Raw genomic sequence first — 132,341 nt, forward strand, 5'->3', positions numbered from 1 at the left:
CTCCAAATATCTATTTCGGCCCCTTTCAGTTCCATTTTAAGGTTTTTAATTTTCTACACTTACAAGTGTTCTAACATTTCACGATTAAATTCTATTTCTGGTTTTCTTTTTGTCATTGAAAATATTTTTCTGTGCAAGGGGATCTCCTGCAGTTCCCACCCGGATATCCGATTAGGGGACTTTTAAATCTTTTTTTAACAAGGCTATTCATTATTTCATTTTCTTTGGCCGCTGATTCTAGGGATATCCAGAGGATTTTTATTGCAGTGGTTGCCCCTTGCTTCCACATCCTACGCTGTTGACCATGGAAATGGGTTATTCGCTTTTTGGAGTGATTTCTTAACCCAAGGACAAGAGGAACCCTAATCCTTTTACCCAATTCTCCATCCTCTATGTAGGCCGTTGGCATTGGGTAGAGGGCTTTCTCCTTATCCCAGGAGACGCTCGGTCGCCATTTAGTCCTCGTTGGTAGTAGCAAGGTATACCAACGTGTAGATGAGGTTGTTATTTGAGTACGAGATGCTATATATTCACATCTTATCCCTTATACCTGTAGAGATAAATGACAGCATAAAAAATACGAAGAAATCTATGAAACAAGGAAAAGCAGCGTAGAAAATTAGAAGTAGTGGCACAGATTGGAATGGCCTATATGGATCTCTGTAACAACCTCTCTCTTTGTTTCAATGCTTGAGGAAATGTCCAATAAGCAATCTACGCAGTAATAGGGGAACCTACGGTATATAGTTTGAAGAAATAATTCCCAGGATGGATTCGGAAAAGAAGTGATAAGACACAACTTAGTCAGTCACATAGGGCCGAACACTGTGAAGGAGAGACTATGAATGAAGAGGGCATTCCACTGTTGTACACTTTGACTACATTATAAATTGTACATAATTCACTTCATAATATTGTAACAGGTTATAGAGAACGATGTAGTTTTTATGAGCAAGACGGCCAGTGGTATGGAACTAATGTAATAAACAGAGTGAATGCGTGTAATGAGTATCGGACGGTAAACAAGCGTTAAAGAACACTGAAAGATCAGGTGATCGATAGAACCTTCTCTTACTTGTCTGGAATTTTTGCATGAAGGGATGGAAGCAAGGTGTTCTCCAGGACAGCAATATAAAAACCTGCCTGCTCATTCGCCCCGGTACAGGGATTATTTTTCTACGGCCAGTGGCTCTTACGTAGTTTCATAAGTGTGACGCAATCCATTCGGAATGTCCTTGGGAAGCGGACTGGGTGGCGTACTGGTTAACGCATCAGTACGGTATGTCGGAGGTCCGGGGTTCAAGTCTCGATCCAGTCAGTCACTTTTTCAATCTTTGTGTGTTATAGAATTGGCACCTATGGAAGATTCTGATATGTAAAAATCAGTTGTTTCCTCCTTTCATTAGTATATATAAAATCACAACCGTCATAAGGTGCTCGGTATATGGATACAGGATTGTCCAATCACAGCAGGGTAGAGGTCTGCACGGGCTCGGGCCGAGCTCGCGCCTACAAAGAATATATCATTTCGGGCCCGGGGCGTAAATTTTTAAATGTACAATCATGTTTCTCGGGCTTTTTCGGGCCCAACTTTGTAAATATACTGTACAAGGATATTTATTGGACTGTTCTTTCTGCGGAAAGATTAACAGGGGCTATTGATCCACGAAAAGAGAAATTAAAGATAACTGGTTTAAGAACTACCAGAGATATGGTAGTACTTGAAACCGCAACGAAAGAAGACATTAGGAAAATAATGGCTAAAGAAGAAATAAGGAAAAACTTCAAGTGCGAAGAAACTAAGAAGAAAAACCCGCTGATGATCATATATGGGGTACCGTCTGAATTAAAGGATGAAGAACTACTCCAAGCTTTTATCGAACAGGATTTCGATGAAAACGAGATGGAAGAAGCCAAAAAGAGTAAAGCAAGGTTTCGAGCAGGAAAGAAACAAGAAAAACGATGCCACTTGGTGATGGAAGTTGAACCGAAGATAAGGAAACTGTTAGTGGAAAAAGAAAAAGTCTACATCGATTATGAGGCACATAGAATAAAAGATTTCCTGGTCGTTCCTCAATGTTTTATTTGCCAAGAATTCGGTCACGTTACGAAATATTGCGACAATAAGGAAAAAGTGAGATGCAGATATTGTGACTCATTGCAACATAAAAGCGACGAATGTGAAGACAAAGGAAAAAAGATATGTATACCATGTAAACTAAGACACAAAGTATGTCAAAACCCACAAACGGAAGAATGTGTCTCATACAAAGTAGCCAGAGAAAGGATAATCTCTAAAATAAACTATGGAGAGTAAAAAGAAAGAATTAGTAAATAAAAAGAGAAAAAGCCCAAGTAAGAAACGTAGGGACAAACAAAGATTGGAAAATTTTCTAGAAAGAAAAAGACAACTACTTAAAGAAAAGAGAGATAAAGAAACATATGATACAAAAGAAAATGAAAAATCGAAAATAAAAACTGAAGAAAACGAAATGGGGAAGTTAACAAAAAAGACAAGGAAAAAGAAATTTAACGAAGAGAATTATAAATGTATGCAACAGACTCCTAACATTAATGAATCATTTGTCCATGGTGAAGAAAAATATCTTTTCCCAATTCAAGAAGAACATATACAACAAATCCAAGATCCGGAAGTTTCAAGTACAGAAAATACTCCAGTAAAACCATCAAATGAAGAAATTTTAATAAATAATGTACAATTATACGAAAATATAAACCGTATGTATAGGCTAGCAAAATTGGAAGAAAAACAAATCCTAATGACTGCACTAAGACAGATAGTAAGAGATATTCATATAAATGGAAGAACTATAACATTTCCAACATTGGAGGAAGCCGATAGAATTGAACTGCGAATTTATGATCTCCCAGCAAACGGATGGGAATTACTTGATCTAGTGGATGAGGTTTTTGAGAGACGAGAGATATACTGGACGCTAGAAAATGTTTACAAACAACTGGTGCGTGCGCATGGTAGAGTATACTTCGACCCAACGAAATCAGGAACGGATGCCTACATATATACGAGATATGGATAAAAATCAGAAGTATTTGAAAATTATGCAGAATAACGCCCAAGGAAGTAAAATAGCCACAATGGAACTTAGAAGATTAATAGAAATCCAAAAGATTGATATCGTAGCAATACAAGAACCATATTTACTAAAAGGGAAATTAACAACCTTTCCAGCAAGCTCAAAAATAATGTATGGAGGACAGGAATCTAAAACAGCTATAGTTTTCATGAATAGAGAAATTAAAGTACTTAAACTAACCCAATATAGTAACAATTGGATAACAACAGCTGAAGTTAAGTGTGGAAACATGAAATTCTGGCTAATAAATGCATATTTCCAATACAGCTTAGAAACACGTGACTTCATAGACAAAATTCAAGAGATAATATGGCAGAGGAATAATACGGAAATATTAATTCTTGCCGATACAAATGCAAAATCAATCTTATGGGGTGCCCCGGAAACAGATGATAGAGGAGAAATAGTTGAAGATTTTTAATGCAAAACGGACTTGTAATCTCAAACATAGGAAACAGACCAACTTTTGTAGGGAATAGAGGCAGCTCTCATATTGATGTGACATGCGGAACATTTGAAATAACAAGTAGGATTGAAAATTGGCAGATTGGAGATAAACTCACTCTCAGCGACCACGAAATAATACTATTTGATGTGACAATTGAGAAAAATGGAAAAGAACAAAAAAATTAATATAGCTAAGACAAATTGGATTACTTTCAAGAACAAATTAAATCTACCCCAAATAAATGAAGATGAAAACTTGACCGAAATAATCAACGAAATTGAACAAGCAACAAAAAAAAAAAGCTTTAAAAGAGGCTACTCCGGAAAGTCAAGAAAGAAGAGTATATGAAGACTTTTGGACACCTAAACTACAAAGATTAAAAAAACTTGCAACGTCAGCCCGGAAAAGTTATCAAGCAACTTATAACCCAATACTAAAGGAAAGAAGATTAGAAAAATATAGAAACGCAAAGAATAAATATAAGGAAGCGATATTAGAGGCTAAGAAAAGAAGTTGGGATCTTTACCTCAAGAAAAATATTGAAATAGATCCATGGGGTGTTCCATACAAACTCATAACACAAAAAATAAACCCATTAGTATTAAATACAGTCAAGAAATTAGATGGATCATACATCTCAAACAGAGAAGAAACTCTAAAAGTTTTAGCGAACAGATTTTTTCCCAGAGATGAAAACAATAACGACACAGAAAGAAACACAGTACTAAGAAATAAAATGGGTGAACAACATACAGGAACTGTACCAGAATCGGACAAAGTCACTAACGAAGAAATAGAAAAGATCTTTAGAAAACTTAAAAACAAGAAATCTCCGGGTATAGATGGCATCAAAAACGAAATATACAAGAAGACTAAAGATGTATGGGTCCCCTACCTAACGAAGCTTTTCAATTTACTAATAAAGAAACAAGAAATTCCAGAGCCGTGGAAAGCTTCAAAATTAATTATTCTCTCAAAAGGACCAGAAAGGGATCCATCAGAAGTAAACTCATATAGACCTATATGCTTATTAAAAAATATATCAAAAATTTTTGAGAGAGTAATATTAAACAGAATTCAAAAATACAGAAACGTAACTGAAGACAAACTACAATTTGAATTCAGAGTAGGAAAATCAACAGAAGACGCCATAAATACTCTTCTAGATGATATCAAAGAAAAGATATACGAAAAGAAATATGTATTAGCGCTCTTCATTGACATCGAAGGAGCATTTGATAATTTATGGTTTCCATCCTTGATTGAAAATGTAAAAAAACTGGAAATGCCAGCATACTTACTGAATTTGATAAGAAACTATATAGAAAACAGAAAAATAATAATACCCAATGAAGAGGGCGACATAGTAATTAAAACAGAGAAAGGATGCCCGCAAGGATCAATATTAGGACCCCTACTATGGGACATAGAATTACAACCTTGCTTGGGAAAAATAAACAAAAAGCAAGAAGTCGATAAAATAGTGGCATTCGCCGATGACGTCGTAATAACAACATCAGGAAACAGCCGAAGGGAATTAGAAGAAAAAGTTAAAAAGATAACAGAAACACTTGAAGAATGGAGTATGGAGTAAATTAAGGATATCATTAAAGAAAACCAAATATCTAATTTTCGGCACAAAACTACGAAGAAATCCGACTATAAAATTAAATGGAGTAGGAGTAGAACGAGTGCAAAGCATAAAATACCTTGGCATAATGCTAGACGATAGACTAAAATTTGATGAACATTTGAAATATCTAGTAAAAAGGGGAAACAGTGTAGCGAATAAATTGACCACTATTGCAAGAAACAGATACAGGCTACCATTAAAAATACTAAGACTATACCAAGAAACTATTTTGTCAGCTACCATGGCGTACGCATCCAGCGTTTGGATTGATAGACTATTAAGAAATAAGACCTACAGAAATCAAATCGATAGACCACAAAGAAATATATTAATCAGAATGTCTGGAGCTTTTAACACTACTTCGCATAGCGCACTCTGTATAATCCTTGGTATCCAACCAATGAACTATGTGTTATTGCAAAGGGCAACTAATTACTGGTTAAGGAAAGAAGAGAAAAGGAAAATTAGAGAAATTTTTAACAGGGATCTAAAAGATGAGAAAGAAATTAACGACAACATAATACAACAATGGGATAAAGAATGGCAGGAATACAGTGGAGCGCAACGATTACATAGAATTTTTCCTAGCATCATCGATAGACTAAAAATAAACCACTTAAATCCAACATATGGATTGGTTCATTATCTATCAGGCCATGGACCATACAAACAACACCTCCACAGAATCAAGTTAAGACCCAGCCCAACGTGTGAATGCGGAGAAGAAGGAACTCCTGAGCACCATGTCATGTGGTGTCCATTATTAGAAGAAATTTTAGAACTAAGAACTCAAATAAGAGAAAAACCACTGAAAGAAATAATAGAAGTAGAGGAAGACTGCAAAAAATTGGAAAATTTGACAAATGAATACTCCGAGCTAAGACGAAAAACTTACAGAAGAAGAATAGAAGGATGAGTGCAAGTGGAAGAATGTGTGAAGAAGTCCTCGGACCGGAGAAAAGACTCCTGGAATCCAAGCACTGGATTACCGTGCTTTCGCCGAGGACCAGAATGCGTGCTGCACCTCCAGCCTCTCGGTTTGGAAAGGAACTCCGGTGCCTGAGTGAATGTTGCGTGAGTGCATCAGTAGAGGTGAAGCGAGGATAGTGTCTCAGAGATAAAACATAGAGCAACTCTCGCCAATAGGACGGCCCATCCCGAGCGTGCCGGCCGAAGGATAAAACGGACCAGGGCCTGCACTAAGTGCTCTGAGTGGGCCCTGGACCTCAAGCCAGCACAAATGGGTGGAAACAGGCATTGATACGCAACTGAGAACACTAAAGCATCAAAGCAAAAGTAACAGGAAACGCTTATATAGAAGCATCAGAAAATTAAAAGTTTTGAAAATGCAAAAATTTAGATAAAAGTAAGTGTAGCGTGTGTGTTTCATAGTGTAAGTACTAGTTGGTGAAGGTTAGTGATTTTATCAAAAGCAGTCAGTGTCAATATCTGTAGTGAGTGTAGTGTAGTGTTGATGCAGGATAGTGAAAAGAGGTAAAATATAAAGGTGAAAAGCCAGTGTAAATAGTGCAAATGTGAAATAGAACACACAGGAGAGAAATGCAGGTAGAAACCAGAGAAACCAAACATACAGAGTGAAAACCTGAAGAAAAGAAGAAAGAAGAAGATGACCAATAGGTAAACACGAAAACACAAAACATATGACATACAAAACAACACACACGTAACAAACTCAAACTCAATAAAACAAAAAACACACAAAATCTCACAAGACTAGAAATGAGAGTAGAGTTAAGCAAATATTAAGTTTAGTTTTTTTTTGTTTTTTTTGTTCGTTTTATCTTTATTTTTTGTCCAATCCCTTGTTTTGGTTTCACGTCCTTTTCCCCTTCCTTTTCCTTCTTCAAAATTATGAAATAAATAAACCCAAAAGAGAAATCATTCGCAATGATGATACTTCGCCGGTTTTGAATGCTCAAGGCACCGACTGACAGTAACGCGGCTGAGCGAATGTTCTTTCTGGAGAACTTTTAAAGCACAACTTCAAAATTAAACCTCTAATTGATGTAAATAAATATGTAATTTTGCGTTCATTATTAAGTTTCTGTAATTCGGGCTTATCTGATTATCGCAAGAGCTCGGGTGTAAATGCTAAAACATATTTCGCACTCGAGTCGGGCCTCACATTATAGATTCACAGTTCAGGCCGGACGCGGGCTAAAAATTTCGGCCAGTGCAGACCTCTACAGCACGAGTCTGTAGTCCGAGATGAGAGCACAGACCTCGAGAGTGAAAGAATGTGTGGCTGTGCTGGGATAGTGGTTAATGCATCAACACGGTATGCCGAAGGTCCCGGATTCGAGTCTCGATCCAGTCAATCACTTTTTTCATCCTGTGTTATAGAATTCGCACCTTATAGAGGATTTTGGTGTGTAAAAAAATCGGTTGTTTCCTTCTTTCATTAGTATAAACTATGTAAGTTTCTCACAAGTCTTTGATCTGTCTATTTTACCATAACTTCCTGAAGCATGCCAATCACTTTCCATGTCAAAGAATTTTCTAAATCAAATAAACATTATTCCTTTCCTTATTCTACAAATATATCACGGGTTACCCTAAATATACCGACAGCATTTCCTATATCTCTTCCTTACTGCTGCTCTTCAGTTTTCCCATTTGCTCTAGTACATACTTTCATAGTCAATATCCGCAGCACAAGTTTTGCTTCCTGTTTTATTAATTGTGGTTCTCACAAAAGCTATACGGCTCCAAAATATGCATATTATTGTAATACAGAATAACTCATGGATACACTGTTGGACTTAATTCTGGATATTGCTTCACGATCATAAATACATTTATATCTAATATGGTTCCATATGATTGGCGGTTATACAATGTCAATTAATCCTTTCATAATACTCTGGATAGGTCTGATATTGAGGGAAGTAACAATTATGTAAAGCACCATATCATCTTCATTGACGGTATAAATTATACAGCCTGAAAGAGCAGAATTCACAAATAAATTATAACTAACTAACTCTATGGTCTATGGAACCCGGAGGTTCAGTGCCGCATTCACAAAAGCTCTCCACTGACTTCTATCCTTAGCTAATTGCATCCAGTTTCTACTTTGTATTCCTATCTCTGCGAGATTCATCTTAATATTATCCTCCCATCTGCGCCTAGGTCTTCCTAATGGTCGTTTTCCTATGGGTCTTCCAGTCAAGACTTTGAAAGCGTTTCTACTTTCTTCCATTCTAGCTACATGACCTGCCCACCTAAGCCTCCTAGACTTGACGACCCTAACAATGTTGGATAAACCGTATAAACTATAAACTATATAGTTCCTCGTTATGAAGTTTCCGCCATTCCCCATTTTCGTTCTTCTTGGGTTCGAATATTCTTCTCAGGATCCTGTTCTCAAATACTTTCAGTCTATGTTCTTCCCTCAGAGTAAGCGACCATGTTTCGCAACCATACAGAACAACAGGCATGATTATCGTTTTATATATTTTAAGCTTCAAATTCTTCGACAGAATTCGCGACGACAAGAGATTTTGAACCGAATAGTAACACGAATTCCCTGCTTTTAGTCGACATTTAATTTCTTCGTGAATATGATTTTCGTCTGTTAATATTCATCCTAAATATTTGAAAGTATCTACTTTATCAAAAGTATTATTTAATATTTTAACGCCTCCACAATTTGCCGTATTACGGTCCCGACGCACTTCCATGTATTTAGTTTTCTCTGCATTTACTTCTAAACCCATGTCTCTGCAAGCATTTAATAAGATCTCTGCATTTATTTCTACTGTTCTCCTATCATCCCCTATTAAATTTACATCATCAGCATATGCAATAACCTGGTGAATACCGTTCAACTGTAGGTCCTGGTTGCTATCTTTGATTTTCCTTATGCCGTATTCCAGCACAAAGTTAAATAATAATGGCGACAACGCATCTCCTTGTTTCAGGCCATTTTCGACGTGAAAGCTCGTGGACAAAAATTTTCCTGCCCGGACTTTACTTTGGGATTCACTTAAACTTATCTTAATTAATCTAATTAGCTTTCTCGGTATTCCAAGTTCTGCAAGAACGTTGTATAATGTTTCTCTCCTAACCGAGTCGTAAGCCTTTCTAAAATCAATAAATAGTTGATGTACTGGGGTATTGTATTCCCACTTTTTTTTCGAGTATTTGGCGAATGGTAAATATTTACTCGATAGTTGATCGATTTCGTCTAAATCCGCACTGATAATCTCCAATAATTTCATCTGCGTATGGGGTCAATCTTGCTAACAGAATATTTGAAAGGATTTTATAGGATGTTGACAGAAGAGAAATGCCTCGATAATTATTACAGTCAGTTTTGTCGCCTTTCTTGTGAATTGGAACAATGATTGATTCTTTCCACTCTTGTGACAATCCTTCCTTGTTCCAGATAAGGAGAATGAGTTTGTGTATCTTGTTCCACAATTTTTAGCCTCCAGCTAAAATTAACTCAGCCGGAATTTCATCCACACCCGGAGATTTGTGTTTCTTTAATTTCTTTATACCGGCTTCTACTTCTATTCGATTGGGTTCTGGAATATACGGTTCTGCGGTGTGTATCTCCTTTTCTCCACGCACATTAGTTTTTGACTGCGTGTTCAGCAAATCGTCAAAGAAATCTTTCCATCTATTTAAGAGGCTATCCGTATCAGTGAGAACTGTTTCGTCAGCTTTCTTTAATATATAAGCACGAGGTTGATAGCCTTTCTTAAATTCGCTGATCCCCTTATACATGTCCCGAATATTTTTATTTTTACTATTATCTTCAAGTTCCTTAATTTTAGCTTTCAAAAAATCGCGCTTCTTTGTTCTAAAAGTTTTGGAAGTTTCCTGCTTGATATCTGCGAAATTTTGTGTAGTTATTTCATTTGGATTTTGTAGCCAGCGTAATTTTGCCTGTTTTCTCTTCTCTGCTAGTTTATTGCATTCTTGGTCGAACCATGGTTTGTTCCTACGTATTTCCGCGTGTCCCAATTTTTCTATTGCTGAACTTTTAATGCTATCTCTAATTTCAATCCAAGTATCCTCAATACTAGTGCACTCCGAGTCTTCTAAAACCGAGAATCTATTCGAAACTTCAATCTGGTATTCCTCTCTTACCTGGCTCTCTTCTAATTTCTTTAAATTAAATCTCTCCGTTTTCAGACATTGAATATTACCTTTATTGAACAATAATCTCTCCCGTATTATCGCTACTACCAGGTAGTGATCAGTGTCACAATCAGCCCCTCTTTCCTTATGCAAACTTTCGTTCCCTATAATCGGTTTGAAAATATCCTCTCGTCCTACCTTCACATTGAAATCCCCTAATAGAATAAATTATACATAAGAAAATCTATTAACATTTCGTTGCATATCTATTTTTAATGGCTGTTTCAGTTCGCCGTTGAATAGAATGAACTAAGATGTAAGATTTGCTGTAGTTGTGATCGTGAAAAAAGCCTGGATGATGATTGTGCACCATTTCTCTTCCTTTTTCATTTTATTCCTTTTGTTTCGCGAAACGTGATATTTCAATTTGAACCACAAGTACGGAATTCGTTTTAAATCAAGGCTGTTACTAGCCCATAATATGCGTATTATCTGCCATTTTATTCGACATTTTCACAGAATTATAGCTATTGCGTCTTGTCGCTCTGCGTTTGAATTTCAGGGAATAATCTTGAGTCGAATGCAATACTGTTGTTTCTGGGATTTCGATCTGATACTTCTTGGTATTTATTGTCACTATGCCTTGTAGTGTATGCCCATACCACTACACTGAGTGGACTTTTCTGGTACCAAATATGGAAATATTTTCCATAATTAGAAGCTTTGCTTTGTATATAATTAAATACAAATTTATTATTTGTTGAGCAAAACAATATATTTTCATTTAAAAATTAAATATTTGTAACAGTTTCGCCAACTAACTGTTTGGCCTCATCATTCATTGATTACCTCTGTTCAGTATCCTAAGACTCACATCAAATCCGTAATCTGTTTAGTCATTCATCGGAGTTGGGTTCTCTTTCACAGCCCTCTTACCTGTAAAACATTCTTGAAGGATCTCTTTTTGAGCTGTTCTATCACATTATGTACGACGACTCCAGCTGATTTCAACATCTTTATATGTTTTGCAGTAGCACTAGGCAATAAATTTGTCTTCATCTTGAGATGTAACTTTTGGACTCCTTGTTCTACGTGCTGTTTAGGTAGTCTCTGCTAATTAATAGCGTTCGTATACATTTATCACATCTCACTTCATATACACAACTCTTACAGCAACTTCAAGAAGCTCTGTTCACAACTGCAGACAACTTTCTAAGCTAAAGCGTCAGGCAGAAACCTGCAAAATCTTTTTGTTGTCGGTTATTACTATGTGAATACGAGTATTTGTATTGACACATTCAAATCGACGAAAACATGTTTAGTACCCACAATAGTTTTCCTCCTTTCTTTAAAAATCAATTCTACGTATCGCTTTTCACCTTATGAATTAGTAAGCTATTTGCCTACAATCTGTTTATAATACTCGCACAAATCTATCAAAAATTTAAGTATATACTTACGTCTATCGATAAAATGTATTCAGAATTAAGTCCACTAGCAGTAATAATTTTAAAAGAAAAATAACTTCCTTCCTTATTATTTGTTTCAACTGATGTAGAGCCATATTTTCTCATATGAAGGGTTATATAAAAAATCTGCGCGGTTTTTTGGTACATTTTTAACAAAAAATTTCTTTATTGAAAATCAATTTTAATCAAGTACATATTGGCCATTATTATCAATGACCTTTTGCCATTTTTCGGGTAGCTTCATAATTCCATCGGTGTAGACCTTCTGTGGTTTATCGTCGGAAAACTTGGCAAGTGATTTTCCGCGGCGCTTCGGTCGGCCATTTTTTTTTTTTACTATCAATAGAGTTTTGCAGAGACCGAAACAAATGGTAGTCAGATGGTGCAAAGTCCGGACTATATAGTGGATGCATCAAAACTTTCCAACCAAGTTCCGTCAATTTGTTCTGAGCCATCAAAGATGTGTGTGGCCGCGCAGTCATGATAGAACAAAATTCCCTTTCTGTTGGCAAATTCTGGACGCTATTTCTGGATTGCTTCGTTCAAATGGCCGAGTTATGCACAGTACAGGACCGAATTGATGGTTTCGTCAGGTTGCAGCAGCTCATAGCGCGGCCACACACATCTTTGATGCCTCGAAACAAATTGACGGAACTTGGTTGGGAAGTTTTGATGCATCCACCGTATAGCCCCGACTTTGCAACGGCTGACTACCATTGTTTCGGTCTCTGCAAAACTCTCTTGATAGTTAAAAAAAAAAAAAAAAAAAAAATTGCCGACCGAAGCGCCGCTGAAAATCACTTGGCCAAGTTTTCCGACGATAAACTACAGAAGTTCCACACCGATGGAATTATGAAGCTATCCGAAAAATGGCAAAAGATCATAGATAATAATGGTCAATATGTACTTGATTAAAATTGATTTTCAATAAATAACTTTTTTGTTAAAATATGTACCAAAAAACCACGGAGACTTTTTGTACCACCCTTTATTAACGATGAGATGGAACTTTATGCACTAATGAAGACAGAGAAATAAGTTAAAGCAACTGCAGGAAACATGTACGACACGAAGTCATCACTTACAATGAGAATATATTGGTCTACCATGAAATTAAATTTATATTAGGGTTTAAAGTATTTCAAAGATTAAAGAACATAATACAGCTTTATTGTTGTCACAAAAATATTTCATTTTCTATGTAATTCAACATAATTTCAAATTCACTAATAATGTTTCTGAAGTGTTCAACATCATTATAAGTGATGAACATGGTATTATTTTTTTTTTACAATGCAATAAGTCATAGTATACATAACACACAGCCTTTTACGTAACACAGAAAGAATGAAACTGACAAGTTTATAAATTCAACAAATTGTACTATTTTTAGAACATTTTTCAAGTAATACGCATTACTTGAAGAATGTATATGATCATTTCATTTCATTTAAAAATCTTTAAAAAGTACACAGCGAAAATTAGATTTTAAGATCTAACTCAAGTGGTAAAAGTAAATTCAAAGTATATACTTGTAATAACATGGAATTACATTCAACATCATCTGACAATTTAAGATTGATTCACTCTTCACAACTTTGTAATGATACTGTTGTGTTTTCACTACATAAATTCATAATGCCCATATAACGTAAACATATAAATGTTTTAAAAATTAAAAACAACATATAAACAATATAAAAATTAAAAACTAAAACCATCTATAATGGAAAGAGTATTCTCCTTTAAAGCCGATTAGACATGCTTATATTCTCCATCATATATTGTATCGAAGATACATCCAACCAAAGATGAAAAATTTACGAAGCAGAATTGTATGAACTTCTGGAGTTGCTTATATTTGATGCAACTGTTCAAAAATAAAACACGTTCTATTTCCACCCAATATTGCTTTAAATAAAACAAGTTAAAAACATTATGCCAGAGCATTAATGATATTCAGTATTACTTTTAGATGAAAATATTGGTTAAACTTCACTCATCTATGAAATGCTTATTTTTCATTATTTGTCGGCAAAACTCTCTAAATGTTAAGAAAGGCCTAGAATTAGAAGAGACCAAAAAGCTAATGTCGCTTTCTTCTCAACTTAGATATTTCTTCTGGCCACTTCAACATTATAGCAATGCCTGTGTGATTGTCAAAACACACACACAAAAAACACCAGGATTCAGTTTGCGTCAATGCAGCAAAATATACTTTACTGACCAGAAACTAAATACACGTCACAGAAGGAACTGCATCTGCAGAATTACATTTCTATTGATTAGATGGTACAGAAAATTAAAATGTCACGTCTAACTGCAGCATATCTTAATTGTCTCTTAAAAGTGGGAAGGACAAATATATACTAGATTCTCAAAAATAGTACTGGAGAATTATTATTATTATTATTATTATTACTTTGTAAGTTCTTGATTACTTTGTAAGGCGGAGAGATAATTTTACAAGGGTTTGGGAAACCTGGCAAATTTCAACGAGCGATCCAGACAAACCAGCTGAATGACACCACTGCTCTTAATTGAACACGTAATTTAATGAAGAAAAACTAAGAAGTGAATGTATAAAATTGTCTAACATTTGGTACTGATGTGTTCTATAGAAATTCAATCCAAGTTATATCATACAGACATTGCATACTATCGTACACGAAAGAAAAAAATGCAACTTGTGATGGAAAACACAGTAGCATCTAATTGACTTAAAGGATACTAAGAGTGAAAATGTTCAAGAGAATCTGAGGTAGTTGAGAATGGAACAGTGAAACATACTTAAACTTGTGCAAATATATGATTCAGATCAGACCTAAATATACAAATTCCCTCATTAATACACAGCGGGAGCAAAATACAGATTGCCTGTCTATAAAGACAACTTTACCCAGGACATTTGGACTATTTTAATATGACAGTACGCAGGTGATTGCTTAGAAATATATATATTTTTTTAAAAAATCTTACTTTGATATATTCTAAGAAATTACTTTATATATACTGATATTTTGTCCATTCTAAGTAGATTATTTAACAAGTATATTACAAATGATAAGACGAAATATCAGGTAATACATTTAGATTTCTTTAGACGTTAAACTTATTTTCTACTTAAAATAAACTTTTTTTTTTTTGAAAAAAAAAAAGAGAAACTTAATATAAGCATCCAGGCCAAGGAACTGTACATATTTAGGTTGAAGTAGTACACCTTCTAATATAAAAATAACCGCAAATGCCTCAAAAACGACTTTGTACTTGTATTATTTTAGCCGCTTAAAGTCAGAGGTTGAAAAGCAAATACTTCCTAACAATGATACATTGGGAGGAATAAGTACAAATAGAATTACGTAAGAAAATAGGTAAATCTGGATTCGTACGCTATATCATAACTTTCACTTAATCTTATTAAGAACTTTCTACATTTTTCCATAATAAAGCACTACGTGATCTGTACATGTTATTATTATGGATGAATGAATTAAAATATACGCTCCCAATGATACTGTTCATTGATTTCTGGTTTACGCCCTTTAGCAACACTGAGGAAAAGCTCTCCGAATCACGTCAGGACTAGAATTTCGTGAAGCTGATGAGTGGACAGACCATTATACAAGTTTGCCTTGTACAGAATAAGCTCTTCCTTATACATCTACACGAAATCTGAATTACAAACAGTGCCGCATATCCTGGCCTCATATTGCTTCTTCTTTAGGTATGTAGTAGAAAATTAATCGAAGCATTGGATTTAATGATCAAGCTCCTTGAATAGATAAGAAGTTTATTATATTTTCATCTGGAATAGCTTCTGCAGGACTAAATTCTCATTACACTCTGCTGAACATTTCCAGAACGTCTGGCAAAAACAACTGAAGAAATAATTTAGTAAATTCTCATTGGATAGCATACCTATTGCTGGTGATTCAACACAAGAACACGATTTTTTAATATAAAATTTACTTTACTTTAGAGAAAAAGGGAGAACAAGCCAAAATATTTAAACAAAAGACTACGAAGGGAAGTTAAAAAAAAAAAAAAAAAACTTTCGCATACGAATCTTGCACATAGAACTTCGTCAATATTATCAGATTAACAGTAATTCGAAGTATAAGAATACGTTTTTCTGTACATGTGTGTGGGAAGGAGAAGAGAACCCGCAGAGTTGAGTGTTGGTTAAATTTTTAAAATTCACAGAAAATCAAAGAATGATTGATTTTTTGAGTTTTACGTCCCGTTCAGCAGCGAGGCTATATGAGACGTGGACCTACTGATTAACGTGGAATCCGAACCACATGAGCTCCCGCCGGGAATCGAACCCGGGTCTCCCGCGCCAAAGACGCGTACGCTAACCGCTTAGCCACGGAGGAGCTCAGAAAATCAAAGAAGTTTGTTGTTGATCAATACAACACATTCCGATCTTTCATGGAACATATTTTGTGTAAGAAAGAAAACAAACTTACAAAGCTCTTCTACTTTAAAAACATATAACTGAGAAGAAACTAAATTATATTTCCCTCTTATTTATTACTTGATTCATTTTTGAAAAAGAAAAATAATCAGCGTGTGATTCAGTAAATACATTTTCTTTGCATTTCGTTCTACACTAACGAAAGTAAAGAATGTCGCATTTATAACGTAATACAGTTATAATTAAGAAACTAAGTAGAATATACTTATCAAATAATTTAAGTAAATCTTCAGGCTTTGTGTGCGAAAAATAATTACAACAAATCAACGAATAAAACAAACATACAGACAAAAATGCATTTTTCGTTTGGATATTCCCTTTACGTCCTTTCCTGTCATCCAACTTCAAAATGAATTTGGTGGAAATGTGGTAATAATTTCCTCCATTGCATATAAAAATTATGAACTCTATTTTACTTTACCCTCGTCTGTATACAAATTTATTTCGAAAGATATTACTTGGTCTGGAAATTCATGTTTTCAAATGATGTCCTCCTAATACATTTTAATTCAATGAGCTTAGAAACAACATATGACTGATAATTCAAGTCTTAGAGCTAATTCACCAATCACAAACTTGGTACTTTTACATTATTTAGCTGGATTGGTCAGTACTTGAATGAGTGACTATTGGTAATGCGACGTTCATCTAGCGTCTTGAGAACAACTGGGAAGAACTGAAAGGAAAAGGTAGTGGACTCAGATCAAAAAGCCAGGAGGAGGGTAAAAGGATGAGTTAGTACTGATTATATATCAATCCTAAGGTGCGAATGCTGAAACCGGCTTGTAGGTTTGAGAGTAATGGGCTGTTGCATCATAGAGTTGTTAAGAACCAGTACTTACGGACTGATGGAATAACAAAGAAAAATCGGGAAGTCTGACTGAAAAGGTTCGAACTCAGATCTCTCTTTTGTGGGAAGACTACTTAAGCAGCTTTAATTCTTAATTACTAGTGCCACCACCAATTTTCCAACGTTTCAGCATTTAAGTAATTTTTAAGAACATGAGAAAACCTAGAGGTTTTTACTACGCGCCATTTCCTGATGTATTTCTAAAGGACAATTCATGCACTAGTTTGGGAATATACATGCATTATTAAATATACATGTTTATTTAACTCCTGCTTACAAACTAAACAGTTATATTTTTTAATATGTTTATTACTATGAAAGGAAGAACTTTTTGTCCTAGATAGAAAAGTGAAGAGTCCTCTATTTCAACTTTCGACACTAGATGACAAACTTCTCTCTACGTTCATGACGAATTACTTCTAAGAATGCGCATAAAATCCATATACTCCCATATGGACGTGAATAATGCCGTTTCGTTTGTGCTGGTGGCTACCGCGCGAACGTGTTCTCCCGCTGACATGTCTGAAGATGTTTCCCTCCGTTGCCACACTGTCTGTTTAACGTGTAGCGTGTGTATGTGTGTGTGTTAGAGAGAGAGACGGTTGCAGTAGATAGAAGTTAGCGGAATGGCTAATGTAGGTGATTACATAATAGAGGAAGTTTGGTGACCTGGTGTGAGATAATAAACAAGTAATAAACAATAGACCAAAAAAAAAAAAAAAAAGTCACGAACGACCCCGTTGCATGGTTTAACAAAGCAGTATTTATAATGTGTTGAAAAGTGGAAGGCCATCTACAAAGCATGAAATATGTGCACATGTGCCAGAATCTCTCCAAGAATCTCAAGTGCAAACACGCAGCAGAGTTGTGAATACTAAAGTCACCTTAGCTCAGACTTAAGTAAAATGTTGGTGTTCATTGGTAATGCCAGAATAAACATATAGAGATATGGACAGACATGAATATTTATGCTCTGATGCAACAAGAATTTAGAACAATGACACAGAAGGCGAAGATCAAGTTCAGACACAAATGCGCAATTTATCGCAGTTTCAGTAGTAAAAAATGATGAACTCAAAAATGCGGAACAAGAACCTATCCAGAAAGTACAACGAAGTTAAATATTAGAATATTAGTTGCATCTTATGATTAAAATGGCATGTTCATTGCGTATCTCTATTTATATAGTAGTTAAACTTTGACATGCATCTTATTTTGCTGTCTCCACAATGCTATGAATCAGAATAAAACTATGTGCTTCCTGTTGGAAGAGTCGGTGCTCTTCAGTGTCACGCTTGGCACAGTTCAAAAGCATCAGTGATCATATGCTATGTTTCAATTTAGAGAAAACTGGAAAATTAAGAGTGGAGTACTTAAACATCTCCTATAATATACGTGATCAATTGCTGAGGAATTTCTTCTAGTTTTCTAGTGATAATACAATTTCCTAGTAATGGATGGAACCCAAGCATTGAATTAACAGACGAATAATGATAATTTTCTCAGTTCATCACCAGATCAAGCTCAAAAAGGTTTAATATCAAACATGAATTTCTGATCCAGGCAAATACCTTTCCGGTTACTCATTCAATCAAACTACTATGAAAATCACGAGATTCAAATCATTTAGAGAGGGAGAGAGAGAGAGAGAAAGAGAAAAAAAAAACGTATACATATTACAGAAATAATATTGCATATATATATTACCTGAATATCAATTTTCTTGCTTTACTGTATCTACTGATATAATTTATGTACTATCAGGTTATAGGTTGTTAAGATGAACACAATAGCCTACAATCTGGAATTTCCGTCTCGATGAAAATTTCTCCTTTAAAGTGAAGTTAGAACAAAATCTTTACTATTGCGGAGAAAAAGCGTTAATTCTGAATCTAAATATCGTCTATTTGGAAGACAATGAAATGATGTTCTTTGGAAATAAAATGTGCATAGTTACCACAATTTTGTACGTTTTACATCATTAGAACAAAACATAATAATATTTTTTTAAAATTATAATTCAAGTAAGCACGAAAGATTTTATTTTAAACTTAAACCTTCTTCTTCCTTGCATATTTATTTTTATTTTAGCAGCAAGAGATGAGTAGACAGTTAATACCAGAACAACATTTACAATGAAACGATCTTTGAATTTTGTGAAAAACAGTCGCACACATAAATTAGTGTAACTTCAATTATCCGAACTCCAGCCATCCGGATCGATATCAAGAACTAACGATAATATTTTTTTAAAATATTGAAATGCAAACTTGATGTATATATATATATATATATATATATATATATATATATATATATATATATCCTTGAAAAATATATACTTAAACCAACGTTTAATTGGAATTTTTTGAGTCTATATTTGGTATTTCACCAATTTCCGAGATATGACTTTATTCCTATATTCCTCATATTCTAAGGAAATTCAAAGATTTTTTCACTTGCAGTTACATTATTAGTCCACAAAACTGATTTTAGATATAATTTTATTGTACAATGTAACCTTTCTTTAATGACTGGGCAATTATACGGATTTCTGGAAAATCCGGATTGCATCCAAAACTTATTAGTCTGGATAACTGGAGTTTTACTCTATCTCATTGATATGACCACAAGTTTGAGATGTTCAACTTAACTAAATTTATTTGATTTATTAGATTATTTAATCTATAACGCGGAAACACATAACGCAGAACTTTATAATAGTTATGATTACAGACTATTATTACGGATGAGCAGGCCTCGTCCTTTGGAGAGAAAGCAGGCGCAGAATGAATTGAACTTAGGAAGACCTCAGGGTAAGCAAGGAAGCTGAGAGAACAGTATACCGGAGAATCTTCGAGATGTGAGTACAAACAAACCTGGTTGTACTGGTTTGCTACAGGATCGAGTTCAAAGGCAAGGCTTTATTCCTCTGAAGATGACTCTACCGATTTTTTTAAGAAGCCAAAATGTTAGTTACAACATGAAAACGGTTACTAAATTATACCAGTAAATACAGATTCAATTTTTTAAAAAATTCAGTTCTCATTTTCACAAAACACATTTCAGTCTACATTATGAGCTTTCAATACTTCCGACTGTCTCCCATTGTTGGCGCTGTTTTGTTGTTGTTGTTGTTTGTTCATGGAGGCCAGAACAACTTTCTCGTTCAGAAGACTGTGCACGAACGAAGAGGGATTGCGCATCACATTGACAATTTGAATACATCCAAAATAAGACAGTGCTATGGTAGAGCTCACTATTAACACAATAAACACAATAGTAAGAAGAAATCCACAAAGCATCATGGAACCCACAGTCAGTAAAGTTCCTACAAGAAACAAGAACATTAAACATATATTAGATACTTTCGGTGCAAGGATAAAGTATTTATTTTACCTATTGAATAATAATAATAATAATAATAATAATAATAATAATAATAATAATAATAATAATAATAATAATAATAATAATAATAATAATAATAACAACAACAACTAAAGTTTTGGAGTCACGCGAGATCCTTTGTCCAAACATTTATATGAAAGATTTAGTTAAAATAAGCTGGGAATGTGTATAGGATATGCGAGGATTTACGAGACCAATATAATAAAAGAAATGCTAACGGCAGTGCTTCTTCATATGGTAACATTTAACATTTACATTGTTTATTCGTTGAAGTTAACGTCCTTTTGTAGCACCGAAATTATATGAGACGTGAACATTCTGTTTAAGACGAAATCCGAACCACTGCAATACGCTCAAATTTTAATGCTTTCCTACTGGGCATTGAATACACATTGGTACAGTGTATATTACTATATATATATATATATATATATATATATATATATATATATATAGAGAGAGAGAGAGAGAGAGAGAGAGAGAGAGAGAGACAGACAGACAGACATATATATATAGTAAGAGGAATTGACCCAAGTATCTATACAATACAGCAAAGAATACAATACAAGAAATTTTGTATTCTTTACCAGTATGCGAGTTTTGAAACATGCCATGAGAGTTTTGGCTCACGTACTGTTAAATTGTATTTTCTTTCATAATGATGTCAGAAACAGTAGCACGGCCTACGATGTACTCAGCTGCAAAGGCTTTCTGAGAAGATCTCTAATTTCTTGGACAGATCTAGCGTTACATGTTTAATTTTTGACCCTATGGCTGAGCTTACTAATTGCTTACAATTATTTTTCCATGGTTCACGATCTCAACTACGAATTTAATTCACACATCGTTGGCGTGGAGTCACGACACTGTTTTAGTGATAACAAAGTGTATATATATATATATATATATATATATATATATATATATATATATATATATATATATATACAGGGTGATTCAATAAGAACGTACCAGGCCTATATCTCAGCTAATAATGCACATAGAGCCATCAAACAAACAATTGAACTACCAAATCGTATGTGTAGAATGCAATAGCAATAGTCGCGACACCAGTGGCATATCGTGAATATCTCCAACGGGGATCATCTGCAAAATTTGACATGGAAACAGGGGTTGGTTGTGCCTCCATTGAAACAAGCGCACAATGGGAGAAACGTAGAGAAGAAACACACTGTCATGTTTCTTCCTCGTTGGCAGCAACACGGTCGCATTACTAGATGAAAGTCAGATGGTGCGAGGGTGTCTCCAGTCACACCAGGCGAATGCCGGGAGGGTACGTGCAAACCATGCCCTGGCAAACAACCGCTGACGCCTTTGCAGGATTAACTCGGGGCCTAAGCCAAGGGTAGCCCAGACCCACAATGACGTGGACGCGCGATGTATCTTGTGTGCGTACGTACAATATGAAATATCTCCCAAATCCGGGAGCATGTGTTCAGGGTGTCCACTCTCAAAGGGTTTTGAAATTCCCGGTTTTCCCGGCTCTACTAGATAAATTCCCGGTTATAACGGGCACTAAAAGACGAATATTTTACAAAAGAGGCGGAAGGATTATTATTTAGTTCCCACCCGAACAATATCAAATTATACTATAGAAATAAATTATATTTTCTTACCTGTTTTCGTTACTTTCCGATAAGTCCATTGATTTTTCTTCTAGAAGAGCAGCTTCTTTTTTAGCCTCAGCAATTACCTTTGCTTTTTAAACTTTCAATTCCAGTCTTTCTCGCGTTACACGTTTTCTCTCTCTTTCCTTTTTACTCAAATTATTCGCCGTTTTCTTCAAATGTTCAGTATATTGAGCATGTGTATTTCTGGCCGCATGTATCATATCTTTGCTGATTTTAATTGACTCCAATCCACCTAATGCACTCACACCATCATACACTTGTCTCATGACAATAAGGCTCTCCTGTTTGATTCTCAAAAATGCATTCAGAATTCACTCTCTCTACTTATCATTTCCGTGTGACAGTATCAAAATACATTGTATAAAATCACATTGTTCTCGTACACTGTCCTCACTGAATACGCTAAGAAGTTCAACATAAAATGCATCAAGACGCTTCTCCTTTCTTTTAAACGTTTTGCAGTGATTAATAGATTCAGGTGACGAAAATACCTTCCGATATTGTCCCATAATTTTACCTGCTTTGCTTCCCGTAAACCATTGTTTAGCTACCATCTCCTCCAAAGATAATGTCAAACGCTTCTCCGCTAGTGTCAGGTTGTGACCAAAAGCACAGGATCGAGACACGAAATAGCTCGAGTAAGTTTGTATTTCAATGGTGACCTATCCATTATTTTACTAATCATTCCTGCGATAGCTTCTCTGCACGTTCGTCGTAGCGTTAGCTTGTCTAGATCCGTTATTTCCTTGATTCCACGCATGGCATCCCTACTTGCAAAGCCTATGTCCACATCTTTAGCAGGAAGATTGTTTGGATCTGATATATCTATTTTTTGAACAGATGCACATGCTTTATTAAGAACATCACCCTTCACTATTTTTTCCATTAATCTTTGTACGAGAGAAGTGAGCTCTTCATGCAAAAAGGGTTCCATGGGTTGGTCTGTTTGAAATTCGGTCAGAATTGGTTCCACCATTGAAGCAATAGTTGAGAAAAATGCTAATTTTGGTGCTAGCATTTTGTCGTGCATTTTTTCTCTACAACTAAGAACGTTGTCGAGCTAGGTGTTTTCTTATCCTTGACACACGCAATATATTTTTTTTTTTAAATGAGGTAACATCATTAATAAGGCTCGAGATGCAACGTCACTGTAAAATAATAACTACTGCTAACTTATCTGGTGGTTAAAGATATCAGGAGATTGCAGAACCAGACCTATTACTAAACAAGCAATCATAACTGCCAACTAGACAATCTCATTCCCGCCATTTACTGTTCGCATTCATCTTTACATTGCTATTCATTTTAAACAGAAATAATAATAAAGAATATATCAAAGAAACAATTCGTGCTACTTAAAGTTGAATTATAGTTAAATAATTATCCATATTTTTTTTTCTTAAAAGATGAAGGCCAAAACAAAAGACCGCACACATAATTGTTGACTACAACATAGCGCTCTTTCAGGTTTCAAACAACCCCTTTGACGCATCACTACTCTATTCTTTTTTTCTAAATACAAAACTAACATGATCGATAAGCGAACCTCAACGTAGGATTCAAGCGACCGCCTGTTTCACCGTCGCCACGTTCACTTGCGATTCATCATTGATGCTGAATTCGGACGCTCCAAACGGTGGATACCGATAGGATGACGCTAGATCCGACCCAACGGATCATGAATTCAGAAGCGCCGAGTGACTTATCGGTAGAAAACAATTGAGCTACGCCTTTCGTTTTTAACTTTCGGCCTTCTTCGGCTATTATCGTTGTGTTTCCCGGTTCTTTGGAGAAATTCACGGCTTATTCCCGTTTTTTCCAGGCTCATGGAATTCCCGGCTATTTCCCGGTGGGTGGACACCCTGGTGTTGTGGGCTTGTTTGTCATTGTTCGAACAGCACACTCATTTATCGTTGCCAGTGATTGTGTGGTAGTACTCTTGTAGATCCAGTAGCTAACACGTACATGACCTTGCTCAGGATATAGTCTATGCGGCCTTGAACAGGCGATTGCTGCTGTAGGGCAGAAGAAGCGATGCTGTAGTCAAAACAGGTAACACAATCTGCTGCAGAGATTAGCAGCACGATTGCGGCAGACAGGTAACACGCGTGGACACTATGGCGTCCGGAGAAGAGTCGTACAAAATGAAGACGTTGCCATTGATGTACTTGCCGCTATTGCAGTAAATCCTCATGTATCTTCGCGGCAGATCGCAGGAGATCGTGGTATCAGTCAAGGTAGTACCCTGTGTATTGTGTGGAAATCACACTTTCACCCGTATCACCTCTCTCTGCATCAAGAACTAAGTGATGCGGACTGTAATTTACGGCTTCTGTTCTGAAACTGGGTGATCAATCGCGGATCCGAATTTCATTCACTTTATTTTATGGACTGATGAAGCGACATTCTGCAGTGATGGCAACGTGAATCTTCACAATGCACAATACTGGACAGCGGAGAACCCTCACTGGATGAGAGAAGTCAATCGGCAACACCGATGGCGCATTAATGTGTGGAGTGGCATTGTAGGGACTCAGGTCATTGGGCCATGGTTTTTTGCTGGTAATTTAACAGGTGCAATGTTTCGTGATTTCTAGTGACACCATCTACAGCCACTATTGGAAAACGTACCGCTCCATATACGTCAGATGCTGTGGTTTCAATTAGATGGCTGTCCAGCCATAATGCTGCCATGTGTAGGGAAGAGCTACATGTTCTATTTCCGCAACGCTGGATCGGAAGAGGTTCCAATCCACAGTTTCCTCCGCGGTCGCTCGACCTTACTTGTATGGACTATCTTTTCTGGGGTCGAATTAAGGATCCTGTGTATGTCAATCGACCAACTACATTTCGCAACATGCAAGACCGCATTACAACCGCATTTTGGACCATCAACGTGGCCGAGTTGGAAGCTGTTGCTCACAATTACGTACAGCGAATAATCGCTGTATTGCTGTTCGGGGACATCACTTTGAACATTTAAGTTGCATGACATTTAATGTCCTTTCGAACGATTCCAAGAGTTATACCACTTTCCATTTCAAATTTTGAAGTTGCCCCCCGTTGGAGGTATTCACGAGACGCCACTGGTCTCGCTACTATTTTATTGCATTCTACGCATACGATATGGTAATGCAATTTCTTATTTGAAGGCTCTACGTCCAGTCTTAGCTGCGATATAAGCCTTGTACGTTCTTATTGAATCACCCTGTATATATATATATGACGAGAGAATAGTGCAATTCGTATTTTGAATGAATATTTTACCATTTCAATTTCTTTTGTAATACTTCATTTTAGTTTTGTAAATTACTAATTTATTTTATATTTTTTACGTAACATATTTTTCCTATTATAAATTACCCCTCGACGAAGGTTCTCGTATGAGCCGAAACACTTTCGTGAGTTTCTTCGTAAGTCGTGACTTTGAAAGGTAACTATTACTTGATTTTGATTAATTTAACTTACACTCTTGGGAGTTTTTAAAAGATACAATTATACACATAAAAAATATATATTCAATAACATATAATATCATAAAGCGAATAAACACATGTTTCACATGTGTAAACAACTTATTACTTGACAAAGACGACAGATCGTGTGATACTGAAATTAAAGACATTCAAATAAAGAAGAAGATACTTGAGCACAAGTTAATTACTTACTTAAATATGCTGTAAATTTCGACATTTTACTTAATAGAGGTAACGTCAATTAAGATAATTTTTGGGGAAAAAGAGAAATCATTTCAGTGTAACAGATATTACTGAATCAATTGACTTACAATGTTGCAGATTGAACAAATACATTAAACAACTTTTACCTTCTGTAATTATTTAAAGAATCTAAGAAACTTATATTTAAACTAATCACCACCTCCAGATTCCTAATAATAGTTTTAATTTTCAATATGTGGAGTCTGTAACACTGAGTATGTTACATAGTGTATATAACACTCAGGAATCTATATACACTAACCTGTATATAAACAAGAACTTTTGAGTTTTTTGTTTTAAGTAATGTTGTTCGTACTATTGAAGATATGAAATAAGGATACTAGCAAGATACAAAAACATAGTTGTTCCATGAGCATATAAAAATATTATAGATGCACGTATTATACAGGGTGTCCGGTGAGGAAGTGCAGATATTTTGGGAGGTGCTATGAGAGGTCATACTAAGACAAAAAGTTTACCTAAACATATAGTCTATTTCTCCTGGTTTCCGAGAATTGCGTATAGCACATCCTGTAGCTGGTGTAAAGACGAAAATTATATCTCATTCGAAAGGTAATGATGTAAGCTTTCTGATGGTATACAGATTATTGCAAGTATTCCTAAAGGAGGCAACTAACAGAGGGAAAGTTTTCCTTTAAAATTATCTTTATTTACAATTATCTCTTGTTATTGAGTGGAAACACTGTTACTAGGGCAAGAGAAAAAAAAATGGGTGGATACTATTATGCCGAGGACGTTAAAGATTCATGTTGTTGGCATGGACAGTAATCGAGAAAGAAATCATAATGTAAATGTACGCCGGTAAAAGCAATGCTGCTTGGGCTTGGCGACCCTTTATTTCAATAATGTTATTTAATAATAATTTATAATGCGACTGGATTCCATAACGAACTAAGGAAGACAGGAGGGAAAATTTCAGAATAGAGATAACTTATTGAAACTGACATAGTCAAAATCTCTTATTGGCGTATATGACATACTACATCTTTTTTGGGAGAGCTCCCTCGTGGCAATATGACCAGCGTAAGCGCGTCTTTGCCGCGGAAGATCCGAATTCAATTCCCGGCGGGAGCTCATGTGGTTTGGATCTCGTATTATGCTCTACGTCCCTGTCTCATATGGCCTCAGTGCTGTAAGAGAGGCTACATTCAAAATCAAACAATCCATTTTTTTGGGTTTATTCTCATGTGCGTCTAATACGCCGGCAAATACAGTAGCTTTCGCGTGATAGTGCGACATATAAATTTTGCTAAGTAAAAATGTCTTTTTATATAACAAAATAAGTACAGATTGTACAGTGGTTCCCATGCGTATACAATCACGAATCTAATATAAAATGAATTTAAAAAAATCTCTTTACATCTCCTTACCTTCAATGAAGATGAATCCAATAAATGTCATGATGACTGTGATCAGAGCAAAACAAAAGAAAGCGAAGATAGGAATGCCACAAGCAACTACGAGACCAGCTATAAAAAGCGAGAGGAATGGATGTTCCTGGATATACCGAAGGACTTCATCCAGAATTTCCCGTACATGAAGTTCTCGCATTGCATTCTGTACAGTGGACGCAGCTGATGACGCTGAAAAGATATTGAAAAATATACACAACAAATAAAAACACAGTATGTTACAAATTATTTTGAGCTATTAGTTTGAAATTTTATTAGAATTTCGTTAACCAATGGACTACGTGAATGTTGAAATTCTCACATTTAAATCTGCCTTCAATACAAAATTACCTTTTATCTCATACATTATTGTTTCTATTTTCATACTTTTTTATTTTTTTTTTTTTTAAACTAAGGCTATTTGTTTTATATCTTGAGCCAAATTTTTCCGATGCTACCTAATTAATTATTATTACTTTTGAAATTTTTAAGTGTGAGAAAGAAGGCAGGAATATTATTTTTATTTTGGAAAGTACACACAACAATCCTATTACAATTTCTTCTGTACATAAAATACATAATAAATAAAAATATACCTAATTGAATGTCAAATACAACAAACGTAAATAATACACAACAAGCTTAAAAAAACAAAAAAAAAAAAAGAAAAAAAAGAAAAAGGAACGCTAAATCGCAGATATAGCCGATCTATACTGGAGGCAATCCAAATGAAATCGACCAATGATGGTTGCTGACAAAATTTAGTTTTTTATTATTTTTTTACCTAAGTTTGTACCACATTCAGGGAGTTGAAAGCGGGTATTCATTTATTATCTAGCCGCGCAGGTTTTGTCGTAGCGGCCATTTTGTATAGGAGCCTGAGCGTATTTTGAACTTTTCAGAGGTTTTCGTTAAACGCTGTAACTTTTTAGGTTTTAAAGATAATGAGTTCAAACCAAAACCATATGAAAGTTAATGGAATGGACAACATTCTGTGTTCTGTGTACATTGAGACGTACTTCAGAACGTCGAAACAAAAAGCTCTGAAAATTGCGGTTGGAAACCTAGAAATGGCCATTTTGTAATGTACATTTTGAAACAAAATAAATGAGACTCACCTTCAATTTTTTGTCTACATAAAGACTAGATAGTAACGTCACAAACAAGTTTCAGCTCTGAGAACCATATACTTTTTTTTTTTTTTTTTTTTTTTTTTTTTAATTTTTAAACATTGCAAATTTTTGAAAATCGTGGATTTTCACCATCAAATATCTCAGGAAAGACACAAGTGAAAAATCTCAAATTTGCTCAAAATAGATGATAGTTGTTCAGTAACAAGTGAATAAAATTGCATCACTGAGACTTGAGTGGTTTTGGAGTTATAAGCTTCTTCTTCACTGTAACTTAATATCATGAAGTGCTATGAGTAGTAGATATAAACTTTGTAGCAAAAGTTAAAATAACACGACAGTAATGTTTAATGGGTAAAGTATGCATAATTTATGAATCATATCTTGTACAAAAAAACGAAACGCCTGTTATTTCTTTTCTGCCTATAGCGCTGCTGTTAAGACATCAGTGAGGTAAACAGTTGACTAATTTGTGTACAGAGTTCGGCACTGATATTGAAAGTACGACCCGTAAGAGTTGTGAACTCTGTGGGTGTGAGTTTCCGGAGAACCTTAGTGACTGGCACCCACACTTTGTTATTCGCAGATAGTTTAAAAAAGGTTCTTGGGCCATGGGGATGGAAAAAGTTAATAAAAAGATCGTTATTTTCCTGACTGATGTCTTTAATTCTCCCAATCCCCCATTTCTCGTCGTAAACACAGGCAATGGTATCATTAGGTGCAAATGACAACATGCTATGTTCTTCGAAACATCTGATTTGTGTTTGCGTCAAAGGTATAAATCTATGATATGATCTGGCAATGATAATTATTTTACATGTAGCAAATTTCGAATTTCTTGCTGTTTGACAGCACTTCTTCTGATGAAACATAGATAAATTGTATACCTGAGATACTATCAACACAAAACCTGTACATGTGTTGAGCTGTTAAAATAGTGAATTTCACATCACTGAAACAACTTATAACTCAGACACTACTCAAGTCTCAGTGATGCAATTTTACTCACTTGTTACTGCCCAACCATCGTCTATTTTGCACTTATGTCCTTTCTGAGATATTTGCTGGTGAAAATACACGATTTTCGAAAATTCGCAATGTTTAAAAATTTCCAGCATATGATTCTCAGATTTGAAACTTGTTTGGGACGTTTTTTACTATCTAGTCTCTATGTAGACAAAAAATTGAAAAAAGTGTGAGTCTCATTTATTTTGTTTCAAAATGGCCATTTCTAAGTTTCCAACTGCAATGTTCAGAGCTTATTCTTTCAAAGTTCTGAAGTATGTCTCAATGTGCATAGAACACGGAATATTGTCCATTTCATTAACTTTCATATGGTTTTGGTTTGAACTCATTATCTTTAAAACCTAAAAAGTTACAGCGTTTAAGGAATCCTCTGAAAAGTGCAAAATACGCACACGCGCCTATACAAAATGGCCGCTACAAACAAACCTGCGCGGCTAAAAAATAAATGAATACCCGCTTTCAACTTCCTGAATGTGGTACAAACTTAGGTAAAAAAAAATTAAAAATTAAATAAATGTTGTCAGCAACTTTTAACCTGGAAATTGGTCGATTTCATTTGGATTGCCCCACTGGTAAATAATATAAAAGATATTGTTTCTTAATACAGTGAAAATCATTGACAAAGATATCTATTGTACGAGAATATTTATGGATCGTTTCAAGTCCTTTATAAATAGGTTCTTTTGCCAATTTAGGTACACATTTAAAAATTGGAAATTCCTTGTGTTACTTGTTGGAACATAAAAATTTTACATAAGAAACAAATGTAATTTACCTACTAATATTTTCAATTTAAATAATTCACCTCTATTGGCTAAGGTTAATAAACTTATTGCCAATTTAGTTTCGTGAGTCATTTCCACTTATGTTCAGTAAAATTTCATTTTAACTAGGCAAGAAATAAACTTTGAAAAGCTTCTAAATTATTGGAAGATTATTCAGTACATCTGTTCCACAATATTCTACATGATGTCTTACATTAGCAAAATATAACAGTAAACAAGTTTTTATACTTGTAAAATTTCTAGAAATTCATTTATTAAACTCAGCTTTCTACGTGCTTTAGAAGTAAAACTTTCAATGTGCTTGTTAAATAATCAACTATTATCAAAGGAAACACCTAGATCTTTGACGAAGGTAACATTATTAATGACTGCATCATCAATTTAATAGTTGAAATAAACCGGATTTGTTTTATGTGCAAATATAATGTAAATAATAATAATAATAATAATAAAGCAGCTCACTTTAAACTTGTTTTTCTAAATAACACACAATTTAATTTTCGATAATCTACTACCGGTACGGCCTTCAACGGTTGAACAAGGTAATTTGGTTATATATAAGAGGAAAATGAAAACTTTTTTTTATATATATGAAGTGTGTTACAACTGTGGAATTCATCTTTCTGCCGTCACCTTCTCCTTGCCAAAAACAATGTCGCCAAGTTAAAAACTAAACTAGTACAATTTTAATGCAAAAGAAAGTTGTGATGGGGACTTGAATTAGTTAATAGCTTTCGGAAAACGTTTAAAAATACTTTTTTTTTTTAAACCGGTTCCCATTTTAAAACCAGTTCGGTTTTCTGTCACAGACCTTTTGCTTCTTCGTTAACTTGCTGCGAAATTAGTACTACAAGAACAAGAACTGATACCAGCTTCGGGGAACATCACACTAATTGAAGTTCTAAAGCATCTTTTGGAGAAAACGGTTTCGCAAAAAAAAAAAAAAAAAAAAAAAAAAAAAAAAAAAAAAAAAAAAAAAAAAAGTTTCCGTTCTTTTTCTATATGTATAAAAATCGATTTTGTTCATCTCTAGAAGAAACTACATGCGGAAACGTACTATTGACAAAATTTTATTATAATGTGGTGTTTTAGTTCAGATACCTGCTCCCACATTTAATGTAAGCACTTTAATTCAAATGAGTATCCATGAATCGTTTTTCACTTTAACCAAAGAACCAACATTGGATTCGGAACCAGTTTAGTTTTTGACCTGGAAATATTATCATCACGCAAGGAGAAGATGGCGGCAACTAGATGAACTCCATAGAGGTACCGGCAGATTTCAGACTTAAAAGAATTTTTTTCTTATCTTTTTCCAATATATATAACCAAACTACCACTTTTAGTTTTCCTATGGGACTAAACCTGTCGAAGATCAAAGGCAATTACCAAACAAATATAAATGTTCAGAAACTCACAAATGCATTATGGCCTTTATTCTACATTCTGCTCACCTGTTTCTATTGCTAGTGCTATTATTTGGAAAAATACATCTGTCAAAAATGGATTTCTGCGAGCATGATTATGAGAGTTTTCTTGCGCCTGAAAAAAAGAATAATGTTGTTTCGTTAGTATTATTAGTCCTAAGTACTTCAATTTAAACCATAACTATATAAGTAACATAAATACCTTTATCTACCAAAAGGAAATAAAAATGACAAGAGTATAGTTTAACTCATAAAAAGAAATTGCCCTAGTTTAAAATGCTTTGAATAAAACATATTACAAGCACATTAAAAATAACGTTTGTTAAGAAAAAAAGCTAAAATAAGAACTGGAACTAACCTAGGAACGATGCAGACACCGACTACAGTTTAATCGCGAAGACAAAGAACAGTAATGTTTAAAAAAGAAAAAGGGAAAAAAAGATAAAATACGGAAAACTTCATATATAAAGCTAAACAACATAGAAATTAACATTTCATAAAAAGACAGCGAATAAGATAGCACAAAAACCAACGAAGGAAGAAATTAACCACGAATCGGTACGTGACGTTTGGGTGCCGCCGTTTGGGCACTGGACGTTTGGGCGCGAGTTAAATTAAAAAGTCATTATGTTAGGCGCTGAGTACTAAGTTCGAATCAAGATATCACAAGGTGTCTATTGTAGTGGAAGTCCTTGAATTATTCTGGATTTTGTTTTACATACTAGAAATACTGGAATTTCAAAATTCTAAAAACTGAATTAACAATTAAATTTTGTAAATTTAAGTTTCAACCAAAGTTAAGTGTGCTTTTTAATTGATAACTTTTCAAGCCAAAGGTAAGTAGACCAGACTAGATATGATTGACTGCATTACATACATAGTGAGCCTATTCCATTAAAAAACTTAAAGCAGGCCTTCTACTGTAGTTATGCAATAAGTGTGAATGTCAAACACATTTCCAGTGGCTAAATGACCAATATATGTATACTTAACTATTATTTTTCACTTTGAAATCATTCTTTTTTTTTCCTTTCGCCACTTTCTTTAATGCAGATTAAATGCTTACAATGGGACGAAAAAAAGTGTGTTACGTTTTGGTTTTTATATTGGAATGTTAATAATAATAAAAAAAATAATAATAATACCAGAAATACGGCATACTGCAGTTCCTAAACTCAATGTGTTAGACACCCTGTATACGAAATATGTCTTAGATACCCTGTATGCGAAATATCTTTCCCTCAACTCGATTAGGATTTAGGATTTTTAAATTTCTGGGCTCTCGGCATCTAAGGCCATTTAGCCCGTCACGTTTGAGGGAGCACACTATCCGGGGAAAGGGAAGGAAGGAAGCGGCCTGGACCTATAAATTAGGTACTACCTCCCCATTTGCCTGGTGTGAATGAGGAAAACCTCATTCAGGGTGGCTGGCCTGAAAGAACATGTTACACTTTTTCTACCGAGTGTCCCCACCGGGAATCGAATCCGGGATCACTCGCACCGAAGGCGAGAGTGTTAGCTACTACGCTGAAATCTTTTATCGGTAGTTCTTTATTGGACTTAAGGAAGAGAAAAGTATGGCAAGCATAATACGAAAGAAAACAAATTTTAGTATTCATAAATATGTAATTATTAACTTTTTTAAAAAATACAAAAATTAAATCAATATGTTTTAATTAACATTAAGAAAATTATTAACAGTTCGTCCGATTCCTTCATTTCCTAGCTTTCTTATATAATACAAAAATTAGATCAACATTAGATCAGAAGTACAAGAATCGTGAACAAGCGAAAAATCAATCCATGACGAGGTTAGGCAACAAATGCCACAAATGCATTAAACTATTTAATTTAGATAAATAAATAAGATAAAGATAGAAAATATACAGATAAATGAGGTGAGATAAAGATAGAAGTGTAGGAAATGTATATATCTTGATTCGCGCTTAGTTTTCAGTGCCTAGCTTACTTTATGTCGTAAATTGTGATTTTTACTATGTACCTCGCGCCCAAACATCTGGCGCCTAAACGGCTTTGCGCCCAAACGGCAACGCCAAAACGTCCGCGCCCAAACGTCCTGTCCCGATCACGAATGGACATACATACAAATTAGCCTACTTTCTACCGCAAAGGAAGTGTTAGATTACGAAGAGAAAATGCAATGGAGCATAGATCACCACGATATTCTGGAACAGACGTAAGAATAAAAATTAAGAATATCAACAGAACAAAGCTAAGGAATAGCATGTATATACAGTGCAGATCAATCGAAAATACAGAATTGCCAAGAAAAAGTGGATAAGAGAAAAATATATAAAGATACAGAAAAGAGTATGAATAGGGAGAGGGAGGGAAGTACACTTGGTTCACGAAACGATTACGAGAAAATTTAATGTACAAAGATCAAAGAGAAATACACTAAAAACTGCGGAAAAAACTCATGACCTAAACTTAAGATAAAGTGAATACACGTGAAAATACCATATATAAAGCTTTATAGAAGTGAAATGAAATTAGAGAACTGGAAAACCTGGAGAAAGTAGAAGAGAAAGCAAGAGGAGACTTCGTGCTTATATCCGAGATCCACGATCATTACAAAGCCTTATAACGCGTAGATGTTATAAGATGTTTTGCCGTCTAATTAGTGATCATCCCGTATGTTATCTGGATTCGAAAATAAAGTAAGAATGAAAACCGAAAGAAAAATTTAAAAAAAAAGTGAAAAATAAAAAAAATAAGAGGACTATGACGAAAAAGATTTCCTAATAAAAATTTTCCATTGTACAACCTTTCGTTTCAGTAGACTTAAATCTGATTTAAGCCACTTCCTGAACAAAACAATTACGTAACAGTTTCGCCAACTAACCACTCGGCTTCACCAAACATTATCAAACTAAGCAAGAAGAGTATTCGTTTGTTTTTATTTGTAAACAACTGTCCTGGCAAAATCTTGTTTTGTTACGAGAGAATGATACCTGAGCTACTGTCTGACGAGGTGTCTTGAATGGGGATAGCCTTCCTTCACATCACATGCGGAGTTACTGCCTGCTGGCCCATCACTGTCTGGCTGGAATGGTTATGTTTCGATCATCAGATGTGGCTCATCATGCGTTGTCAAAATCGGAGGAAAAGTGAATCCAAAACTTATAGAAACGCGAGAAGTATAATCATTGGATTAATAACGTTTAATTTTCTAAGATTGTGAGGATGCAAGAGATTGTTCAAGTCACCAAGTTTAAAGGAAAGAAAATGGTGTTGATGCATGATTTAATTGGTTTAATCAGTGTCTAAAATGGGCCATAAAAAGTAAAATAACTTTTGCTAAATTAATAATTAGTGAGAAGTGCAGTAATGTGCACAGATTTTCTAAATTATAAAGTAACTAATGAAATGAGTAAATACGATAAATAGCATATTAATTGAAGATTATGTTAACAGAGCGAGTGAATGGGCCAGTTTGTTAACCATTTTTCAGTAAATGATATAGTGTTCAGTGCAATAGTACGGTAAATTTGCATTGTTTAAAGTGAGTCAGATTAAATAACGACAGTGAACTGAAAATTATGTTATTTTACATATAAATTACTGAAATTAAATAAAGGTTTATAGAAATGTATAAGGATAATGCGTAAGTTATGTAAAGGGGGCCGCTTACATTACATTTTGTTGTATTTAATTGGGAAAATTAGTAATTTAAAATTTTGGGTAACTAAACTAAATCCTTTCTAACTAGTATCAATTCAACTTGTTGATTAATTGATCTCATAAAGAACTTTAGAAATTCAAGCTGATTGGATAGGAAAAGCAATCCTCAATTTAATTTGAAACATAAAACTAAGTACTAAACCAGGAAATTGCACGCAGTTCAATAGTGTATTGGATCAGACAACGTCGATGATTTATTCATGATTGGATGTAGCCAGTGTATCAGCAAACGGTAACCAAACAATTCTGCCCTGTTATTTCTCTCCTTCTTTTGAAGAAAAGGGTAAATATAATCCAATTTTGGTGGTTTGGTTGTTCAGATATTTCAGGAATGTAACACACTTAGTGATCACACGATCAATAAGGAAGAAAGTACGAAACCTTAATCAGGTATAATGACAATGGCGGAATGAATTTGGAACACAAACACCGACACCTTTAACTATTGCTCAAATTCGTGATTAATTTGAAGCCGACGGTTGTGTGCACAAAGACCGCTACGGACGATCTGCCACAGCAACAAGTCTGTTAACTCTCGTGGTGTGTTAAAAATATTCACTGGCTCGCCACAGAAATCTGTGAGACAGTGTGCCCGTGAGACCTCTATGGGGACAAGAGGTTTTATCTCCAACAAGACGGTGGACCACCCTACTACCATCAAAATTACCTATAGGTGTACTCACATGGCTTTCCTCATACTTATCGAACGATTATTATTATTATTTTTAGTAGTAGTATTGCTACTGTCACTATTAAGAGTAATTATTTAGTATCACCTTTATTTCATTATTATTCGAAACAGAAATTACTCTAAAGATATAAATATTCGTACTGAAATATCAAAGTAAAATCTGAGAAAATTAAGTTAAATCCCCACAAAGATACAATATCTTGTTAAATATAGTTTACATAACTAATCAGATCTGTATTGGAAAATACTTTTTAATGCCGTCACCAGTGATTACTTGAGGACGAACATTCATAATTTGTAGTTATAGTAATGACCGCAAGGGATGTTTGGCGCATTTAGAGGGTTACAATATAAATTAGTAAAAGTAAAGTGGAGTGGCTTTTGAAAGGAAAACAAGGAGAGAAACCAATACGCACATAAAAGGGCGGTAAAGAAAAATGAGAGTAATCAAAAATCAAAAAGGAAGATGGTAAAACAAAATGTAAAAGACAATTATTGGTAATTTGGTGAAGGGTGTGTGTCAAAGCATACGAGAATGATCAGTGGCTGAAAAGGACGAAAAATAAATAAATACATAAATATTAATGAAATAAGAAGTAATGACACAGAAGTAAAATCAGTTGAAAATAAGGAGTGCAGCTGAGTTAGAGTTTTTTTTAAAGTCTATCAAAGGGATAGTACGATACACTAAAATGAGGGAAGAGCTACAATAAGCATTGACCGGCCCATCAGCAAGCAATAATCGGGAGAAATAAGACAAAGTTTTAACTCAGTATCAAATTTATTTCCGAAGTGCAGGAGTGTATTTGATACTGAGCATACTCGGTTACTTGACGTGAAGCAACTGGGACTTCATAATGGAATGAAGCATGGAAATTGAAACACAGAGACTGACCAGGTATAGCGATAATGGGAATTAACACGAAGTAATAAAAGACGGACCTTCAGAAGAACAGTTCTCAATGGTTGGCGAGAAGGTAAAGTGACTAAGATGGTAAAACAGTAAACTACCTGATACCCACCCTCGATTCATATTTTGGCAATGTCTGAGCAAACATAATCATTATCAGCAGGTTAAAGAAAAAGAAGTCAAACAATAACGCATAGGAATTGCTTATCCTTACCTTGAAATGAAAAAGTATGCAAAGAAAATCAATTTCCATGAGAGTTGTCTTTTATTCATTAGTTAATGCTTTTGGGCTATTCAGAAACACCATTAAAGAAATTAAAATGGGTTCACTCGAGCAGACGGTTCTACCAAGTAGAAAATTTATAATAGGTAAAATACGATGTGAAACATTTTTCGTGTAGGAATGACAGTGTGAATTAAGTAATTACTGTCAGTTCACAGGATACTGAAATGAATTTTGAGTGACAGTGAACGTATTGTGTGTGTAAGTGCATTTCTACTATCCTCGTGTATGCATACACACACCGTCGCTGACGCGCCTGCTCCTTACGGACGCAAACCCTCGCTGCCGCTCAAGCCTCCTGCTGCACTCCTGCTCTGACTCGGTTAGATAACATTTATGTTTTTCAATGGTCACCGAGCAGAAGTTGGTTCGTGCTTTATGCAGTGTAGTTTTTATGCCATACATCCACACTGTATTTATACTGAGCCCTCCAGAAGTCAATCTGCAAGTAATAATTAATGGAGCTCCTCATTTCGTGTATACTCTGCTAAAAGAAATACAAAGCCCTAACCTAACTTGAAAATTTAAGAAATGTGTCAAAATTTGATAGAACTGCCTGCTCGAGTAATGCCATTAAAATGAATGTTCTAGTTTTCATTCACCCGAAATGATTTCTCACTGAATAAGAAATATTATGGTAGAGTTAACTGTAGGTGGAAAACTAGTAGTAGACAAAAGCTCGACAGAAAACCGAGGCCACGAAAATTCCTGGGAGAACTGTTGACTTCATTATCATGTCTTTTCTTAAGGTAAGTTGTCCAAACATTAATATTTATATCTCATGCCTATCACATTTAATCATTCATTTAAGGTATATCTGCGGTTGTTTTCTAAGGTTAATGTTCCGTTAAGGGGGTCCAGTAATTTCTTCCACACGAAATTTGCAATTTCTTTACTTCTTTCCATTGATTTTCGTTTGATTAATTTTGGACCCCCTTAACGGAACTTTTCTTATACACATTTTGCGGAAGTACCATAATGAATTGTTTCTTTTTTTTTTTTTTTTTTTTTTTTTTAAGAACTGGGCCGATATTTAGTATCTCCCCAATCTTGCACACATAAGATTTACAGTGTGTTACTTTACAAAATATAGCTGAGCTAGGGGCAGCTAGCGAAGGGAGTTAGAAACCCCCAGGGCCCTTGTACTTCTACCTTTATCACAATTTAGACAAAAACAAGGTACTCAGTTCTGGAACCATGGAACGAGTTGGGGGAGATACTAAATGCCATCCAAGAACTGATTCCCGGAGGAATTTAGGAAGCATTAGTCAAAGATGCTTTTATTATTCTAAAGAACAGTCTGGAAGCGAGTTCTTCGTAACAGGTTGTCTGTTTCGAGGAACTGATTCTTAAGGTTGATCTGATGATTTGGTTTGAATGGATGCTCTAGATAAAGTAAAAACTCGTCGTCTTTTCATGCAATTTTACCTGTAAATTTTCCAAAATTTGTACCAAATCTAGGATGGAGGATGTCTTAGGGAAACAGGGTAAACTTGACAATACAAGCTTCAGCTGTGTATCGGTAAGTAGGTCCATTTTAAAAGGGTAGAATAAGATAGGGATAACTAGGGAAGGGGAAGGAACGTGTTAGCTTAAGGTTACGGAAATTTTGATCCATTTTCATAAAATTAATAGAGTGTAATTTCTCGCTTCTGACTGAGTATATCAGCTGGAGCGGGCATTGTGAAGTTAACCCGGGAAACATTTAAAACACAAAAAATTGAAGTAAAATTTGACCAAAATGCAGGGCTACAATTATAGTTATCTGGTCTAATTCAGATTCTTAATCTGCACGCTTTAATATTCGAGCGAGCAATTATTTCTAAGTGATGTGATGTCTTTATATTTTTAAAATAAAAATTGACAACACAAGCTTACATAAACACAATTACTTACCGCTGACATTATGAATCTATAATGTTTCTGTTTACCACAATATGAACATTAAATAATTATCTCACTGGTTTCACCGATGTTCAATGGTCAATAAAAATGATAAGATAAAACATTTACGAACTTTGTACGACAAATATCATTACACTACAAAAAAAAGAATCACTGCGCAATGTCAGCTTGTGACAACTAAAATGTACTTTTCCTTAAACATATTTGTTCATCATACTTTGTTCATAATATTTGGTTCTTATCTTCACTTAAATAGCCGGATTTGATATAAAATTTTGAAGTGTTCTTAATAACAGAAGCTGTACTGTATCTATTTACGACAGAACAAATATAATTGAAGCACGAGAATTACGATGATGCGCCCTTTAAATTCCACTATGATGGAATGTTTGTAAACACCCAAAACACGACCTCTTTATCGTTTGCGTTTGGAGAATGAAGCGAATTGTGCTCTTCAAATGTTTCTATATAATACATGACTAACGCTATCCGCATACGTTGTTATGGGATAAACATGGGCTTCAGTGATTATTTTCAAGTCGGTTTGGTGTTGCAAATAATCTAGATCGTGCAGTTAGTTCATTAGATTCATGTGACATAAATATTATATGTAAAGAATGGCGACCTGTGAATGGTGAGTAAAATTAAATGACTTAACCTTTTATACAGTATGGCCGAATTTATCCTCAATGTTAAGTGATTTACTTAGAGGAGGCCTACTTGTTGATTAGTTAATACGGAGCAAATAAACCTCGAGTGAGATAGCCTATAATAGTATCAGGTGCATATTTATTTTACGGATCCATACATAAATTCATTGCATATATGCTGGCTTTTCGATAAATCGAATCTGGATTTCATACAATCAATTTTGGGGAGTGGACTTCCATTTCTCTGTGTAGATTAATTCTAGGAGGGCTACGCATCTCACAGATAGGAACACAACATATGTCGATTATTTACGCGCTGATCTATTAAAATATTAGTACAAATTTGTTCTGTAAATTTTACAAATATCTAGATTTGTACAGTAAATTGCACCTAATATTCTATCGTTTTCACCTATATAATGAAAGCGAATTAATAGAGTACCGGTATTCATTTTATTGTAAGAAAATTTTCATGTACCCTCACCTACCATTCCTAAAGAATTGGGTGCTAGTTTCACAACTTCACAAATTAGATATAAGTTTAATATTATCATAGATATTCTGTCATTCGTAGGTAACCTACAGCCGCGTTTATGCCAGAAAGTCACGCTTGAAAACGTTATAATTTTGTAATTTTTTATCAGGAAATTAACTGGCATATGTCGGCCTGGGGGATGGGGGCAGCATCTTTTACAAAAATATAGTTACTTTTTTAAAAAAAATGTTGCCTAATTTTTGCTAGGTAGAGTGAGTTTAGGTCACACTCGTTCAGTGCGCCCCTTTATAATTTTCAGTTCTCGGTAACTCTTTAGTTTGGGCAAGGCAGTGATATCCCGTCACTGTTAGTATTATTAACAGGTGTCGTTGGTTCCTTTCTGTTGCTAGGGATTATTCATAGACTATGTACGACCTTAAAAAGGCAGTAATAAGGGGACTTTAATTTACTACAATATTGCCCTTGTACTTAATGCAATCAGTTCCTGTCACTGCCTTGCCTAAACTAAAGATTTGCCCAGTTCTCTGCGTGGAAACAGCGGGGTCCAGAGGAGCAAAAATGTTTAAAAAAATTATATTTTTAACAAAAAATAGCTTTTTTCGTGATTTTCCCGCCTCAGATGGACACATATGAATGGTACCGTTTGAAAGGTTGTTCTATTCTGAAGAAAATGATGTACGTACTATGTTCCTAGGATAAATAGGGATATCTCAGGAAACTGTTACCTGAGATCCTGTTTTATACGAAAATCTGGGGTATTTGGGGAATATTATTTTTCGCGGGCTTGCACCTACAAGATTGAAATTTTGCACATTTACTCAGTGCACCCCTCAGTATTTTTCAGATTTGTTTCAGATCTCTGCCTTAAAACAGGGGGAGGGATCCCAGAGGTAAAATTTAAAAAAAAAAAAAAGATATTTTTAACAGAAAATTCCTTTTTTCGTGATTTACCTGCCCCAGATACATGATGGAGACATTTGAAGGTTGACGTTTGAAAATTTGTTTTATTCTGAAGAGAATAATGTACAAATCATGATCCTAGGATAAATAGGGATGTCTGAGGAAATTTTTATATTACATCCGGGTCATCTGGGGCATTGTAGGAATGTTCTTAGCTCATTGTTAAATAGTTTCCTCACTCTTACTACTCAAGATAGAAGTTTGAAATTTTGTACAGACATTTAGTACACCCTTAGTATTTCCTAGTTGAGTTTGAGATCTGTGCGTTAACACAGGGGAATCCAGAGGGGATCAAATTAAAAAAAAAAAAAAAAAAATGCCAATTACTCTCAAAATTTCCCGCTTCAGGGACACGATAGGGAAAGTGAATGTTACCGTTTCAAAAGCTGTTCTATTCTAAAGAGAGTGATGTATGTACCATGATCCTAGGATAAATGGAGATGATGCTGTAGCTGCTTGACAGAAAGTCTATGATTTACCTTTAAAAAGAGCCATAATTTAAAAGGGTTAAGAAACATTGTTTGGGATTGATATAGGTTAACGATTGGGGATAATTCAAAATTTAACCCCAATACTTTCACTTAAATGGCATAATTAGCATTTAATACTAATTCCTAATGCTTTTTCTTCAGTTCGCGACTTGTATTATATGAGGAGAAAGATTTGATTTAAATAAAAAAAATCAACAAAAATGGTTAAAAAAAACAAAAAAACATGATTTTTTCCGCCCTGATCATAAGGGACGTCCTAGAGGGTATGGTGGCGGGAAAGAGAGGCAGGGGGCGAAGGAGACTACAATTAATGGATGATATAAAAACAGAAAGATCATACGTGAAGATGGAAGGGGTTAGTGGAGGACCGTGGAGCATGGAATCTTCTCAGCTGCTGCAAGTGACCTGCCAGTAAGGGCAGAATACCCATGATGATGATGATGTAGTCCATGTCTTATATAGCCTTACTACTGAATAGACAAGAATGAATATAATTTCTTGATTTATTTTTGAAGTGCTCCTCACTTGTCAGTCAGTACTACTTTCAGCCGAAGTATAGTGGGAAAATTTTTCCAGAGTTACACTATCCCCATGCACTCCCTTGTAGCTAAATGGCTAGCGTTTTCACGTTTCTTGGAGGAGACCGGGATTCGATTTCCACTTCCTATGTGAAGCTATAAGCATACGCCTCATTCAGTACTGATGCAAAAATGGAACAAAGGAAGTCAAAGAAACAAACACCATATAGGTCATCATTTTCATCTATATCATGTGTGTGGTTTTCCTAGCGCTTATCTTGATTTTTCCAAATCTTTGGCTCTATTAGTTTTCATAATTTCCATAGTCTTTTTAACTTAATAATAAAGGTAGGCCACGGAGGCCCAGGGACTGTGTGTGTGGAGGTCAGGGTTGAAGGAGATGATGTAATTGCACCACGCTTGGCTCCTTCACTTCTCCAGGTTATTCCAGGTATCAATTTTACAGAGTCTGAGTGAACATCAGAGCTGCATTGGAACGAGGATGGAACGAAAAAAATTACCACTGTCACCACAAATCAAACCTGGGCAGGTTATTTGGCATATAGACGTTTTACCAACTACACTTCAACTACTCTTTTTAGTCTGATAGGTTGACCCACGTGTACTGTTGATATATAATGAGTACTGATACATTTATTCCATCTCTTATTTTTGATGGAAGATGTATTCATTATGCTAAAGAAGTAGTAATAATACTAATAGTAATCTTTGTCTCCACCCTTTCCCCACGTGTACATGGAGACGGTGTTCCCGTCTTTAATTCTTTTCCTCCGCTCTCCTCTATCTTAGGCATCCTTTATTTTCCATCCCTCCTTCCTCAAATCATTTTGTATCTTCTCTCCCGTCTCCAGCTGCTTTCCAATTATCTTTCCAAAATAGTCGTCATTTCTTCGTGCTACATGTCCCAGCCGTCTCAGACTCCATTCGTGAAGCTTTTTACTCAAGGCTCCCTCTCATGTAAGCAATCCTTATTCTGTCCTTCCTTGTCGCACCACACATCCATCTTAGCATGCTCGTTGCGGCCACCTTTATCTTCTTTCCTTGACCCTTGTGATTGTCCAAGTTTTACTATTGTACATCATTGCTGGTCTTATCACTATATATATATAATATGAAACTAATAATAATAATTTAAATGTATTATTATTAATATTAGTTTCCAAGTGGATTTTGTATTTATGTTTGTGCATAATGCGTTTTATAACTTCAGGAGTAGCAGAGTCAGGGATTATTCCCAGGAAAAACTCAAGCAGCCTCCTAGAGATGAAGTTTCGGATCATCCGTTGAAGCCTTTCGTTGTGACAGTGAGTTCTTTTATAAATTAAAAATTAAGTTCATAGTTAACAGTAAGATACTAAGGCATTAAACTACATAAGTTAAAAATACACTTCTAAAACATCTTCAATTGTCTTTAAACTAATATAGCGTCTGGAGACTTTAATTTATGCTATAGATGTAATGTGATCGATAACAAAGATCATTTTCTAACAGGTTTTATGCTAGAATCTTGAGTTATTGAAATCAAGATCAGCGATGCTGACACATTTTAAATTTCGTCTCGCTTCCGGAAACATTTAGTCCTTTTTTTCCGCGGAATATTTTATTTTCCTTTTTTTCCTTTGTGTTCCAAAACACTTATCTCTATCTTACTGCATGATTATATTGCTTCTATACTATATATTACTGTGCATGATACATTTCAGTAGGATTAGGATTTAAATTTATGGGCTTCCGGCATCTATGGCCATATTAGCCCGTTACATATCTGCCCTGTCGCGACAAAACGCTGTAACTTTGGCGGAGCAGTTTTGAGAAAAAGAGCCGTAAAGTCGCTACAGACAGGCTAATTTCCTACTTACATCGAAATTCTCTTTGGTATATTTTCAAAAGTATTTGACTCAGCTCAATGCTGGGTCTGGTGAACATAAGTATCAGTGGGGGAAATTCAAAAATGCTTATAGCGACAAAACAATGTAACTCAAGTTACAGCGTTTTGTCGCGACACGGCAGATATGAGGGATGACATTTCTTGGCGATCACATTATGCGAGGAAAGGGAAGGAAGAAAGGATAGGAAAGGAAAGGAAAGCGGCCAAGGACTTGTATGTTAGGTACCATTCCGACATTTGTCTGGTTTGATTGAGGAAAACCTCACTCAGGATATCTGGTGTGAAAAAGCTTTTACATCTTTTCGACCGAGTGTCCCTACTAGGAATCGAACCCCGACCGCTCGCACTAAAGGCGAGAGCGTTAGCGACTACGCTATGTGGGGCCATATGATACGTTTCATTTAATTTACAGACCAAAAATGTTCTTATATATTATCAAAGAAAACTAATATTGATAACATTCACAATCTGTCCAATATGGCCTAGTACTACTCTTTACTTAATTTTTAATTCTAACCTTTCACATGTTCTTGTGATGAAAATATTGCCTCCATAACTTTTTAGGTGACAGAAAGTCGTGTAACTAGAAAGAACATCGGTGGTAGCACTGCAAGTAGCACTGGATCTTCGACGCCAACAACCCCTCGGCGTGGGGGCTCCGTTCCTTTGGATCCCTTGACGTCTGCTTTGGAAGGCACTGATCCTCTCAGCCAGTTTGCTAAAGAAGAAATGGATCCTTTGTCCAAGATGGCGGCCGAGATGACATGTCAAGAACGGGTAAGAATTAGAAATTTTTTTTACTGTTGGGTCTAAGTTAAACACTGGGGTACTTTTGTCAAAACTGAAATGAATATGTATTGTATTTATTATTTATTGTAATTATAGTGCAGTGTGTAGAAATATAATACAGTATTCTGCCATTTTATCATCATCTATAGTAATTTCCATTCAAGTTGCTGAAAAATAACGTTGTTTATATGTGCCACAGCGCTTATATTTGTCTAGTGCTGTGTTTTTTGTAACTCGATTGATGAAAATCAGGGCTAGTCTATTTAAGGCTAGCCTAGCTTTTTAGGAATTTTCGTAGCCGTATTAGAGAATGCCGGAGTGAACCTGTAGATTCCATGACCGTTTCCTTTACATATTCTTCTTTTTTGAGCTGTGTTTTAAGAGGATGCCGTCACCATCTTGGTAATAATCAGAGAACTCACTATCTATAAGAATACCAATAATAATAAGAATAAATCTGTAAAAAATAAAATAAAACGTATGACTCTCTGAACAAAAAATAATTTGTACAGTTAGTAGCAGAAGTTATTATTTATGTACATAATTTTTCTTTTTTAAAAAATCACACGTATTAATGATTTATAACTTGAAGAAAATCACGGGTTCTTTTAAAGTATAGCAGAATGTACATAATAAACATAAAATGTTTTATTTACCTTAACCATTAATTTAAACTTTCACTGGAACTCAAGACTTTGTCAAAGCTAAATGTATTAGAAGATAATCTCGAATTGCTCATCTTAGTCACGTTATCTTCTTAGACTACTGTTTCATCCAAAGAGACGTACGTTTCCTTGTTGTGTTCTATATCTGTAGAATTTAAAAAGTAATAATCAAGAAAATATTAATATTTGAACTTGCAAACATATTCCCATCTTCCTGAGGATCCGCTATGTTGGTATGTGTTTGCCAAGTCCAAATCTGTCTAGATACTTTTAGACGTATAAAGAATTCCTCATATTGAATCTTGCGGTAAATTAGATTAACCTTAAACGAGCTTAAACATTGTTATTATTATTATTTGTCTGATAGTTTATAATATAATGCTATTGTTTGTCCAAAGTGCCTCTATCTTGGTTTAATTTCGGTTTCTTGGTTCTGTTGAAATAAGATTAGTAGCTTGATCTTTCATTTGTCAAAGAAGTCTTACGCACGATTTTTGTAAACCTTATTTATGGTGCCTAGTTTCCATTAAATGTTTAGATAATCCTGGTCTCAGATGATTCATTATCTTTGGAATCTCTCTCTTTTTTAAAATTTATTTTTATTTATTTATCTGTTTCAAATCCATTTTACCTGAAACAATGTAACATAAGATATATAAGGTACAGCGTAACATCGAATATAAATTTCCAAGAAAAAGTAAAGAAATATGTACGGTACCTTAATCACAGAGACACTAAATTTATTCCGAAATGTTTCTCAGAATCAGAAATATCAATATCTGACGATAAACTATTGTACAGTGATGCTAGTCTGAAATACAAAGAACAAAAGTTTGGGAAAGTAGTAACGAATGACTACGTGTAAAACGAATGGGTGCACGAAAATGAGAACGAAAACTGAGAGTTCAGAGTTAATTTTTCTATTTATAATCGTGTGAAGAAGAACAGATGTGCCACCATTCGTCGTATTTTAAGTTTACTGGGAGTCCGTATTTTAAGTACATTAAGAAGTTTAGTTCTATTAAGAGTACGCACCGAAGTAACTCTGTTCAACAATGGCATGAAAAAAGTTAAGAATAGACTAAAAGTGGAACAAATTAGAAGTACAAGCCATATATTATATCAGTGAGCAATATTCAATTTTAGGTGATACAAATGCTTTGAAGAAAATACTAACATTTCAGATCACGAATTTCAATAAACCTCTACAAAATACCCAGCATCTTCATAGCACTCTTCACAGTAGCAGTGATGTAATCAGCGAAAGTATGTTTCTCATCAAATAGTGCTCCGAGATATTTTTATTTTTTTTTATTTATTTTTTTTATAGCAACTCGTATAATAGGGGTGTTACGTGTAGTGAATTTTATTTCAAAGTAACACTAAGAGTGGAACATTTGAGGATTTAGTGTTAAATTGAAGATCGTCGAATTGAATTGAATTGAAGATTGGAGTTATAGGCTGCTGAAAACATGAAAAAATGAAGTTTAGAGGTCCATAGCTCCAAAACTATGGGACTTACTGTAGTCGGGTCAAGACTTCACTTAAGAACTAATATGTTCCCTAACCAAAAATACATGTTTCAGAATCCTAAGGTACTCATGCAACAATTTTTATAGAGGCAGTTTGGCTACGAGCATATAACTTGAAGTACTCATCAACTTGTTGCGGAAGTACCGCAGGATTCTGAAACATAGATATTTGGATAGAGAACATACTAGTTCCTAAATAAAGTCTTGATCTGTCTCTGGTAGGTTCCATAGTATTGGAGCTATAGAACTTTAAAGTTCATTTTTTCATGTTTTCGGCAGCCTATAACTCCGAAAGGAAGCATTTGTGCACCCAGATTGGTGTATACTTTTCGTCTTATCGTGGTGTCAGGAATCACCTCCCAAACGTTGTCGGTGTTGTTTTGAAACACCATGTATATGACTGCTCATGACCAATACGAAAACTTATCCTTATATAGAGTATGTATTTCAAATTGTTCTCTTCATTATGAATTACTAGTAAAAGAAATAATATTTGTAGATATCCACTTTTGCTGGTGACTACATGCAACGTATCTATGATAAGTACTTTATAAAAAAGAAGGAAGAAAACGCTTATTGAAATTCTTTCTTTTAGTCTGGCTGAGATTTTGATACTATCGTAATGTATATCTGCTTACAGTGGGAATCGACCAGTCACGATAAAAACAAGGAAATATCCTTAGAAGAAAGTTTCGAGCCATGGTCTGTGAAGAAAGCAGCCATCTTGAATAAATTCACCACCTCCGAGAAACTCTCAATCGTTACCAGTTTTTTATCTGGTGGAGAGAAAGGTAATTAATTATTTTATTATTGTAGTTTTTATGTAATTCGGTCGGTTTTTTTTTTTTTTTTTTTTAATAAAATGCTTTACAAGATTTTAAAATGATATTTATTGTATTATGAATTATGACAGATTAAGAAAAAGAAAATACCTTTCCTAAATGGAACATTGTGTTGCCGAACGGCAAGTTTAGTAAAATGCGAAAGAATGGCTTGACTTACGTATAACTTGTGTTAGGAATATACATTTCATAAATCTTCTAGACAGTTTTTTTTTCTTTCTTTAATGCGTACTTCAAGTTCATTCAAGTATTTCAACTTAATACATTTTTTTTCATTGATATTCATTGAAATTCAAACAGTGAAAAAGATGAGACTGGGTCAGAAACGGAACGTGGTTTCAAGTTCATTGTGTTTAAGTGGGTTGGAATTGAGCAGCTAAATTTCATTGAATTTGCACTTTTAGAGAATATGGTACTAATATAACTTTTTCCATTCGTAATTTCGCCATATCAGCTTATATCGTTTGATTCCTTTCAATTTATTTAGTATATATTTATGAGACATTGAAAAGAATTGAATGAGCATTATAAGCACCAAGATTTTGAAGGACGGAACCAACTATTTACATAAACTCCGAACCATTCCAGGACTTAAATCTAATGTAGTTGCTAGATGCACAAACAATCACACAAGACCACTATACATAGAACAAATTCTCACCACATTCTCTTGTTTTCAGGAGAGCTCAATTGTATAACGTTTACATCATGTAATACTCTGTATGCATTAAATTGTAATGTAGTATATTAATTTCCTAGTTACACAAAGGTGATGAACGCATTTCTCGCACTGCAAACATCGATATTTTGGAGTCGAGACACCACATGTAGTACTTTTCTACGTTTCAGTACTCTGTCTTCCGCGGTATATAAACTGAGAACTTCTTACTTTGTTCATTCGGTCTCTAGTGTCGCTACCTGTTGCTAGTAGATCAACACCTTAATCTTTCAGTGATAAATAGACGAACCCTCAACTCTAACTCTGAACTTAACCTTTCCTATGAGAAATAATACTCCTAATTACCAATTATCCAATCCAAGTTCTACTTGAAAGTAGTGAGTCCAGTGGACTTCACGTCTAGTTTTATTCATCTTTGTAGATGGACAAACCATTATCAGACTCACAAGAAGAAAGCCATCAACATATCAAACAAAAGTCAGCGAGAAATATGTTCCTTGCATAAACGATTCACTATATTACACAAAGCAAGTTATTCTTTCTCAATATTCAGTAAGGGACCATAAAAACTGGATTTTTAAATTGAACATCTGTGTCTAATATTTCATTTTATCAAAACACTTCATGATTACCAATACTAGATTGGTAAAGAACGTATGTTTTTATGGCACCTCTATTTTCATCCCTATAGCAGTGCCATTAAGCAGGGGCGGATTAAGGCTTTTGGGGCCGTGGAGCCGACTATTTCAAGGGGACCCTATGATACGAATAATTCCAGCGCATAAATTTTCTTTGCAGGCTTCCACAGCCTCATAGGCTTATCGAAACATCGAGAACTATACTGTAATATTTTAATGTGCTCCAAGTTCACAATAATTAGTTTACTTACATTTATTATTAACAGTTAAATGCTCATATACTGCAGTGTAACACACAAATACCAAATATAAGCCAAATGGTCAATAATCCCTGTAAAAGCACTAATAGAGTAAAGGAGATTTGGAAGACCTCCTAGGTCTGCCCTAAATAATGACATAGATATTTAAAAGGAATTGTCGCCACAAGCTAATAACTTGGTTTGTAATAGAGACCCGAAATAGCTCACTCCGTCACAAAATAAGTATCGTGAAGACGCTGATGGAAGAAGATCTCTAGCGATACCGCGACTGTAGCGAGCGGGACAAAAATTAGCATGGGTCTGATAAATTGATTGCTGTATTTTAGCATTAAAGAGAGGGATTTTTGGGGGCCCCGGAGCCTGACTCCATTGGCTTCGCCCTTAATCCGATCCTGCCATTAAGGCGTGTTAACATTTATATTAACTTCTGATGAAGATAATGATTAGTGTCAATGAACACATTTAGTATTACAATTGGGCAGTTATTTGTTTCTTGTGTATTATATATGAAGATGTTTATGTGTCGTTAGATCTTATTCTTAAGGCTAACCGTATAAGTGAAAGACGCTGCTTAAGTATCGAAAGCAACAATAACACACATTTAAAGTCCATACAAGTAACAAAATAGAAACCAGTAAATCTCGTAACTTGAATTGAGAAAGCTTTACAGGAAAAATGTTGACAACAGAAGCAGGATAATGAATGCATAGAACAGGGTAGTATGTTCCCAGGGCTGGATTAACCCAACTGGAGGCCGGGGCTATAAAAAATATGTGGCCCTTCTGTGAAAATACAGTAGGAGAGTTAAGGGAATATGATTTATATTTTTGGTCATATTTTATTTTATGATGATGATTGTATCTTCATTATTCTTTTTAGATAGCCAGTTGAGATTTTGATCAGAGTGGAGGCCCGGGGCTGTATCCCCCCTAAGCTCTTCCTTGATCCGGCCCCGTATGCTCCCTAAGTAGGTTTTCTCCTATCGGCTTCACTTGGATGAAATTTAATTGTAGTATGCACTAAAATTCAGTTCTTGTTAGGCACTTTTTTTCTTTAACCCCTCGTTGAGGAATGGGGGGGGGGGGGGAGTTAATCCTCACTTGACCGTACGGACGGAAGGGTACTTAAAGGTCGTACCCTTAACTTACATTCCAAAAGAATCCCATTTAAGGTAAAACAACTCCGACCCGAATATGTTAAGTAACTGAGAAGTTATACAGTTTCAAACATTGCACTCCAAAAGTCACTACCACGTAAGTAGGACGGCACTGATGAATTAAAAATGCCTTTCAAAAATATTTAGATTAATTTTTGTTGTGTTTATTTACTTATTTATTTATTTTTGTTACAACAGTCATTCATTTTTTTAAACAGTGGTGATAAAAGCGCAAACGACTGTACCAGACAAAGTGAAGACGCGACTAGAGCAATTGGATGATTTTGAAGAGGGCTCGGTCAGGGAGATGCTGGACTTGTCACAACAGGAATATGTCAGCAGAATAGAACAGCTGAATCAGGAATTAGTACAAGCTTGGAATCAAGATCAAAGAGTTAAAGCTTTAAAAATTGCTATACAGGTATCTAAGTCCAATTGAAATTTAGACACATATCTTTCTGTCAGAATAGTAAATGAAATTATATACTGGGTGCTCACTGCATTGCAACCACCTTTCCACACAAGAAGGCGTGGCCAGCAGCCGAGCTGATAACATGACCTGCCCAACTGAGAGTTTGGCAGAGAAGGAACACACTCGAGGCTGCATGTTGGTAGACAGCACACTGTTACAATGGGAGGTAAGCAAGATTTATCCGCATTCCAAAAGGGCATGATTATGGGTGCCTGAGCAACTGGTGCGTCAATAACCCAGACAGTAACACTTGTCGGATGCGCCCGGTCCAATGTAGTGAAGGTGTACAAGGATTAGCAAGAAAATGGGGTAACGACCTCCACGGAACGGAACTGCAGAGACGCACGGAAGGGGAGCATTGCGTCAAACTGCTCGTGACACCCAAACGAACTATCAGTGTCCGGGAATAAAGTGACAAATACAATAGTAGATTGACAACACCCAAATCTCACGCAACTATGTGGCGTATACTGACATGCATGAAGTTCCATAGCAGACGACTCACGACTCGTTACCGCCGACTTCGTCGCGCTTGGGCACAAAAATACGCAGATTGAACCGCAATGATTGGAAAAGGGTGTGTTGGTTTGATGAATAACGATTTGTGCTACACCACTCAGACGGACACGTTCATGCGCGGCGCCAAAAGCACGAACCAATGCTCCTTCGTGCATGGGGGTGGGGGGTGGCGGCTATATGATTTAGGGATGCTTTTGTTGGCATGGATTAGGACCATTGGTGTGCATGGACACAGTATGATACGCACACCCTACAATGTAACACTTCTATCCACATAGAGACGGCATTTTTCAGGACGACAATGCACGTGCCACCGAGCTACGACTGCACTTGCTTGGTTGAGGAACATTCCACGGAGCTGCAGCACATGAATTGGCCCCCTAACTCAAACTCACCGGATCTATAATACTATAGAACATCTACGAGATGATGTGGAACGAGCTCTTCGGGTCATGACTGCTGCACCGACATCTGTGGGCTCATTGTAGAATACCATCAGGAATATATGGTCAGATCCCTGTGGAAAGAAATTTGCTGAATCCATGCCACGCCGTGTCTAAACCGTCCTTCCAGCGAAGGTGGACCAACAAAGTATTAGGTAGGTGCTCACAATTCAGTGAGCATTCAGTGTATTTTTACGTGTACTCGATAAGCCAGCTCTAAATGGGCACAGTTGGTAGCAAAACTATATACCCGCCTTTATGTGAGAACTCATGTGATTTGAATCTCACGTTTAGCTGTAGGTCCATGTCTTACATAGCCTCGCTGCTGAAAGGGACGCGAAACCTAAATCCAACCAACCAACCGCCTTTACGCACTGTCAATAACTTCGAAAGTAATAGATCACTTTAAGTACAGTGTTTTAGTTAATGTAGAAGACATAATTCTTCGTTATGGGAAATATTTACTAAAGTACTTACTTTACTCCATTAGAAATTTCTGTAATCAATTTCTGTAAGTGAAATGTTCATTCGAAGATTTCTGATATTTGGTTAAATTACAGTAGAAAGAAACATAAAATTTGTATTGGTAATTATTACAGCTAACTTCGTATTGTAGTTTAAGTCTGATCCAAAATTATAAGCAGTTACAATTATTAATATGTGTTATACAGCCACGCAAATATTTGCCAATATAAGATCATAAGAATATTTCAACATTATCGTCAAATGACAGTTTATTGCAACATTATTACATATTTATTTGAAATCTCACTTCAGTTTTTTTCTTCTTTCTTTTGCTGTTTGTATAGTGTTCAAAACTTTTGGTGGATACCAGTGTAATCCAGTTCTATCCAAGTAAATTCGTTCTTATTACGGATATATTGGATATATTTGGGAAGTTGGTATACGAAAGACTACGCACCAAAGCTGAATATTACGTGTAAGTAAATATGTTGAAAATGTGTTCTTTTTGTGTCAATTAAGATGGGTTTACGTAACAATTTTACTATTAAACAGAACTATTGATTAAACGCGTATGAGGTATCTATGTGTGTAGTTTCACCTGAAATGTGTTATTGGCCCCCAATTGGTAGCGAATCCGGGTCGATTTCTGCTGGAAACTCATGAGGTTCGGATCTGACGTAGGAATTGTCTTTGGCGTGGGAGACTAGGGTTCGAATTCCAGTGGGAATTCATGTGGTTCGAATCTCACATTAAGCTGTAGATCCACGTTTCATAATAACTCTGCTGAACGGGACGCTAAATTCAAATCCAATACAATCAGATCTCATGTTAAGCTGTAGGTGCATGCTTCATACACCCACGGTGCTAAAAGGGATTTTATGCTCAAAACAGAACTCTCAGCTGTCTTATTTTCCTATTTTTTCCTATACTTTGGAAATTTGTGTTTATTTGCCCTATTTATGTCCTATATTTTAATCTTGTCCTTTATTTCTTATATTTTTCAGTCACTGAATTATTAAAAATACAAGCCAAGGGCAGTTTCAATGATGATTTAAATTGCTAAGTATTAGCAATATGTTAAATATGTCTTAGCTTTTTTTCTGAGGGACTAGTCACTAATTCTCAGTGTTATTCTTTTTAAATTTGCTTTTCCCTATCTTCCCACGTCTGTTTCTTTCTTTCTTTCTTTCTTTCTTTTTTTTTTTTTTTTGTTTCCTATGTGCTTATTCCTTCCCACTGAAGCTTAACTGAGGAACCTTGACGTGCTCCAGTTTCTTATAACACAAGCTGTGTTAGCGTGGTCTTTTAGCAGTGTGTGCAGCAGTATTGGCTAGGTATTGAAGTGTGTTGGTATTCACCAACATATCCCAATGCCTTCCAATATTGTCGTACATAATACGCATCATGGAAAACCTGCAAATAAAAGTGTGTCGTGGAAGCACCCTGGAAGTTCAAATAATCCAATGTTTAATTAGATTCAAATATTTCATTACAGAGAAATAAGTTATCAATCTTCTTTTTTCATTAATCTTTTTGTATTAATCTAATTTTTGTTTCCAGTTGCCCATTGAGGTGAAGGATAGCCTTTTCTTACAATGCATTTATTTTTTTTATGTGCTTCAGAGCATAATGTTCTATTGTATAAACCAAACTGTCCTATTTTGTAAACCAGACTTTCCTATATTTTTTCAATGTCCTGCTGGGAGGCCTGTCAAAACCAACCAACTAATAGCTAGGGTAGGAGTTTTTCGCAAGTTGCGAAATCGCGATAGTTTTCCTACAAAGCCGAGAGTTGGTTTTCAAACGAACTACGTCAAATTGAGTAAGGAAATAGGTATTTTGAAGTCGCGATAAAATGAGATAACTGACATTTTGAGCGAAATGTGCCGCAAAATGCGACAAATCGCGAATTTTTAAAAACTTCAATTTTAGTTGTTAAAATACAGAAATAAAAAGTACAATTTTTCAAAAGGGAGAAAAATTTAAACTTCAATAACTTGTGCCTGTCGGCAATATGGCTTCCAATAACGAATACTGACTGTAAAAATTTTTTTTTTAAATACAGCTTGGTAATCAATAATAGAAAGCTACAAATGAAAGAAGGAAATGTTGAAACATGCGACATACTACACTTTTCATCAAAATAATAATTTGCAGACGAGATATACTAGAAGATACTGCACTAATGTATTGTATGTATGTGTTTTTACAAGTATATATGTTTTCGGTGTATAACTAATACAATGTGTGGTGTTTTGTGATGGCAATTGTGATGATATTGTGCTAGTGTATTTTAAGTTTTTGGACTTGTAAAAGAAGAAAGAAGTAATTTGTTGTTAGTAACTGCATAAAGAATAACTTCATTGTCCTAAGTAGCATTATTGATTTATTGCTTATTACTTATATTGGACTTACATTAGAATTTGTATAATTTATATTAGAGTTTGTAAAATAATTTACTTAGCGACAAAATGAGAAATTTTATATCTCAAAATGCGACAAAATACGAAATTTTTAATTTCAAATGCGAAATATTTAATTTCAAATTGCGAAAAACTCCTACCCCTACTAATAGCACTCCTTCGTCACGATTATAAAAATATTAGAAAATTCAAGGAAAGATACATTGTTACAATTTATCTGATAGTTTTTTATGTTAACAAAATGTTTAAAATAGTCAATCTTTACGAGGTGGTATTTATTATTGAAAAGCTCGCCACCGAGGTATGACATAATTTATTTAAAAAGTGTTTCTTGGCAGTGTGAAAATATCTTGACAATTTCAACAATACAGTAGAATATTATTTAATAATATTCACACATTACTCTAAGTTTTGAGAATTGTTTTAAAAACGTGAAAAAAAGAGAGTGGTTTCTGATGGATAATTTTGAAATGAAATGAAATGAAATCTTTAAGTTTTATTTGGTCTAGGAATTAATTCGTGCGGTTGGTACGCACACATTGAAGCTGTAGTACAAACACAAAATACATAAATACCTTAAGAAAAATATTGTCCATCGCTAGCCACCACTTTCGCCCATCTGTCAGGTAATGTACGGATTCCGTGGCGAAAGAAGTCCTCATCCTTGGAAGCGATCCAGTCAGAGACCCATGTTTCGATATCTTCTGAAGAAGTAAACCGCTGTCCAATCAAATCGTTGTTCATGCAATCGAACAAGTAGTAGTCCGAAGGAGCAACGTCTGGTGAATACGGCGGGTGGGGTAAAACTTCCCATCCGACATTTTCTAAATAGGTTTTGACCGGTTTTGCGACATGTGGGCGAGCGTTATCATGTTGAACAATAAGTTTATCATGTCTGTTCTTCCATTCTGGTCGTGTTCTGGCCAGAGCTTGCTTCAAACGCATTAATTGTCGTCGATAACGTTCTCCATTCATAGTTTCACCCGGTTGCAGCAGCTCATAGTACACCACACCTTTCATATCCCACCATATGCACAGCATAACCTTTGCACAGTGAATATCTCGTTTTGGTTGTGATGGACCTGGTTCACCTGGTTTCACCCAGGCCTTTTTTCGTTTAGGGTTCTCGTAATGGATCCACTTCTCATCACCCGTAATAATTCGATGCAGAAACCCCTTTCTGCTCTGTCGTTGAAGCAGCAATTCGCAAATGGTTTTTCGTCTTTCAACGTCTCTGTCTTTCAATTCATGTGGAACCCAATGTGACATCTTTTGAATCATTCCCATGGCTTTCAAGCGTTTGGAGACTGTTGTTTGATCAACGCCTAATGCTGCTGCAAGTTGTTCCTGCGTTTGACACGAATCCTGCTCGAGCAATGCTGTCAATTCTTCGTCTTGAAATTTTTTTGGCTGTCCAGCTCGCTCTTGGTCTGCCAAGCCGAAATCACCACTTCTAAACCGTGCAAACCACTTCTGACACGTTCGCTCAGCTAGAGCATGGTCACCATACACTTCCACCAAAATACGATGACTTTCAGTCGCACTTTTCTGCACGTTAAAGTAATGCAGCAGGACACCCCGCAAAAACACTTTATCAGGCACAAATTGCGCCATGTTCACTTAACTACAAACTGGTGTTGTTGACGCTTTAATCCACTGCCCTATACTACGAACGATACGCGATGACAGGGGTTTGCAACACATGTGTGGATACACGGAACTGTGGGACGCTCCGTTCGTTGCGCCATCTCTTGTCCACCCGCACGAATTAATTCCTAGACCAAAAAATACGTCCCACGGTTATGCCAGTTAGGCTAAAGGAGACGGTGATGATGAGAGATGAGTGAAATGGTGGAATGAAGAAAGTGGGAGGAAACGGGAGAACCCCGAGAAAACCCACGAGCGCGGTGTTTGTCCACCACAAAGTTCACTTGGCGGGGGCTGGGATCGAACCCGGGACACCAAGCATCAGAGGTGAACGCTCTACCACTGAGCCACCGCGCCCCCTATGGATAATTTTAAAGTAAACCGCTAAGGTATGAATGAAATGAATCTCTTAACTTTGTATCCAGTTATGTATAATTTCATATTCATATTTCAACATATGATTGTGTCTTTCAATATTCATACACATTGCATTAATCTTTTGTATTATTCTTTTTGAATTTGTGATGTTCTTGTGAACACAATTTTCTGTGGAAAGTAGCTAAGTGCGTTAGAATGTACTTTGGTTAGTGAATACACAAAACGTTCCCCATATTCTTCTGGGTGAGTGGTACATTTGCTGACAATTTTCAATAATTGCCTAGTACAAAAATCGATCACAGTTTTTCTGTGTACTTTGAACGTGTGTTTTTCCGATGATTTACGTCTCTGTAACTAGTTCAGGACGAACAACACAGCGCTATTCTTCAGATCAAAGTAAAAATGTTATATAATGGTATACTCTCCAGGGTCTCCTTCAGCCACTATAGGAAATCAAAAATTTCACTATGTGGCAACGTTGTAGAGTAACTTAGAACTATTAGCATTGCTCTACCTCCATCAAATAGTTGCATCAATTTGTTACGGCTAATAAGTGGTGCTAGTGTCAACGTCTATCACTTTTACTGCCATCTGGAAAGAAGAAAAAAATATCATTGTTATTGTATTATATATGACTAGTGCCTTATAATCAAATACGATGGGTCTCTGGTTCGATCCCAGACCATATGAGTTTGTGGTAAACAACATCCTGTCCATGAGTTCTCTCGGAGTTCTTCCGTTTCCTCCTACATTTTCATTCCAATTTTTCATGCTTACTCAATTTCATTAATCACCTAACTCAATTGACCTATAGGACGTGCCGGGGGACGTAAAAGTAGAAATTTTATTTAATTACATTTCATATCCAAAAATAGAATTATCTTTGTGTTTACCAGTCGTTTATTTCTGTAAAAACAACGACGTTTCGCCTCTGCACGTAGTACGTGTTCGTGTTCTTGGAGGCACAAGGAATAAAAAGGAAATCAAAGAAAAACATACACGGTTTACGTGTAGGTAGTTCCATTAAAATAAATTTCCACATAGCTTAATATGTTTTACAGCATTTTCATTTATAAAGCGAGGACACATTGGTGTATTAATATGTGTAATTTATGACATCAGTATATATGCATGGTCATTAAGAGGGAAAGATGAAAGTTCAGAAGCACAAGGTAAGATACACTTACTGGCACTCTCACTGCTCTTACTTAGAGCTGATTCGTTTTGCATGCCAGTATTTGTGAATTTCTATTATTTTTGCGATTTCTGTTAACTTAATTCTGTTGTATCAGTGATAGATTATATAAGCATTGTCATTCTCCTGTAATGCATTTCTTTTCTTTTTATCTATGTCCTTTTCAGTTTTAAATGCGAATATTAAAATATCATATTTTGATACCGTTGGAGAATAATGAATTTCCATACTAGAAAACAATAGAAAATAATCTTATTTCGTTTGAAAAGGATGTCCTACCATATGTGAAATTAAAATTTCTATAAAATGTTTTGTTCCATTTCAGACCAGGAAGTAAAACACCCACTCCTTTGCCAGAGAATTTTACTCCAGATATGGTTCCTGAATCGGCGAAGGAAACTTGTAGAAATTGGTTCTATAAAATAGCGTCCATCCGGGAACTGGTACCAAGGCTGTATGTGGAAATGGCGATTCTTAAGTCATACAGTTTTCTCACATCCGGGTAAGAATATTTACGTGAGCCTACATTCAATATAGTGCGGATTTTTTTCTTTTTAAGTTTTTTTTCCTACTTCTTCCTCTAAATTAAAAAAAAAAAATCACTTCTGGAACGACCAAATTCCGTATTTAACTGTTCCTGAACTGTACATTTAACCACACCTTCTGTATAAATATCCTTAAAGTATTCCCTTGGGAAGAGTTTTGAAAACGTATATTTTATCATCTATCCGCGGACAATCCTTCTGCTCTAACTCCTTTACAATACGCTATCTCACAGCGTCATTCCATTTCCATATATATCTATTTCTGTCTTCTCTAATATCTTTTTTAATTTTTACTATTACTAGTATTGAAAATCAATAGGATGTTAAAAAACTTGAGTAAGGGCTTTGAAGATTATGGGATGAAAATAGATGTTAGAAAGACAAAAAACATGGTGATTGGAACGAAGCGGTCTTTGTCAAATATAAAAGCGGGAGTGGAGAAAATAGAACAAGTGAATAGTTTTCGATATTTGGGTAGTATTCTTTGTAATGAAGTGAAGTGCGAACGTGAAATAAAATGAAGTGAAATGAAATAAAAGGGCAGGAAGAAGCCTTTAGAAGAAAGAAAAGTTTGTTTTGTGGGACCTTGAATAAAGAGTTGAGAAAAAGACTTATAAAATGCTTCGTGTAGAGTGTTGTACTGTATGGGGTGGAAACATGGGCATTACGTAAAAACTGATGAAAAACAACTGGAAGCCTTCGAAATGTGGGTGTGGATAAGAATAAAAAGAATAAGTTGGGTCGGGCGAAAAACGAATGAGAGGGTGTTAGAAATGGGGGGGGGGGGGGAGAAAAGAACAATTTTAGATATTATTAAGAAGAGGAAGAGAAACTGGTTGGGACATTGGCTAAAAAGGAACTATATCATGAGGGACGTGCTAGAAGGTATGGTGGCAAGAAAGAGAGGGAGAGGGCGAAGGAGGCTACAATTAATGGACGATATCAAAACAGAAAAGGCACATTTGAAGACGAAGAGATTAGCGGAAAACTGGAGCATGGAAGCTTCTCAGCTGCGGCAAGTGACCTGCCAATAAGAGCAGAATACCTATGATGATAATGATGATGATTACTAGTATTACTAGTTGTTTCCCCCAAGTGTTCTTTCGACTCACCTGCAAATTGCTTGCACGCTAGAGAATCTCTTGGCGTCAGGTAGAAGCAGCGCAGCTTGCGACAAATATTAGTTTGGCTGTGAACTATTTGGAATTAGCGTAACTGACCGACTGAGATCTTGCGTCTATGATAAGGATTAAGAACATCTAAATCTTTTTACCTAGATGTTTATGCAACTTGTGACTCGTAGATATTTTGAAGTTTGCATATTAGCATTATTCACAGACGGAGATGTTTTTGTATTATAAGTAGGACTTTTTGTAGTTTATTTTCATTACTATTCTTTTTTTTTTTTTTTTCAAAATTTATATTGTGTATTGATTTGTTCATTAATTTATAGTTTTATTTTTCAATTTTCTCCCTGTATTGTACATAAATATTCTTTTCTTTTCATATTTTATTCATTCTTTTACCGAGTCATTTGTTCCATTTCTTTTATCTTCCTTCAATAAACTCTACTTTCAGCCACGCAATACTATCATACAATCTTGCAGTTCAACGTGACGCTCATCTAGACATTTTGTAGCTACTTTTTTGTTGTTTATTTATTTCTCCCTATTTGATGAAGCCTTAGGGAGAGAGCTTTATTTAAAACAGAGCGATAGCAATCTGAAGTTCCTGTAAATACGGTACGTATGAAAGGAAGAAATACCGATTTTGAAGAAAGAAAGAAAGAAAGAAAAAACGTGGGAAAACACATCAGAAATAATTGAACGTATGTATGTCAGGCTGATGCCACATAGTGACTTCCATGCATTATCTGAAATGACAACGATGCTGCAAAAATCATACACCAGTTTTTAATACAAAACATGAAACTGATCATCGATACTAAACTATAAACTGGGACCGAGAAATCAGAACGATAATCTAACGGTACCTACCAATAGACTGGATATTACACCATCAATAAAATGGACCAAGAATTACATCGCGTAGAAGTATTACTACCACTTAATCATAACATACGTACAGCATCTAATGTAAAACCAGACAAAAATCTGGAAGCCAAAATTAAAATAAATAAATAAATAAAAAAAAAATAAGTAGATATGTCGGAAAGTTACAGTGATACAGATCATTACCGCAACTACAGCGTTTGTTCTTAAAAACACTGCAATAAAATTGAAACAGATAAACACAAAACTTATAACAACCTTATAATAATTAGTTCTGGACACCTGTCATTAGGTCAGAAAGCTCTTCGGAGAACTCTGTCAATAATCTGCACTTCTTAGATATGACCTTCAAATTATTAATTTAAAACTGAGGTTCAGCTGTAATAATGATTATAATAGTAGTAAAAGAAATGTTGTTCCTCTTCACATCTCTGGACGGTCAATTCTCTTGGCTCGTATAAATATAAGGATTCTTGAACAAACGTGAGTTTCTTTCTTAAACAAGATTCTACGTAGTAAATTCCATGACGTAAAATTTAGAGAATCTAAAATGTAAGTATTGAAAAGAAACTTACCACTCTTATAACGCTTACTCCATAGGATGGTGATCCAGATAGAGCAAGCATTATATTTAATAGTCGTAAATAGAACGTTTGCTCGAGCGTTGACGATGAAACAAGTAATTATATGAAAAGACTCCCTTCAACGCCAACTACACGTAAGCAAAAATTCTACGTACAACCTTTAGAGACACAAAAGATTCAGCATCATATTTCCGAAAATTAACAAATTACACAAATAATAAGTAAAAAGTAAATTTTGCACCATGTACTCAAATAGACAGCCACGAGGCATAGGAGATGACATGCACAATCGCAGAAAATACTCGTCAATCGATTCGGAAATTTTAATTATATTGATACTTACATAGCTTTAAACTAGGAGATAACAATTAAGATAATAATATATATAGATGTTTCTTATATTGTGAAAAATAATTCGATTCGACTAAGTACAGAACATGATTACACAGTGTCTTGTTGCAGCAGGGTAGGAGAAGCTGTTACACATTCGTCTCTTCGGCGCCAAGTAAGTTGCCTCCCGCTAAATCTCTTCGGCTCTCGCTGTACGCGTGGGTTTCACGCGTTAAGTGACGTAAGAGCGGACAGAGCTGTGATTGGCTGAAGAAGTGCTGATCAAGGTCACACCACCCACATGCATCCGCTGAGTGAGAAAACACACACACATAGTAACGTCGTCTGCTAGGATGTGCTAGTCCTTTTAAATTAAAAAGAGAATTAAACTGCTTGAGCTGCATACAGCCAAAATAATGAATAAATGAGTTTATGACAAATGGCACCCGAACAGCTGATAGGTAAAGTTCTGGTGAGATACGTTTATCCTAAGAACCCTGGCAACACTTATAATTTGTGTCTGCATATGACGAGGACACACTGTAAGTTTTTGAAGCACTCTTCACTTGGGTCATAGTTCACATTAACGCTTGGTTAACACTGCACTCACTAAAATAAAATGTTTATTCAGTCCATAAATATGTAATATATCAATAAATGCATAAAAATATATTTATTATAATCCTATTAGTTCAAATGTAAATTCACTCAATACTTAAACAAATTGGATATTTAACACATACACTAAAATATTGCAAATAATATGAATAAAATGAGAAAACACTTCAAGCAATGAATTAATTTCAACTTTTAGAAACACTTTCACTTTGGCAATTAATTGAACAAAACAAAAAAAGGATGAGTATATATATATATATATATATATATATATATTTTTTTTTTTTTTAAGTTCGAATAACAACACTTCACAGTTCAGTTATAGCACACTGTTTATATTTTTACTATCTGCACATGTCACGCCGTCCAAACTGTTTATTGTCCACAATCCACACCATATTCCAGAACAATGTCCAGTCCATAGGCCATCCTCTTCGTTCATTCTCTTCCGACTGAATGAACACTCGGCGATTAAATCTTCTGCTCCTATCCTCTTCCCATTGGATAGGGCTAGGTCTATCGGTGGAAGTTCTAGACGGTCTCTGCAGGCTATAGTCCTTTTTTTTTTTTTTTTGACACGGGACTATTTTCCAAAATTCGGCGCCAATATGAAGATGCATGGAATACTGTAACTTATTGCGTATAAACTTATTAACGTATAATTTGCATCTTCCTTTCTACCCCCCCTTTTTTTTAACTTAAAATGTGCTGCACTTGTTTCCGCTGCATTCATATTAAGTGGAGGTGAATAGAATGGTGTTCTTCTTATTGTTTGGACCTACGTGTGTTCTTCCTTGTGTTGTATTCTTCGTGTATGGATATCAAGTGTATGTTTCTACGTGTTACATGTAATTACTATAATAAGGTTAAAATAACATAATTATGGTTAAAAGGAAGTTGACTTGGGATGGATTAACAAAAGAAATGTAAGTATTTCTTCTTTCATTCTCCTTTTTTTTTTTTCTTCAAATCACTTCACGAGCATAAACCACGACAAGCACGTCCCAATCCTCAACGCCTTCGTGCAACTTCATCAAATAAGTACATGGTACATGATAAATTAATATTGAAATATACCTATATAGGACATGATGCTGAATAATATATATATATATAGATAATATAATAAACCTATAGATATAACCTTAATGATGACTGTTACATGAATACTATAATGAAGAGAGAAATAAACCAATATAAGCTCGAATGATGGAGAATTATATTGAGGCAATGTCAGATGTCTACAGATGCCAACCTGTATCCATCTTAGGGATGGTCTGACGACTAAATGAAGAAGAGCCAACCCACAAAAACCATATAAACCTACCCACTGTAAGTACGACCACGAAGACACACAGAGATGTGGTTACAAACAAATTATACTAAGGAAACCCCATAGAGTTTTATAGAAGACAAAAAGAAAACGATGCACATGAAATTCATGGCGAAATGTGGTCGTAGGTCTTAAGGTAAAACTTCAATGTTGTTCCAATAACAACAAAAGGAATACTCTATTAAACGTGTATATTACTCTAATATCTCCTAACATATCTCTAAATTCAAACTGACTTCTTCGAAGTGCTAATGGTAATATTTCTCTAATAAACTCAACAACTTTCGCTCATCTAAATAACCATGTCGTATATACCACAAGACATTTTCGTCAACGAAACTAGAATGTACTCTCACTTCTTGATCTTCATTATTGATGCTACACAATTGATCTTCTTTACTTTCCTCTTCTTCTTCGTTCATGTAATCTCCGTTGGCTTCCTTTTCGGCTCTCTCTAAAATGTCACTGAACTGCTCTTCATCCACATGCTTCTTCAGAATTTCTAGCCACTTTTTCCTAGTAGCTGGTGTTGGTCTCCACAGCTTCATTCTAGAAACATTCTGAAATCCGATATATTTGCCACTTTGCGGATCCAATACTTCAAACACATTTTCACCAACTTGTTTCCACAGTAAGTAAGGTCCACGGTACACTTCACACAGTTTGGCTATACGTTTGTCTACTAAGCTACTAATATTATACTGACGTAAGAAAACTAAATCACCTTCACACAAAGTTCTTCGAGCTCTCTGATGAACGTTCAACTTTTCGTTTCGTTGCTGAATGATTTTCTTTCGCCGTAAGTCAGCCATTATTAATTTTCCATTCCAATCTATACCTTCTTGCTCATCAACTGTTTCGTTGTTTTTCACAATTCCAAAATGTGACAGTGTAAATTCTTCTGGCTTGATGTTAAGATGTAATTCTGCAGGCGCTATTCCCAAACTGGCACTAATAGTATAGTTCAACAACAAACAAGCTTGCACAATATATTCTGGCCATGAGGAATGAGAATCGCGGCACAACACACGCAAAATTCTCTCTAAATCAGCATGGAATCTTTCGATGACATTTCCTTGTGCGTGATAAGGCGTAGTATAATGTATTTTGATGTTATATGCTTCCATAGCTTGTACGAATTCCTTGCCAATAAACTGTGGTCCATTATCTACTAAGATGTTCATGAAAATACCAAGATGAAGCATGTATGACTCAGTAAGACATTTTGCTACACTTGCACTTGTTGCACGACGAAGTGGATATGCTACTAAATAACGTGAGTATACATCACACACTGTTAACAGGTAAGTTTCGCCATGTTTACCTCGAGGTAGAGGACCAACTAAATCTGCTGAGACCAAATAACGTATGTTTTTCGCTGGTACTGATTGCATTAAACACTTCACTGGGTGATGGTCTACCTTCGTCCTCATGCAGACCTCACAGTCAAGAATGTACGATTTAATGTCACTACGCATGGTTTTCCAATAAAACATACGGGAAATGATATTAAACACTTTCATAAATCCAAAGTGACCGTAATGATCATGGTAGCCAATTAAAATATTTTTCACTAAACATGGAGGTACACACAATTTTAATCTGTCTGGGAAGTGAAAATCTCTCACCATCAGAATACCATTTTCCAAAGTGTAATTTTGTTTCCAATTTCGAGCACTACTACGAAAAGAATTCTTATTTGCGTTGCTTTCACTTTCACTTATATTACCTTGTAAGTAACTAATAATAGGACGGTACTCGTCACATTCCCATTGTAATTTCGCAATTGTATACGGATCTAAATCGAACACTTCTGATTGAACAGCCTGTATAGGATTCACATTCACCATTAGATCTTCGTGTGTTGGTAACATACGAGATAAACAATCACTTAGTGTGTTAGTCTTGCCTTTGATGAATTCTATTTCATAATCGTAAGATTGAAGTTCTAAAGACCACCTCATAAGTCTTGCATTCCAATTACGCATACGTTTTAATTGCACTAAGCCTTTATGATCTGTTCGTATGTATATTTTCGCTCCTTTAAGCCAAACATGCCACTTACGAATACACCACACAAATGCGAGACACTCAAGCTCAATTATGGCATAGTTCTGTTCGTGTTTATTAAGAGTACGGCTTGCATATTCTAATACACACTTCTCACCGTCAATAATTTGATAACACACACAAGCCAACCCGAGTTTGCTCGCGTCACTTTCGAGATAAAACGGCTTATCGAACTGTGGATGGTGTAACTTCACATCTTTTACTAATTCAGCCTTTAATGATTCAAATGCCTTTTGGTGTTCTTCTTCCCATTTCCATTTCTTTTCCTTCCCTAAAAGTTCATAAAGGGGTTTAGCGATAACAGCATGACCTTTGATTGTTCGCGAATGCCACTGAACAGCACCAGGAAATGAGCGTAACATTTTTAAATTTTTGGGCACTGGTAACTTCTCGATTGCTTCAGCTGATTTCGGATCCTTTCGTATGCCTTCTGAAGATACGTAATAGCCTAAATAGTTAATTTCACTTACACCAAAAATGCACTTCGATAAATTTAGCGTCATGTTCGCATCACTTAACAAACTAAGCACTTCATCTAACTGCTGTAAGAATTCTGGTACGCTTGTACAACCAAGAGCTACATCGTCCATATACCTGATTAATTTCTCTTGTAGCGGTAAAGGGAACACTTTATTCAAGCACAATTGCAGTACAGACGATCCATTTTTCACACCGAACACCATGCGTGTGTACTCATATAACGTTCCTTCAAACAAGAAGGCTAAGTATGGCATAGAATCTTCTGTAATTCCACATTGTTGATACGAACTAGTAAAATCAAGAGTACCTAGCACACGTTTTCCACTAAATTTAGCAAAGAGGTCGGACAACTTTTCTACACGCAGAGCTGGATTCTTAATGTGCACATTCAATGCTCTACAATCTGTTACTATTCTTAACGCTCCACTCTTTTTCAATACTACGTGCAACGGTAATAGATGACATGAAGAACTAGGTCTAATTACACCCCACTTTAACAATTTTCGGATCTCTTCACGCACTCCTTCCTTATATTTGTGCGGGATATCGTAAGGACGAGCAACGATGGGTTCATTTGTATCCACTTCTAATCGGTACTGAAATTTATTGCACAGGCCAGGAAAACGGGCGAACACTCTTCTATGTTTCATTAACAACTGAAATAATTCTTCTTTCTCGTTTTCAGTAAACAGCGTAGCGCGTGTAACTGCATCTCTTATTTCATCTACTGTGAAATATAGATCCGGTGGGAAGTCCTCCACTAAGTCACTAGCTTCATTTTTTTTTAAAGGCTCGGCGCACCCACTGCGGAACACATTCACCGTTCTCGCATAAAACTCATTAAGGTCCCTTATCTCGGACAACACAACAATAGGGGCTACCTTGCACTTAATTTCACTTACATTAGCTACAATGACATTTTCACTATTTCTCTGTATTAAAGGCACTTCACCACTAATTCCTTGAAATTCAACACGCAAGTTACTTCGCTTAAAATCAGTGACACTGTTTAATTTCTCAAGAAGGTTTGCACCGAGTATTACATCTTCATGCAGTTCTGGTAACACAAGAAATTCAACTGGCACTTCCACATTTTCAATTCGTATCGGTAAAATAACCTTTCCTTTCACGTTCTTTTTCTTTCTTCCGAGAAAATCGCACAAAACGATATGCTCTCCTATCTGCAAATGCACATTTGCTACACACTTTGTTACTTCTCGAAAAATATTGTACCGTAATAGGCACAGTTCTGATCCACTATCTAACAGACAGATTTTGGGTTGATCGTTTAACAAAATTTTTACTCTCATTGTATTATGACCTAATTCGCATTTGATCACTTCTTCTTCATTATCATTACTTATATCATCTTCTGCTTGTAAATCTTCCTCGTTGCACATATGTGGAAAAGTAATCCGGTTTACACTACTGAAATCCCTCCTCTTTGTAGCGACCAAGTGGGAGGGCGCTACTAGTTTAAAGGCACAGAACTCTGCGGGTAAAAACCACTTTGTTGGTATGGATATTGACGTTGCTGATTGTTACCGTTATTTACACTAGGACCTCTATTAAATGTTGGAAACCAATTATTATTTTGATTCGGACTACCTTGAGAAGTCGACGCACTACCTTGGTTTTCATTTGCCCTTGCACCTTGCGTTTCATTTCGATTTTCATTTGCACTCGTGTTTTGTCGGCCATTACCTTGCGACTGATTACCACCGTTCGAATTATTATTATTTCTGTTAAAATTACCTCGCCGTCCACGTCTATGAAATTTCTTTTTCCATCCTTGTTTGAAATTCGAGCGCGCACTATTATCACTGTTCATTTCGCTACCGTGTTCCACTTTCACATTATTCACGCTAACACCGGTACCACCTTGCAGTTTCTGCTTATTACGCTGATTGTCGTACATATTAGTAATTCCTGACAATCCTCGCAATCAATGGACTGCACACTCGCAAGGAACTGATTTATATTATCAGGCATAGAACTCATCATAGCTAATTGGTACCGCTTGGGCAGGAGAGTGATGATGTGTGACAACGTAATGGTTGGATTTTCATACTCTTCCAGAGCTTGAATTTGACTAAAACGCTCTGTCACAAAATCAACAACACTACTATAGCGCTTTGAATCAAACGGAATAGAACGCAAGTTACGCAGACGTGTAGCTTTCACTAAGGGACTCTCAAATGCATTCTGAAACTCTATTACAAATTCTTGAAAAGTTTGACACTTCTTACCGTGTAAATCGTACCACTTAAGTGCACTGTCCTTAAGAATCAACGGCATGATCGTCAAATATTCGCTTTGAGGCACTCCGGCGAACGACATTTCTCTACCGCAATTTTCTAAAAATGCACTTGCACTTTCCTTCATCATATCACCTGAAAATGTAGAGAGTTGCTTAATGTCTGCTAATCGCAATGAACAACGCCTTGCATTTACTTCATTAGTTCTTGCACGCTTAATACGCGGACTTTCTCTTTCGGTTTTGATTCTTGACTCCCTGAAAGACTCCCTTCAACGCCAACTACACGTAAGCAAAAATTCTACGTACAACCTTTAGAGACACAAAAGATTCAGCATCATATTTCCGAAAATTAACAAATTACACAAATAATAAGTAAAAAGTAAATTTTGCACCATGTACTCAAATAGACAGCCACGAGGCATAGGAGATGACATGCACAATCGCAGAAAATACTCGTCAATCGATTCGGAAATTTTAATTATATTGATACTTACATAGCTTTGAACTAGGAGATAACAATTAAGATAATAATATATATAGATGTTTCTTATATTGTGAAAAATAATTCGATTCGACTAAGTACAGAACATGATTACACAGTGTCTTGTTGCAGCAGGGTAGGAGAAGCTGTTACACATTCGTCTCTTCGGCGCCAAGTAAGTTGCCTCCCGCTAAATCTCTTCGGCTCTCGCTGTACGCGTGGGTTTCACGCGTTAAGTGACGTAAGAGCGGACAGAGCTGTGATTGGCTGAAGAAGTGCTGATCAAGGTCACACCACCCACATGCATCCGCTGAGTGAGAAAACACACACACATAGTAACGTCGTCTGCTAGGATGTGCTAGTCCTTTTAAATTAAAAAGAGAATTAAACTGCTTGAGCTGCATACAGCCAAAATAATGAATAAATGAGTTTATGACACTCTCATGGAAGGAGAATCAGTTTTTCGAGATACTTCGACATTTCTTAAGACATTGTCCATCAAAGAATGTGATTGATAAAGGAGCATAGTTACCTATACTTTCCTTTCTTGCAAAGAATAAGTATTTTTCTTTTTATTTATAAAATGTTCTCTGAGTACAAAATCCATCATAATGTAAATTGTCTACTAGGATAAGTTGTTAAGGAACATCAAGTTACTTCGCTTAATTAAATTTAACTTTTTTTTTTTTTTTTTTTTACTTCGTACGTTATCGTTTTATTTTCTCACCCAGCATGTCAACAACTGTTTGGCTATTACTTTTCTGTGTATTTATTTATTTATTTTAAATGTTGAATAATAAAATAAAAGAACAACGTATGAAAGTAAAATATTTTATTTCATTTTATTATACATTAGTATACAACTACGTGAAAGAAAATGAATATTTCAACGTTTTAAATTAAATATGTTTGTATGGTCGCCTGTAATTAAACACAGTAGATAAAAAAAATATGTATCAGTTACTTTAAGTGTGCTGTAGGAATGTAAAAGGAGATCTACATATGTGCAAGTACTTTTCTTAATAAGCAGCTATTTTTTCGAATATTGATATGTGAGTAGTACGTATGTTTATAAGATGTAAATAAATAAATAAATAACTTAAGTCTGTTTATTTTTGCAGAGAGTTTTCTCAAGCTCTCCTTCGATTGACCCGAATGATTCGTGGAATTGGAGACCCACTGGTAGCTGTATATGCTAGGTGCTATTTATGTCGTGTTGGGATGATGGTAGCCATTGGGGAACGAGATTATATCAAGGAGAATTTCTACGATTTCTTAGCTGTGTATAACCAGGTACTTATAACCTAAAGATCTTTTGTACTTAGTGAGGCATGAAACTGGGTGAAAAATAACTAATACCTATAAAGTTGGTTGCAATTATTGTGATAGTTAGAGTTAGGGATTTTTAGTGGATTGGGGATATTGACTCTTACATATTCAATAGCCACCAGAAAACCCAGTTTGGTTCCTTGCCATCTCGAAAATTTGGTGAAGATCTCAGTAATGGCCAGGTTTGTTTACAAGTTGACTTTCAGTGCCTCGTAAATATCATTCTTCACCATTTTGTTATGGATGATTAGTTGACTTTCCTATCAATGAAAATCATGTACTGTTACTAAGTTTGTGATCACGTAAAAATCGAAATCAAATGAAGGACGATTTTTTTACAACTATATGTAATTTACTTATATAGAAATGCTGTGTATATACATATATGCCGTATATGTGGATAGATATTCTTGAAAGTCATAATAAACAGTAAAAGTGAATCAAGTTTTACAAGACTTGTTACAAAATAATATATATAGAGGTAGATAATGTAGTCTAACTAGACTTGCCTCCCAGCCCTTTCTTCAACTTTGAAACTTATTCTCATATCGTATTCCACTTGACTTCCTCCGTCCAACCTTGTGAAGATCTATCAAGAACTGTGGGTCTATGTTGAAAGAACTTGTACGTGCACGCTGGAGAGTTTGTACCAAGAAAGGGAAATAACCACAAATTCTCAAACAGTGCAGGGCCGAATCACACTTTTTACGGAGGTCGATTGAAGCGACACCTGAACGATGTTGAAAAGTAGTGGCATAGACCGTTTTAAGTATAAATAACTTTGGAACCATTGCAGGTATCAACAAACTAATTATAGTATTATATTTACGAAAACATTTTGTTGTTCAATGTCCCTTTATCGCCTTGTTATCTACAATATCACAGGTTTCAAGACGGTAGCCATGATCCAGAAATACCTTAAAATATATGCTTCATATCCTGATTTACACTGATGAAATCCTGTGTGTCCTGATTTCATTTATTTCAGAAAGAAAAATATGTGGACTTTGAATCACAATATATGTGTTCAACGTGTTCCTTCAAAGAAATTGATGATGGTAATTATTTTTAACTGTGTTAAAGAAGATTCTACTTTCAGTTGTTTAATCCTGGTGTGAAAGCGGAACTCACTAAACAAAAAGTGGACATATCAACATACTTGACGCTGTATACACCAGCCCTTGATTGGATTTTACAAGGAGTGGCCAATAGAGCACCTGAGAGGCTCCTAGTGGAAATTCTTGAGAGGTGCAAACAGAAGTGCAACAGGTATGTATCCATTACATGGTATTTTATTGAAAATACTATTAGTACCTTTGTGAGTATGAAAGATGATGCTTTCGAATACAGTTAAATTAGAAATTTTATTATGTATTTTCATTATGAGACAAACCATCCATTCGTGTCAACGTTTAATGTAAAGTTATGTTTAAAAAGATACTTACGTGTGGAAATCAGTACGATAGTTCTCAACCACAAATAGAATTCTATCTAAATCCAGAAAACGTTTCGTTTAAGAAGCCTTTTTGATATTTATACAAGCTTAAACGAAGCTTAAATAGAATTTCAAGTGTAAAATCCCAAGTGTTTGTAATCACTGAAATTCATATTATTTCTTTTTTTAAGTATAAACAGTTTTAGAAATAATGTAAGTAAAAGGCTAATAGTCACCGCAAAAAACAAACCTTATCTCTAGGAAGTACTTTCGAAGAACATCGTCTTCATCGTCAGCCTAGGCACACTTCAAAAAGGATTTAAACCATAAAAAGAATTTTAAAAATGTACGAAGTAAAAATCTTCTTGTCACTATAATTAGACATATGTTAATAGTAATTCACTTGTCACTGTTCACTTTGTTTGCTTTTATTATTATTATTATTATTATTATCTTCCAGACGACGAAAATGAGTAGCAAAAACATTGCTCCAAATAGCATTTATGTCATCTTTATCTGAATTGAGTGCCGGTTTCTCCTTATGAATGTAATAAGCTTTAATTTTCCGTTCAGTTTGTTTTTTGCTTTTTCGATCAAACATGAATTAACAATGTTGTGGTTATTTTCTTTGAGATGTGATGTCAATCGAAGATAACCGTTGTAAGCTACAAGATTTAGACGTGCGAATGTGCTCAGCGATTCTGGTATAAATATTCCTTTTTGTTTGACCTATATATATATTTTGTCACATTGCCATTTAACCCTATAGACACCACTGCTTTGTTGAGATCAGTAAAAATTATTTAAAATGTGTAATATATTTTTCTATAGGTTTAGGAGGAACTTCGGAGACCTTGATGTTATATTTATGCAATGCCTTCTTAGTTTTTGCCGAAATATGTAGAACCAGAGGGACACCAATCCATTTGTCTTCTGGGGGCGCGGTGGCTCAGTGGTAGAGCGTTCACCTCCGGTGCTTGGGGTCCCTAGTTCGATCCCAGCTCGCGCCGTGTGGACTTTGTGGTGGAAAAATACTGTGCTCGTGGGTTTTCTCGGGGTTCTCCCGTTTCCTCCCACTTTCTTCATTCCACCATTTCATTCATTTCTCATAATCACCGTCTTCTTTAGCCTAACCGGCATAACCGTGGGACGTAAAACTGAAAGATTTCATTTCCATTTGTCTTCTTTGGCATTTGTTGTTGGCCGATGATGGATGCCGTCGATCTCCCGCTGTACCTGTTTGTACCTCTCGAAAGTACTTCCTAGAAATAAAGTTTGTTTCTTGATGTGACTATTAGCTTTATACTTACATTATTTCTAATTGTTATCACCGCTCGCAATATAATGATAATTAAATCCCACGATGCTGGTGGAAATGCGAAAATTCGAAAAGGATAGACTAAAATTACAAAATAGATCTTTAGACTTGCAATTTTTACAATTATGCTTGTACCAGGGATTAATTCCAAAAATCTTACAGATAAAATTACCACGTTTGAAAAAGGAATTTGGTAAAAAAAAAAAAAAAAAAAAAAAAAAAAAGCAATTGTTACAAACAGTTATTAGATCAAAGCATAAAGAAATTGACCTGTTAAATCGTAGCTGCTATAAGCAGTTGATGACCTTGCACTCAAATGTTGATTCTTGCACCTAACATAACTGGATGAATACCATGTTTACTAAACTGCGAAAGTATTTTTATTTTAGATTCAGTAGACTTAAGAAGAAAATTCAATTATTAGATCCTGAATCCTGGTACAAAACTAAAATACAACATGACAACAGACAAACCCATACAGAATAAATGCCAGTAAATCTTATCGATGTGAACATTCCAAGGAAGTTTAATCAGGTCTTTGCTTTGGGACTCAAATTCAGTTTTCAACCTACACATCTACCAATTCATGACTTAGTTTACTCTGTTGAGAAAGCTACACATTTTATATCTAACCAAGAGGACGCTACCGAAATGAGAAAAGAATATGCCCTTGTACTATCTCTACTGCACACACAAGAAAGCTAACAATGGAATTAAGATCATTTTTACGTAAACATAATTTTTTTTTTTTTTTTTTTTTTTTTTGCATTAAAGCCGACAAAGGAAACAAATATGTAATAATATCAAGGCAACAATATAGTGAAAAATCCATGAATGTGCTCGTAAATCCCGTTTCACCGTGTGTAAAGGCAATCCACTACTTTCTTTGATAGCAACAACCAACTAGTTGATTAATAATTCTCCAATAATTCCTGACGAAGTTAAAACAAAACTAAAAATCCATGATCCAGCCTTACCCATTATACATGGTCTTCCAAAAATACATAAACCCAACGTTTCGTTAAGACCTATAATAGCTGGTTTTCACCACCCTACATACTTACTTTCAAAATGGTTGTATAATAAACTGGTATCTTTTAATATCCCAGTCAAATATAGTGTTAAATATAGCTTAGAGTTAAAAACATGTTTGAACTCGTTTGTCGCGGCTGATTCTATCCATATGGCATCTTTTGACATAATGGAGATGTATCCATCAATAACAGTAGACTTGGCTTTACAGGCAGTGGAACTTGCCTTACTTAAACTAAAAGTAAACCCATACGAAATTCAACTAGTCTCTCAACTAATAGCTTTTTGTCTTAGAAATTTTGTTTCCAATTTGAAGATACCATTTTTCATCAGGACAAGAGATTGGCCATGGGCAATACTCTTTCTCCAATACTTTCGAACCTGATATTGGACATGTTCGAAATCAACATTCTCCCAAAATTTCCTCATATCAGGTATTTTCGATATGCTGATGATACCTTAATTCTGTACAAGGAATATCAGGATTTAAAGTAATTATTTGATGAATTTAATCAGATACATCCTAGAATCAAATTCACGATGGAACTTGAAGAAAATAAAGCCCTTAACTTCTTTGATATTACCATCAAAAGACAAGACAATAAGTTTGCTACCTCAGTATATCGTAAACCTTCTGCTGGTACCAAGTATATTCATTTTAAGTCATCTCATTCGTGGCTTCAGAAACTGAATATTTGGAAAACTTCTTCAGGAGAGCTCTTTTACTTTCTGATCTTCCTGGTGACCTCAACAAAGAAATTCAATATTTAATTAAAATTGGGCAACAAAATGGCTATAAAAAGTCTTTATTACTGAAGCGGTACAAACAGGTACAGCGGGAGATCGACGGCACCCACCATCGGCCAACAACAAATGCCACAGAAGACAAATGGATTGGTGTCCCTCTGGTTCTACATATTTCGGCAAAAACTAAGAAGGCATTGCATAAATATAACATCAAGGTCTCCGAAGTTCCTCCTAAACCTATAGAAAAATATTACAAATTTTAAATCATTTTTTACTGATCCCCAACAAAGTAGTGGCGTCTATAGGGTTAAATGTCAATGTGACAAAATATATATATAGGTCAAACAAAAAGGAATATTTATACCAGAATCGCTGAGCACATTCGCACGTCCAAATCTCGTAGCTTACAACAGTTATCTGGATTGACATCACATCTCAAAGAAGATAACCACAACATTGTTAATTCATGTTTGATCGAAAAAGCAAAAAACAAACTGAACGGAAAATTAAAGCTTATTACATTCATAAGGAGAAACCGGCACTCAATTCAGATAAAGATGACATAAATGCTATTTGGAGCAATGTTTTTGCTACTCATTTTCGTCGTCTGGAAGATAATAATAATAATAATAAAAAAAGCAAACAAAGTGAACAGTGACAAGTGAATTACTATTAACATATGTCTAATTATAGTGACAAGAAGATTTTTACTTCGTATATTTTTAAAATTCTTTTTATGGTTTAAATCCTTTTTGAAGTGTGCCTAGGCTGACGATGAAGACGATGTTCTTCGAAAGTACTTCCTAGAGATACGGTTTGTTTTTTGCGGTGACTATTAGCCTTTTACTTACATTATTTTTAATCATTATCACCGCTCGCAATATATTGATATTTTTTAACAGTTTTATTGATTATTTTTATTCGTTAGGGATTCCTCTTTTCCTCTTTCTGTTGTATTAATAGATTAATCTGTAAACCTTTTATTTCCGTGATCACGCCTCTTCATGGATAGGTTGATAATGCGTGTGCTTCCTGCATACGTGGTTTCGGGTTCCATTCCCGGTGGGTATATTTGGCTCAGATTCAAATTTTAGTTTTTGTTCGGATCCTACTTCAGGTATTAATTTCCATGTTTTCTAGCCTCGATGTTTAAAATTGACGGTATGGAGTTTCTCGTATTTTTTCCTCCTGAGTGATTCGGTTGAAGAGGTGCCAAGAACAGTTATCAAAGTTGTGGTATGCCCTCATTGGCTTGTGAAAACTAATAATCAGGATTCTAATTAAATGTTTGGAGAATATGTTGATGAACGTCGTATTTGAAGTCCGTAAATTTGATTACCATATTTTAGGATTCTATAAAGCTTGTCGGTCTTATTCTATTATTATTACTTACCTCTTCTTAGTTTCTTTCTGTTGATTTTCCTTCTAAACATTTCTTCTTTATATTGTAATGTCTTTTAGGTAGAGACAATAATAGTCCGGAATTTAAACCCTTCGCCAAATTTATTTTATAAAATATTACAAAACAGTCTTTGTATCTACAATGAGAATATATCGGAATCTTCCTTATAACAAGCACAGGTGAAGGAAAGAAATACTTTTGCAAGGGAACCCTTTAGCTCATGGTAGCCTCCAGGGCATTTATAACGACTTCAGAATACGGTATTTTGGTAACCTCCTTAGCTCATAGCAGCCCCCAAAGGTTTAGGTTGTAGTTAGAAATCTCCTTAGCTCATGGCAACCTCCAGAGACTTGGCCAAGGTAATACTCTTTCTTCCTCAGGAGTAGGTGTAGGTTAAGCAATCAGTGGTCAACTGATACTTTTTTTCCTCTTCGGGCCCATTTTTGTAGGTGATTTCTGAGTGACTCCTTCCTCCTCGGGTTCCGTCATGCTGGCTTTATGTCTTTCTGGTTATCTTATATGTATCATCTGCTTGTACTGATGATTGTAAACAATAGTACGTGTTGTATGGATAACATATGCTCGCATTGAAAGGTGGGGATCCTTAAGTACATACTACGCCAAGGTTTCGACTTTACACTATAAGTTAAAATCGTGCTTAATTAAAAGCTCTAATACTTTACTTGTTCTAATAATAAATAGCAAAGTACGTTCATGTTCAGCATCATCACTATCTATTTTCAAATAATTGCATTGAAACCATTCAAATATTAATTGAATTGAAATCGTCACTATAGAAATACGCTTGTAATATATTACTGTAGAAAGACACACACACACACATACACACACGAATTAATGTTCATATCTAAATATGGTTGCGATCTTCCTATTTTGCAATAAGATCGTCATAAATTTAGAATCTGCAAATTGCCTTCACGCTAGCATAATCTGTTGACGTTATACAAGCAGGCAAGCAGTGCATGGAGCGGAGCGGCGAGTGGTGACTGCAATATTAGTAATTTGCATTACTCACAGACTGAGACATTTTCCTTTCATAATAAAGATTTCCATTGAAATCGCATATAACCACTTTCACGCTGTGCTCTGTGTCTGGTGGCAAATGCGCTAATTTCTTCGTAGGACTTTTTTTTTTTTTAGTATGGTCTTTCCTTTTGTCTATTGACGCATAAGTGTCGTAGACTATCGTTTGCGAACTTGATCTTCCGAACTACCAGTAAGACCCCTAATGAAACCGCATTGAATGGCGGTTCACTCATAAGAAAATAGGGAACTACTTGTCTTGAAATTGTCTTCTTCGCCCCATTTAACTTTCTGTGTCATTAAGACAACAGTAGCCTTTTTCTGCTCCTTCACTAAATAATATATGCCTTTTCTTAGTTTTGCGTATGTTGCTCAGTTGTTCGATATTAATTTCTAGGCAGACTTCTCATGTGCTATAATATAACTTTAAATCCAAATTAATTAATTAATGTGTTTTATTTACGTGTGTGCATTTTACACATTTATTTAATGTGTTCACATATGATACATGACACTTTTGCTTGCATATGATTTCTCTCTCTCTCTCTTTACAGTGCCCTACTTCTCAACTCCATCATGGCAGCTTTTAAACCAGCATACATAGCCAGTCGAGCTTTGCAGTTCGTAGAAATGGTATCAGGTTGCGACGATCAAGGTATAGATTTGAATCAGAAATGTGTATGTAATATGATATATTGCTTTGTTTGCAAAAAAAAAATAACTCCAGAAATATCACGGGACTGGGCGGTCTGTGTCAATTATGCCCAAATGCTGAGGATTTTTAGATTGTTCATTTATTATCCACTTTTTGTATAGCAAAAAATTAATGTCTTGCGGCCTGAGTTGACTCCTCCCCTCCCCTCCGCGGGTAGTAGATGTAACCCCTTTTCTTTTTTTTTTTTTTTTTTTTTTTTTTTTTGTTTTTAGTGCAAACCTCACATTGTTTTGAATAATAATGTTAGCTCTGTCTGTTATATAAACACAAGCTTACAAACACATTTTCTAGTGTTAGTTATACACTCCTCCCTTCTTCAGTGATATATTTTAGTAGAAATGGCACAACTTTTGAACTTGGATGTATTCACGATCTGGCTATAATTTTGAACGGTCGACTCGATTCTGTTAGCGTCTCTTGCTTACGTAGCTATGTATTTCGTAATTTGCATAGAATATCTTGTCTATTTATGATGTCCAGCAAATATCTTGTCCCGTGGAAAATAATATGATATGATGGACGTACAGGAAAATCATGAAAGTGTTTCATATTAGGAGAGCGAAGAAGATCCTACTGAAGGAAATAATCTCATATATGATGAATCCAGTGCTTTAATAATGTCAGTAATACCATATACGTAACAATCCACAATAAATATAAAGTAGATCAACCTCAAAGGTTTCTGTTATTCAGTTTAGTACAAGATGTTAACTCAAATTCAATAGATATAGTATAATAATCTCTTGAAAGCAGCACGGACAAATTTTACTTGCCCATTCACGTGGCAAATAGAAGCCTGGCATTTCTAGGAGTAAGATAAGAAAATCTGGTTTTTCTTTTAGAGTTAACGGCCAAGAAAGGATAGTAGCGTTTCTGCACTTTTTATTTCCTTTATTAGTTACAGTTATTCTGAGTTACAGTCGAACGTAGGTTTGCATTCATAAATTGAAATTACATTTTTAAGGCTTCGTGGTGTATGAAACAAACATCTTTAGAGTGCGTTTCATTATAGCAATGTATCGAGCGCGTAGTTCTGTCAGCTTCAATTTCTTCCGTATATATTTCATTACAGATCTCTTTCATATAATAATTTTCATTAACTACTATAAACTTAAATAAAGGTACTAAAGTGTGTGGACATATATATGTATGTATATTTATGACGATTGCAAGCTTGTATATGAATTAATTTTCTGGTTAATTGATTAATTGGAGTTTAAATCTCTTCCCACACCAAGATGGAACGTACTACGTAAATTAGAATAAGAACCACTTCTCAGTTCGGTGTCCACGATGAACACTTATCACTAGGAAAAACTCTGGATACCTTTGTCTTTAGAAAGTACGCATATTAATCACTTGGCTAAAAGAACGTATACATTCTCGTGACTTGAAGTATAGCAGTAATTTTTGTCTTCTATGAAACCATATTAACTAAACATAGAAGCTAACAAAAAATTCTGCTTCGATATATCGCCCATCAGTCTAATTTAATATCTGGTGAAGCTTGAACAGAGTTACACATACTAAAAATGCACAGAATATTAAAATTTATCTCTCTATTTTGTCATAAGAGAAATTCCTTGCGTCGTAATGTTAATGTCATTCTTATAGTATACTGATTTATCATTTTAATTTCGTAATTACTAGAGAGTTGTATTCTTTCTTTCTTTTTAATCTTTTTTATGTTTCTTAGGTTTTCCGCAGTACCTCCTGTTTCGTACCTTGGGCTTGTGTTTAGTGTTAGCGGATCCTCCTGAGGAGCATCGCCTACAAGTGTTAAATGATGTGTGGCGTGTTGTAACTCGACTGAACAATCCAACCCATTATGTGCATTGTGCTGAAGTATGGGTAGAATTTGCTGTCAGACATTTTACGGTAAGTAGGTGTCTTCTTCAGTCATCAGGATAAGTACCGAATATTTTAAAGAAATAATTCTAAAAAACCAAATTTATGCAATTGTCAGGATTGTCAGATTTCGTAAATGAGTTGGAACAGTCTTAAGAAATGTATAATTTATAAAAGAAATTATGTAAATACAACTTTTTTACGAAAAATAAGAAACTTTAATATTTGCTACATATCGCTAAATTGCTTTGTTTTAAGGGTTTATTTTATTGTTTATAAAAAAATTGAAAAACATCGTAAGTAAATACTATATTTATAAGGTGTAGTATTTAAAAGTTTTTTTATTTATTTTTATTAAATAATGTCTTTCACGATGTCGATAATATATTGAAGATATCTGCAATTACTCATAGATTATTAACTGACTTAACTGTAGTTTAACATAAGTGTAGGAATTTATTGAATTGCCGATGAGAAGTCATATATTTTTAATATTCCATAAAATTATTATAACACTTTTATATCCTATGCTATGGCATTATTCTTGTTACTGTATCGGTTTCAATTCTGAGTTTTGTAGCAGTATTTTGAGTAACTCCTACGCCTTTTATATCTACAGAATGCAAATGTTTGAAGGTCAAGGAAGTTATGGTAATTTGCAAATCTCTTTTGTAGACTCGAGAAGTGAACACATTTTTGAGTGACATAATCAAGCACATGACACCGGATAGAGCTTATGAAAATCATTACCCTCAACTTCAGGGAGTTATCGATAAAGTCTTGGCACATAATCATGATTTTGAGTCTCTGTTCACAATGGTAAGTAAACCTCTTTTCTTTAAAAATAAACAAAAGCTGATATTCTTCCTTTCATCAAAATAAATTAAAAGTATTTTAAATGTGAAGTAAACTGCAGTACAGTTTTTCTTGCAACATATAATAGGGAGAAATTTCTTATGAGTTTCTTTTTTTTTTGGGGGGGGGGGAGGGATCATAATTAAGGTAAGGATTATCCGTGCATTGTAGTAAGATGTTTATGTATTAATCAATTTTATTGCTATGGAGCATTTATATGCCATGAATAAAATACCTTACCTATCGATTTCAGAAGTAAAAATTTTGGGGTGGACTCTGTACGTTGGTGGTTGACTCACCGGGACGGTAAGCCTGAGACTTGGGTTCGATTCCTGGTCGATTTCACTTTTCTATTCAAGTTTCATTTAGTTCGTAGCTGTATGGTGTAAGAGCAAATTGGTTGTCTCTTTAATGTATCAGTGTATTCTTCTGTACTGAATTTTAAACTGAAACATTTCATCTATGTGAAATAGATATGGGCATATATACCTACATCATACATTCTTAGATACACGAGAATATGCAATTTTCTCTTCCAAAGAAGAGGGAAGCAGTTTTTTTAATCTATATGCTTTTTATTCCATATATTGTAAATCATACACCAGAGCCGTAAGTTTGACATTGTTTAGCACAATTTACTTCAGTTTCGTTCAAGTTGTACTTATATAGGGTTCAGCAGAAAAACCTGGCGATTTTTAAATTGAAAGTGTGAGCAAACTGGTCATTTCATACATGTTATATTATTATTATCATTATTTATTTTTCGAATTCAACTATAACTCAAAGTGCTTTGCTTACAAAAATTAGTTATGAAACATACAGCAGTGTCTGATAGTCGTATTCATGACTGGCATAATTGAAAGATTTTTGTTGTTGTTGTTATTGTTGGGGTCGACGGTGACATTGTAGCCGGTTTGCCATGTCATTTCAGTCGCCATGGAACATTAGGCAGCAGCATCGAGTATCGAGCATTTGTCTTAGAGTTGTTTTTATTATTATTATTATTATTATTATTATTATTATTATTATTATTATTATTATTATTATTATTATTATTATTATTATTATTGTTGTTGTTGTTGTTGTTGTTGTTGTTGTTGTTGTTGTTGTTGTTGTTGTTGTTGTTGTTGTTGTTGTTGTTGTTGTTGTTGTTGTTGTTGTTGTTGTTGTTGTTGTTGTTGTTGTTGTTGTTGTTGTTGTTGTTGTTGTTGTTGTTGTTGTTGTTGTTGTTGTTGTTGTTGTTGTTGTTGTTGTTGTTGTTGTTGTTGTTGTTGTTGTTGTTGTTGTTGTTGTTGTTGTTGTTGTTGTTGTTGTTGTTGTTGTTGTTGTTGTTGTTGTTGTTGTTGTTGTTGTTGTTGTTGTTGTTGTTGTTGTTGTTGTTGTTGTTGTTGTTGTTGACGACGACGACGACGACAATGAGTAAGCAAAACACTGAGCGGAAATAAAATATCATTAGTGAAACAATCAGACTAGTCACAATTTCAATTTGACTACTGGACCCTGTATAAAGCGAGGTAGAAAATTCAGATATGAATTGTTAATTTTAGTACACACACAAAAACACATAATATATTTTGTACTACTTATCACATTGATAATGAACTGAATAAATTGAAATTGAAATACTTGCTTATCTGAAGACTGTGTTCTTTCCCCCAAACCTGACAGTTGAACTTTGAGTTTAATAGCATCAACTGTCACGTTTCAGATATGTAACAGGCTGATGCTTTAAAGTAATAGGCTTATAAATGGAAATTAATACTTTAAAAGATATTGTGCTTCATAACCGTTATTTATTGGTGTGTGCATAAAATGTGCCTTATCTTTCATATTCGTAAAAAAAAAATACTTTTCCTCTCTTTACATTTAAAATAAGTGTTCTTTCTTTTACTTTTGTTTCACAGGACAAGTTTCTTCCTTTCCTTGATATGTTCCAGAAGGAATCTATTAAGGTAGAAGTGTGTAAGAATATAATGGATGCCTTCAATAAGCATCAGAAAGAGTCTACAAATGATGCTGTTATTATCAATGCGCTCACATTCATTTGCAGAGTAATGCATGATTCCGTGAAGTAAGTAAAAGATTGCTTTTCAAGCGGTTTACATTGTCATAATATGTATTGTTTGTAAGAAAATATAGTAAAATCGCCATTAATTCAAATTATAGTAAAGAGTCGGGTAATTTGATTTGGGAAAAGACATTGTTCGGAAAAAGTATGTATTTAGCGTGCACAATTTCTACTCATCAGTTAAAATTGACTTTATTTGTTATTTAATAAACTGGAAACAATTATTTAAGTTTCTAATTTGCATACGTTATTTTAAAAAATCAGAAGAGTCTTATCTCTTCAATTTAATCCAGAAAAATAACTCAGATTTAAAGAAGTAGTTTCTCCCGTACTCTTTAAGGGACGTGCACTGTTGACAAACCTACCTACTGATGATGAAAAGAAGCACACGTATCAAAATCAAACAACATGAAAGTAATGCTAAATGCCAAGACTTCCCTTTTTATGGGACATTAGAACACATAAAGGAAGGGTGCTTAATGGTAGTGCGCTCATGTCTCGTACGTGGGGTCCCTGGTTCGATTCCGGCTCCCGCCAAGTGGGCTTTGTGACTGACAAACATCGTGTACATGGATTTTCTCGGGACTCTCTCGTTTTCTCTCATTTACTTCTTTCATTCCACCACTATCATGTGTACTAAGGTATGAAGAACTCTTTCGTCTTTAGTAGAAAGACATATCCTAATCTTTCTTCGGGGAAAAACAATACAAGATCATTATTAAATAAGAAACATAAGAAATTACGTTCTATATTTTCGAAGTAAGAAATCTCTAAAAGACTTGGATGTCACATTTACATTTCTTTTTACATTTGTCAAAAATTTGATTGTAAAATAATATTTTAAGCAACAATAGTTTTATCTTTCAGTAAAAATTCATTTTAAATATTATGTAGAATATCTAAGGCATATGATATGGAAAGTTCGAAAAATATAAGGCAAATATAAGTAGTTATTGTGTAATGTTTTTGGTTTTAAATAATTCACTTCTTTATGAAGTACGGAAAGAGTGTCATTAGCATTGAGAATTTTTTATGTGGTTTAGTTTGTGGGTATAATGTCGAAACAAAAGCAAGCCAGTTAAAGCGTTCAGTTACGAAAAATGACAAGTTACGTTTGTCGTTACAATTCTACTGTATATTTTTTCAAATGAAAATGTTCACTATTTTCTTCCTTTAACACAATTGAAAATATGGAAGTCATATAACTCTTACATCATTGGTCTATGTTTTATAAGTGTGTAATATTCTTTCTCTTTCTTACAGCGCGTTAACAGTAGAAGATGAGAAGAGGCAAATAGGAAATCTAATATGTGGTTTCGTGAAGAAAGTAAGCTATGGAAGGGATTTTGAACAGCAATTAAGCTTTTACGTTGAAGCTAGGGCTTCCTTCTCAAATCTTGATACAGTTCAAGTGCAACTAGTCCAGGTACTTAGAGAGCATTTTTTTTTTGTTTTTTTTTTTTTTTTTTTTGTTTAATATAAATGTTGTAATGTATAGAAAATATTTCCTTAAGTTGAAGGCACAGAAAATAACGGGAAGTATTGATTTCATTGTTCCTGTTGAAATATGTACATTGAAAGAGTTTGGAGCTAAGATAATTAGCGTTAACATCGCAGTAACATTACGGTTTATATTTTAGTATTTGTAAGTCAATAAACATATATACATAGATTTCAGAATTAGATACTCTAAGAATGATGATGATAATGATTGTTTATTATTATTATTATTATTATTATTATTATTATTATTATTATTATTATTATTATTATTATTATTCCGAAACTGTATCTATTAATAAAATACATTTTATAGAGTTTCAATGAAGTTTCAAAGCCTAAAGGACAGTAAATTCGTATTTCAAAAATAAGAACATATAGTAATTTAAATAAAGCAGCTAGGTAGTAATGAAACAATTTTGCCCAGAATGCCAATATAGTCGGAACGACCGTAGCTTCTTTAGTTCATTTATCTTGATATGGTGATTGCAAATATAACGCTGTTTGGGAGATACCAACCTAGTTTTAAGTGTTTATAGAATTATGTAAGTATTCCATTATTTTTTAAAAGTGACTATATATATTAGTAACGTATCCCTATGAATTAATAATATTTTAACGTATTACAATAGTGACGAAATGAAATATCCACGATTTTGTCCACCAAAAAATAAATAAATAAATAAATAAAATAGATAAATAAATTCTACCGTTTTGATTTGTATCAATTTAAATATTTCAATACCTTCATTGTAATAGGACGTATATTATAAATTCCAAACTTCACAGGAAGGAAATATACTTGCTATTGGAAATATAAAATTAAGAGCATTTAATTTGTGTTGTTAGAAATCTTAAAATAACCAAGAAACCATCTTAAAAGAAACCAAGTGTATGGAAAAGCTCAAGCTGTTCTTCATCTTGAAATTTGCATACGTAGTAATACTAGAACGAAAGTGTCAGTATCGTATATCTTTATTATAAATAATTTCTAAATAATAACAAAAATGTGTCGAAAGAAGCATTTGTAACGCACTTTCATTAAGAATTTATGTTGAAAAATAAATAGTATTTAATGAAACAATATCTTTATTCTATCGACAAGTATTGACATTCTGAGATAATGATTTTTACTTGATGGAAGTTTACTTTCCTTTTCCTCGTTAAATATCAGAAGAGAACAAAATCATACGTCAGTTCTAGTAAATATCCATAGTTCCATTGAATTCAATCTACCTTAACTTTTTCGCCCTTCGTATTCGAACGTTGAATTCTTGAATATTATTATTAATTACCAAATAATTGTTTTACATTGATAGGATGTGTTGTAAATGTGTAGTTCTCCACAGAATACAATTGTACCATTTTATTTTTCAGAGTGTAAATCGTTTGTCTGTAGAGACGCGACGCATAGTAAAAGGTCATCATACGAGGAAGACGGCGTCGTTTGTCCGTGCGTGTGCTGCATACTGCTTTATCACAATTCCATCGATAGGTGCTGTGTTTATGCGTTTGCAGCTATATCTTCTGTCGGGTCAAGTAGCTTTACTCAATCAGTGTCTAGGACAAGGTGAGTTATTGTCCTTCTGAGTTGCTTGATAAGATTGCTCTTCAAGCGGTTTACGGTATAAGAGTTCTTTAGGTATTTTTTTTAATGAGCATAATACAGACTACAGTTTATTATTATTATTATTAATTATTGGTTTAAATTGTAGCGTCCGCTTGTAGCACCCTCCGGGAGAAAAAGAAAGGTCTGAATGGCCTCTGGTTTTTATCTCAGTCTTAGTGCTCCAGCTGCATATCATCAGGTATCACGTCCGAGAAGGCATATGCTAACCACTAATGAGTCATATAAGTTAATGTTTAAAAGTAATTTTTTTTTTAAAAAGTTTCGGAATCACCAATAAACTTTGAGGGAAACTCGTTGGCTTCCTGGTTGGTTTGTTTGTTTGCCTTCTTCTTCTTCTTCTTCTTCTTCAACAACAACAACAACAACAACAACAACAACAACAACAACAACAACAACAACAACAACAACAACAACAACAACAACAACAACAACAACAACAACAACAACAACAACATCATCATCATCATCATCATCATCATCATCATCATCATCATCATCATCATCATCATCATCATCATCATCATCATCATCATCATCATCATCATCATCATCATCATCATCATCATCATCATCATCATCATCATCATCATCATCATCATCATCATCATCATCATCATCATCATCATCATCATCATCATCATCATCATCATCATCATCATCATCATCATCATCATCATCATCATCATCATCATCATCATCATCATCATCATCATCATCATCATCATCATCATCATCATCATCATCATCATCATCATCATCATCATCATCATCATCATCATCATCATCATTATTATTATTATTATTATTATTATTATTATTATTATTATTATTATTATTATCATCATCATCATCATCATCATCATCATTATTATTATTATTATTATTATTATTATTATTATTATTATTATTATGTAATAATAATATAAGTTTTATTCAAGGTTTCTAGTTTTGGAAAAGATTTGCGGACAATGGTGAAAATCGAATTAATATAACCAAATATTGCAAGACATTAAAGTAGTATGTTCGTAACTGTTAGGAGTATGTGTGTCACTGCTAAATATTTAATGAAACAATATCTGTATCTGTGTCATTATTAGAAGACGCAATCTGATATTTAACAAGGTATAAATCAATTTATATATATTCAGTAAAGAAATATAGTTATAAACAGTCTGTTCCAGCAGAATTATCAGTTATTATTGGTAATTAACATCCTTTCTAGCACGACAAAATTTCTTTCTTTGTTGATGTTCTCGGATATTACCCATCAAAATGTCTCGGATATTACCCATCAGAATATTACCCTTAAGCATGTCTTTTTGTTACGCTCGATGTGATCTATTGATTGATATGTGTCTTATCTTTCTGTTAGGAATATTTTAGTTAATATATAGAAATTAAAGTTTAAGAGTTAATCATAATTTTTGGCGTAAAGTTTAAGGGTTATTCATGATTTTGAGCTTGAAGTTTAAGGGTTAATCATAATTTTTGGCTTGAAGTTTAAAAGTTAACCATAATTTTGGGCTTAAAATTTAAAAGTTAATCATAATTTTGGGCTTAAAGTTTAAGAGTTAATCATAATTTTGGGCTATATCTCATTAACCATACTAGATACTGTTTTGTTAAGATTATAATTAAGAGCTTCACGAGTGTGTATTTCAGTATCAATGTCACTTTAAGAGGGAGCATGATTTTCGTTCAGCATGAATTTATAGGTTTACTTTTTTTTTTCTTTCTTTCTTTTTAATTGCGAGGATGCTTGCGCTAATTGTCTACAGTGCAAATCCGAGTCTCTCATTCTAGAGATGCAAGGGCTCGGAAAAAAACCGGCTTTTTTGGAAAAAAACTCGGTTTTTTCTGCTTTGCTTTTTTGCTTCGGAAATTTTGGGCTTTTTTCAAAATACTGCTTTAAATTGATAAAACAGACTTTGTATCGCTTCTCTATAACACAAAAAATCATTTAATTAGTGGTTGATGCTGATAATAATATAAAACATCGAAAATAAACTATGAATTTCGAAAAAATATTTCAAACAATTTTTCTTCAACATATTTACATTATGAATTCCACAGGATTAACCAATGTATATAATAAGAATTTTTTAACCTCCTATATACAAAAGTAAGCAGAATTGGCAAGAACCGTGGTTGTTTTTGAAAATGCCAAAAACCCGTTTTTTGGGGGATGTTTAAACCAGGCTTTTTTTGGTTTAAACCAGGCTTTTTTGACTTAGATTTTTTGCTTTATGTATTTATATTACATATTCACAGAAACAGCCTAAGTTTGTTTCGCCTTGATGTTATTATGCAACAGCGGGGTTATGCCGGAAGAACTCCCATAAACTTAAAGAAGTGCGGTCAGTAAATTTCTTAAGTTGAGAATCTCCCGCCCTAGCCATTGGGAAAATCCCGTCATTACTTGAAATGTAAGACAATAACGGGAAAATCCTGTTATTGCTTTGCATGTAAAATTTAAAGGTCTACGTACCATAATCAGTACGCTAAAACTGAGGTATTAAATTACAAATTTAGTACCGGTACGTAGATATCATTGAAAGTCCAATCCAAGCTAATGTTGCAAGCTACGTAGGCAATCGATAAATTTTGCCAATTTCTATCAATATATTTAAGCAATATTGGCTTCTTTATAAAACAACACGCATTTAGGCATGTAGAATAATACAATTTGGTTTGTTTCGTATATTTAGGCTTAACATCCTTACGAAATACCGAGGTTATCAAGGAGAAGACTTTCGCTTAAACTGACATCCGAACCGCTACTTGGGTTACGCACGAAAGAAGGATTGTGGTTCGACCGAGAATTGAACATGGGACACCTTGATTAAAAGGTGAAAGGGAAATAAAACTATTGCAGGTGGTTTGATATCTGGAAACGTTACCATGAAGTTCACACGATTCGCATTTTTCATTCTTTTTATTTTTGTGGTTTAAACCAGTTATTAAAAAAAAAAGTTGGTGTAAATCAGCCAACCCTAAAAGTAAACACTTCTTTTTAAAGAATACACAAATAACTAGCAAAATAGTTTGTAGTATTTTTACTTCAAAATATTCCATACCCTCTTTTTGAAACAAAATAAAATTAAAATAAAACATAAGAGAAATACTTAGATTTATATGATACACTTAAAAGCTGCACATCTAGAGCTTTTGGTTCTGTATATTCTTGAAATTCTACAGTTGTTTTATAGAACCACCATCACAGTTTACCCAATCCTCAAGCTTTCTGAATTTTTAACAAGAGGGATTCAACATATCATTACGGAACTCCCCCCCCCCCAAAAAAAAAAAAAAAAGACTACGGAATATATTTAAGTTAAGCTAAATACAACTGCACAACAAACATGACTGAGTGATTAGCTTTTGCGCTTCTATCGGGAAGTCCGGGATTCAACCAGCATTCGACCATTCTGACAAAGCTTTTCTTCATTTCATCTGTGAATGTAGAAATAGTGCGTGTACTGTGAGTTGGGCGACTTCCTTTTTTATTGTTTTTAAATCGTTATTATTACTAATTACCAGCAGTGACGGTTTTGCGAAGGTTAGGGGGGCGGTCTTTCGGACTGAAGCCCGTTCCCCAAAGTTACGGAATGTCTGCAACAAACGAAATATCTATTATTTATGCCTTTAATCATAAACTTTAAGCTCCCGTCAAATAAAAATTACGAATGTTTAAAAAAACTAAACATTAGTAAGAAACCCTTCCCAAAATACTTTTCTAAGTCCGCCACTGATTCTCAGTATAAAATGATTTTTAAAGTTGTATCCGGAAGATTATTGCTAAACATACAAACGAAACGAAATATTAGTTATGCCTGTACTCATAAACTTCAAGTACTTCCCAAATAAAATTAGGACTTTTTAGGAAACGAAACAATCAGAAAAAACCTTCCTAAAGTACTTTTCAAAATCCGCTACTGATTATTTGTATAAATTGGTATTCAAGGTTGTGTCCGGAAAATTATTGCTAAATCACTTCACAGCTACAGTATAACAGAAATGTGGAAGTACGGTTTGACGGATATATTGAAAAACGTACGCTTTGACGGATAAATAGAAAAACGGGCAAGTTTAACTTTTGCGCTAGAAGCTAGAGTACTAAAAGCTCTTAGAAATGAAACACGGATGACAAACTAGAGAAGAAAAAAGATGTCGATAACTCAAAAGTTAAAATAAAGTTAAATAGCCTCTAAAATTACCCTCAAATACTACATTCTTCATGTTAGCTTTAATTCGTAAAACATGTGCTCCATCCATCTTGATGGTGAATTTCAGAGCGAAATATCACATTCAGGTCATGGAATTCTTATCTAACTATAGAATATACTATAAGAAAGCTATTTAGATAGAAAAATCATGAAGTTGAAAAAAGCCAAAATTTCCAAAATTCTCGTTTTTTTCCCAAAAAAGCCGGCTTTTTATGTGAGAAAAACCATCGATTCAAAAAAGCCGGCTTTTTTGCATCTCTATCTCATTCTGACCAAGAGCAGCAGCTGGTGATAGTTGATGACCTTCAGATTTCACTAAACGCACAGCACAACCTTCCTGGACATTAGTGTGGACTTTACCATACATTATGCAGCTTCTCCTCGCTTTGACCACGGTCTTTCTCGCATATTATTGTTGTAGGTTATCCACTTTTTATCACTCGTGATCAGTCTCTTCAGAAATGGCTGGAGTTCGGCACGTTTCAATAGAGATTTGCAGGAAGAAATTCGATCGGGTAAATGTTTTTGAGTCAAATCATGTGGCACCCAAATGTCTAGCTTCTTTTTGTAGCCAGCTATCTCCAAATAGTTCGACCCTATTTAATGATGGATGTTTAGGTCATTGATGAAACTTGATCGCTGACACGCCGATCTTGCTCAGCTTTTGGTAGAATATCATCAACTTTTGCTGTAAATGGTCATCTACTGCATGGAGCATCTTGGACATCGAAATTTCGAGAGCAATAGCGACGGAATCATCTTTTGGCTTTTGGTTTTGGTAATATATATATATCTTGCCTATCAAGAGCACAAATTTCTTCACGGGTCTGCGCAGCATTTACGCCTTTATCGAAATAAAATTGAAAATATTGAGCTGTTTTGCTCAAAGTTCACTCATCTTCACGGTGCAATATCTTACACCTGATTATAGGAATCCAACACTTTTTTGCACATCCACTAGTTCCAACTGTCAGTTGTCAAATGACATTAGACTGTAGCTACGACTCATATATACAGAAACTTGGGACATTAACGCCATTTTGTGCGCAAAAGGCTTACTGCAATTCAGACTACTTGATGTTTGATTGTTTTAGATCGCTGTTCTCAATTACCAGCAATTTAAGTCCTGATCTAGTATATTTCTAGTTTCAGCCAATTTTTGCAACAACGGATTACGCTTAAAACTTATTCTGGACGTAGAACAGCAAGTTTCAAATTGCTGAAAAGTCAGATATAATTACTTAACTTTGCAATTGAACAAAAATTCAGTGTCGTATGTATAAAATTCTTACTGATTTGGAATTTTTTTTTTTTAAAAAAAAAAAGCTAATCTGATATGTAAATTCACGTGTTTATTGGGGTAGTAGTGTAAATTTTAAGAAGAAAAGAAATCTGACAGAAGCATGACTTACGTGGTCGATAAAATTGTTTACGCAAAGCTTTTTGTATTTTTTTTCCCCATAATTCAAGGATACTGATTCCGATATAACTAATAAGATACTTCCATCCTTTCATTCTGATCTGAAAAGTATCAGGTTGCTTAAAAAGTATTGAGCATTTGAAGGTCAAAATTGAGAATACATTTATTGTTATTTCAAGATAACATTATGAAACAAATACACACCATTGTTGTTCGATAAACTTCCGCCATTTTTCCGGCAACACCACAATCTCGTCGTTATAGAAACTCTGTGGTTTCTAGTCAAGAAATTATGACAGGTGGTTTTCGCAGGCCTCTTTTGAAACTAACCTCTGCATAGACTGAAACAAATGATAATATGACGGTGCCAGTTCCAGGCTATACGGTGGCTGCTTTAAAACCTTCCAGGCAAGTTCTCTCAATTTTTGACGGGTCGTTAAATATGTATGCGATCTTGTGTTGTCAGTGTAATATATTGACACTCTTTCTATTGAGAATTTCTTTTGACTTGCAAGGTACACTCGCGCTAGTAATTGACAATACAGGTCCGAGTTTATCGTTCTGTCCGGCGGCAGCAGCTCGTTATGCATGATGGCTTTCAGATCCCACCAAATGCACAGCATAACCTTTCTGGGCGGCAATGTGGGCTTTGATATAAACTGTTGCCCTTATAATTGCTTCGGTCTTGATCTTTTCTTTCACACATTGTTGTAGGTTATCCACTTTCATCACTCGTGATCAATCGCCTCATAAATGGCTCCTGAGTTCCTTGCGTTTCGGCAGAGATTTGCAGATGGAATTTCGATTGAGTAAGTGTTTTTGAGTCACATAATGTGGCACCAAAACATCGATCTCCTTTTTATAGTCAACTTTCTCCAAGTTTAAATCATTGGCAATATTATGACTAGTTTTATGCCGGTCTTGCTTGTCTTTCGCTAGAATACTATCTACTAGTGCTTGGCCGCCCACTGCGAGGAGCGTCTTGGACATTGAAACGGACATTCTCATGTATCAATTTCAACTGTCATCTGTCAAATAACGGTAGATCCGTCCCGCTGCAACTTATATACCTTGAGAGATCAATACATTTTAAACAACCTGATACTACTGAGAAACTTATATATATATATATATATATATATATAAAGGTAACTGAAGTAAAATATGGAAGTATCAATACATGACTTCATATGTTTCTGATCTTATTCGTGGCATATTGTTATTTATCATTTCATTAAACATTGTGCACATTTTCTTTTCAGCCGATGCTTGTTTCAAGGCAGCATTAAGTCTTATTCCAGAATTACCGAAAACAATTGAAGTAGATGGAAAACATCGAAGTTCAGAACCTTATTTGGTTTCCTATTTGTGCCATTTCCTATCCACGCTTCTTGTAGTTCCTGTAAGTAAAATAAATAAATATACTCTCTTCGATTCGTATTAACAATCAGGAAGGCAGTTGAAAATACACTCTTTCTTTCTGCTTGGTAGCCGGAATATACCTTAACTGAATCGGCTTTTGAAAATGAAAGTGATATTAAATCTTTATTTTAACTTACTTCGCATGTCTCTTTCGCTGGAGAAGATGGATAATAGTTGCAAGAGAATGATGAAGAAATTGGTGGGACTAGAAGGTAGGAGGGAATGGTGGAAGCTCTCAGAAAACCTATAGATTTACTATTTTCACCACAAGTTCACAGGACCTGGAACCGAACCAAGGATCCTTTACGCTAGAGGTATCAACTCTACAACTGAACCACTGTATTCCCTTATCTGCTCTTTACAGAACGATTTTAAAGTACATGAATCATAATGGAAAGTCTTAAAATATATATTGAGGTAACCAAGTATTTGAAACGTAAATAGAACTAATTCTTTTAACTGATGTTTGAATTTTAAACACATGGCAAAAATGCATAATATAACCTACGTGGTTGTAAGACCTCATTAAAGACACACACGTAGAGTCCAGTAGATAGATATCGAAGTGCAACACAAAATTACAATAAATTACATTGGTAATGCACGTAATCTTTTCATGTTTTTAGAATGTTTTTTCATTGAAAAGTGCTTATTTTACGTAGAGAAATTTAGCGAGCTTGTAGTAACAAGATAGACAAGCAAAAATAATGTAATGATAGTTCCAAGAGCACTGTAGTTACTGAAATCAGAAAATTGTTATCATAATTCGTTGTACATATCATATCACAATATACATATCAGCTTAGAGTTTTCTCCTATGTGTATTAGCGTTAATTATATGAAAAAAAATGTTTAATTGACTTGATGTAATAGCACTTCAATTACCACATGTTATTTGCTCATAGGTAATCACGAACACGAAATTTGGTGTTTTTGATACTACGAATGTCGTATTCAGTTGTGTAAACTCAATGCGCCGGGTGCAGGGGAGGGGGGAGACTGTTTTCAACTCATTGATATATTTTTTATTAGTGAGAAAATTTCTTTGTGATTTTTTCATTACATTGCACATTTGCCAATTCAACTCCTAGAAAAGAGAAAGGGTGAAAAGTCGTATTACATAGAAATTTATTATCGTGCTGTGTCATCACAGAATAACCGTTTCCTAGATTGCAATAATTTTTGGTACTGTGGCAGGTCCTCATGTGGGGCATGTCCACGACTTCAGTTTTTTAAAGACCATTTCAAGGGGTGAGAAGTAGGAGAAAAAAAATTTACTATTGTAATGTATTTAGTGTGGACTTTCTTCAAAGAATAGGGATATCTCATTCATTTACACGAATTTCACTTTTTGGAAATTATTTCACAAGAAAAGAAGAAAGGTTTCGGTAACAATCCATATTTCTTTTAAATAATTGGGCACAAAAGCACAAAATTTGTCAGAAGAGGTTAATGTGTCATTTAATTGGAAGATTTCAAAATGAAAAGCAAAGGAAAGGAAAATGCTATTATTATGTATTTCTTTCGAACTTCTGAAGTACAAGTATAAAGTTTGGTGTATGGAGCCTTGTGTGCAACAGAAGTACAAAATGGCAGGTTTCATTTTATTGTTACTCGTTGGTCCTCCTAATGGTGACAGCAGCATTATTCAAAATAGGATATTTTTATTCAGTCAGCCATCGTAGTACACAAGACAAAATAACGGTGTTGTTGGTATTTGTGTGTTCATAATACAGTTCTTCAGACGGCTTATATTAATAATTAACAATAAATTAAATTGTCTGCATGATTACCAGTGTCGAACTTACAGGAAGTTTTCCAGTGGTTTATTTATTTATTTTTAACAGGATTCTCCGGATCAAGGTGTTTTGTATTTAACTCGAGGTCTATTAAATGTTCTTCAACATTACACGTGGGATTCAAATAGTAGTGCAAGAGCTACAGTGTATCTCCATGTGCTACAGATGTTATCTGCTGCTGTCCAGGAGTCTTATCCATATCATATTGAAAAAGGCAAGTAGTATCTAATTCATTATGTTCATCTTAAAGCTCACTATTTTTGTTTAAATCTTAGCTTGTCCTCTGTAATATTTACTTGCATACTTCCAGTATTTTTACTCGCAGATCGTAGGTTAACGTTAAGAAAGAGTAAATATCGATAGTTAAAATCTTTTTATGGTATAGTTCAAATTTCTTATTGCCTGTGTGGGTGTTTCATTGTTTCTTATTACATCGAATTATTCAAAATCCATGAAACATTAAAATATCACAACAAATGAACCACGGAACAGATCATGATAATTTTTACGTCTATATAGAGAATTTCAGCTCGCCCACATGGTTGTCGTGGTTTGTCGTTATGAAATAGTACAGGGTTATTCTTATAGAACTAGCTCGATAAAATGACCTGTAATACCGTATAGATAGTAATGTAATTTGCACAAGATTTTCTTTAGATTGTGTTACATTTACTGAAGTCAGAGAAAGTCTGAAAGTGTGCGTCATTTTCATCAAGGCACGCTGTTACCGCGTAACTGACAATACGTTCGCAGTCAGACGTGCCGCCATTTCATGTCCGTGAAATATTCTGTTACATATTGGTATAATTACTGTCACTTGTTGGATAATCGATACATCATTCGATTCCGTAAAGTCCATGGATTAATATGTAAAAATTTTGATTGATTATATGAATTGACTGTGGAGTTATTAGCAGATTCATTGGGATGTTCTGTAAGAATCACCATGTCGTAGCGAATGTAGAGTTCACTAAATGTGAGTAGTCATTTTGTGTTTTGGTATATGCGGGAACATTGTCCAGTGTGACTGTGCATCACTTTAATTTCTTACGGGTTTATAATTTAATCCCTTGCGCAGAATCGACTACAGTGCGAGGCCTGCGCTGGTTATATTCTCCAACATGATTGACAGTTCCTTCATTTGTCCTGCTCATTTCGGCCGAGGAACAGTGAATCGAGAGCTTTTATTCCAGAATTTCCCATTCTTGATACTGTTCCAAACAGGTGGTGTTTCCTGGAATTCTATTCGAAATCGTCATTTTCAACACAACGGACGAGGTTCTTGCTTGTTCCAAAACATAAATTGATGACTTGCTCTTAGTAAACACCATATTTGCTACTACTGTCACCTAACGGCAAACCACAAGAACTATGTGCTCGAGCTTCTCATTGAAAAAAGCTTGGAAAGTTTCTCTCTCTCTATCTAAGAATTATCATGATTCGTTGCATTGTTTACTTGTTGTGACTTTTAAATATATCTCATGTACATACGAATAACTCGGTTTATTAGAATGTTCGAGTTACAGGCTGACGATACGCAAATAAATTATATGTTTGAGAGACATTTTTAAAATATGAAGAATTCCTCTCTCTTAAAAAGAGAAATTCGGAAGAAGATCTATAGATTAAGTTATTTTGAAAAAAAAAAAATGTATAATAATATAGATATTCTTTCTTTTTCAGTGGATTCTAATGATACACTGTATGGATCTGATCCCAAATTCATCACAGAAGTAAACAAAATGTGTACCATTCTAGTCGAAGAAATTCTGTCACATTTGAAGTTCCTTGCAAGTAGTGAGCAGTATCAAAAGCAGGTTAGAAGGAAGCAGGTTTTCTTTTAAATTATTCTATAACTGTGAACTTCAAGTAAAGTGGTTTTTAAAAAAGTTGAACATTATTATTTTTTTTAATGAAAATCAAATAAAACCACTATATCCGTACTCTGTGTATAAAAGTTTGGATGTGTAGGCTTAAAAGAAGCTAAGTTGATATAAACACTGAAGGTACTTACTGTGATCTGTATCCTGTTACGGATTCATTAAGAAGTTAATTGTTAACTTACAGTTCAGTAAAAGATTAATACTGAACTTGTGAACACTTAAGTTTTCGAGACCATAGTGGTTTCGAGAGCATACTGTAAAAATTTAATTTCACGATCATCCATTTCATTAATCATCCGTCTCCTTGAACCTAAAGGGCAAAAATGTGACACGTCAAACTAAAATTTTCTTTATTTTATTTTATTTATTTATCTATTTATTACTAAGCGTAGGAGTAATATATACAAGTGCAATATTAATTTTGTATAAGTTAACGAATCTCTCAAGTAGGACAGATTAAGAACAAAATAGGAAAACTCTCATTGGAACTGCTTTTTGTTTTCTTTCAATAAAGGGAGATATCATCACCCTTACTCCCCATGTGGAGACCAGTATGTTTCTTTCAACTGAAGTTCATTAAAAACAGTCAGAGAAATGTAGTTTTTAGTAAGTGAGAAATATAAAAAAAATATTGGATTTAAACCAAGACAATTAGTCTATAGTTATTTGAACTTCTAAAAGGTTGAAACCATTAGCCCTGACGAAGATTTGAGCAACGAATGTGCTTTTTAAATGTTGTCTGTGCCTAAACTGATCAGAATAAGAAGAAATTATTATTGATTTGTGCAATTTTTTTGTAATATATAACACTGTTGTAAGAAGTATTTGTTTATTATGTTTACATTCATCTATTTTTATTTATGTATATTAGCTTCTGAAACTATTACCAAATCACACATCGAATATCTACAAGCTGGTAATCATTCATAGGTTATAGTATGATTTGCTGCCTACTCATATGTATCTTTATTATATGTAGACATATTTCTATGTCGTTAGGCTTTGAAAATTAGGCTAATCTTATAAAGGAGAAATACTGTATAAATACCTATAGCACACACATGAAATTTGTACATGTAACATATAGGTACATATTTTCCTACGTCCTTAATCTGTTTTTTCAAGAATAAAAGTGATAATTAATATTTCTTTCAGTCGTCACTAGCCTTTGACTTCTTTACACGGATAGCGATTTGGGGTGATATAAAAAACCCAGGATTAGCAAGTCTTGCCGTTAATTTATGGAATCTTTCCCAGAAGTATGGCCATTTGGATACGAAGTTGGCGGTGAGTTATGTTCTCTTCTTAGTCAGTACCGGTATTTAGTGAGTTTAATCCATATCTCCACGACATTTGGACATTATAGATACTTGGATAATAAGGGAATTAAAAATTCGCTGTAGTTTGACGTATAGCCTTTGAGTACTTAAAATAATTAATATGATCTGCTATTATTATAATCCGTTATACAAGTCAGATTTACCTTTCTGACATTCTTGTCATATTGAACGCCAGCCGTTCTGATGTATGTCTCTCCACTGGACATCAAGTTGTAGTACATGAGACCTTCCGTGTAGTAAGGACGCACTCAATATGTTGAGTTCGTTCGTACTATCCGGAACGCCTCATATCTCTCTTTACCTTCTCAATTAATTAAGTGACCTAATTATATTAAAATATTCACATTAAACAAAGATGAATTCTATAATATTTATAATTTTTGCAATGTACCAGTTAAATCTGAAAGAAAAAATGGACAGAGAAAGACTCGGAAAGCTTGGAAACGTTTATTACAACAAACGTTTTTCGTGCCGCCTATTGAGTAGGCGCCAAAATTACATTAACATCATCTGTTTACATTTCGTGTACAGAGACTTTTTAATCACTCTGTATAAGACTTGAGCAAAACTGTTTGTTTCAATCAATTCTTATTTATTATTTTGCCTTATTTTTAATGTTTACTAGCAAGAGTTTATTGTGGTTCGCAAATCTGTATATAAATTCAGTATCTATGACAAAAGGCCGGGACCAAGTTGTTCTCACACTGGTGATCCTGACTGAAATGTTCACTTTTAGATGAACACTCCCGTTAACGGACTTCATATATAATGGGTAGAATTGGACTAACGTGGCAAGTGTAGTCCAGATCCGGAAGTATTGGCATATTAAGATCACGCTAGTGCGTCTTTTAAGATATTATGTTACTACGTCCGTTACTCCGGACGATAGCTCTTGAACTAAATTAAATTGCTGATTTTTTCAATTCGAGCGATTTTCTCGGCCGAAATTGTTAATAGAGTCATTTCGTTACTAAGGTTTTCATGGGTAACGATGACTTTAACGGTAGCTATTCATATCCCTAATTGCATACATGGAAATAACATGCTGAGGCTAGAATTTTTTGAGGTTAAAAGGTAGGTTAACAGATTTTTTTGTTAAACCTTAAAAAAATATTAGTTAAGGGTAAAAACCTCACATACTTGAGATAGAATAGAGTATATAAAGCCTACAGTATTGATGTTATTTTAACTAATGCCAAAAGATATGCTCTCTACGAGTTTTTGATTAAACCTAAAAAATATTGGTGGGGCTAAAACCTCACATACTTGGAGTATGAGAGGGTATATATGAGGGCCGTCCAGAAAGTAAAGAACGATTGCACACGACACCCACCCTCCACCACTGTGATCGCGTGTGCGGCAGTTAGCTCCTTTCTTCACCTCAGTGTGAGGCTAGTCTCAACGCTGTGCGGTCACGCTACTTGGTTTTACCGCGATTCAAAATGGCGGTACCAAACGAAAGTCCCGCCAAATGTGAAGTACGGCGTGTCCTTCGTTTTATGAACGCGCAAAAAAGCTAAGCCTATTGAAATTTATGGGTAAATAAAAGATGTTTGTGGTGATAGTGCAATGAACGAGTCATCAGTGAGAAAATCATGCATTATGTTTAATCAAGGAAGAACCAGCGCGCATGATGAAGATCGGGGTGGAAGGCCATCACTTGTTACGGAAGAACTGAAGGAAAATGTCGAAGAAAAAGTTCAGGAAAACAACTCTGACTTGGCACCAAGTGATTTTCACTTTTTCCCGAACTTAAGGAATTTTTGGGTGGAAAACAGTTCGCAAACGATGGGGAACGTAAACAAGCAGTCACAGCCTGGTTCAAATCTTTAGCGGCAGATGAGTATTGAAAAGCTGGTCCCGCGTTATAACAATTATCTTGACAACTATAGCGATTACGTAGAAAAGTAGAGTAAGATCCTCTGGCTTTGTATATAAAGTTTTGTGCTGATATCTTTTGTTTTTATTTAACCATGCCAAAACGTTCTTTATTTTCTGGACGACCCTCGTAATACTGACTCTTTCAACTAGTACCGTAGTAAATTTCTCGTCATCCTCCTCACTTTCTTTATCAGAGTTTATTATAAACAATTCAGGCAGTTTAGATTTGATTATTAACAAACAACATTCATCGAGAAAGCAATTGAAACTTGGGGCTTTTTCCACCCTTCTAATATGCGGTTGTAAGGAGTTTCTGTGTTACTAATATGATATGTACATGTTCACTAAATAGTTCCACTTACATTATAGAGCAAATTTAAGTAATATCCTATTTTAAGCATTGTTCATAACAAAGCGGACTTCCGATTTTACGGACACTTTCGCCCCAATTAGTTCGTTGAATTAAAGGCGTACTGTATTTCTTTAACTACTTCGACAGAAATTGGGTGTACATTTCTCATGGCTCATATCGTACCAGACATGTTTTCTGCTGCCATCACAAGACAAAAAGCCGTATCTGCATAAAGCCATACGTATACCGTTGGTGACGTTATCATTATCATAGTTACAAGCCTTAGCGTGTCATAAGGTTGCGTGTTATAACTGAACAGAAAAAAATCTTGATTTTCTTTGGGAGGGAGTTAGGGTAAGACATATAATATAGTCAATTGTTACAATAATTTTATAAATTATTCAGTATAACTTTTCTAAAACTTCCTTTTTTATGTTTTTCAGACTCGAACTTTGGATTACTTAAAGAAAAAAAGCTTGAGTGAAGGGAATAATCAGCTGATGGAATTTGTAGGCAAACTACAGTTAAAACGGACATAAAGGAAAAGAGACGATCTCTGACTGTTATAAATGATATTCGAAGTGTTACAGTCGAAGAAATACTTTCCTTTGTCGGGTTCTCCTTTAAAAATGCATATTCCTAGAAAATTAATGATTTAAAGCCTGTAGCCCGTTTGATATCTTTACTTGCGAAAGCCAGTGTTATTAGGTTAATACAAATCACAAAATGAAGTCATATTTTTATTGATGCATCAAAAGCTGCTTGGTCTCGAACTCTGCTTTGTTTTTCTCCTAACCATATTTTTTCTGATAGTGACAGGCGTTAGTTGTTCTCGAATTAAACGAAGTTCAATTAGGTTATCCATCATAATCGCAATATTGAGTTAATATTATTGGTTGTTTATAAATAATACATTCAGAGCAAGCGGATAAATACACCATAAAATTCTCTTTATAATTTGCCCCTTTTTTCAGAGAATTCTCGTCCAAAATAGTTCGTTGTAAATAACGGGAAAATAGGAGGACCGACTTAAGTATTTCAAGACAACGATTTTTTCCCTAACTGATCAGCTATGATAAATTATATTATACCAAGGAAAAAATTACTTCTTTGTAGACTGTGTGAATGTTGTTTATTAACGTTCGTAAATAAGTGACGAGATACTGACAGTAAAAAGTTATTTCATGAGGGTTTGCATTTACGTTAATGTAGTCAGTGAATAAGAAAAAAAAGAGAATTCGGAACAAATTAGTTTTGGGCTTCAACATCCTGTTCTATAAAAAAGCAAAACAACATTCCGTGATGTGTACTATGCGACCAATTTAAGTGAAAGCCTAGAAAGTATGTAAATTAAAAACGCAGAATCCATTTTTCTCACTGTGGCTATGAAAAGAGAGAAAAGAAGAAGAAGAAGAAACTATTTCGGTAGCTGGTCCGAAATATTTTGTCATCTTTCTATTTGAATGATCACTGCCTTTCAAACAAGTTTAAAAGTTGAGTCCATCCAGTGCAATGCTTAATTTGCCCTCATAGAAAGGTTTTTAAAAAATCCAATGCCAACAGTGTATTTAGTGAATATTGTGATTCAGAGTTGTTTTTCGAAGTATTTGTCAATAGGATTATAGAAGCCTTAAACTCAAATATCGTCTGTAGAGATAGATCTGAAAGACCTATTGAATTCCCTATATATCTAATGTTATCAGTTATTGGGTAAGTTGAATTGTACATTTGATGGACTCAATTATTGACAGTGAAATTCGTGGTGATTTTACTTTATTATTATTATTATTATTATTATTATTATTATTATTATTATTATTATTATTATTATTATTATTATTATTATTATTATTCAAAGTAACTGTAAAACAAAAGACAATACTAAAATTGGGAGAACATAGCTCTGTTCAGGTAGAATGTAGGTTTGTTTGATTGGTTTCTACTTTACATCCTTTGTCAGCAACGTGGCTATACTGAAAGAAACCTACAAATTAAAGTGGAATATGAACTACTATAGTGCATTCGATGTTTTCTCCTACTGGAAGTCGAATCTTGGGATCATTCACCAAAGAGTCTTGCGTTACTATTAGACCAGCGAGGAAGACTGAAGTGATATAGAGTGGAAAGAATTTTGAACAGGTTATTTTCGTATTATGACCGATAGCGAACATGATACTGCAAGACATATCCTGCTCGCTGAAAGAAGCAAATAAAATAATAATAATAACGTGCGGTGGGTACTACTCCTACATCTACCTTATTCTACTGGTCTGGCCCCTAGCTACTATCATATAACTAAAGATCGTTATTTATACAAGATGATTCATTTTGCTCAAAATCAAGGAGTCATTGAAGTAACTTTAGGATTTTATTTCATCCTTGGTACTAGTTTCAAAGATAAGATACAGTTTTGCTAACCTGGAAGTTCGTACTTTTTTTCATGTTGCTCAGTATTTTTTCGGTGTGATTGCAACTGTGTTTCTAATATATTTTAGCCAAATCAAATCTATTGTTCATTTGCTATCCAACGATATCTAGAACACTTCAGTACGACTAGTAGTTCGGATGCTATATGTTAAATATAAGCCAAAATATTCAGATTAGCCATTTTGAATCGCTTCGTCCAACTTCGCGGTCACCACTGGGTTGGCAGAGCCAAAACTTCACAGGGCGTAATTTTAGTAGTATAATTTCGTATATGGTTTTAAAAAATATCGGAAACATATGAGTCACCAAGATTGTCCGGTTTTATATGGATTGGCCCGAGCAAAAGCTGATAAACTTCTTTAAAATGGGTCTAGGTAGAGTAGATAGTATTTCGGCTGGTGATAAGAGAATTAATATGAATGCTATAATATAATATATATTATATGTGAAGATAATATGAATGCTATACCGGAATCTCAAACGAAAATCAACGGAAAGTTAGAAAATTTGAGTAAAAATTGTGAAAAATATTTGGTAAAAATAAATGTTGAAAGGTCTCAAATGTGAAGAATGGAAGGAAGAACAGGGACATTTTTTTTTTTAATCTGAGTAGCATTATTAGTTGGGGTAAAGGTAAATGTAAAAGAAAAATTAAAAGTAGGCAAAATAAGCCTTTATAAAGAATAAAGACATATTTCGTGGGTCGTTAAATAAACAGTTACAAAAAAGGATTTCGAGTATTTGCTGAGGGTCAAACGTGGTCAGTACGGAAATGTGTTGTGGAAAACGATTGGAAGCGTTCGAAATGTAAGTGTGGAGAAGAACAAAGGCAATTATTTGGGTAGAACGAAAATCCAATATAAAATCCAAAATGTTAACGAAAGCTGGGAACAGAAGAGCAGCATTGGCTAATTAAATATGGAAATGATTATGGTTAGGGTATTATTTGAGAAGAACTTTTTGTTAGATGACGAAAAGTAAGAGAGGGAGAAAGAAAACTACAATTGTTAGATGATATTAGAAAGGAAAATTCTTACGGGAAAATAAAAGAGATTAGCGGAAAATCATTGTGCACGGAAGTCCGTAACTTGCGGAAAATTACCTATCAGCGATGGCAATGGTGGGATAATAATGTGTAAAGTGATAGTTCAATCAGGATTTTTTTTATTTTTTAGTTTATAAAAATAAATACTTTTTTCATTTTTAATATTTTTATAATTTTTTGCGATGAACAAATTCAGTTTTAACCCATTGTAAATAGACCTCAAATAATACAGTTTTGTGTAACGCCATCGCTTATTGAAACCAGTGAACAGTATTATGCAAGGTATACCCGTATTTTTCGTAGTAGGGAGGTAATTGGTAAGACTTCAGTTTTCATTGAATTAATCCGAATTTTAACTGTGTTTAAAGAAGACACAAAAAAGATAAAATTATATGTGGTGCAGCGGATTTTTTTTTTTTTTTTTTCGTTTTACTTCAGACTATATATTAATTAGAAATGGTATTAGTAATTACTTGTCCGAAGATTCGAACCTTAACTGCGCAACAAACTATTCAGTACAAATGTCAATTATCACTCGTAATTTGAAAATCCTAGAAAAAGAATCGAGGCAGCATCATTTTGGTAGATGGAGAAATACACACTCTGGCACTGAAATCTATTCCACCGAATTTTCTATCGCATATAATAATTGAATTTGAATTGGATTGGAATTGAGCATCCCGTTCAGCAATGAAGATGTATGAGACCAAAACCTACAGCTTAACGTGATATCTGAGTCACAAGAGCCGGGTCTCCCACTCCAAAAGCGCATACACTATCCACATAGCCACGAGGGAGCTCCATATACCATAATTGTAGAACCTCTACATAATACTTTCGATATTAAACGTTCTAATCTAGACTGTAAGCAGACTATCGTTGAGGCAAAAGTGCAGGTCTCTAGGTAACTGTTATATGTTCCATCAAGTTTACCCTTGATTTGTGAACAATGTAGCCTGCTAGCGGCTCGAAGCAAACTAAGGAGGCTTCGAGAAACATGATTAGCAGTGGAGGTTCGCATTGTTTCTGTCATCAGTAAAGTCAGCAGTCTTAAATCAGTAATTTTAAATGCATAATTATATAATGTTAAATTTAAGTATCTAATGCATATGAAAATGAACAGATAGCTATGCCTGTAGGATCTCATACTACGTTTTACCACTGGTTATGGTCTTATATAATTAACATACCTTATTTCCAACTGAAATTAATGTATCCAAAACTACTGCCAACATGTTTCTTAATACGTCGTATGTTGTAAGATGCTGTGTTCTCCATATTTTACTGTATTGCCATTTATTTTACAGTAATTTCGAAAAATATAAAATAGTGTAGACTTTACTTAAAGTGACTCTTAAGCGTATGTTTCTGGTTGAAAATGACAATATTAACGCCAAGCTATTTGAGCGAGGACTTAACTTATGTTCATCACATAGTAAATGAGATATATATGTGTAATTAGCCATAGGGTAGTTACTTTTGCATTTGTATGAAATATGTTGGCGACTATACTGTGTTTAATTGTTGGTGTTATTTGTACATATATATATTATTAAATAATTTTTATTATATTATTATAATAAAAGCTATTAAAAACTTTTTTGTTATATACATATTTGTTTTCTTATTTTCATATTGGATCTGAAATTATTAATTCAAGATATAGCGTTGAATAAGAGTTCTGAACGTAGTTACACCGTGAGAGGCTGCATGTTGAATATAGTCTAAGATCATGTTTCCATTTTACATGAATCTTGTAGCTGTCAAAAAAAAAAAAAACCTTGCAACCCAATCTTTCTATTTACTGTTTATATATTACAACTTCTTGAAAGCAAGAAAGGTATCTCCACCCTGCAGCACTGCACTTTAGTGGACAAATAGTGACCCTCCTCATTAAAAACGTGTATCTTGGCGTTCTTCACCTCCCTGTCCAAAAGAATCCATTGTTTCGGAAGCGGCGAAACTGTTTTTTCCTTTATGTCAGCGGGAGGACGATAGCAGGTAGCAAGCAAGACGACCCAGAAAGTTGCACATGGTTCAACTCCTTGCAAGATGAAAAAAAAAAGTTGAATATAGTCTAAGGACTATATATTTGACTATGTTTACATGGAGAAATATAGTAGGGTTTCAAGATTTTTTTTAAATGACAGCTGCAAGATTCTTGTAGCGTGGCAACATCCCTTTAAATTTAATACGAAGAATGTTTCTAAAATTTTCAGAATTGCTGTATCACTGGATAATAGAGAGCTAATAGCTGAAATTTTCATGTACAGACAAATCGAGACATGTTTGTCCAGCGATATTAATCAACATCGGTCAGTATATTTAGTAGTATCTCTGTAAATATTGACTTGTTTTTAAGTGTTATATGTATATGGAAGACGCACTTAGTTCTCTAAGATACACTTTACCTATGAGAATTGTGTGTTAAAACATCAGAATTCATTTTGACGGTTACAAGAGTTGTTTGGCAAGTCCAGAAGTGTAATTTATTGTTGGATTGATCATGTGGAAATGGTAGATCATCCCTATCGAACGACGCCCATACTGGATTCCCCAACATAGCTGTAAGAGACGTTAATGTTGCTACTATGGAGAAACTCTTGTAGGAAGACAGATGAGTAATTACACTCGCAACATTAGTTTGAGTATAGGCATTGGTTCACAGCAAGTAACAGATTCTGCATAATCATTTGAGTCAGCAATGCTTTAGCACTTGGCTCGTTACTTCGTTATAATGACTTATTCTGACAATGGCTAAAACAATTGACGAATATATATCCTATACTTTATTTCAGAAACTGTAAGTTATACTTAAGGATTGGCGGAAACAAGTACAAGGATCTCCCTTAAAAGCATATGCTGCTTTGTTGGTTGATGAGGTAATGATTTGTGATTGTCATGGAATAATAATGGCGAATCACAATTAATGCAGAAAATTAATTCAACTTTATTCAGCCCATTGCGAAAACACTTGTCAAAGACTGAGATAGAATCTCGATAATCAATTATTGCTGCAACATGGTAATACAGGAACACATGTTACTTGCCGAACAAAGAAAGATTTAAGAGACTTACGTTGGGAATTCTACATATATCTTATTCTCTCAATCTAGCTCTCAGAGATCATCATCGCCTCTCATAACTGGAGAAATTTTTATGTGATGTACCAATTCAGAAAAGTGGCATAAAACGTACTGTCGACTAGTGGGTAAGACAGACCAAAAAAGTGTTCTGAATATGACGTGAAAAACTTTAGTTTCATGCTGGGAGAAGTCTATATATTTAAACGGAATCTATGTTGATAAATTAATCTATTATAGATGAAAGTTGATGCAATTAAAACTAAAACAAAATTCCCTGAATTTTGGAAACATACCAGTGGATACAAAATAATGCATATGGAATAAATCAAGTGATAGTGCACACAAAAATAAGGAAAAATGTAATCAAGATGTTTTTATTTGGGGGTTACTTAGAGGCTGTGGTTTCCGAGAAATTATTTCTTCCACATTTGTAATCGTTAAACACCGGCCAGGGATTTCAACGAAATCGTAGACTCTCACGTTAGGGGCCCTAGTGACCTCAGTAATTGTCACGGAGTATGATTCATACATCGTTGGAAAGCTTATGGATCACAGATTCCAACGAGATAACATTTGTGTAATTTCCGCTGTATTCGAGAACAAAAAGAAGAAACAGAAAAATCGGGGAAAATATTTAAAAAGTAGAATTTGTGATACCCTGGACACCCTTACAATCACCTTACGCTGACAAAATAAAACTCATGTGTAGGCAACACACTTGTGACAATAATATAAAAACATGGTAGCCATTGCTGTGATACAAAACGAGAAAAAAATTCAGAACCAAATTTCTAACAAAAAACGCAATGTATATTATTTTCGAAGGGTTGTTGAAGACCTTCACGTTGTCAGCCCTGATGACCCCCCTAATTATCACTGAGTCATGATCCATACATCGTTATAAAGCTTATGGATCACAGATTCCAACGAGGTAACACTTGTGCAATTCCTGCTTTATTCATAGAAGAAGAAAGAGAAAAATCCGAAAAAATGTGACAGAATTCGGGAGGCCCCGGCAACCCAAAATTGGTCAACTTTGATCTTCCCCTATTCCACACACACAACCAATAAGTACTTTTGCGGGGTATTAGCGTATAGTGGCCTACTTTATTGTTTCGCATACCAATTTTTATGACTACCCCAAGGGGAGAGAGAGAATGCCCCCAAAAACTGATAAAAAGAAAACACAAAACATGAATTTTACCCTTCCCCCCTCTGCCATGGCACTCTCTACATACATAAAATGAATGTCATTGGAAAGCTTCATCCTTCACGAACACATTGATACCAAAATTATATTCGTGCCTTAATCAGGAGCTGAGCTATGAAGGTTTAAAAATATGACGCAGATGTGTGTCAATAGGCCTATCTGAAACTACTCCGTGTACCAGTATTGATTCAGTGGAGAAAGTTAATAATAGCAACCGTAAAATCATCTGCTACAGAAATTAGCTAGTTGAATTTTTTTAAAGGAAATTGAGTAATGACTCATTCTGCTGAATGGCGTTTTCCAATTTGTGCTAGTAAATCAAATCATTGAAGAAACAGCTGTTTTGATACTAATGGATTCTGTAGGTATTATTTCCTGTTTTCATTTAATTGATGTCGGCATTATGCAGTAATTTCTGAAAAAATGCAGATTCTTTGTTTCTTGTTCTAGCATACCGTGCTACAATTTGACTATGTTTTTGCTTTGATTGATGTAAGTACTCGGCTGTTATTTTAAAACCTGTGAATGATTATTTTAAATTTTCTATTTCTTGAAAGATTAAAGATATCTTCTACTTTCTTTCTTTCTTTCTTTCTTTCTTTTTTTTTTTTTTTTTTTTTTTTATAGGGACGAGGTTTTTCATCTTTAAATAGTTCTCGCTAAAATGTTTTGATGGTTTTCTAGAGTAGTATATTTGTTTTACAACAAGAACAAGTTCTGTTACTAGATTTTTGTTTTGTTCTGTTACCTTCTTAAATCGCATTTCCCAAAACGTGCATAATATTAAATACTGTTTGTTTTCGCTTTTTGTGTTTATCATAGATGCCTTGTTTCATCTTCCAATTTTCAAAACCTTTAATAAAAAACTGTTTCAAATTAACATTCCTCTCACTTTCTTTCTCATTCATCATATAGAAGATCTTCGAAAACTTAAATATTTGGTTGTTGTATGTCGAACATTGAACGTTGACGTTTGGATATTGACGACACTTAGATGTTGGATTGGAAATTAGACGTTGACATTCGATGTTGACGTTGACGTCTGAACATTAGACGTTGTATGTTAGACGTTTGAACGTTGATGAAAAATTTTATGAAAATACCATAAAAATTTAAACCATATATTAAATGTTGGTAAAATTTTTTATCTTGTTCTTATATCCTCTATTGTTTATTTTTCTTGTCACATCAACTGCTAAAAATAATCTATGCAGGAAGTAGAGCACATCTCTAAATTTATCGTAAGACATATCTCCCCTAACGAACTTACGCTTGTTCAAGATTAGTATAATCTTGATGAAATATACTAAGAAACTAATGTTATCAATTACTAATTGTTTTGGTACTTTTGGTTATGTTCGTGCAAGATAAAATAATCTAAATGTTTATATCTTCCTCTTGTAAAGTAACTTCTAATTTTCTAATATAATATCATCAAACAGCAATGGAATAACCTTTACATTCATCAATTGGTATAATAGAATCATTGCTGGATAGAAATGTTGCTATTTAATCTTTCCATTTTAATTATGCTTCTTTAAATCGTCGTTGTAGTTGTTAATATTTAGGTTGATTCATGTTTATATATATATCGGGTGTTGCAAAATAAGTGTTACAACTCTTGCGAGGTGATTCCTGCCGCTGAGACAAGAAAAAAAGTTCTCTTGAACTTTCGGCTATCGGACATAGTTTCAGATCTACAAGGTGCCGAAAGCGTGCGAAAATGACTTTCGGACGCCAATAGTTCGGAAACTATCCAACGTAAAGAAGGCGGGTAAAAAATATCACTGAAGAAGTCATACCTGCTGTATTGAAATTTGCATGTTTCACACTCCTAAAATGCACGCGCAAGGGATTTCCCAAAGGAACGTAGGGAGTCCCGGGTAATATGCCAAATGAAAATTGGTCTAAATGGATATGAATTGATAGGGTTTCTACCAGGTAACAATAATTCGTTTCTATTAAGTCAATATTTGGAACAAATACAAACTGGCGGACACCTTCATGCCCGTTGTGTGTGGTTGCATAATCGCCAGGTACGGATGCTGGCCAACAGTGAAGTTCCGAGTATTAAGTGTAGCGAATTTGTACTCAAATGCTCTACAAAGACATCTGGAGTGTCGATAGAGCACAACAGATGAAGCAGGGTGATTCACATGTGTGGAAAAACGTAAGGAAAAATGCCCAGAACTGCACTCATACTCAGTAAACGTGAGTTCAAAGCGTCGGAAATGTAAGGATTAGCGTCAAGAACATGAAAGCCAATTCACCAATAATATTCCCTCAACGGACGCAATATGATGTGCACGGTTGCATACCAATAAGGATACAACAACTGAGGCCAAGTTGAAATTGTGCAAGGGGACTCACTAAGAAACTGGGTAAACTAAATGAATGTCTCTAGTGAGATCGCATGATCGATATTAAAATGTGGCTAATGTGGGTGTTGATATCGACATGTAGCTAATGGACAAATGTCAACATGTGCCACTACAGCTGGGACACCGTTCCACGTGGGAAAAATAGGATCGGGTCTTGAATCTGAGGCCATGGGCTCCCAGTAGAATTGGAAACTGCGACCACGCGAGCGAAAGCGAGCGCTCTAGCCCTGAGGCTCGAGGGAGCTTGACTTTCTCTGTAATCATTTCTTTGAGGAGTACCCACTTTGTTGGGCAAGCGCTGTTGTACAGCCTCCCGACATGCTTGTGTGTTTCATTTTGTTACTCCTACTGCACAGTTGTAAACAATCAGAGCTTTAAGACGTTTCTTCCTATTTCTCATGTCGTTTCATTTTCCATGTGTATGGTGTTCCAACTGTAGTGTTATCTGTGCCAAATTGGTTCATTTTCGTCTTTGTCTTGGCATGTGCACTGTGTGTAAGATACGAATTTTTGGAGGTTTTTTCCCATATTTCGAGTACGTCATATGTCCCAGAAGACGTGGGACATGATACAAGTTTGTTATTTTCACGCTCTATCAGAATTTGAACCATGGATTAAGAGATTTCTTTTCATATGTGTCGACTGTGGGACAATGTCCCAAACAAAGAGGGACATTGATACAATCGTGTTCTAGTTACGTTCTACCAAAAAGTGCAACAGATGTAATAGCAGAATGTACAACGTTATTTTCCTAGTTTTCACACGTGAGACGGTGTCCCAGCCGTAGTGGGACATGTTGACATTTGTCCATTAGCTACAAGTCGATATCAACACAAACATTGGCCACATTTCAATATCGATCATGCGATCCCACTAGAGACATTCATTTAGTTTACCCAGTTTCTTATTGAGTCCCCTTGCACAATTTCAACTTGGCCTCAGTTGTTGCATCCTTATTGGTATGCAACCGTGCACATCATATTGCGTCCGTTGAGGGAATATTATTGGTGAATTGGCTTTTATGTTCTTGACGCTAATCCTTACATTTCCGACGCTTTGAACTCACGTTTACTGAGTATGAGTGCAGTTCTGGGCATTTTTCCTTACGTGTTTCCACACATGTGAATCACCCTGTTTCATCTGTTGTGCTCTATCGACACTCCAGATGTCTTTGTAGAGCATTTGAGTACAAAATTCGCTACACTTAATACTCAGAACTTCACTATTGGCCAGCATCCGTACCTGGCGATTATGCAACCACACACAACGGGCAAGAAGGTGTCCGCCATTTTGTATTTGTTCCAAATATTGACTTAATAGAAACGAATTATTGTTACCTGGTAGAAACCCTATCAATTCATATCCATTTAGACCAATTTTCATTTGGCAGATTATCCGGGACTCCGTACGTTCCTTTGGGGAATCCCTTGCGCGTGCATTTTAGGAGTGTGAAACATGCAAATTTCAGTACAGCAGGTATGACTTCTTCAGTGATTTTTTACCCGCCCTCTTTACGTTGGATAGTTTCCGAACTATTGGCATCCGAAAGTCATTTTCGCACGCTTTCGGCACCTTGTAGATCTGAAACTATGTCCGATAGCCGAAAGTTCAAGAGAACTTTTTTTCTTATCTCAGCGGCAGGAGTCACCTCGTAAGAGTTGTAACACTTATTTTGCAACACCCGATATATATACACTATGTGATCAAAAGTATCCGGACACCTGGCCAAAAATGACTTACAAGTTCGTAGCGCCCTCCATCGGTACTGCTGGAATTCAATATGGTGTTGGCCCACCCTTAGCCTTGATGACAGCTTCCACTGTCGCAGGCATACTTTCAATCAGGTGCTGGAAGTTTCTTGGGAAATGGCAGCAAATTCTTACCGGAGTGCTGAACTGAGGAGTGGTGTCGATGTAGGTCGGTGAGGCCTGGCACGTACTCGGCGTTCCAAAACATCCCAAAGGTGTTCTATAGGATTCAAGTCAGGACTGTGCAGGCCAGTCCATTACAGAGATGTTATGGTCGTGTAACCACTCCGCCACAGACTCGATCGTGTTGAAAGATGCATGCCACGCAAAACAACAAGTTGTGCAAGTCCCCTCCAAGAAAAACACGACCACACCATAACACCATCTCCTCCGAATTTTACTGTTGGCACTACACACTCTGACAGATGACGTTCACCTGGCATTCGCCATACCCGCACCCTGCCATCGGATCGCCACATTGTGTACAGTGATTCGTCACTCCACACAACGCTTTTCCACTGTTCAATCGCCCAATGTTTACGCTCCTTACACCAAGCGAGGCGTAGTTTGGCATTTACCTGCGTGATATGGGGCTTGCTCGACCATGAAATCCAAGTTTTCTCACCTCACGCCTAACTGTCATAGTACTTGGAGTGGATCCTGATGCAGTTTGGAATTCCTGTGTAATGGTCTGGATAGATGTCTGCCTATTACACTTTACGACCCTCTTCAACTGTCGGCGGTCTCTGTCAGTCAACAGACGAGGTCGACCTGTACGCTTTTGTGCTGTACGTGTCCCTTCACGTTTCCACATCACATCAGACACAGTGGACTTACGGATGTTTAGGAGTGTGGAAATCTCGCGTACAGACTTCTGATACAAGTGACATCCAATCGCCTGACGACGTTCGAGAAGTCCGTGAGTTCCGCGGAACGCTCCATTCTGCTTTCTCACGATGTCTAATGACTACTGAGGTCGCTGATAATGAGTACCTGGCAGTAGGTGGCAGCACAATGCACCTAACATAAAAAACGTATGTTTTTGGGGTGTCCGGATACTTTTGATCACATAGTATTTGGTCTAGGAATTAATTCGTGCGGGTGGACAAGAGATGGCGTAACGAACGGAGCGTCCCACAGTTCCGTGTATCCACACATGTGTTGCAAACCCCTGTCATCGCGTATCGTTCGTAGTATAGGGCAGTGGATTAAAGCGTCAACAACACCAGTTTGTAGTTAAGTGAACATGGCGCAATTTGTGCCTGATAAAGTGTTTTTGCGGGGTGTCCTGCTGCATTACTTTAACATGCAGAAAAGTGCGACTGAAAGTCATCGTATTTTGGTGGAAGTGTATGGTGACCATGCTCTAGCTGAGCGAACGTGTCAGAAGTGGTTTGCACGGTTTAGAAATGGTGATTTCGGCTTGGCAGATCAAGAGCGAGCTGGACAGCCAAAAAAATTTCAAGACGAAGAATTGACAGCATTGCTCGAGCAGGATTCGTGTCAAACGCAGGAACAACTTGCAGCAGCATTAGGCGTTGATCAAACAACAGTCTCCAAACGCTTGAAAGCCATGGGAATGATTCAAAAGATGTCACATTGGGTTCCACATGAATTGAAAGACAGAGACGTTGAAAGACGAAAAACCATTTGCGAATTGCTGCTTCAACGACAGCGCAGAAAGGGGTTTCTGCATCGAATTATTACGGGTGATGAGAAGTGGATCCATTACGAGAACCCTAAACGAAAAAAGGCCTGTGTGAAACCAGGTGAACCAGGTCCATCACAACCAAAACGAGATATTCACTGTGCAAAGGTTATGCTGTGCATATGGTGGGATATGAAAGGCGTGGTGTACTATGAGCTGCTGCAACCGGGTGAAACTATGAATGGAGAACGTTATCGACGACAATTAATGCGTTTGAAGCAAGCTCTGGCCAGAACACGACCAGAATGGGAGAACAGACATGATAAACTTATTGTTCAACATGATAACGCTCGCCCACATGTCGCAAAACCGGTCAAAACCTATTTAGAAAATGTCGGATGGGAAGTTTTACCCCACCCGCCGTATTCACCAGACGTTGCTCCTTCGGACTACTACTTGTTCGATTGCATGAACAACGATTTGATTGGACAGCGGTTTACTTCTTCAGAAGATATCGAAACATGGGTCTCTGACTGGATCGCTTCCAAGGATGAGGACTTCTTTCGCCACGGAATCCGTACATTGCCTGACAGATGGGCGAAAGTGGTGGCTAGCGATGGACAATATTTTTCTTAAGGTATTTATGTATTTTGTGTTTGTACTACAGCTTCAATGTGTGCGTACCAACCGCACGAATTAATTCCTATATAAGAGTAATTATTAGCTAACCAACTCGGTTACATTAAAAATTAAATAAGAGAAATGTTTTTACCACACCCAGATGGGCCTATAATAGGACATCGTATATCATCAGGTAATTATTCTCCATTTCTCTTTTAGTCGATTTCTCTTTAATCATTTCTTTTACATTCTAACTAATTAATAGTTTCTAAGTTTGCTCATTTATCACAGAGAAAATGTTTTAAGAGTTTTGGTTAAATACTGGTTTTACGTAATATGATGGTTTTTTCCTTCAATTCCAGGAAGATAGTTTTTTTCTAATAACTTTTAGTGCTACAGTTTTTTTTTTTTTTTTATAAGTGTTTAACTTTTTCACCTGATCTTTAATACGTACTCTTCGTCCATATCTCCATTTAATGTTATTATTATTATTTCCAGTTATTCTTTAAAGGAGTTAATACAACAGGAGAGAAGTTTATACTCATCTTTCTCTTGCTAATATGTAATTCAGATGATAAATCGGTTATTATTGCACTTTCTGTAGCTAAAGACGTTGTTATAATTGAATAAACAGTAACAAGGAATAAATACAAAAATAAAACTAGTTGTTGCAGTTAATAATACTCATAAAGTGGTTAAGCTGTGATAACCATATTTAACAAGTCGTAATTTCATTTTCTTTTCAAAATCGTATTTCAATTTTTGAATGATGTCTTCTATTTATTTTATTAGATTCTCTCGTTCAATATCTTTACGCAATCAAACTTATTCATTTGTTATATAACAATTGATAGTAAGGTTTTTGAATTAACTGGAAATAATTCAGTATTAAAGAAAATATTTCACTCTAAATTAGATAATAGTAAGTAGTTTAGATATAGGTTTATTAGGTTTTTATAGTACTTACTTAACTCCTAACATTAGAAGAGGTAGAAACCAATTTATAAAGGTAACCAAGAAAGTTCTATCGCTTTTTGTGAAGGTCTGTGTTCAATTGGCCCTCGCATCATGTTAAGGACGGTAATGAAACACTCCAAGACGCACCACGTGCCGGCTGACCAATACATGTCCATAATGAAGATCTGTAGGAAGCAATTGAAACGAACAGTGGCCAGACATGTGAGGAACTGAGACTACAATTTAGTGTGAATGGAGAAACCATTCGGCAGCATTTCCAACTTGGGAAGTACTACAAGTTGGGTCGATGGGTCCCACATAATTTGACACCGGGCCAGAAGGGAACGCGAGCAGATACCCGTGTTTCTTTGCTATCTCGTCTGAGGAAGGAGCCATTTCTGGACAGAGTGTTAACATGTGATGAGAAGTGGGTCCTGTACGAAGCTGCATGGCGCCGTCATCATTGGTTAACTTCCCATGATCCGTTTCGAAAACAGCCGAAACTAGCACTGCACCAGAAGATTGTCCTCTTGTGTGTTTGGTGGACTGCTCGCGGCATCGTGCATCGAGAACTGCTACCAGCTGGTCAGAGCATCAATACAACTGTGTACTGTCAGCAGTTGAGCCCCATTCAAGAAAAACTCAAAACTCTGGAGCCAGCACTTCTGAATCGCAAAAGAGTCCTCCTCTTATATGACAACGCTAAGCCCCACGTGGCTAAGATGACCCGGGACACAATTCTACACCTTGGATGGAAAACACTATTGCATCCACCATATTCCCCAGGCATTGCACCGTCGGATTATCCCTGTTCCATTCCTCGCTTCACGGCCCACTAAGTTCTACCGCTATGGAATCCATAGCCTTCCAGAACGTTGGCAGAAGGTAGTCGATGCTGATGGGAACTATGATTTTCTATATACGTCTTAGGAGATATATTGATGTTTGAATGTGACGGGTGAAAAAGAGACAGAACTTTCTTGATTATCTTCATAAATATTGTGATAAAGATGTTGTTATAGAAGGCAATGTACACCGTCGAGTTGTATTTTGAAAGATCTTAATGATTATTTATTTAAATCTATAAACATAACACTATCAGAAAATCGTTTGAAAAACAGAGTAGAAACAAACAAACAAACAAACAAACAAACAAAAACATAGTGAAAATGTAAATATCGGTGTTGTTCTTGGTTTTGAGCATGAAAAAAGTGTTAGAAAAGAACAAACTGTATATTGGAGATAAACTACCAAAATTTCATCCTTTCAACATAATAAATATTCACTGTAATGTACCTGATGGAATGTTTGTTGAAAGTGGTGATTACATAGAAACCAGAGTTATTGAGTAATTTACAACCGATTCAGTTTAATCACAGAGTTGTATGCAAATCTTTGTTTTTTGCAAAATCTACAATAATTTTTACATTTGATCTTTCATTTAGATATATATTCTTTCTTCCATTAATTACATACATTGGTCAATTTTTAATGAATTCATCTGGATCATAATTCATGTCTGTGTTTCTACATTTTATTCTCTTAAATGCAGTATAATATTCATACATCTCAAAATAGTCATTACCAATATCTAAATTGTTTTCTCACTCCAGCCATTTTCAAATAAATATTTTTCATTTTACAATGAGCAAATTTACTAGCATCTTTAGTTTGTTCTTGACTTCTATTAATTTGGCAAGTTACAATTACAAAATCAGGCATATTGAACTGTCTTCAGTTAAATTGTGTAGTTGCATCAAACTCAAAGAATGAACCTGTCATTGCTGAATTTTTTTTTTTTTTTTTTTTGGGGGGTATTTGATTTTAGTTTTCGATAATCCAAAATGCTTTTTATTTGATGAACCAAATTTTGCAAGGAAGTTTGACTTATTCCACAGAAAGAAAACATTGGAGCTCTGCTAATGTCAGAGATGTTCGTATCTCAAAATAAATAAATAAATAAATAAAAATAAAGCCAAATCATATTTGATTTGGTTACTCACATACTTTACCTAGGTGGTATTTATTACGATCACGCAAGTAGGCCTTATAATATTGTAATGTTAATACGCCCGTTGCTCCACACAATAACTTTTGAGTGGAAGCGAACTTTTTAACTATTTTCCTAATAGATAGCTAGAATGATTATCTCAGCAGAATTCATGCATTAAGTAAATCTCTTAACAACTTGACAGACAGTAATGGGTAACAGTGACTTGATGTCCATTTGTTACTCCATACAATAACTTTTGAATTTTAAGGACATATGCTTATAAACATATTAAGACACGTCAATAACTATGGATACGTAGTAATCAGAAGAATTATTATACTAGAAAATTAACACAATCCTTTTCGAGGGTAACTAGATTTTACCTTTTTATTTCCAAAAGAAGACTCACCACATTACATTTCAATAATCGTTACCTACTTCTCATTTTCTCCACACACATATATATATTATTATTTTTACCAGCAACCTCAAGGCATTTCTTTTTTTTTTTTTTTTCGCATAGCTGCTCAGCTATTACGCCTCTGAACCTTTTCATGAAACAGGTACAGATTGACAACAACGATAATGACAATACAATGATAAACCGTTGTAGAATGGAAGCGAACTTTCAGTTTGTCTTATTTTCAATAGGTAGTTAGAGTGATTATCTTTTTCTCAATAGATAGCTAGAGTGATTATCGTTTTGCCAATAGACAGCGATAAGATAGCGATAGCTAAAGTGATTATCTTTTCTTCAATAAATAGCTAGAGTGATTATCTCAGCAGAGTTTATGAATCAAGTCAGACAGACAGTAATGGGTAACAGTGATTTACGTCCATTTGTTACTCTTTACAGTAACTTTTGAATGGAAGCGAACTTTCAGATTCTCTTTTGTCAACAGATAGCTAGAGTGATTATGTTTCCCCAATAGATAGCGATAGCTAAAGTGTTCATCTTTTTTTAAAAATAGATAGCTAGAGTGACTATCTCAGCAGAGTTCATAAATTGAGTCAGTCTGTAACAACTTAATGGGTAAGAGTGACTTACGTCCATCTGTTATTTCATGCTATAACTTTTAAATAGAAGCGAACTTTTTAATTATTTTTCCCAATAGATAGATAAAGTGACTATCTTTTTCCCAATAGATAACTAGAGTGATTATCTTTTTCCAATAGATAGCTAGAGTGATTATCTTTTTGCCAATAGATAGTTAAAGTGGTTATATTTTCCAATAGATAGCTAGAGTGATTATCTTTTTCCAAATAGATAGCTAGAATGATTATATTTTTCCAATATATGGCTAGAGTGATTATCTTTTTCCCAATAGGTACTTAAAGTGATTATCTTTTTGTCAATACATAGTTAAAGTGATTATCTTTTTCCTAATACAGTACCTAGAGTGATTATCTTTTTTCTCAATAGATAGTTAAAGTGATTATGTTTTTTCCCAATAGATAGTTAAAGTGATTATGTTTTCCCAATAGATAGTTAAAGTGATGATCTTATTTGCCAATAGATAGTTAAAGTGACTTTTTTCCCAATTGATAGCTAGAGTGGTTATCTTTTTTTCAATAGATTGTTAAAGTGATTATCTTTTTTGCCAAGAGATAGAGTGATTATCTTTTTCCCAATATATAGCCATAGTGATTATCTTTTTTCCAATAGATAGTTAATGTGATTATTTTTTGCCAATAGATAATTAAAGTGATTATATTTTTCCAATAGATAGCTAGAGTGATTATCTCAGCCGAGTTCATGAATTGAGTCACTCTTTAACAACTTAATGGGTAACTGTTACTTACGTCCATCCGTTATTCCATACAATAACTTTTAAATAGAAGCGAACTTTTTAATTATTTTTCCCAATACATAGCTAGAGTGATTATATTTTTTTTACTAATAGATAGCTAGAGTGATCATCTCGACAGAGTTCATTAATTGAGCCAGTCCGTTAACGAGTAACAGTGACTTATATCCTTTCGTTACTCCATGGATCACTCTTGAACGAACACGAACTTTTAAATTCAGCTTTTGCAATAGATAGATAGAGCAATTATCACGACCGAGTTCATTAATAAAATCAATCCGTTAATATATTCACGGGTAACAGTGACTTTAACGGTAACTATCCATATCCCATTTTCTACTATTGAAACAAAAGTAATAGAAGTTACTCATCTTACCGCTAGATGACAGCAAACATCTTCCAGTGGTTGTTAGTGCGTGATCTTTTTTACTGTCTGTGAGAGTTTATTAAATATTATACTACTATAGCATAAGCCTATTTACTATAGTTGATTAAGTTATCCAATGTCCGTAAATAATAGTTTACATGTAGTATTATAATCACGCGCGCGTGTGTGTGTGTGTGTGTGTGTGTGTGTGCTCTGCACTTAATTCGTTTTTTGCCTCTCCCGTTGCAAAAATTCTGCGGGTGGCTCTGCAAATGCGTTTTATGCGATTCATATACGTAAGTTACAATTGAACTGCACATCGTTTCTTGTGTATTTACGAAGCTCATGGTCGCACATGGATATTCGAATATTATGTACTGAATATGTTGAAAGAACTTTGAAATATTAGATTGACCACTCCCATAACGTAAACATTTTCGCCCTTGAATATCAATGTTACCAGCTCATGGTTTCGGAAGCTACATTGATTCACTTCCCTCCCCCGAACCGAGTTACAAAATAAACACCAGAATGACGCCCTTCTCTGTAAATCCATGTTAATTGATCATTACTAGAAACAATCTGAAAACAGTAATATATTACACATAAAAGATGTGTTTTACTGAGAAGCAGTCATATTGACCCGTTTCTTCAATGAAGCTTATTTTGGACAATATATATTAAGTTACAAGTACCGTGCAGTCTTGGGAAGTAACGTAACGCAAGTAACGCGTTACTTGTAACGCGTTACTTTTTAAGTAACGTTTCCTAGTAACGCGTTACATTTTTTCCAAAGTAACTGTAACGGTAACGCGTTACAAATTTTTAAGTAACGTACCTAGTTTGCGTTACTTTTTTCGCGTTACATTTCGGATAAGTAACTACAATATATGTATTTTTTTTTCGGAAACAAATGTTTCTCTCCTGTAAGTAAATTTCTCAGAATGAAACAATCGAGCATGAATTACGTATGTCAGTGACCGACAGTCACCGACACACAGAGAAACAGATAAGTTCGTAGTGCCACTTGCTGTTTTTGGAAGATGATGACAGACTCAGGGAAATCACGTGTACTGATTGCAAGCACCTGGAAGATTTTGTCGTAAATTTTGACAGCTCCAAAGCAATACATTCAGTGAGTGAACTAGGAGTCCAATGATATCGGTAATCTATTTTGCTTTGATTGGTGTTGTTTTTTATAAAGATGGAGAATGAAAATATTTTACCATGCGAACATTTGAAAGAATACTTTTTTCTTAAGAGCTGAGGATGATGGTGGACAGAATTTAAAAGTGAAGTGTCTGAAATGCCTCGGCGGAAATATTTATCAACAACTAGGCTACCATAGTTAACAACATACAGTAAGGGGTTAATATGAATAAACTGTTCGGATGAGCAGGCTTACTTTATTACTAGAAAATAGTTTGCTGATGGTATGTAATATTGGAGTTCTTTCAGATCAGTTTGCTTATTCTAGAGTCCCGTTGATTATAGAGTTTGAAACTAGCTTTAAAAAGCATGTATCGATTTTAGAGTTACTGGCAAGTTTTGATTCACCCCCAGTTCATGTGTTCTCATTTTATTAGTTGTAGTGTAATATTTCTCTATATTCTGTATTTTTAATTTTATATAACATTGTTATTATTATATAAGTAGTTTCGCAGAATAATAATAAGCAACCATTTTTTCTAAGGATGAGCACGAGTCAAGATAAAACTCGACTGGACTCGAATTCAAGTCGAGTTTCGAGTCAAGTCAAAGGTAATATTCTCGAGTCGAGTTTCTAGCCGATTCAGTTTTTTGCGTCGAGTTTCGAGTCCAGTCGAGTTTGATAAATGGCTCGTTCGTTTTAACTCGTCTTGAAATCATGGCCTGATTACACTGGAAAGCGAAAGCCATAAGAAATGTAAGCTAAGCAATAATATGGAATACTTTTAGTGTTGCTCACGAGAGGGGACACTGCTCGCATCTCGTCTCGTCTCAATAGCGAGACCATAAGAGATTTTTTATAAGAAGCTCAGCTCGGCTCGGCTCGGCTCAACTGAGAAGATGGCTAGAGCCGGCTCGCTTGGGTGAACAATCGACTCGAGCTGGCTTGGTTGGGATGAGCCACCTGCTTGGTTCGGCTCAACTGAGCCGAGGGCTCTAGTGGAGTCGGTTGGGTGAGCTGTTGGCTTGGCTCACTTCTTAGTTCGGGTCGATAGTGAATGAGCTGTGAGCCGAGTTGCTCGAGTCGTTGACAATTCTAAACCCGGGCCGAGCAGTTTTGAAGATATTTGGCCAGTGCCCTATAACTTTTAACAGTGTTTGGCTCGAGCTCGAATACTCAACCTAGACCCTCAACCCAAATTCAGAATCTCGTGAACAATGTCCTTGACTCCTAGACTTCACGACTACCGAGGTTGGGATTTCAACTAGTTTTTTTTTAGTATTCAAATACAAACCGCCTACTTTCATGTTTATATACAGTGTTTTTATAATAATAATAATAATAATAATAATAATAATAATAATAATAATAATAATAATAATAATAAGTTGTAGTAGTAGTAGTGTTTGATACTACTTATATTGCCAATGTAATATACTTGAAGAGAGTACTCGAAACTACACACCGGATTTGGCTCGACTCGACTCGAAACTCGACCCCAATTTGAGTCGAGTTGGAGGAAATTTTTCGAGCCGAGTTCTCGGGTCAAGCTCAAAGTTGTATGTTTCTTGTCGAATCGTGTTTCAAAGAAAACTCGCTCGTGCCCATCCCTACGAGTAACGCAGTATGGCATTTTATCAATGTTACATTATATGAAAATGTTCATATAACAAGTAAAAATTTGTCCTTGCATTTACATAAAGCGATTCAGAAGTGCAATAATAATAATAATAATAATAATAATAATAATAATAATAATAATAATAATAATAATAATAATAATAATAATAATAGCGGTAGTAACAGTAGTACGGAAAATTGAAGTAATAATTTTTTCACATATTTAAAGTTTCGGACCTAAAAGTAACGCGTTAGTAACGCGTTACTTTCGAAGTAAAGTAACAGTTAATTTTTTGGGCCAAGTAACGCGTTACTAACGCGTTACATTTTAAGAGAAAGTAAAGTAACTTGTAACGCGTTACATTTTTACAAGTAACTTACCCAACACTGGTACCGTGCATGTTTCACATTTTCGTAGGAGAACGTTTTCGGCGTACCTCGAGTAGAGCGTAACCTAAAGTTCTTATAAGGCAGTCACTTAGACGATATTTTAGCATTTCAAATTGTATTAGCATAAAAATGAGATATCTTTTAGAACTATGTCCGTCCATCCGTATCTCGACAGGTACCGTATATGAACAAAGAAGTGTGCCCATAGGCAGGTTTTAGGGCGCAAGTTCGGCCCAGAGAGGTTGAAGGGAACAACTTTTTATTAAAAATGGCACAATCGAACTTTGACATACCATAATTATGCTTTTAAAAACTTTATATTGAATACAATTTAGTCTATAAAGGAGTTATTTTGATTTTGTACAGTCAAATCTGCTCTTCTCTTTTATATATTTTTTTTCTGGGGGAACGGCAAATTGGCGGGGGTGAGTATTGGATTAGAGTTTAGCATCCCTTTCAGCTCCGAGACTATTAAGACTTGGGCCTACAGATTAACGTGGGATCGGAAACACATGAGCTACCATCAGGAATACAACCCGAATATTTTGCGTTGAAACGTGTACGCTAACTATGTAGTTGCAAGAGAGCTCTAAATTTCTAAGTGGATACCTCCCAAATATTTGGGACGGGGCTTTAAGGGAGATGGGTGGCACCACTGAGAACAAAAGCTGTAAGAAATAGCGAGAAATGATTTCTTGATGCGTTCTCAAAAACAGGTTCAATCTCCTCTGTTGACCCTCAATCAAACAGAAAGTAGTAGAATGTGTAACCTATTATCGGTTTTGAATCTGTAGAACATAAACGGTAATAGCAAGAAATGTTGTCTTATTATGGATTTAGGGTTGCAAAAGTAGGTTCTGTGTTTAATCTTACACTACAAAAATAAATCAACGTTTGCTCAATTTCAGAAACGACATTTGTCATTGCTTAACATGCTCAAAAATGTCCTGAACTGTTCTATCAGTGAATAAAAACAAATTTAGAATGCATTTTAACAGTGGTTACTAGGAACTGATCTGAACGTGTTTAAAATGTACCTGAACTTCTGATATGTCGAATGAGTATATGAGCAGAAGTTACACATTTATAAGGCAATGGCGTATTTTATGGGTAACCGAGGCTATCGGCGGTAGCCCTACAACATTAATAAAGAAAGTTAATATAACACGTATAAATTAATTTAAAATAATACGTTTACAGTTTATTATCTTCTTTTCATGGTACTAGTTAGGAATGCACGCTAGACGAGACGAGACGAGAAATGGAAAAGTCTCGTCTCGTCTCGCAGCCTCAAATGTTGGTCATCTCGTCTCGTCTCGAAAATGTGAAGTCTCGTCTCGCGTCTCGCATAAAATTTTGAGTCTCGTCTCGCGTCTCGCGCGAGACTTTCTCGCATGGTCTCGCAGTCTCGCATACATTCTGGGTTAAAATTTTGCAATGTTTTATTCTATGGCTGTTAATGAATGATGATGTGATATTCTGTCCGAAGGCAGATATTTGACCTAAAAGTCCCTTGGTAAGGTGAACCCATGGTGGTTTGCCATTGCTTTCCATGGGATGAATGTTCATAACATCCTAAGGAGACGGGACCTAGAGTTCAACATGGTATCCGAACTTGTGTCCACTCCGCTCCAAATTAAAAGAAAAGTTGTGCTGGAATTTGATTGCTGGACCATTAATTTTCGCATAGCATAATTTACAGCAAAACCAGCATAAATTGTTTGCTGGATCCAACATTATTTTCCAGCTTAGAGCTCCAGCAATATTTTCCAGTATGCCATGCGGGCACATTTTTGCTCCGAAAAAAAAGTCGCCAATGTAATTAGGATATAAAGAATATAACGTTTCCGTATATGTTTTTCTGAACTCATTGAACCAAACCCGGATCATTTTACTATATCTATATGTATTTTTTTTAAGTTAGCTAGCTATGGTGTAGCTAGCACCCATTGCGAGGGCTACACCCTCTATTTGGGAAAGAGATTTAACATTATTATGGCGAAAAAAAAATGAATTTCTGTTGGGCAAAGAGAACTTATTAACTTTATTAAACATCCATAAGTTTTATTTATTTATTTATTTTTGTTGTACGTGAGGAGGTCCTGTTAGTAACAAGCGGGTTTACTGTGCATGATATGAAGGTGAGATATGGGCCGGTACGTGTGATGTGCTGAGGATACTGATGATGTTATAGTCCGGATGATTTGGAGGTACGGTATATTTATATAATGCGAAAAGCAGTGAGAGAGGTGTAGACGTGTGGTGATGGTTGAGAGTGTAGGGAGCGTCGCTGTAAACGGTTTCAAAAAATAAAGCGTGTTCGCTGTCATAGCGTTGAGTTACATATTTAATACGAAGAGCTTCAATATGATAAAGAAGGTGAGGAAATGTGATGCGGTAGTACAATTCACGGGTTGGACTTGGTAATTTAATGCGGTAGGCTAGGCGGAGAGCATGTCGTTCCATTATTAACAGCTTTTCGTAATGTTTTGCGCTTGCTGATACCTATGAGGTAAAACCATATGTAAGAACGGGACGGAGGAAGACCTTGTAGGTGTTGATGAGCGTAGAAGAATGGAGACCCCACGTTGTACCTATGAGACATTTAAGTAAATTTAATCCATTTTTGGCTTTGCTTAGAACAGTAGCGAGGTATGGACGCCATGTAAGATGATCAAATGTTATACCCAAGTATTTCACTGTCTTTGAGTGCTGTATGGCAGTATCATTGACGGTAAGGGCAAGACGAGCTGGGTTTCGATGAACTCGTGATCGATGTTTTGGTGGAATAAATACTATGGCCTGAGTTTTGGTAGCGTTTATTGTTAAGCGCCACGTCCGACACCAATCGCTAAAGCGACGGATAGCTTCATTCATCGCATTGTTTATTTGAGAGATAGTTTTCGTTAACGCCAGGAAAGCCGTGTCATCGGCGTACTGAAAAGTATGAATGTTTTGCGGTAAGGACGGCATGTCAGCGACATAAAGCAGATACAGCAGTGGGGACAAGGCAGAGCCTTGCGGAACGCCGCTATGAAGAAAAACAGGATAAGAGACACTGTCATTGATGTAGATGTAAGCCAGGCAGTTTGAAAGAAAATTAAAGATGAAGCGGATGTACGTGATAGGAAGACGAAAAGACAGAAGCTTGAATAAAAGTCTCAGGTGCCATACTTTATCAAATGCCTTTTCGAGATCGAATAAGACTAAACAGGCAGGCTTGGAAGAATTATAATGATTAGTGGTCATGTTGGTGAGGCGAAGTAACTGATCGTTAATACTATATCCTGGTCAGAAACCAGCTTGATGTAAAGGTAGCAAATTTTTCGCTGTTAAGTGAGTGTGAAGTCTTTTGACAAGGATGCGTTCCAATATTTTGCTGAAAGTCGGAGTTAATTGTATGGGCCTGTAAGATGATACGGAATTTAGTGGTTTGTGTGGCTTAGCAAACATGAGTGTTTTGGAAGTCTTCCACTGAGGGGGAAGATAACCTGTGCGGAGAATAAACGTAAATATAGTTGCTAAAAGGTGTAGTAAGGCGAGAGGCGCTTCTTTGACATGACGGTAAGTGATTGAGCCCAGACCAGGGGCAGTATTGCGTTTGCGAGCCGTGACGGAGTTGATATCTGTTACAGTGATAGGCGTAGCAAGAGGATGGTCGGGTAAAACATGAGACGTGCTGGGTTGAAGTTCTGGTGAATTTATGTTAAAGGTATGTGTGGGATGCCTGCGAGGAATGGCTGCTTCAGACGGCGTGAAAATAGATTGTAGATAGGTTGCGAAGGCGTCTGCTTTTTCTTTATCTGTCTGAAGAGGATTTTCATTTTCTAGGAGAGGATAGGTAGTGTGCGTCTTGCGACCAGTAAGCATGTTGAAGCGGTTCCAGTATCTGGATGGGTGTGCATCGTCTCCCAAATTATTACAAGCTTTTATCCATTGACGGAGTTTTTATGCTTTAACATAATTGTGAACTGTGCGTTGAAATTGACGATGTAAATGCAATGACTCTAGATTTCCTGTACGTTTGTAATCCCTGTAGAGTGCTCGTGAACGTCTGATAAGTGGTAAATAATGGCGTGGGAGCGTTGGGTGATAACTATGGGATGTACTAGTCGGTATAAAACGGCTGGTAGCGTCATGGAGTGCTGTAGTTATTCTATCCAAAGAATTATGAAGATCTTCCTCCGTTTCTGATAGAGTTGAGTTTGCAAAAATATCTACTTTCGATATCCGATAATTTCGATATCCTGGCCAGTCGGCTTTGTCGAAGCGCAATGTGGTAATCTATATCTAAATTTCTTCGTCTTTATTTAACCGGATTTCAACCTTGTCTTTGCCTGTTTCTAGTCCGAGAAATGCTCTAACGTCACAATATCCAAAATTGACACGGATTGTTCCCTTAGAATAGGTTTTAACTTTCTTTTCAGAACGTTTAAACTCTCTAGCATTAAATTTGTGGAAGCAGCAGAGAAAATATAAAAATACGTTACTTGTCTAGGAGAACAGTGCTGCCATCTATTGTCGCATATCTCCCTTTACACCAGCCACCAAGGAATAACATTACTTGTGTGAACGGACTTGTGGATAACATATACTAATATACTAACCTAAATAACTGATATACAACATAATTATGTTATATACTAATAACAATTATATCAATGGCTCGCCGCGGGGAATAGTGATAACTAATTTTCAACACTTTAGACACTGTCAAGTATGCTATGCACTTACCTTAGTTTCCTTCTTCTAAGGGAAATATATTGTTATATCCTCCTTCCTGCAGCTACTCTTCTGATCTTTGTCGCTGTCGGGGTAGAGAATCGCGTACTCTTTCTTGTGAATATTTTGCAAGTGTTTCTTCACCGCGTTATATTATGAGAATGCATTTTCAATTCTATCTTCTTAGGCTTACATAATTTACAAATAGCCAACTCAGCATTCGTCGCAATTTCAAAGTAATCCTGTAACTTACTTTTAAGCCCTGCTGTTGCGGATGGATCAAGACTCGAACTTGCAGAAACAGTACCTGAATCCGTTTCACTTTCAACTGGGTCCCCATTTGGCTCTTCTAAAATATCGTCGCCACTATCAACATTTACACGTTTTGGTCGTTCCTTTGGCATAAAATTTTGAGTCTCGTCTCGCGTCTCGCGCGAGACTTTCTCGCATGGTCTCGCAGTCTCGCATACATTCTGGGTTAAAATTTTGCAATGTTTTATTCTATGGCTGTTAATGAATGATGATGTGATATTCTGTCCGAAGGCAGATATTTGACCTAAAAGTCCCTTGGTAAGGTGAACCCATGGTGGTTTGCCATTGCTTTCCATGGGATGAATGTTCATAACATCCTAAGGAGACGGGACCTAGAGTTCAACATGGTATCCGAACTTGTGTCCACTCCGCTCCAAATTAAAAGAAAAGTTGTGCTGGAATTTGATTGCTGGACCATTAATTTTCGCATAGCATAATTTACAGCAAAACCAGCATAAATTGTTTGCTGGATCCAACATTATTTTCCAGCTTAGAGCTCCAGCAATATTTTCCAGTATGCCATGCGGGCACATTTTTGCTCCGAAAAAAAAGTCGCCAATGTAATTAGGATATAAAGAATATAACGTTTCCGTATATGTTTTTCTGAACTCATTGAACCAAACCCGGATCATTTTACTATATCTATATGTATTTTTTTTAAGTTAGCTAGCTATGGTGTAGCTAGCACCCATTGCGAGGGCTACACCCTCTATTTGGGAAAGAGATTTAACATTATTATGGCGAAAAAAAATGAATTTCTGTTGGGCAAAGAGAACTTATTAACTTTATTAAACATCCATAAGTTTTATTTATTTATTTATTTTTGTTGTACGTGAGGAGGTCCTGTTAGTAACAAGCGGGTTTACTGTGCATGATATGAAGGTGAGATATGGGCCGGTACGTGTGATGTGCTGAGGATACTGATGATGTTATAGTCCGGATGATTTGGAGGTACGGTATATTTATATAATGCGAAAAGCAGTGAGAGAGGTGTAGACGTGTGGTGATGGTTGAGAGTGTAGGGAGCGTCGCTGTAAACGGTTTCAAAAAATAAAGCGTGTTCGCTGTCATAGCGTTGAGTTACATATTTAATACGAAGAGCTTCAATATGATAAAGAAGGTGAGGAAATGTGATGCGGTAGTACAATTCACGGGTTGGACTTGGTAATTTAATGCGGTAGGCTAGGCGGAGAGCATGTCGTTCCATTATTAACAGCTTTTCGTAATGTTTTGCGCTTGCTGATACCTATGAGGTAAAACCATATGTAAGAACGGGACGGAGGAAGACCTTGTAGGTGTTGATGAGCGTAGAAGAATGGAGACCCCACGTTGTACCTATGAGACATTTAAGTAAATTTAATCCATTTTTGGCTTTGCTTAGAACAGTAGCGAGGTATGGACGCCATGTAAGATGATCAAATGTTATACCCAAGTATTTCACTGTCTTTGAGTGCTGTATGGCAGTATCATTGACGGTAAGGGCAAGACGAGCTGGGTTTCGATGAACTCGTGATCGATGTTTTGGTGGAATAAATACTATGGCCTGAGTTTTGGTAGCGTTTATTGTTAAGCGCCACGTCCGACACCAATCGCTAAAGCGACGGATAGCTTCATTCATCGCATTGTTTATTTGAGAGATAGTTTTCGTTAACGCCAGGAAAGCCGTGTCATCGGCGTACTGAAAAGTATGAATGTTTTGCGGTAAGGACGGCATGTCAGCGACATAAAGCAGATACAGCAGTGGGGACAAGGCAGAGCCTTGCGGAACGCCGCTATGAAGAAAAACAGGATAAGAGACACTGTCATTGATGTAGATGTAAGCCAGGCAGTTTGAAAGAAAATTAAAGATGAAGCGGATGTACGTGATAGGAAGACGAAAAGACAGAAGCTTGAATAAAAGTCTCAGGTGCCATACTTTATCAAATGCCTTTTCGAGATCGAATAAGACTAAACAGGCAGGCTTGGAAGAATTATAATGATTAGTGGTCATGTTGGTGAGGCGAAGTAACTGATCGTTAATACTATATCCTGGTCAGAAACCAGCTTGATGTAAAGGTAGCAAATTTTTCGCTGTTAAGTGAGTGTGAAGTCTTTTGACAAGGATGCGTTCCAATATTTTGCTGAAAGTCGGAGTTAATTGTATGGGCCTGTAAGATGATACGGAATTTAGTGGTTTGTGTGGCTTAGCAAACATGAGTGTTTTGGAAGTCTTCCACTGAGGGGGAAGATAACCTGTGCGGAGAATAAACGTAAATATAGTTGCTAAAAGGTGTAGTAAGGCGAGAGGCGCTTCTTTGACATGACGGTAAGTGATTGAGCCCAGACCAGGGGCAGTATTGCGTTTGCGAGCCGTGACGGAGTTGATATCTGTTACAGTGATAGGCGTAGCAAGAGGATGGTCGGGTAAAACATGAGACGTGCTGGGTTGAAGTTCTGGTGAATTTATGTTAAAGGTATGTGTGGGATGCCTGCGAGGAATGGCTGCTTCAGACGGCGTGAAAATAGATTGTAGATAGGTTGCGAAGGCGTCTGCTTTTTCTTTATCTGTCTGAAGAGGATTTTCATTTTCTAGGAGAGGATAGGTAGTGTGCGTCTTGCGACCAGTAAGCATGTTGAAGCGGTTCCAGTATCTGGATGGGTGTGCATCGTCTCCCAAATTATTACAAGCTTTTATCCATTGACGGAGTTTTTATGCTTTAACATAATTGTGAACTGTGCGTTGAAATTGACGATGTAAATGCAATGACTCTAGATTTCCTGTACGTTTGTAATCCCTGTAGAGTGCTCGTGAACGTCTGATAAGTGGTAAATAATGGCGTGGGAGCGTTGGGTGATAACTATGGGATGTACTAGTCGGTATAAAACGGCTGGTAGCGTCATGGAGTGCTGTAGTTATTCTATCCAAAGAATTATGAAGATCTTCCTCCGTTTCTGATAGAGTTGAGTTTGCAAAAATATCTACTTTCGATATCCGATAATTTCGATATCCTGGCCAGTCGGCTTTGTCGAAGCGCAATGTGGTAATCTATATCTAAATTTCTTCGTCTTTATTTAACCGGATTTCAACCTTGTCTTTGCCTGTTTCTAGTCCGAGAAATGCTCTAACGTCACAATATCCAAAATTGACACGGATTGTTCCCTTAGAATAGGTTTTAACTTTCTTTTCAGAACGTTTAAACTCTCTAGCATTAAATTTGTGGAAGCAGCAGAGAAAATATAAAAATACGTTACTTGTCTAGGAGAACAGTGCTGCCATCTATTGTCGCATATCTCCCTTTACACCAGCCACCAAGGAATAACATTACTTGTGTGAACGGACTTGTGGATAACATATACTAATATACTAACCTAAATAACTGATATACAACATAATTATGTTATATACTAATAACAATTATATCAATGGCTCGCCGCGGGGAATAGTGATAACTAATTTTCAACACTTTAGACACTGTCAAGTATGCTATGCACTTACCTTAGTTTCCTTCTTCTAAGGGAAATATATTGTTATATCCTCCTTCCTGCAGCTACTCTTCTGATCTTTGTCGCTGTCGGGGTAGAGAATCGCGTACTCTTTCTTGTGAATATTTTGCAAGTGTTTCTTCACCGCGTTATATTATGAGAATGCATTTTCAATTCTATCTTCTTAGGCTTACATAATTTACAAATAGCCAACTCAGCATTCGTCGCAATTTCAAAGTAATCCTGTAACTTACTTTTAAGCCCTGCTGTTTCGGATGGATCAAGACTCGAACTTGCAGAAACAGTACCTGAATCCGTTTCACTTTCAACTGGGTCCCCATTTGGCTCTTCTAAAATATCGTCGCCACTATCAACATTTACACGTTTTGGTCGTTTCCTTTCCATTATAAAGATGTTTTTATACCACCAAAAGCGCTTGTAGATAACAAAAGAACTCCTCACAACACAATACGACCCAATTCTTTTGGTTCGTTCGCGCTTATAGCAATGTTGCATTATCGCATTTTATCAACTTTCGCTTTCAACTTATATAGCGTTGCCATATCTAGAAAATAAAATTACTGACAGAGGGCCATTCCTACCATCTCCCACCAAACCTATAGGGCCATCCTACCAAACCAGTGTTTGAATTAAACTTCCGAACTAGAGGGGGATGTTTTTGATAAATATATAGAAAAAAATACTTATTCCATGTAAAAATATTATGTTATTTCTGCGAGCCGGACCGGGGATAAACTTTAACGAGAGGGAATTTCCCCCAACATTAATCGCTAGCAGTAATGTGAAAAAGACAGAAACAACAGAAATATCACATTTCGCAGCAATAGGGAGTCTTATTCGCTTTTCAGACCAAAAACAGAAGTTCGTGTATTCGTGCGCGCCCGCGTGTATGTGTTTGTGTCGCAAAATAAAGTCCTAAATCGATGCTGTAATAAATTTCCAATTTACAAAGCTTTTGTTTTTTAATAATGTTTAGAAACTAAAGAAGGCTTTAATTCTGAAAATCAACCTTGAATAATAATAAATCTCATAAAATGTCTATTGCTCCAATCACTTTTTTGTTACTGGAGACATTAACGCTCAACTTAGAAAATTCAATACATGTAAAAACACTAAATATACAATT

The 132,341-nt window shown here is 35.3% G+C and overlaps 2 protein-coding genes across 2 annotated transcripts; one reads left to right on the forward strand and one right to left on the reverse strand.

Annotated features, from left to right (window-relative positions):
• Positions 1-12,926: 12,926 nt before the first annotated feature.
• Positions 12,927-39,532, reverse strand: Ldaf1 (Lipid droplet assembly factor 1). The gene is made up of 4 exons (XM_081751260.1): positions 39,153-39,532; positions 31,695-31,782; positions 27,279-27,491; positions 12,927-20,436 (listed from the first exon to the last, which is right to left on the reverse strand). Exons 1-4 carry the CDS (start codon positions 39,159-39,161, stop codon positions 20,171-20,173), a joined length of 576 nt encoding a protein of 191 aa, XP_081607386.1. The 5' UTR covers positions 39,162-39,532; the 3' UTR covers positions 12,927-20,170.
• A 108-nt stretch (positions 39,533-39,640) lies between these two features.
• LOC145680588 (VPS35 endosomal protein-sorting factor-like) lies at positions 39,641-105,332 on the forward strand. Its single transcript, XM_081751259.1, has 20 exons — positions 39,641-39,795; positions 43,508-43,601; positions 44,750-44,962; positions 47,812-47,962; positions 50,965-51,167; positions 52,990-53,120; positions 58,614-58,790; positions 70,123-70,294; positions 71,430-71,599; positions 77,863-77,963; positions 79,720-79,901; positions 80,547-80,690; positions 82,631-82,797; positions 84,058-84,220; positions 85,672-85,864; positions 92,833-92,972; positions 94,840-95,005; positions 96,475-96,608; positions 97,830-97,961; positions 100,691-105,332. Exons 1-20 carry the CDS (start codon positions 39,779-39,781, stop codon positions 100,784-100,786), a joined length of 2,946 nt encoding a protein of 981 aa, XP_081607385.1. The 5' UTR covers positions 39,641-39,778; the 3' UTR covers positions 100,787-105,332.
• The last annotated feature ends 27,009 nt before the right edge of the window (positions 105,333-132,341 follow it).

This window comes from Thermobia domestica, chromosome 3 (assembly GCF_964235325.1).
Source record: "Thermobia domestica chromosome 3, izTheDome1.hap1.1, whole genome shotgun sequence".
In the NCBI taxonomy this organism is placed as follows: domain Eukaryota; kingdom Metazoa; phylum Arthropoda; class Insecta; order Zygentoma; family Lepismatidae; genus Thermobia; species Thermobia domestica.

Bases quoted from the DNA above. Each gene is read 5' to 3' on its own strand.
- Ldaf1 (XM_081751260.1), bottom strand. The intron at 27,492-31,694 runs GTGAGCAGAATG...ATATCTTTTCAG, and splicing joins AGCACTAGCAATAGAAACAG to CGTCATCAGCTGCGTCCACT. The intron at 20,437-27,278 runs GTAAGGAGATGT...TGTTTCTTGTAG, and splicing joins TGGATTCATCTTCATTGAAG to GAACTTTACTGACTGTGGGT.
- LOC145680588 (XM_081751259.1), top strand. The intron at 51,168-52,989 runs GTATCTAAGTCC...CTGTTTGTATAG, and splicing joins CTTTAAAAATTGCTATACAG to TGTTCAAAACTTTTGGTGGA. The intron at 95,006-96,474 runs GCAAGTAGTATC...TTTCTTTTTCAG, and splicing joins TCCATATCATATTGAAAAAG to TGGATTCTAATGATACACTG.